The sequence below is a fragment of the Sorex araneus genome, chromosome 10 (genome assembly GCF_027595985.1).
Source record: "Sorex araneus isolate mSorAra2 chromosome 10, mSorAra2.pri, whole genome shotgun sequence".
Classification (NCBI taxonomy): Eukaryota; Metazoa; Chordata; class Mammalia; order Eulipotyphla; family Soricidae; genus Sorex; species Sorex araneus.
The window spans coordinates 17,761,092-17,877,611 of NC_073311.1; the positions used below are offsets into that span (position 1 = coordinate 17,761,092).

At 37.3% G+C, this 116,520-nt stretch overlaps 2 protein-coding genes and 1 pseudogene across 2 annotated transcripts; 2 read left to right on the forward strand and 1 right to left on the reverse strand.

Annotated features, from left to right (window-relative positions):
* The first annotated feature begins 2,267 nt into the window (after positions 1-2,267).
* LOC101552869 (ubiquitin-conjugating enzyme E2 variant 2-like) lies at positions 2,268-2,971 on the forward strand (annotated as a pseudogene).
* A 2,699-nt stretch (positions 2,972-5,670) lies between these two features.
* CAPS2 (calcyphosine 2) lies at positions 5,671-64,792 on the reverse strand. Its single transcript, XM_055118397.1, has 17 exons — positions 64,735-64,792; positions 56,846-56,962; positions 53,943-53,989; positions 51,754-51,799; positions 49,854-50,030; positions 48,721-48,843; positions 42,727-42,794; positions 40,276-40,395; positions 28,827-28,901; positions 26,585-26,680; positions 26,399-26,492; positions 24,008-24,126; positions 22,914-22,990; positions 20,076-20,230; positions 15,517-15,633; positions 13,143-13,239; positions 5,671-6,091 (listed from the first exon to the last, which is right to left on the reverse strand). The coding sequence occupies exons 2-17, from the start codon at positions 56,918-56,920 to the stop codon at positions 5,916-5,918; spliced, it is 1,662 nt and encodes a 553-aa protein (XP_054974372.1). The 5' UTR covers positions 56,921-56,962; positions 64,735-64,792; the 3' UTR covers positions 5,671-5,915.
* Positions 64,793-71,954: 7,162 nt separating this feature from the next.
* LOC101546522 (GLIPR1 like 1) lies at positions 71,955-102,370 on the forward strand. Its single transcript, XM_004602813.2, has 6 exons — positions 71,955-72,131; positions 77,291-77,536; positions 85,501-85,601; positions 98,203-98,291; positions 102,093-102,202; positions 102,356-102,370. The coding sequence occupies exons 1-6, from the start codon at positions 71,955-71,957 to the stop codon at positions 102,368-102,370; spliced, it is 738 nt and encodes a 245-aa protein (XP_004602870.2).
* The last annotated feature ends 14,150 nt before the right edge of the window (positions 102,371-116,520 follow it).

Genomic DNA, 116,520 nt, shown 5'->3' on the forward strand with positions numbered 1-116,520 from the left:
CCAATCAGTGAGTTCTGGTGTCAGACAGTGTCTTTGACTCCAGGGTCAGAAAATGAAGCATAATGATTCTTATTCTCAAGGAATTTACAATCTAGTGATAGAAACATGAGCAGAGTATCTACAATATTATAAAGTGATAAATGCCAGATCTGGGGCAAACCCAGAGTCCCAATGTGATCACAAGAAGGGCATTTATATGAGACTCAAGAGTTTGCCTGATTTAGCTTTCCGGAAAAGATGGTTCTTGAGGTAGTATTGGAAAACCAGGATGAGTTAATAATTTAGATGCACTAAGTGAAGGAAATAATTTTAGACGAAAGTAGCAGAGCAGTTCTGAAGGCACAGAGGTTTGAAACCTCAAAGTTCATTTAAAAAAACTGTAAGTCGTTCAGTAAGTACGGAAGAGTCTAGGGGGGGGGCTGAGTAGGAGTCTGATTAGAAAAGCAAGATTATTTCAGTCTCAAGTGATAGAGTGAGTTTGAACTTTTCCAAAACTTATGAATAGCATAGAAGAATTTTAATCATGGGATGGGTGTGCATTGTAGAAAGTTTCCTCCAGCAGAAATATGTAGATGAACTGAAGAAGGATGGGGAGAAAGAAAACTTGATGAGTAATGAGTGAGTAAAAAAGATGAGGATGAAAAAGAAATTGAAGAAAGGCATAAGCATTGAGAGCAATCAAATGGACTCAAGAGTAAGATTCAAATGTAAGAAACGAAGGGCCTTAGACTGACAAGAGAGTGTGAGGAAAATCTAGTCTACCACAGAGTGCTGGGCAATTCTGTTGACAGTGATGCACAGTAAACACAAAAGGTTGAATAAAGTAAAAACCAAATGAGTATTGGCTCTAGGAAAGTGTACTTATTCTTCATTTGAAGAAGCCACCCAATAAGGAAGCTTTTTAGAAGTTTGCATGACTATAAAATAAAAACAGGAAGTTGTGACAGCAAATTCCCATTACCAGATACAAATATATCTCTGGAACCAATGGATTCTCTTTGTTCTTCTCTTGCTCAACTTGTGTTACATAAACTCAGTTCCTTTAAGACTGAGAAACATAAATTAGGGTACGTGATGGCCACACAAACCCAGGCCTCTAGAGCATCACTGGGTATAGTTCTGGAGTCTTTAAGCATTGCTGGTCAGTGATCACTGACCCGGAGCAGCACTGTATGCTCAGGCTCTATCAATTCCGATTTGATTAGCTGAAAGCTGGGAAAAGGCTGCAAGTATCCCGAGGACTACTTGGGAGCCCTCCAACCCTGCAAAAAATAAACTAAAAATAATAAACTCAGTTCCTTTTACTTCCCTAAGTATGTTCCCCATGTATAAGTGCTCTCAATGGTCAATCTAAGGAATAATTGCAATCTCTCACAATGCATGTTCTATTTAAGCATTTTAAACTAGTTTCACAAATACATTTAAACAGTCATAGCTGACAGTACAGCACTTCTCCTAAAGTGATAAGTAGTTAGATTGACTAGTGTTTTATTAATAAATCAATGTGTTTTATAGACATCAAAATTATTAATTGTTCTAAATGACTTTTCTATACAGATTTTACTTGTATGCCCATGTATTACTTAACATAAAAACTATATTTTCATAACTTACTATATTTTAGTTTCTCAATCATGCAAATGTGTATTTTTGCCATATTAAAATACAGCTGAAATTCCTAAATAATGTCCCTTTTTTTAAATAAACACAATATTATCCTGAAAATTCTTTAAAACCTTAGAATAGTTTTTTAAGTGAGTAAATGTAAATCAAAAACTGTATGGCTAACTGGGAATGTATTTTTATACAACAAATTAGTAACTAACCTTCAAAGATGCAAAAACATTATTAAATATACTTAATCATAAAATTTATGTAGCATTTCTACAACATATACATAATATTTTAAATTTAATCAAAGGTTACTTTCAACTTCTGGAGACTATAATAGCTTCAAATATCAATTATTATGTTGTAGATGGGCTGGAGAGGTACCACAGCAGGTAGGGCGTTTGCCTTGCACGAAGCTGACCTGGGTTCAATTCTTCGCCCCTCTTGGAGAGCCCGGCAAGCTACTGAGAGTATCCTGCCCTCCTGCAGAGCCTGGCAAGCTACCTGTGCCAAAACCAGTACCAACAAGCCTCACAATGGAGACCTTATTGGTGCCTGCTCGAACAAATCGATGAGCAACAGGATGACAGTGATACAGTGACAGTGATATGTTGTAGATGTTTAAAATGACACTTTTACAAAATGCTCTGCAATTAAAGACTAAATAATAGGTTACATATACCAAAACGGAAGAATACAGACAATAAGACAATCTAAAAATAATTTTTTTTTGGTGGCCGTGCATGCAGCGGTGTTGGGCTGCAGGAGAAGATGGCGGTCTCCACAGGAGTTAAGGTTCCTCGTAATTTTCGCTTGTTGGAAGAACTTGAAGAAGGACAAAAAGGAGTAGGCGATGGTATGGTTAGTTGGGGACTTGAAGACGATGAAGATATGACACTTACAAGGTAGACAGGCATGATTATTGGGCCACCAAGAACAAATTACGAAAACAGAATATATAACCTGAAAAATAGAATGTGGACCTAAATACCCCGAAGCTCCCCCATCAGTTAGATTTGTAACCAAAATTAATATAAATGGAATAAATAATTCCAGTAGAATGGTGGATGCATGGAGCATACCAGTGTTAGCGAAATGGCAAAATTCATATAGCATTAAAGTTGTACTTCAAGAGCTAAGACGTTTAATGATGTCCAAAGAAAATATGAAGCTTCCACAGCCACCAGAAGGACAAACATACAACAATTAATTTTAATGGATCTCAAATGTCTTAAATCAACAACCTTCTACTCATGTTAATGTCTTGATTAAATATCACAATGCAAAATACTCACACATTAAGTAAAAGAATTCCAGCTGGCAAAACATGACCTGGACATTTATAAGAATGTATTTGGGGCTGGAGAGATAGCACAGCGGGTAGGGCGTTTGCCTTGCACGCGGCCGACCCGGGTTCAAATCCTAGCATCCCATATGGTCCCTTGAGCGCCGCCAGGGGTAATTCCTGAGTGCAGAGCCAGGAGTAACCCCTGTGCATCGCCAGGTGTGACCCAAAAAGCAAAAAAAAAAAATGTATGTACACCCATTATGTTTTCAGGTAAGAGGAGGAAAGACGCAGCACAATTTTTTTCTCTTGTTAAGGCACTGTCATTTAGGCATAAGCCTGGAGTACTCAAGATAGAATCCAGGTTGGCGCGGTGAAAGCATGGTGAGAGGGTCAGGTGGCTGAAAGGCCGGTCTCGCCAGAAGGAAAACCAGAAATGGCATGCTTTATCCATCCTAGTGAAGGCTACTGTTCCAATTGTCTAAAGTAGCAGCTAAAATGAATGTCACAAATTGTGTTCAGTTTTAAAGCAGTGTGGGTGCCGATTAGTAGTAGTATGAAAAGTAAGTTCAGGATTGTTTCGATACCTGTATTTATAATGTCATGGGGAGGTCAATGAATTTCTGTTAAAAGCCGTTCCTGTGGTTTACATGTAACAGACATGGTAAATATTTGTTTACAGTCTTTGACAAACCATGCTATAAGTTTAAGTCAAATAGAAATATCTGAAATAGGTGTATGGCTATGTGATTTTGAGATTAAAGTTAGTCTTGAAATGTAAATAAAATGTGGAATATGTCCTCAAAAAAAATTTTTTTAATTTGTTCTCTTTAGGTTTGTGATTTGTAGCACCAATCATACTTTTCTCAAAACATAATAAAAGCATTCTGAATATTTTCCAACTCTGAATGGAAATAACTGTGTAAATAATTAAAAATTAGTAAGAGTTGCATTTCATAAATTTATTTCCTAAAATAATTGTAAGTGAATACTATGCGCATGGAACTTTATTTAACATTATGCTGCCATATTAATAAGCTTGCTAAATTACTAAAGAACCTTCCACGTGTTCTTTACAATGGAAGTTAATACATTTTATGACAAAAATTCAATAAAAACCTGAAATAGTAATATTAAGATTGAATTTTTAAGGTGAACCAAATTAAAATATATCAATGAAAAATACTGTGTATATTAAACACACATTATATATATATATACATATTTATATGCCAGAAACAGTAACAACAAGTCTCACAATGGAGACATTATTGGTGCCCACTCAAGTAAACCGATGAGCAACAGGATATAGTGCTACAATAATATATAATATATATATATATATATATAGCTTTTGGGGTCATATCCAGAGATGCACAAGGGTTACTCCTGGCTTTGCACTTAGAATTACTCCTGGAGGACCATATGGGATGCTGGGAATCAAACCTGGGTCAGCCGCCGCATGCAAGGCAAATGCCCTACCCACTGTACTATCGCTCTAGGCCCTCAACACATAATATTAGTTACTCAAATATTATGTGAGTAGGGCACAAATATTAAATTCCTAGACTTGAATATATTTTCCAAGAAAATATAAAACACAGAAATGCTAGTATGTTTTCTATCATATGATTTTAATTTCAACTACCTAGATAGAAATAGTTCTAAGTAATAAAGAATTTAGTTAGTAAAACATCACTAAAATGTTTGCATATGTTTTCTTTATGATATTTTAGTTGAGTTTTATTTAGAATTCCTGAAATCTTATAAAAGATATTTTGAATGTATTGGATGGCATATATCACATTTTGCCAAGGATATAGTCATATGCCAAAAGTCATATTCTGCAAAGTACATATTTGTAATTTTTTACCACTTCTTATTTTGCTCAACACAATTTTTCCTCACTGTATGTTATTGTAACACATATAGTGATAAACCTGGAAAGAAGTCTATGAAGTTTTCTCTACTCTTCGTGTGGTGATGTGAGGAACACAAAATGTTAAGTGAATGATTATAGCACATCTAACCATTAAGTTACATTAAAAAAAGTAGCACTTAGTAAAAATATTTAAGTTGCTTAGTCTACCAAGAAGAAATGTTTAAAATAGTTTACCTCCATTTTAGGATGCAAAATACATTTTTACATCTTTGACAAGAATTAGTGTTAATCTTAATTTATATGTGATAATATACATGTGATAACAATGAGATCTTCATTACTTTAAATTTTGTTTTATATAATCATGAAGAAAACTTTACTCCTCTCTCTTTGTATTGTTTCTAGCTAAATAATAGTTGTATGAAAGGAACAAAAATTGCTGTTACAAAATAGACTAAAAGAATGAATGGAAGTGGTCACTAGGAAAGTCACACTGTACCCCATTGAGAAAACAACAGTGACTAATTTAGAAGAAAAGTTAGTAGCTAAATTAGCTAATAAGCATTTCAGAGACAAGCAACCACCATTCTATATATTTATGTAAAAGAAAACATCTATACTGGCATTGAATGGAAATGTTTTCTTGTATAGTATTTTCACTCCTTTAACATTTTTATTTGCATAATGTAAGTTGAACTATTTCAGTCTTTTAAATGTTGAGTCAAATTATATTTTTATCAAACAGAATGGTGGTAATTATATTTTGGATAATGGGTCACAAAAAGACAGTGGACAAGGAATTTGCTCTCTGTATAGGTGCTCTTAGTTTGAAACAAATGTAACTTTCCTATAAATGTCAACTGAAATTAACCTCTAAAACATATTCAGAATAAATAGGATTCTTTTAAAGATCTTTACAAGTTTATAGACAGGAAAAACTTGTATATTATAGCTACACTTGTATATATGTATCTGCTTACATTTGTCTTTCTAAACATTGCTCCCTTTTGAATTAATTTTTGTAGGAAGAAAAGAATAGTCCTAAAATATAGATATTTCAGTGTTCAACCATACTTTACATTCAATTAATCTTACCATTTAAAGGGTTTTCACTTACAATTTATGCATTTTTTAAAACTAAATCCCCCAGGGAGCACGTAAGATATTAACAAAATCTTCATCATCTACTACCCCTATACTTAGACCTTCATAATAATCTTCAAATTCACCATATGAAACTTCATCAGACTTGCTGCAGGCATCTTTTAATGTTTCTAGAAAGGACGATTTGATTTCTTCTTCTGTGGACTGGCCTGAAAAATAGTACATACTATGAAAGAACAGAAATATGACTAAGAGTGATAAAAACTTAATCACTTTATGAAATATTTTCAACAACTTAAAATCTTAGTTAAACTACCCTCCACTTCATTTAAACACTTTCTTCCATCAGCTAGAATTTACTATGAATGGTACTAATTCATATGTGAAGTATAATTTAAGCTTCCAGTAGGGTACAGATAAACAAAATAATAGTCACTACTATATATAGTTTTGCATTTCTTAATGTTAAAAGGAATCATTTGATTCTCATTAGGTATAGGGAAAGAAAGAAATAAGTAAATGACTTCAAAGATTAAAGGCTGTGACATCCTACATTCAAATATTAGCTTTTATATGCATCAGTTACTCATAACTACAGCTAAATTTTTCTGCAAATACACAAACTTCAAAGGACTATGAAATATTTTGCTGGAAGTGCTTTTGCTTTATTAAACCATTCTAATTTAATCTCTGACATTAAGTAGGTTCTTTCAACTGGGTTGCATTAGATATCATTAATATTTTCCTATAAGAAGATGCAACTGAGAATCTTATAGGTAAAACAATATTTTTTAAAATATTAAAATAAAACATTTTATTTTTTCATTTGATTATTTAAGTTATAAAGAGAAAACTAAGGTTTTTTTGTTTCTTTTATTACAGTATGGCTCTTATTCTAGTGGGGCCAGTTAAAGAAAAGGTTAAAAGCATTTCCTTTTCACTTGCCCCACCAAATGTAGGTACTCCGTAATAACACTTATCTCATAAATTCATTGCAAGCTTACTGTCGCCCTCAACCTGCTTGCACTGATCTACTGCTAAGACCCTAACATAGATGAAATGGGAAAAAATGACATCTGCTAACATTTATTTCAAAAGAAATAGAATTAAGGTAAAATAGCAAGCTATAGAGGATGGTCATATAATCTCCAAATAAACAGAAATCCATATACAAAAGTAGAAAAAAAGTCTATGTAATTTTTTAAACAATTTTAAAGTCATTTTTGTTAAAGTAACAAGCTGTTATAATTAAACTGCTAGTTTAAAAAATAGTTGCTGTAATTCAAACAATAAACTTAAGAGTTGGGTCTTTTTTTCAGACCCAGAATTTCTCTAACATTGTAAAGTGTTTTTCAAATTAAAAGGAAATCTTCTTTGGCTCCCAAGGTGTTTGTTTTTTGTGAAAAATTTATAGTTTGACAAAAAATAAATCAACAAATAGTACTACATAAAATAGGAAAGATTTTGCATGGCAAAGGACTAAAATTAATGCTCTACCAAATAGAAGAAAATATTCGCATGCCATATACCAGTTAAAGTGCTAATACTCAAGATACACAAAATACCCACAAATATTAATAATTTAAAAGCCAATAACCCCATCAAAAAATGAGATGAGATGAATAGACACTTCCTGAAGAGGACATACCAGTGGCCAGTTCAGCATATGAGATAGTGTTTACTGTCACTTATCAGGGAAATGAAAATCAAAAAATAATGGGATATTATCTTACACTCATAAGAATTATATATGGGGAGAAAAGCTTGAAAATAACCAAGGCTGGTGGGAATGGGGTAGAAAAGGAACTCTCAATCACTCTTGGTGGGAATATCATCTAGTTCAGCCCCAATAGAAAATAGTATGAATATTATTCAAAAAAGCAAGAATAAATTATCCATATGACCCAACAAATCCAACTACGTGACATCTGCCCCAAAACACAAAAACATTAATTCAGAAAGTATATGAATACGTGCATTCTTCATAGTACTAAGGTCAACAGGCAAGATGTAGAAATAACACAAATGTTTAATGACAGAGGAATGGATTAAAAAAAAAGTGTTGTGGTAATTATACACAATGGGAATACTTAGTCAAAAGTAAAGGGAAAAAATCAACCCTTGCAGTTTGTTGCAACTTAGACGGAACTTTAAGGCATCAAATAAGCAAAATAAGTCATAGAGAAAAAGCACAAGTGCTGAATAATCTCACTCATATGTGGAATATCAAAAAAACAAAAACAGAACAAGGGGATAGAGAGTGTGGAATGATGACAAGTCCCTAGTCTTTGATTTAAAAACTCAGGGCACCAAACAGTGGGATGAAATGATGGAGGAAAAGGAAGAGGAAGAGTGTATGAAGTCAACCTGTACCTGCGGGGCGAGTGCATCAGCAGCCTGATGGTGCCTTCAAGCTTTCTGACACCCCAAAATTGCTGCTGTGCCTTTGACCGGAACCCAACAACTTGGGACCAATTTTACCAAGAAATTAAATGGCCAAAAGTTATTTATGTGGGAATCATACCCACAAACCACCTCCGGCTCAGCTATACAAGCTGATATATTGGTCTTATTTCAGAGACCCACAAATCTCGAAAGAGATCAAAAGCCACAGTCAGGACCTGCGGCGTGGCACTCTGCAGGTGAGCAGGCACGCTCTGCAGGGCATATGCCAATAGTTTACTTACCTGGGAAAGATGGAAACAAGGGCCTTGATCCAGAGACACTCAGAAGAATTGAAATGAGCAGCTCAACTGCAGAGATGTCTCTGGACTTTAAGCCAGACTGACCTCACCGGGGTGCCTCAGACGGGGACAGGCGTCATCCCTCCACCTGCCCCCTAAAAACCCTGGTGGCCGCCAACTTCCAGAATCCAGTGAGAAGTGCAGGTACATGGGTTCATTGACAGCAAATTCCAGGCCTCAAGGGATAGGGGATGGGCCGGTCGTTCTCATCACCCCCTACCTAAGAAGTTATGCCCACAGACTGCTTCCGGCTGTTACTTAAGCTCCTTAATGGCCATGATCCAGAGACACACAAAAGAGTCTCCAAACCGAGCACAGCTCACTGCAGAGATTTCTCCAGACCCAAATTATTTAAAATTTTGGAATTCCAGGAGCACGTGGCCGTACAACATCTTATGATATTCATAACAAGCAATACAAGAGAGTATGGGATTGTCTGCCATAGAGGCAGGGGGAGGTGTGGGATGGGGGGATACTGGGGACCTTGGTGGTGGAAGATGTGTACTGGTGGACGGTTGGGTGTTTGATCATTGTATGACTGAAACTCTGTAGGATAACATAGCCTCAGTAGTTTAGGTTTATTGGGTTACTCCCGTTACAGTGCTCCTATTCCTCTTTGTTTATTTGTAGCTTCTTTCTTGGTGTTCTGTTGACTTGTAAATAATGTTTTTCTCTTCTCCTTGAGTCCTTTGCATAGTTTATTCAGAGCAAGTCCTTTTTGTATGGACACAGGAAGACTTAACAAATGTTATGCTTTTGTAACCTGGGAGTCATTTGACTCTACATGATATTTTCCTCCAGGGCATCTGTTCTCTTGACCTAAGCCTCAGCTGCCCTTACTTCCTAGCACCCCCAAAGCACGGTCCCAACGTGGGACAAGAAGGACCCAGGGCAAGCAGTGAGTTGTGTGCTACCCTGGCATCGAGATGGGCCTGGCCAAAGTGCCTAATGCTTAACTATAAGTTAAGAGCTTGATCATGGACAAATGCTGTCATGATCCAAACAGTGATACTAGATTTGGACCCTGCTAGGGTGAGGAATGATTAATCTGGCCTGAGTGCTGTGGTCTGAGCCTATGGCAAGATGTTGCCAGGAGAGCTGCCTTGCAAGCCTCAATGTATCCCTTGCTATGTCCATACAAAAATAACTAGTATTGAGATGTTAATAAGTTCCTGGACTAAGGAAAAGAAAAAAACCTTAAGAGTGAGGAAGGGTTTTGGAGTGCCCTGCCCTCAGGAAGGGCTTTCTTATGTTGATTTGGCTACCTGGCTGGTGGTAGCCTAGAGGGCAAGGTGGGAGAGACAAGGGGGAGGAGAGAGAGAAGCAGAGTTGAGCGGTAGATCCAGAGAGAGGCCGGAGCTGGGAGTGCGGGAGATGAGAAAGATTGAAGATTGAATAAACGGTAACTAATCAGCAACCAGCTTGGTCCTCGTTCTTCCTTCGCCTGTCCTTGACCACCGGCCATCCCAATCCAGTCCACACACTGCAGTTCCAGAGCACCGAACGAGGGTGGTGAGACAGAGCCGCCCGGAGAGCCCGAGAGTGCACACGCCCCCTCGGCGTTCTTTAGTTTTTTACAAAACTCAAACAGGAAAGCTTTGTAATGGTATCTCACAGTGACTCAATAAAAAAATAAAAAATAAAAAAATAAAATTAAAATAACACTCTGAATTTTAAAAAAAGTAATGTGAAGTTCATGCCCAATTCAATCAGCTTAATCAATGGTTGAATAAATAGCAGTACTCCTACATAAAAAAAAAAGGAAGAGGAAAACCAGGAGTAATATGAGTGTGTGTGTGTGTGTGTGCGTGTGTGTGTGTGTGTTTGTATGTTGGGATGGGGTGGGGGATTGTTTTAGCGATTTTGGTGATGGTAAAGATATAGTAACTTTGTAAATCAAAACCATAGATATTAACACAACTTTAACATGTTACTTAAACTATATTAAAAAAAATGCTTACCTATATTTAAAACTTGGGAAGCTTTATTTTGTATTTATTCTTATTTTATAACTAAACATAATAAACCATTTGAGTTAATTATGATAAGATATTTACCTATGTAATATCATATCTTAATATAAAGGGACCATTTTAGAATAATACTATTCTCTAGCATTCAACATAATTAAAATGATAGTAATAAACTTCCTATAAAATATAATTTATAAATTGCCAACAAATACTTAAAATATTTTAATATCCTTATAAGGAGAAAACTAGAAATATTTTTTTAGTCTATCAGACTTTTAAAAATCTGAACATGCAGCAAGAGAGTAAGGATAATGGACTCCCCAACAAAGACTGTATAAGCTAATGTAGCAATCTTATAAAGCAACTTGAAAATACAAATTAAAATTTAAAGTGCAGCTATGCTGATAGTTAATTATCATCAAAAAGAAATAGTAGGCATGGAGGAGTGAAGTGTCACAAATAATTAACTTATTTTTTGGTTATATACCAATAATAGAATAAAAAGTTGGATGAACCTCATGCATGAAGGAACCGGCAGAGGAACCCAGGTGTGTGGGAACTGGGGCCAAGATTTCCAAGCTGCTCGGATCGGAACTGGGCCTCTTCCACCCAGATTCCCCATTTTCCAGTAGCTAGGCAGTCACACCCAGAAACTGCCCCCAGCCCCGTGTAATCCCATCAATGGCCAATATCCAGAGACTATAAAACCAAGCTCCCTGAAAAGAGCAATACAGAGTCTCTTGCCCCTGTACCTGGCTGCTTTCAATGCAGCCACACGACATTTGATAGCCTAGTTCTCCCTCTTGGAGAACCCGGCAAGCTACCGAGAGTTTACTGCCCACATTGGGGAGAGCCTGGTAAGCTCCCCATGGCGTATTCATGTGCCAAATACAGTAACAATGATGCGTCTCATTCCCCTGACCCTGAAGAGCCTCTAATATGGCACCATTGGAAAGGATGAGTAAAGAGAGGCTGCTAAAATCTCAGGGCTAGGACGAATGGAGGAATGAAGACGTTACTGGGCCTGCTCGAGCAAATCGATGATCAACGGGATAACAGTGACAGTGACAGTGGTGAATGGGAAATTGTAAATATTATGATTTTTAGAATATGATTTCTTTGGGGGTCGGAAGTCACCTAGAAGTGCTCAAAGCCTACTACTAGTTCTGCGCTCAGGAATCAGACTAAGCACTGTTGAGGGAAGCACATTCAATGCAAGGAGTCATCTGGGGCTGCTGCATGCAAGGCAAGCACTCACATTCCTATGCTAGCTCTCTGACTCCTAGAAGATTGACTTTTTTTAAAAGAAGAATGGCATAAAGTAGATAAAAATAAGATGGTCCTAGTGTGTATCAACATGGAAGGAGCCCCTAAATTAATTATGCAACACTATATTTAGGGTACATTTCATATAAAAAATCCTCAAACATTATTAACTGTTTATAGTTCATCTATAAGTGATAAATATTAACAGAGCAAGTAGCACTGTAGCCGTCATCCCATTGTTCATTGATTTGCTCGAGCGGGTACCAGTAACGTCTCCATTGTGAGACTTGTTGTTGCTGTTTTTGGCATATTGAATACATCACAGGTAGCTTGCCAGACTCTGCCATATGGGCAGGATACTCTCTGTAGCTTGCCGGGATCTCCAAGAGGTGTGAAGGAATCAAACCCGGGTCGGTCGTGTGCACAGCAAACACCCTATCCGCTGTGCTATCGCTCCAGTCCAACAGAGCAAGTAATGTATATAATCACTTATTAAATCACTTAATAAATGATAATATTTTATTTCTGTAGAGGAAATATAAGTAATGAAGACTTGCTATTGACAAATGCTTTACTCATATTAAGAATTTAGACTCTCTTGGGGCTGGAAGCATAGCACGGAGGGTAGGGCTTTTGCCTTACACGAGGCCTACCCAGGTTCGATTCCCAGCATCCCATATGATCCCCTGAGTACTACCAGGGGTAATTCCTGAGTGCAGAGCCAGGAGTAACCCCTGATCATTGCCGGGTGTGACCCAAAAAGAAAAAAAAAAGGAAAAAGATAGAAATGACTCTCTAGAATGACTGAGATATTTACTATATCTTCACATTCTTGTGTGTGTGTATACACACACACAGATATGTAAATATATATGTATACATATGTATATATCACTGTATGTCTATCTCCAACCTCAGAGAAAGTAACCTCCTCATTGCTCCTGAAATCTTCAAGTACATAATGAAACAAGCTCAGCTTTTACATATAATTACCTGTTCTCTAAATCTTTCTAATTTAAATTCCTCACTATCTCCTCAACAGGAAACAGTTCAGTCTCACTTATAAACATTAAAATAAAGTATAAATAGAGACAACAGACCTAAGAATTTTTAAATGAAAAAGGGAAAAGAGTGCTCACATTCTGGTTTAAAAAGTAATTGTTGATTTCCTCTCTTAATGGCCTCAAGTCCACACTATAAATTAGTACAATTTAAAGGTAATACTTTTATTATCTGATGTTTTAGAAACATAATGGAGTTTGATTCAAAATAATTACCTGAAATGACTTGAGGATGCTTCTTTGCACAGTAACATTTTCTTATGTCTATAAGAGGCACACTGCCAGTTTTGTTGAAATCCAATTTCATAAAAGCCTAAAATAGAGAGAAATGCTATTTTTTTTCTACAAAAATCATTAGACATGGAACCTAATTTTCTAATGTGCAGCAATGGTTACCTCTGGGCTCAAAATAAGATGGTTTGAAAATACTTATCTTTTGGATGAAGAAATAGCTGAAGCACTGTGAGGCAGATACTGGAAGTAGACAAGTGACATGGGGACAGTGATGGAGGGTGGAGGGCACTCGGTTGGTGAGTATTACTAAACATCAAAACCATAAACATTAACACATGTATGCATGTTACATCAACTATAATCACAATTAAAAAATCCCCAGAATGAGATTGGAATAAAAAGTAATCCAAAATCCAGCATCAGCTCAAAGTTCAACCACATTCTAGCACGTTGAGAAAGGAACCTGATTTTAGTTGCCCTAGCTTTACTCTGCACACAAGAGAGAAAGCAAGCACATCTCTCAGTCAATGTCCAGTTCTTAGCACCACTGGGTGTGGCCCCTCCAAAACAAACAAACAAACAAACAAACAAGCAGAAATAAGAATGACTAAGTAAAAGAAATGAAAGTACAAGATCAGACCCAGGAAGCACAGACTATGAAATGAGCAGGTGAGAACCCATTTGGAAATAAGCAAAGAAAGGAAGCCTTGGGAGAATACAAATTTATTGCCTTCTTTATCTTGGATTTACAGTGTCTATAATAAGATATAATTTACTTCCTGTTTCTTGGTGGTTAGTTTGTGATAATCTGTTGTCGGGACCCAAGCAAACCAGTATAACACAGTACTTCATAATTCTATTTTTGTTTTCTATTTCCAGAAGCATGATTTGTTAGATAACCCTCTAGCTTTTACCTCAGATATCCAAACCACTATTATTAAGAAAAGAAAAAGTTCAAATATTATATGGTAGCTATATTTACCATATATATTTAAAATTATAACTTTAAAATATAATTAAGAATCTCATTGTCTTTGAAACTCTATTAGTAAAGATAGAAATTTTATACTTCTTTCATTTATGATTTGTATCTGGAACCAGAGATATAGTACTACCAGGTATGGTTCAACTACACTGAGAAAAAGATTTATATTTGATGTAAATGTCCTTGTTATCCTACACATAAAATCTTTGTTTTACTACTAGTTACAAATATATTTTCTATTCAGTACATTTATAAAAGGAAACCATATTACTCAGAAGCTTGCTCAAAATATTGCCATTAAAATCAAGCTTACCTGTAGTTTCTTATAAAAAGAAATAAAGCTTTCCTTTATAAAATTACAATTTAACATAGAAGTCTTAATTTTAATTTTTTTCATTTAAATATGCATTTTTTTTTTGGCTTTTTGGGTCACACTCAGCGATGCCCAGGGGTTATTGCTAGCTCTGAATGATTCCTAGCAGTACTCAGGGGACCATATGGGATGCTGGGGATTGAACCCAGGTTAGCTGTGTGGTTGCCAAACGCCCTCTCCACTGTGCTATTGCTCCAGCTTGAGTATGCATATTTTTATAATAAGGTGCATCTGTCATAATCCTTGACACCTGGTCAGGTATAATGCTAAAAATTTATACTGGGGCTGGAGCAATAATAGAACGGGTAGGGTGTTTGCCTTGCATGCAGCTGACCCAGGTTCGATTCCCAGCATCCCATATGGTCCTCCGAGCCCCGAGCACCACCAGGGGTAATTCCTGAGTGCAAAGCCAAGAGTAACCCCTGTACATCTCCGGGGTTGATGTATGGTCCTCCGAGCCCCGGGCACCACCAGGGGTAATTCCTGAATGCAAAGCCAAGAGTAACCCCTGTACATGACCCAAAAAGAAAAAAATTAATACAAAATAAAAATTTATACCAACTTAAATTTTGATGAATTTAAAAAAAACTTAAATTCTGATGAATTTTAAAAAACTAAAATGAATTTAAAAAACTGAGGCTCAGAAATATTACATATATAGTCAGATGGCTAGTCATTTATGAAGTCAACAATTTATGAACCTGCTTAGTTATCAACCAAATTTGACATCAGATTTTATTTTTCTTTTATAATTTTTCTAAAACATGTGAAAGTGACTTTCCTCTGTCCTCAGTACATTCATAAGTGTATATATGTACACTTATATATATATACACTTATATATATACACTTATATATATGTGTGTATTTGTGTGTTTTACAAAGCCAAAATACAAATAGGTAAATGTATTTAATAAAATTTCAATGCCAGTTCATCAAATGAACTTAACAATTAATAAAAAACAAAACCCAAATGGAAGATTACTTAACGAAGTTACCTTTCGAACAAATGATTTCCTGTATTCATTCATTTCACCAAAGAATGCACGTTTGAATTCTCCATAATCTACCTTACCACTGTCATTCTTAAGGATTAGCCATAAAGATTCAAAATCCTGCAATAAGAGTACAACCATTACAATTTAAATCCTATTTATAGCCACAGCAACAATAATTATTGTCATAACAATAATTAAATAGCATTTGATTACATATTTTGCAACCCTGAAAAGACTTGATAAGAATGATCATATTAAAAATGTCTTAAAAGTTAAATGTAAATCTGACAAATGGAAATAATAAAGATATTTTAAAGATACTTAAAGGCAATCTGGCACACAGACCTACACAGATATGCAAAATTATTAACCATTTAGTCTGGCAATAAGTCATAACAGTTTTCATTTCAGTTCTTTTCTACACACAAAAAGAGTGTTTTATGGGGCTGGAGTGATAACACAGTGGGGAGGACGTTTGCCTTGCACGCAGCTGACCCGGGTTTGAATCCCAGCATCCCATATGGTGCCCTGAGCACTGCCAGGAGTAATTCCTGAATGCATGAGCCAGAAGTGACCCCTGTGCATCGCCGGGTGTGATCCAAAAACCAAAAAAAAAGAAGTGTTTTATGCTTATTTGGATTTAAACATTTAGTTATTTTAAATGATTTACATCTGAGACCATTAAAAAGTTACTTCAACTTTACATTGACTCCCAATAGCTCTTAGACCAATAATCACATTTTATAATCAATTGTATAGAGGTTTAAATGACTCTAATGATATTCCCTGACTTACATTGAAATGTATTATTCTGACTGAATTTCTTATATCAGTTTGTTTATCTAGTATTATCACTTTCTTGTTTGAAAAGGCACAATTTAGTTAAATATTATAGTTAAAGTTCCTAATCACAAGACATAGTCTGAGATTTTTATTAAACTTAACTATATACATTCTCAGGTCATTGCCTTTTCATTTGTTTTTGGCTTGGAGCCACACCAGGTGATGCTCAGGGATTACTCTGTGTTCAGTAATCACTCCTGGTGGTTCTCCAGGGAGGGATTGAACACAGGTTGGCCACATGCAAGGCAAATACCCTACCTGTTGTATTATCTCTCCGATCGCTGAAGTTGTTAACTTTGAATAGGAATGTCTGTAAGACATCTAGACTCTAGCAAAGATGAGGCCTGAAAGACAGATCAACTGGCTGAATGTGTACTTTGCCTGCTGGAGGCTGATTCAGTCCCTTGCACTGCATAGTCTGAGCACAGAAGTGGGAGTAGTCCCTAAGCTTTGCTGGGTGTGACAGAAAAACAAGATAAATAAAATATCTAGCAAAGTGCCTGAAACATCCAGGATACTCAAAATATATTCTCTTCAACTTCTTCCTACTTTTTTCATCTGAAACTTAACTAAAAAAAAAAAACCTAAATGTTAAGATAACCTGCTTAGAAGCAGCCACTTCTCAACAACCCACACAACTTTTTTGGTTTGCCATCAAGCACTGCACATATAAAGACTTAGAGTGTCTGTTAAATGAGCTTTTTAAGTGTGAAAATGTGCTTGACCTTTAAAAGTATAAGTGGTGTGAATAGAAGAAGATGAAGTTGCTCATCCAAATAACAGAATACCAGAATAAAGATAGTGCTTGAAGCTTAAAAGAAATAATTTTAATAATTGAATTAACTGGCAAAAAATTTATATGACTATTTTTTCCAAGAGATGGTACAGAATAGAAAATAGTATTAAATCTTTTATAAAAAAAGGTAATTTCATTGATGATATCTCTATGTAGATTATTATATTTAAGTAACATATCATTTTTAAATTGCAAATCAAGGAGAACAACTATGCCTTTCTCAAGATTAGTTCCACAATTAGATCTGGTTTGATGACTCTTATGTTCTTGTTTTGGCTTATCATTGCATGGGAAATCTCAAGACATTATTAAATAAGATAAACAAACAAAAAATCAAAGACGGCCATTATTTTAAAACTAAGAAAATGGGAGAAATTGTTTTTTCATAATATATGTTCACCTTATTCTATTATTCTTATATAATTATTTTAGTGTTGATTTTTCAGTTGCAATCATAAAAATTTAGCAAGTCAATCAAAGAAAGAGAAATATTGAACTAATGAAGAAAGAACACTAGACTGCCACAGATTATCTGGACTCTAGATGTATCTCAGTTATTATTTATGCGGCCATAGGTAAGGGCATCAAGACTTCATTTACTGTTTCTACTTTTATTTTTTGCAGGTGTGAGGGCAGGAATGTATTTCCCAGTAGTGTTCATGTGGCCTTGGGGACACTCCTGGCAATCCCACCCTGCTGGGTGAACCAGATAATTTAATGCTCAGTCGAGTTGACGTGGAGCGGCTCTGAGCCAAAGGAAGGCCACTCTAGCAATCATGCTAACTTGGAGCCTAATGAATGTAAGGCAAGGCATGCATAGCAGCCCTTGAAACTATCTTCCCAGTCCCTGCCTCTTCTTTTTAAAATTTAGGAAAGTTAAAAATGAAGTTAGATAATCCCTGGTGTATGTCACTAGCTGGGCCACAAGGCTAAACTTGGTAAAAGTGAAAAGTATGTTATAGTATGCTATGTAATATGTTGATGCAAAACTTTACAGTTTGTGAGGTATATTCCTATGTAATTATCTCATTTGAGCTACAAAACAACTGGCTACAGGTATTATCTCTATGATGTTCAGGTAGAGCATATCAACCAAAGAAACTAAAGCTAGCAATCAAATTTATATCTCAAATATTCAATTGATCTTTCCACAAAATACATTATACTTTACAGCAATAGCATGTCAAGCTAGAGAATTCCCTGTCTGAAACCCTTGAGGTAGATGTGTTTCAAATTCATATACTTTTAAATTTAAATCAAAACTTCTGAGCAAGTCATGTAATATTTTAACTTCATAGAAACTGCTAGACTTACAGTTCCAGTGTCATTTTTTCCCCTTCTTTCTATCTATTTATTTAGCATCACATCCAGCGATGCACAGAGATAACTCCTGACTCATGCACTCAGGAATTACTCCTGACAGTGCTCAGGGGACCATATGGGATACTGGGAATCAAACCCGGGTTGGCCGAGTGCAAGGCAAATGCCCTACCCGCTGTGCTATTGCTGCAGCTCCCTTCTATCTAAGCCAATGCATTGGCTATCTATTCAACAGCTGACACACTGCACATACTACTTAAGGTGTTACATATATTCAGCATGAAGTTGGGAGCTCATTGAGTACAGTCAGAGCTGGAAGGAACTTAGAGTCATAGCTAAAGGAAATTTACAAAGCAGCATGAAATAACAGGAGCAATTGGTATAAGTACAATCAGGGTCAGATTAATATGCTTTTTAGAGAAAAGTGTCCTGATAGTATTCTCAGCAGAAAAGCCTGGAAAAAAGAGAAAAATAAGTCATGGAGTGATCTAAATAAAAACTTCTATGAGCAGAGGAACAACATGTGAAGGTTCTAGGCACACATAAGGGTAGAATGAACCATTTGAAATTCTGAGTATGGGCAACACCCTGTTTCCATTCTATGCTTCACATATGCTTTTCCTGAGAACTCATTCTCTGGCCCTAATTTCTCCTCCCCTCTTTTTTTTTTTTTAAATTGTCCAGACTTTGTACTTTATTTATTTATTTATTATTTTTTTGCTTTTTTTTTTTTTGGGTCACACCCAGCGATGCTCAGGGGTTACTCCTGGCTTTGCACTCAGGAATTGCTCCTGGCAGTGCTTGGGGGACCATATGGGATGCTGGGGATCGAACCCAGGTCGGCCGCGTGCAAGGCAAACGCCCTACCCGCTGTGCTATTGCTCCGGCCCCCTCTCCTCCCCTCTTTTCTGCTTAATTCCTCTTCATTCTTCAAACCTCAGCTCATATTTAATTTTTCTCTAGGAATTTATCTGTGATCTTCCTCCTCTTACCGCATAATATGTCTTGGAATGGATCCTATATTCTCCAGAAGCATTCTCCATTTTAAAAATCTTATTGTTTTAAAAATATTTTCCCTTTATTTTGATTATGAAGACAATGAGACTCCAGGGTGTATCTTTTCAGAATTTCAAGGAACGCCTGGCGATTAGCTCCTTAATCAACATATGATGTTGAAATCACTGTCACTGTCACTGTTATCACTGTCATCCCGTTGCTCATCGATTTGCTCCATATGAGACTTGTTACTGTTTTTGGCATATCGGATACGCCACGGGTAGCTTGCCAGGCTCTGCCCTGCGGGCAAGATACTCTTGGTAGCTTGCCCAGCTCTCCGAGAGGGGCGGAGAAACCGAACCGAGGTCGGCCACATTCAAGGCCACATGCAAGACCACATGCAAATGCCCTACCCACTGTGCTATCACTCCAGCCCCAATCAATATACGATGGAGAAATAAATGTTGAAATCTTAGAAGCCAAAGGAACATGAGGTATAAAGAAGTAGAAAACAAGTGAACTACTAACACTCTAATAGGAAAGTGAACAATAATCATCTAAGAATAAATCATCATCACTGCAAATAATTATCCAGAATATATACCTTTTCAGATACTTTCAAGCAAAACTTTTTGAGTCCTTGCTTAAAATCTTCCTTATCTAAAAGTCCATTTCCTTCTTTGTCCAAATGTTGAAGATATTTACACAATCCATTCAAAATACGAACACCTCTTTTATGTAGCTGTTTTTTTAACATATCTGTCCAGGAAGAGAAGGGGTAGAAACTGAGAGTAAGAATTGGTGTGTCAATTTGCAATTGCCTGTCTTAAAAAATAATAATAAAGTTGATGTCATTTATACAAGAAATGTGAGTATTCAGCAAAATCATTCATATGACTTAGAAAATTTTGGAAAATAGAATACTTTCAGTAAAAGGGCTTATATTTAAAATCACATATAAATATACAAGAACACTAGCACCCCTGTGTGGTGAAATGTTATATTTTAAATATAGGAAAGCAGTGTTTCACTATCATCATGAAAATAACTTGTGTTACAAATAAAAATCTTAGTTTTCATTTTCTAGGCCTCCTCTCCATCTCATAATCCAATATGGGGCTGTTTACAACTGAATTACAAAATACATGCCAAGCAAGAACAAAAGAATGGTCTGTTCAAAATTTCTAATAAAATCTGAAATCTTCAAGCTGTAACATATCAAATAGCTTTAGTGCTTTAGAACGCTATCCTATACCTAAACATTTAAAATAAATCTTTCCACCAGGAATTTCTAAGAGATTATATTTTTCAGACCCTTAGTTTGCTCTCAGTAGAGTCAATGATTTCATTTAATGCAGTTTGTATCATCATAAGAAAATACAGTCAATTTTACTAAAGCAGTTGTTATACATATAATATTGGAGAAGATGATAAATGTAATTAGATGCAATAATGAAATTTTTATAAATGTAATTAGATACAATAATGAAAAATTCTTATCATGAAAGAAAAGAGAAAGTGAGTTATTAACTAACCATCAAGAACATCTGAGAGGGTGATGAGAGGGATGATGGGTGATGTGTTGAAACACTGTATGACTGAAATTAAATCATGAACAGTTTTGCAATGCTCTAAATTTTTTTTTTAATTTACGAGATCCAAATATGAAAAACAATAAAGCGTCTAAAATTTAAAAAGTAATTTAAAAGTCCAATAGAGATTTGGGAATTTGGTGATATCGGTGGTTATATATGCCCAAGGATATTTTTCTGCTATACTCCATTAAAATTTTTGAAAGTATGTTGGAACCCTTTCAAGAAGTTTGATTACCAGCTACTAATGTGAATTAAGTGAAAATAAACATAGACATTATTTTTTAATTAAACCGAAGAGTTTTCTGAGAAGGGATGATTATGTTAAATTTGGATAGGTATATAAAATTAATAATAGTTTACATAGTAAATTTTATGCCTGAACTATAGTACAACAAATAATCACTACCAGCACACACAGACACAAAAAGAACATCTGAGAGTTCGATACCAATATCAGAAAAACATTTCATCACGTTTCTATCTTCCTACACTCTGATCACATTTCAATAATTAATTATTACTTACCAAAATTTATAAATACATGCTTATTTATGTGATTATTTGTTAAATGCCTCCCTCCTTTAGAGACTATAAGTTTCAATGAGTAAACTGTCTATTTGACTCTTTTATTCTATAGTGGTGAAAAGCCTGAACTCTAAACACTATATTGATCAACATTTTTAGCATTTAAAGTGTACATATATTTAATTTGCTACCTACAATTTCATTGTAAATTAAATAAAACATTATTGTTACATTTAAATATAAAGAAATAAATAGAGATATGAGGGATTTACACATTCCTGTGCCTACTAAAAGGCAGAGTCTAAACACAGATTAGAATATTTTCTTTCACATGAGGTAGTGCTGCAAATTTCTCAGGCAATCTTGTAATGAATAAGTATATTTAAAAAATCAATTTTGCTCCCACCGCCGAGATGTGATCCCGGGGGCCGCACGCGTGTGCGGCCTCTCCACAGCTGTACAAGCGTGAATCCAGACCCAGCAAAACCTATTTCGGCGTGAGCAACTCCTCGCAGAATGTCTCCAGCCTGAGAACTAAGCCTTGGCCCCGTGCCCGCCCGGGAGGGGAAAGGTATTTCTCTCTCTCTCGCCTCTTTCTCTCCGGGGATGAAGGGCGCGGTGGCCGCCATATTAAGACGACCACAGATTGGGTTTTCAAGCCTGCAATTATCTAATATCTGGAAGAAATCTCCCTGGACTTCTTGTTAAAGTACAGAAATTCAAAACCGCGCGGCCGCAGACCTTATTTGTCTTCACAGTAGGTTTGAATCTAGTGGGGTACTCCTAACAACAATAGTGAGGTCTGTGTTGAAATATTGAATGTAACCAAAGTAAACAGAATGTAAAATGAAACTTATCAGTTACAAGGTAGGGGGTGGGGGGGGTGGGATGGGAGGTGTATTCTGTGGTTTTATTTTTTTTGGTGGTGGTATATGGGCACTGGTGAAGGGATGGTTGTTTCAGCATTGTATAACTGAGACCTAAGCCCTAAAGCATTGTAATCTTCCACACGGTGATTTAATAAAATAAAATTTAAAAAAATAAATAAATAAAAAATCAATTTTATTTTATTCAGCTCAAGAATAAATCCTTGTTATAAAATGCTCCTTAAAAATTTTAATCCATATTCTATTCATTAAAACTGTTTGAATATACATTAAAACCAATCAATAAAACTATAGTTCATTATAAAAATATAGGCAAATAGAAAATATAAAGCATGAGAGATAAATCAAAGAATTATCTGGCAAGTACTGCTATATCATTTGCAAAGAAAAAGGTTGAAAATGAAAACTATTTGAAAGCATAGTAATAATACATACTTTGAGCAGCCTGTAAGAGCAGTCTGTCATTGTCTTCTTCACTAGCTTCAGCATCCTCATGTTCCACAGAATCAGTTCTGCAATTAGCATGTGATCGTGGTAAAATTAATTTTGTTTTGCAATTTTGAGTAGGGAAACACTTCCAGCTTCAAATTAGCTCTCAAAGTTGGAAGAATGCTTAATGATAATCCATAGAGCTCTACCTTTTCTATAGTTTTATTCCACAAAAGGGGTATATATGTAAAATGAAGAGCTAACATTCATAAAGCCATACAGGTAAAAACTTGCTTTCGACCTTATACAAATGTTATAAAAATTTAAAAATTAAACATTTGGCTACTTTAGTGTTCCTTAAATTTCTACCCAATTAAACTAATAAATTTTAAAAAGCATTTTTACCCTGCCAAGTATAAAATATAAAAGTATTATCTTCAAAATAAAAAAAGTTATATTTACTTGAGCAGTACTGTAAATAATGAAGAACTAAAGACTTCCTTATAGCCCATTTGTTAGATTTAGTCTCTACTGCACATGCAGTATACCTACAATTATAATTCTGAATTATATATAGCACCAAGGAAAACTTAACAGAAATAACACATAGATTGCTATAATTAAATTCAATTTTATGTGAAAGCACTTTTGTATCAGTATTATTTTGCATCATGCATAATTATTAATAAGTAAGTGCTGTAAGTATGTGGGACTCAGATGCAATTTTAATGGTAAAAAAGCACATTAAATTGTGAGGAAATTGGTTATAATTTTAAACTGTATTCCATAATCTAAGATATGTTCTTTGGTAGCCAGCATTTAGTTCAACAAAAGTGTTATAGCATAAGCAAGTTCATTAAAACTTTAACATAAGATAGGATATTCTTGATCTTCATTTGATTGTAACTATTAACAAACATGTATTTGAGCGCAAGATAGCATATAAAATACACATAAAAAAGCTATCTGTTGCTTTTTAGAAATATTTAACTATGTAAAATTTAAAGTTAAAATACCTTGGAATAGAATCTAACTTTAAGATAATTTTTTAAAAAATATTTTCATTTTTTTTCAAAATGAGAAATACATGCTTAACTTACTTGAAGGAACTCAAACCTGTCTGATCAATATTTGTGATTCGAAGTACAATTAATGTGTTTTCTTTTAAGCTTTCTGGAAGTCTGGGATGATCAGAACTCAAAAATGATAAGTTTGCACCCTAAAGAAATTAATAAATCAGTATTTAGAGGTGTAAATTATTAAGAAGAAAAATTAATACTAATTTAAATATCTATTTTAATTGTGTTTCATACTATACTTTTATAATGATAATTAAACTTAGATTTATAGACCACATACATTCTGGTTGAAGATGTAGAAAAATGAAAGAACTAATTTTCCAACCAATTTCTCAATAAGAACAATCTTTCATTTATCAATTCATGTGAAAATAGTAATTCCAATTTTTAATAGGAATCAGAAAAAGGACAAGCTATTTCAATCAAAATTATTATAGCCCTAAATGTAAAAATGTTATTGATCCACAGAAAGTTTTACTGAAGAATGATAAACTACGGTAGATTTGTCACATCCATAATAAAAATAATGTTAAACATTTCTTCATGAAGAAATAGAAGATTTCAGAGAGGAAAAAAGAACGAAAGGAGTCAGAAAAATGGAGAACAATTAAGGGTTGTATTTATAATACTCAAGAGACATATTTCGAAAAAGAAGAATATTGGGACTGGAGAGATAGTACACTAGCTAAGGCATTTGCCTTGCACATAGCCACACTGGGATCTCATATGGTCCCCCAAGCCTATCAGCAGTGATTCTTGATCAAAAGCCAGGAAGTAAGCACAGAGCATACTCCGTGTAGCCCCCAAACAAAAATAAACAAAAAAGGTCCATGTCCTCTAAAAAGCATTATAACATGGTCTTTGAGGTTTAGTCTCTCTTCTCTTTTTTTCTCCCCTTCCCACTCTCTCATAGAAATTATAAAATGAGCAGAGTTCCACATCTGGCTTTAGCAATATGCAGCATGGAGAGAGAAGAGAGAAAAAAAATCAAAAATTGTAGTAAATTATCAAAGACAGCAACTTAGAGCTAGAGGTAACTGTAATGTAGCACAAGCATTATTTTTGTTGGTTGTGAAATGTCAGTTGGAAGTTATTTTCTCCTGATCTCAAGAGGCAGACGTAAGTAAAATATATATTTTAAATTTCATCCAAATAAAAGTTTTCTTAAGCTCTAACCCCTCCCCTAACCATCATTAGGTCTTATTGATCTATTTCCTAAAGGATTTTTTAAATATTTTAATAAGGCTTCATAGCTACTGTGACTTAATATAAGTGGTAATAAATCTTTTTCTAGAATAACAAAATAAAATCTTTTTTCTATTCTTCACAGTTAACCAAAGAGATATTTCTAAATTACAAGCCTGATGTGTCACCTCTCCACATTCCAAATGCAGTTTAGTTTTCAATGATCTCCAAAAATATTTAAGATGTGTCAACATAAAGCTACTCTCAATAAGCTCCAGCTCATTTCTTGCCAACTGCAGTCTTAAACTGCATTTTCTAGCCAGACTGAACTAAGTATTTTCAGTTCTCCAAATAAGTCACTTTTTGTTTTATGTTTCTGTGTTTTGCACAAGCTCTTTCCTTTACCTGAAAACTTTCACCTACCACCTTGTATTCCTCATGTCAGCAAAATTCCTTCTTAGGTCAATGTTAGATGGCACTTTCTTCAAGAAATCTCTGAACCCATAAAACTGGGTCATTGCTTTCCCTACTAGACCCTCTTATCTGATTTTATCACAAGAGACCATAAACTGCACAAAAGCCAGGAATGGTTCTAATGTAGCACCAATCCTTCATCTATAGATATATATTTCTATATGAATGATCACTGTGAATAGTGCCACATTTTAGTTATAAAGGGGAATATAATTTGAAATTTAGGAGCATTATACAATGTAACATTGGCATCTACTCATTCTAAAATATTTTTGTGATTTATCGTATGCAAAGAATAATAAGAGGTGAGAAAAATTACAAGGAGAACAAACAAAATCTTGGATATGTGACAGTCCCAGAAGCTGACACTTTTGCATATAGAAAAAGCTGCACATCCTCAGAAGATAAGCAGGCTTTCGTGTAGAACATTACTCTATATCCTGCAGAAGCAGCAACTTGCCACAGTAGTACAGTCTTAGACAAAAATTTTTAAAGTAGCAAAATACATGCTCCCCTGATGAGAGATATTATGAGGTCTGGACACCATGCTGAGATTCAGGTCCTTGGTCTGAGGCCTAAGAATCAGAACTGCCAGGGTAAACATCAATGATTAGCCGCTCACATAAATGATTTTGTTTAAAAATCAGGAGAGAAAATAAAATCAAGAATAGAATACTTATATTTCCACCCCCATATGAATCTATAAATCTCACATCTGCTATTAAATCATTTGCAAGTACATGCTTAACTCACAATATAAAAATCACCAAGTTGGTACTGTTTTCCTCTCCGTCGTCCACACTGATGACTATAAATGTCCTTGTGAATAAAAGGAAGCACATTTGTTCTAGAAATTGAATGACAAAAAGAAATGTAAATTTGCCCAGTCCCTCTAGGAAGTAATTGCTTTGAACACTATAACAATGTTTTATTGCATACCTATTTTTCCCAAATTGCCGATATTCATAAATTGTAAGAGACCGGTCATGAGTGAAAAAGAACCCAATCAGCTCTCTGCAAGCATCACGTCCATTTCTGGGAATACATAATAATATCAAAGAATTTCAAATAGAATAATTTTTGAAATGAATAATAAACTAGTCTGTCAGACGGGAATAACTTAACTTCCTCGAGAGTATGGTAATAAATAAGAGTTATGGAAAGCCACAGGGAAAACATGGCAAAGTCTTAAGTTGCAACAACTTGAGTGGAGGAAAAATATTCTATTGTACTAATATGATTATGGATATATTAAAATATAAACAATTGGAGCCAGAGAGATAGTACAGTGGGTAGGGCATTTGCTTTGCATACAGCCAACCTGGCTTCAATCCCCAGCATCCCATATGGTCCCTAAACATCCCCCCAGGAGTTCATTCCTGAGTGTAGGAACAGCCAGGAGAAACCCCTGAGCATGGCCAAGTGTGAACAAAAAACAAAAAATAAAATAAATAAAATAAAATATAGACAACTAATTCAACAGACATTTAAAGCAAAGGGAAAAAAAACTTTGAAAGTGGCGAACTTCAGAAAAGCTGCTCATGTATATTTATTTTTGTCATAAAAATTTTTAAATTGATTTAATATACATAACAATTTTAAAGGATATTTTATCATTAATATACTCAAAAAGACCAATTTACACTATATACTGCTAGAGGCTTGTAATAATTTAGCAACAGATTTAAGGATCACCTTCCTTGCCATTTTATTTCATCTATTAATAAATATTAACTTGAAACTACTGAAATCCACAATACTTAAAAGGAGAGAGACAGAGACAGAGAGAAAAAGAGACAGACAGACAGATACACAGACAGAAAGGCAGAGAGAGAGAGACAGAGAAAGAAAGAGAAAGAGAAAGAAAGAGAAAGAGAAAGAAAGAGAAAGAGAGAGAGAGAGAGAGAGAGAGAGAGAGAGAAAGGGGGAAAGTGTCTACCATAGAGAAAGGCTGTGGGGAGGGGGTGGCAGGAGGGCAACTGGGGACACTGGTGTTCGAAAATGTGCACTAGTGAAGGACTGAGTATTGGGAACATTGTATGACTGAAACCCAGTCATGGAAAATTTTAGAACTGTGTATCTCATGGTGATCTGATTAAAAAAAAATACACAATTTACTTGAGCAATTATGATAAAATTAACTAAAGCAGCTTTGCAGTTTTGATAAATGTTTAAAGTTCTCTACAAGGAATATATACTTAAAACATTTCTAATACAGCTTTGGAATCATATGTTTGTTGTTTTTTGGGTCACATCCAGCAGCAGTAGTGCTCAGGGGTCACTCCTCGCATTGCTCAGGGAAGCATGAGCTGCCAGAAACCAACCCAGACCTCCTGGTGGTTAGCCCTAGAGCCTTCTCTCAGGTTCAACAATAACTGCTAAAGTAACTGCTAATGAAAACACTTCTATTTTCCTTTTAAATTTTTTTTTAACTTTGGGGCAATACCATGAGGTGCTTGGGACCTGCTCCTGGCTCTATTCTTAGTGATAGCTCTGGCAATGCTCACAAGACCAAGTGCCACGAACCAAACCCAGGTTTTCTGCATACAAGTCATGTGCTCCAGTCTGTTGTCACTTCTCTGATTCCAAATACAATTTTTGGCCATACCCAATGATGCTCAGGTCTTAGATTAGTGATAAGAGTTGCTCTTGGAGGTACTTGGGGGACCATTTGTTGCTGGGAATTGAAACTGTGTCTCCTGTGTACAATCATGAGATCAACTCACTGAGCTCTCTTCAGCCTACAATACATATATGTTCAAACTTGCTATGACCATCAGACGAAATCGTCTGGAGCGATAGCACAGTGGGTAGGGCATTTGCCTTGCACACGGCCGACCCAGGTTTGATTCCTCCACCCCTTTTGGAGAGCCCAGAAAGCTACCGAGAGTATCTCTGTCCCACAGCAGACCATGGCGTATTCTATATGCCAAAAACAGTAAAAACAAGTCTCGCAGTGGTGTCCACTCTGAGCAAATCGGTGAGCAATGGGATGACAGTGATACAATGATACTTGCTATGACTTTTGCAACACTGATTTATAGATATTACCCAAAATATCTACTACAATTTACATCTTCACTTCATGTGACTTAATTTAACTATCTCAATACTGCTATTTCTACTTGAAAATATAATTTTAGAAACATAAAATGTTTAAGTGTGATAAAATTATAAGTACCTTGATATGATTCTACCATCAAACTGCACTTTATGAGAAAGCATTTTTTCAGTTAATGTAGAACGGGTTTTTATCCTGTTAAAAGAAATACATTTGTCATTAATTATGTCAGTCACCCATGTTTAAACAATAAGTTCTGTTGATATTTTAAAAATCACAGATTGAATAAAAATGAAAGAATAACAATCCTCTTTTGCTTCAGATTGCAAATTGTAGCCGACAAAAGAAAAGGCCCTGATATAGATATAACACATAGACTACTTTTATGGTAGAACATATATCATCAAAGTGCTCTAAAAGTACAGTTTATTTTCTTAATTTTGTGCAATTAGAAGTGACAAAAGTCCACATTTCTGCCACTATATTTACAAAATAAACTTTCCTTCCTTCTGACAAGAAAGTGATGTGGAAGAGTTTCTACCTATGAGTTAGATGCTAACTGTAGCATTAGGCAATCATGCAGCCATCAGGCCACCGTGTCAGAATGAACAATAAGTTGACAAGGAATCTAGCCCAGAGCTGTGCCATCACTGAGCCACTGAATTAGAACCAACAAGTGACTAGCTGTAGGCAGCTGGTTATATTAGACAAATAAAAATGACTGTTTCAGCCACTATCCATCAGGTTTTCAGTTATGGGTAATTGAAAACATTCCTTACTGAAAAAAGAACAATGGAAAAATAGTGTTATAGCTTCCAGCTTTGGAAAAAGTCCAGCTAAGAGACTCAGATATGTTAACCAATTTTTACAGTCTTCAGATAGCACTGAAGGATTTCACAAACTAAAGTTCTGTTTAATAATATGAAGGAAAATACAAATGGGCATACTTTGGTTTAAAACTTACTGATTCATCTTACTACTAATAGGCAGTAAGATAATCCTTTAAATGAAGAAATTGCAAGCTTCAGTAAAGTACCTTTATTCCCGTTCCAAAATAACCATGATACAGCATAAAGCTGCAAGTATAATGAAATTGTAATCACGTAAATAGTAAATATATTCAGTGGTGGTAACTGAAAAGTTCCACCTCTATAAAACTGAGAGCTGTGAAAGCTCAGCAGAATACAGAAAACACGAATCTGAAAACCAAGTGAGTTTGTTTATACAGAGATATAAGATCTTAGTCATCGGAACCCAATTTAATCCATTGGTACTAATGTGTTTATAGAATGTCCATTATGTGCCTTAAGTCATTAAAAACACTGAAAAATATTGTAATAAAAGATATAATCTCCTATTGTTTACTGATAACTTCCTTGGCACCAATCATTGTTAAAAATTATTCTAAGGTAAGGGTTTATTTAATGCTTGCAATAACTCTAGAAAGTACTATAACCCCCAACCAACAGATAAGTTTTACAGTCACAAATTAACTAAATTGCCTAAGGGCATATGTATATAACACATGGCAGAGCCCAAAACACCTTGCTCATAACCATTGTAATAGTCCCCAAAGGTGGACAGAATTCAGAGTTTAATTTGGCGATTCATTGAAGCTATAGATTCCAGGAGTCTTAGCATTTTCTCAAAAGATATAAAATGTAAACTGCGATTTATATTTAAAAGTGGAAATACAGTGGGTAAATTACTTGGCTTGCATACAGAGAACCCAGGTTTTATCCCTGGCATGACATATGGTACCTTGTACCCATCTAGGAGTGATTGCTGAATCAGGAATAAGCCTTGAGCACAAACAAGTATAACCTCAAAACATAAACCAAAATGTAAAACTCCTGATTGAGGCAGTAGATAAACAATACATAGCCTAAGATTTCAATACACAGTTTTTTAATCAGAACAGAAGTAAGAATCAGACTGACAAAAGTCAAAATATGAATTTTATTTTTGAAGCCCTTGGAAAACATGTCTTTGCAATGCAGCAACAGCAGGCTAATTATTGGGGGGACAGGGTTGGGTCACACCAGCCAGTTCTCAGGACTTTCTCCGTGATCTGTGGTCAAGGACCATTTCTGGCGGTGCTCAGAGAGCCATACCAGGAGACCAAAACAAGGTCAGTCACATGCAAGGCAAGAGTCATAACCTCTGCATTATCTCACCATCCCTAAAAAAACTAATACATTCTTTTGGGAGGAACCATATAAGACTTAATAGAAAATACTCCATCATACAGCTGGTTCCCAAGAGAGAAAAGAATGGGCCCAACTACAACATATATCAATTCCTTCTTCCAACTCTGAAATAATAGTCCCCGCAAGTGGGAAGAAAGAATGAGAGGAATTACAACTATATAGAGAATTCTTATCAATAATTCTTTAATTCATCTCAACAACCCTATAGGATCTTTCATGGAACTCTATATTGAAGAAAAATTGGGCCATATTGAAAGCAAACTTTCCACAAGTATTTAATATAATTAAGACAGGATAAAATTGGTGCAAAGATACAGAATGAGACTAAAGAAGAAGCCTAAAGAAGAAGCCTAGAAATCAACCTTGCATTTATTTTAATTTTACACTAAATTGTACATTGCATTAAATTTCAGAGGTACAATGAAGTTTGCAGAAGGGCAGAGACTTTTTAAATCACCACCCCCCCAAATACACACACACACACACACACACACACACTTTCCCTTCCTTTTGTGTTTATTGTCATGACAAGTAGGGGTTGCACACTTAGTGTAATTCACTCTTTGTGGGGACAAGGACCCTTAGTTCCAGTGCTATCAGGATAATAGCACTGTGTGGAGCAGTCCAGGGATCAGAAACGCATCTCAGGTCTAGCAAGGAGGGCGCTCTACCAATTGAGCTATCCCCATTGATTCTGAAAGAAGATACACGTGGCTAATGATACATAGAAAACTTGATAAACTGGTCTACATTAAAATTGCTTCTGAGGCCCAAACAATGGTACAGTGGGTAGGGCACTTGCCTTGCACGTAGCCAACCGGGGTTTATCCCTGGTATCTCATATGTTCCCCAGAACACTGCCAGGAGCAATTCCTGAGTGCAGAGGCAAGAATAAGCCCTGAGCATGACCGGGTATGACCCCAAAGCAAAATGAATAAATAAAAATGAAGTTGCTTCTAAGTTTTAGTTCTACATGACCAAACAGTTTATAAACATTGTTCATAATTATCAGAAGACATGATCAAGAAGAAAAAAAGTACAATAACGTAGGAAAATATATGTCCAAAAACATAAACAAAAAGCATTGGTACCTAGACTATATATGTAAGTTTTACAAATCTCTATGAAATGGATAAACACATTAAAAGGACTTGCGGTTAGGGACCACTCCTGGTAATTTCAAGAGACCATGTGTTGTGCTGAGGATCAAATCCAGATTACTGCTTGCAACAAAAATGGGCTACAGGTTGTACAATTTCTCCGGCCTCCAGGGAAATTCTATATATGAGGATATTTAGATGACAAGATGAAATTTAGAAAATATACAGGAACAAGTCCTCTTGGGGAGACTGGCAAGCTACTGAGGATATTTTGCCCACATAGCAGAGCCTGGTGAGCTACCCATGACGTACTTGACATGCCCAAAACAGTAACAACATGCTCTTTGTGTTCCTGGAGTGAACAGACACCATTAGGCTACACTAGCACAGGACAGGGACAAACGAAGACGTTACTGTTGCCCTCTCAAGCAAATCAATGAACAATAGGATGACAATGATACAGTGATACAATGTTAGGAATAAATGTGCTCAACTTCTTTGTTTGCCAATAAATTGCAAATGAAAATCACCAGTATAATATACCTACTTTAAGCATGAAAATTAAATATATAAACAACACCAAGCACTGGCTAAAATATTCTTACTGTATATTCTCACTGCAACAGATAAGCATCAACTGCAGCAACCACTTTAGAAAAGTATTTGGCAATATTTTTTAAATGCTGAACAGATGCGTCCTAAATGGTCCAGCAATTCCATGTTGCTAAGTATGCACTGAGCATAAATGAGTGCATATGTTCACCAAAGGCATACACAAAAGCTCATGGCAGCACAATTCATAAATAACCAAACTTCCATCAACATCTGTGAATAAATAAATTGTGGTATATTTAGACAATGAAATCCTAAACAGCAGTGTGAATACAAAACAACTCCAAATGACATCATTGATAAAATTCACAAATATAAAAGATGGGCAAAAGGAGTTAGATACACAAACCCCCCAAATTCTGTGATTTTTATGTAAATTTATAACCATATATTATAATACAAAGGTTAGCTAATGTGGCACAGGAAATGGTAACTGAAGGGGCAGTGTTGGGCATTTCTTCATCTAGGTGTATGTTCTAGTTTCTGAAAATTCAAATGATAAACATTAAAAATTCATACATTTTGTGAATGCATGTTTTACTTCTATTCAAAGTTATTCCGTTTTGTATGCGGGAGGGCAGGGGGGCACACACATCAATGCTCAGGAGTTACTCCTGGCTCTACACTCAAGAATTATTCCTGGAAAACAAATTATCTAATGCTTCCTTTTCAACAGGTCTGACTTTAGGGGAGAGACTCTCCAAACAATAATAGTGAGTTTTGTTGAAATATTGTATGCAATCAAAGTGAAAGTAAAGTGAAATTTATTAGTTACACAGGCGGGGGGGGGGCTTAGGGTGGGGGGGCTAGGGGCGTAGGGGGGTTAGGGGTGTGAGGGGTGGGGTGGAGCTATACTGGGATTCTTGGTGGTGGAATATGAGCACTGGTGAAGGGATGGGTATTCGAGCATTGTACAACTGAGATTTAAACCTGAAAACTTTGTAACTTTCCACATGGTGACTCAATAAAAAATTAAAAAAAAAAAAAGAATTATTCCTGGAGGTACTCTGGGAGACATATGGGAGCCAGGAATTGAACCTTGGTCTGTAAGGCAAGTGCCCTACTGCTTTGTTATTTTTTCCAGGCCTCCAGTTTACTCTTAAAAAGAAAAGTTTAGGCTTCCCACTTCTCTGTTCAGCACATTCTGAGCATCTCATGGAGCATCCTATTTTCATTTTTTAAAATGAAATTTCTCATTTTCCTGGAAACAATTACTTATTTAAATTTTATTGAATCACTATGAGATAGTTACAAGCTCTCATGTTTGGGGTACAATCACACAATGATCAAACACCCATCCCTCCACTAGTACACATTCTCCACTATCAATATCCCCGGTATACCCCCCTTTCTTGCCCTTCCCCTGCCTCCATGGCAGACAATATTCCCCATACTCGCTCTCTACTTTTGGGCATTATGACTTGCAACACAGACACTGAGAGGTCATCATGTTTGGTCTATTATCTACTTTCGGCACACCTCTCCCATCCTGACTGATTCCTCCAGCCATCATTTTCTTAGTGATCCCTTCTCTATTCCACCTGCCTTCTCCCCTCTACTCATGAAGCAGTCTTCCAGCTATGGGGCAATCCTCCTGGCCCTGTATCTATCTACTGTCCTTGGATGTCAGCCTCATGTGATATTATTCTATACTCCACAAATGAGTGCCGTCCGTCTATATCTGTCCCTCTCTTTCTGACTCATTTCACTTAGCATGATACTCTCCATGTCTACCCATTTATAAGAAAATTTCATGACCTCATCTCTCCTAACAGCTGCATAGTATTGCATTGTGTAGATGTATCAAAGTTTCTTTAACCAGTCATCTGTTCTAGGGCACTTGGTTTGTTTCCAGATTTGGGCTATAGTAAACAGTGCTGCAATGAACATAAAGTTACAGACGTCAATTCTACTGTGCTTTTTTGCATCCTCGGGATATATTCCCAGAAGTGGTATTGCAGGGCCATATGGAAGGTCAATTTATAGTTTTTGATGAACTGTCTATATTGTTTTCCAGAAAGGCTGGACCAGTCAGCATTCCCACCAACAGTGAAAGAGCGTCCCTTTTCCCCCACATCCACACCAGCAGAGGCTGCTTTTGTTCTTTTGAATGTGTGCCAGTCTCTGTGGTGTGAGATGACATCTCATGGTTGTTTTGATTTGCATCTCCCTGATGACTAGTGATGTGGAGCATTTTTTCATGTGCCTTTTGGCCATTTGTATTTCTTTTCTGAGGAAACTTCTGTTCATTTCTTCTCCCCATTTTTGGACGGGGTTGGAGGTTTTTTTCTTGTACAGTTCTACTAGTGTCTTGTATATCCTGGATATTAATCCCTTATCATATGGATATTGGGTAAATATTCTTTCCCATTCTGTGGGCTCTTTCTGTATTTTAGTCACTGTTTCTTTTGAAGTGCAGAAGCTTCTTAGTTTGACGTAGTCCCATTTGTTTATGGTTGCTGCCACTTGCATGGTCAGTGCTGTTTCATCCTTTTTAAGATGCTTTTAGCTTCAATGTCATGGAGGGTTCTGCCTACATTTTCTTTTATGTACCTTATAGGTTCATGTCTGATATTGAGATCTTTAATACACTTTGATCTGATTTTTGTGCTGGCATTAGACAGAGATTAGAGTTCATTTTTTTGCAGGTAGCTATTCAGTTTTCCCAGCACCACTTGTTGAAGAGGCTTTCCTTGTTCTACTTTACATTCCTTGCTCCTTTGCCAAAGATTAAGTGGGCATATATTTGGGGGCCTGTGACAGGATATTCAACTCTGTTCCCATGGTCTGCAGGTCTGCTTCTAGCCCAATATCATGCTGTTTTAATTACTACTGCTCTGTAGTAGTTTGAAGTTGGGGAAAGTGGTGCCACCCACCGTCTTTTCCCCAAGGATTGCTTTAGCTATTTTGGGGGGTTTATTGTCCCATATCAATTTCAGGAGTGTTTTGTCTATTTCTTTGAAAAATGTCATGGGTATCCTGATAGAGATTGCATTAAATGTATATAGTGCTTTGGGCAATATTGCCATTTTGATCATGTTAATTCTCCCTATCAATGAACAGGGGATGTGTCTCCATTTCCTACTGTCCTCTTTTATTTCTTGAAGTAGTGTTTTGTAATTTTCCTTGTATACGTTCTCACCTCTTTAGTTAAGCTGCTTCCAAGGTACTTGATTTTTCTGAGGTACTATTGTGAATGGGATTGTTTTTTTATGTCTCTTTCTTCCCTTTCATTATTTGTATATAATAGTCATGGACTTTTAGGTGTTGATTTTGTAGCCTGCTACTTCATTATATCATCCTATTGTTTCTAGGAGCTTTTCTGTAGAGTCTTTAGGGTTTTCTAAATATAGTGTCATATTGTCTGCAAAAAGTGATAACTTGACCTCTTCCTTTCCTATCTGTACACCCTTGATATATTTTTCTTGTCTAACTGCTATAGCCAAGACTTCCAGTACTATATTGAAAATGAGTGGCGAAAGCAGGCAACCTTGTTTTGTGCCCGCTTTTAGTTTTTAGTTTTCAGTCTTTAGGTTTTTAGTTTTTCCCCATTGAGAATGATGCTTGTGGTAGATGGCCTTGACTATATTGAGGGAAGTTCCTACAATGCCCATTTTGCTGAGAGTTTTCATCATAAACAGGTGCTGGGTCTTGTCAAATGCTTTCTCTGCATCTATTAACATGATCATATGGTTTTTATTATTTATTTTATTCATATAATGAATTATGTTGATTGACTTGCGAATGTTAAACCATCCTTGCATCCATGGGATGAATCCTACTTGGTCATGGTGTATGATCTTTTTGATGAGTCGTTGGATTCTATTTGCTAATATTTTGTTGAGGATCTTTGTGTCTGTGCTAATCAGGGATATCAGTCTATAATCTCTTTCTTTGTGGTATCTCTGTCTGCTTTTGGTATCAGGGCAAACAATTTTTTTTATTTTTTAAAAAAGAAAAATTTCATTGTCTTGCACACAGCTGACCCAGTTTCAGTTCCTGAAATGACATATGGTCCCCATTGCCTCTCCAGGAGTTCTGAGCATAGATCCAGAAGTAAGCTCTGACCACTCTACTCCTGTAGGATAACATTGGGTTTGTCCTTTCAGCCTTGCCGCAGAGAACTCAGTGCAATGTCCTTTCTGTATGGACACAGGAAAACAGTTAATATTATGCTTTGTAAATTGGGAGTTGATTCACTCTAATAATATTTACTCCTGGGCATCTGCTTTCTCAATTCAGTTGCCCTTAGTTCCTAGCACCCCAAAAGTAGGGTGCCAACAAGGGATGGAATGGACCCAAGGCAAGCTGTGAGCTAACTTGGCATCAAAATGGGCCAGGCCAAAGCATCACAACACTCAACTATAAGTTGAGAACTTGGTCAAAGACAAATGCTGTCATTATCCAAAAGTAATGACGAGACTAGGACCCTGCTGGGGTTAGGAAGACTAACCTGGCCTGAGGACTGTGGTCTAGAATGTATAGTAAATGTCCTCAGGAAGACCCAAACTTTAAGTTTGATATATCTCTTACTGTGCTCATACAGAATGACATTGCTAGAAATATTAGAAGTAGATTTACTACAACTATTTAAGTGGATTACTAGCCAAAGAAAGAAGAAAGCGACAGAGCCTCATTGGGATCCCAAACTTGAGCGGATCTCCTAGTAATCCAGAGTAATCTCCTTAGATGAGATTTTGTTAATCTCCTGGAGGAGTGGTTTTACCCCTCTTTGTTGATTTGTTAATGTTCAACCCACCTTTGTGTCACCACCCTATGTGACTGCTATATAAACTAAGACTATAACAGAAGGAAGGGAGAAGATACAGAAGTGGAGGGAGAAGATGCACAAGAAGGGAGAAGACACAGAAGCAAAGGGCAGAAGACACAGAAGCAGAGCACAGAAGTGGGGGGAGAAGACACAGAAGCAGAGCACAGAGCAAAAGAGAATCAGGGAGTCATTGGAGCCAGAAGCAGGGGAAAGAAAGAGCACAAATGAGTGAGAATCAGTCAGAGTCAGAAATGAAAGCGAGTGAGAATCCAGAGACTGAAGCAGCAGGGCTCTGGAAAGAGAGATCGGAAAAGAGAGATCAGAAGAGACCAGAGGAGAGACTACAGAGAAGAGTCAGAAATAGAGAGACAGACAGAAGAGAGCACCATGGCACACACAGAAGCAGAGCACAAAGGAGGAGCCATCCCAATCCGGTCCATACACACCGGCTGGAGAGCACCAAATGCAAGTGGCAAGAGAGCTCCCCAAGAGCCCGCAAACAACACACACACATCACACCCTCTTTCGTGCATGCGTTTGTACTTTTTCACACCTCCACCAAAAAAGTTTATGTGTCACACTTGAATCCTGCAAGGTGTTCATATACTATTTCCAAGAATATCACTCTATCACTGTATCTCTGTCATCCCATTGTTCATCAATTTACTCTAGTGGGCACCAGTAACGTGTCCATTTGTCCCAGCCCTGAGATTTTAGCAGCCTCTCCTTACTCATTTTTCCCAATGATTGGAGGCTCTTTTCAGGGTCAGGGGAATAAAACCTGTTATTGTTACTGTATTTGGCATATCAAATACTCCACAGGAGTGTATTGATTAATTGTAACCTTAATTCCAAGAATATAAAGATATTAACTCATGAGATATAATAGAGGAGATTTTGCACATTAATATAAGATGCTTTAAATGAAAAAATAACCCAGAATTATCCAGGTAGGTTCAATCAGTCCAAAGTGCCTTTATAAAAGAAAAGCAGAGGGATATGTGACTGCAGAGATTTTCTCTTGCACATGGCATTATGCGTCAAGGGTCAAGGGATAGACAGCCTTTCAAAATTTAAAAAGAAAAACAAAACAAAACAAAAATCCATGAATTTTTCCCAGGAATCCTCCAGAATAAACACAGCCCCATTAACTTTGACCTAGGTGTCTGACCTTAAGGACTATAAGTAAATGCATTTGTTTGCTTAGAAACTTCTCTTCATGGCGATTTCTTGCAGTTGAAATAGGAAGCTAATACACAATATTGAAAAATACTTAAATGTATTAAAAACAAAGGCTTCCAGAAAGTAAAATAAGAAAAAAATAAAAAAGAAATACATAACTATTTTAAATAAAAAAAGGGCTGAGAAGATAGCTCAAATGGGTGAAATGCATGTTTTACATGTGCAAAGGCCCAAGTTTGATCTTAGACACTGAATGTCCCCTGCCCCAAGAACTGCTGGCTATAGCTTAGAGACCCCTGAGCAATCCTGGGCCCAAAACGTACTGCATTACCAAAGGCCAGTTTAGCCAGGAGGGTCCCCCAAGAACCAAATCATTGTTTGGGAGGTTCCTATTGAAAAAAAAATTACAAGTTAAATCACTGGATAATAATTAAAGACATTTAGAAAGAATTACTCCAAGAATTGGTAAGTTTTTCTGTCTATTAAAATTGGTGGATGTGCCCCATACTGAGCTGACTTCACGGGGATGCTCCAGATGGAGAAGGTGCAGTCTCCTCGCCTTCTCCAGATGGAATCCCAGTGACCATGAGCTTCTACAAGCAAGGCTCTGGTATGTGGGTGTCAGGACTAATTCTTTAAACTGCACTGGAATAGCTCCCTATAGAGATGTTTCTGTAACTGAACCATCTATAATTTAGAATCTCAGAAGTGCATAGCCGCTAACATGGCCACGCAACTTTTCATGATATGCAAAGTGAGCAATGGAAAATACATAATATAGCTTCTGCCCATGGAAGGCAGACTTGAATGGTGGTGAGAAAATTTGAGCAAAATATCATTCCCAAAAGTAGAGAGAGTATCTGAGCAATTGTCTGCTATAGAGGCAGGGTAAGGACTGGGATGGAAGTGGGGGAGATAATGGGGACACTGGTGGTGGAAAGTTTGTACTGGTGGAGGGATGGGTGATCGATCATTGTATAGCTAAATCTCAAACATGGAAAGCTTTGTAACTATATCTCACAGTGGCTCAATAAAAAAATTTTTTTAATTAGTGGATGTGTCAACTATAAGTAAAGTTAAGTGAACTGCATTTGAAGACTGTACCAACCCACATATTTCATAAACTAGAAATAAAATGCACATAAAATGACTTTTCAACAATACTAAATTTAATATAACATTGAGACCCAACCACTGGAGCACACATGCATCTCCTACTCATATATTCTAAATTTGCAGAAGTAAACACCGACAAGCTACAGAGAGTATCCCACCCACATGGCAGAGCTTGGCAAGCTACCCGTGGCGTATTCAATATGCCAAAAACAGTAAGATAGGTCTTATTCCCCTGATCCTGAAAGAGTTTCCAATCGTTGGGAAAGACGAGTAAGAGAGACTGCTAAAGTATCAGGGCTGAGTGTAATAGAGGCGTTATTGGTGCCCACTCCAGTAAATTGATGAACAATGGTGATACAGTGATAAAGTGATATTCTTAAACTACAGACAAAAAATGTGAAAGGGAGAGGAATGGAGTTACCCCAATATCTTAAAGTAGAAGATCTAGTGTCAAAAATCAAAACTTTCCATTTATTTTATATGATAGGAAACAAAATGAACAAAAAGTCTTTTCAGATTCAAAAATACACTCAAAAATATATTTAGAATCTCAACATTTTACCAAAGTCTAACCTTACTTTGTTTCATGCAATGTTCTTCTCCTAAATCGAAGAGGTGCTGCCTTTGAATCTGGAAGGACACAAGTATTTTCTTGTTTCTCAGAGACTATGTTTTGCTCCGGATCGCTGATTACAGCCCTATATGGGAAAATACAAAATCTGACAATTAAACATGGTAATGTAATGTTCTAGCATTCATAGATTAATAAAGAGTTGGAACAGTTCATATAGACATGCAAATTTCTACTGCTGGTAGAATGCTAGTTTATCAGATATTAAATAAATAAATTATAAATTTAATAACTGAATCAAATCATAATGGTCATAGGCTAGAAATAGAGTTCAGCAGACCAGAACACATGCTATGTACACAGGAGGCCCTAGTATGATCCCCATCATGCATCCCTGCCTGAAACTGTCAGAAACAACCCCCAAACACAGAGATTTTAAAGGCATGTGCTAGATACAATCACTCAGATGTCAATGTAGAAAAGAATAGAATCCTCATGGGCTTCCGTGTCTAAGGACAGGGAGATGAACGGGAGTCCAGAGACGACACTGAGGACACAGTGGGAGGAAAATTGGCAAATAAATGACACTGTGCAGGAAGCCAAATCCGACAAACAAACAAACAAAATGTTTCTGAAAGAAGCAAGTGTTCAACCTAGACTGATGTTGCTGATGAGCATGTAAATGGGAACTGAGAAATCTCGGTTGATCTCACAAGACGGATACCACTGGTTATCTTAGGGAAAGACATTTTGGTATTATGGTGGCGATGAAAAAATAAATAGTGAGATACTGGGTAGAGAGACATTAAATGCATACATATGGTAATACTCAAAATAAAGATTTTTACCAGAATAAATTTACTAAGAGGATGTGTATGGCAAAGCACATAGAAATAGCTCCAAATAGGGCTGGAAAATAAGCCAGAAGTTAAGATAATTGCCTTGTATGCAGCTGTCTCTGGTTCAGCATCCCATAGGGCTAATTCCTGAGCACTGCCAGAGCAAATATAATCAAGAACACTAAGGCATTAATTTAAAAAAACTAACTTTTAGAATGTTATCATTTTTGCCACTTAATTAATTACATTTTTTAAAAACATAAATTGTCTTGAAGACTTCTGAGGCTATTCGGAAAGTTTTCTGAAAGTCTATACTAAATGCATGCTTTCATGCAACTTAGCAGAGCAGGTATTAAAATTTAGTTTTCAAGGCTTTGAATTTTTCTACTAGATTAGTCCCAAAGTTCCCAAAGTATGCATTAAGTAGGACAATGGGGAACTGTGAGATACTTTTTATTTGGTGAGGAGGGCCCTTCCAGTGATAGAGCCAGCCAAGGTCAGAGGTTCAGCGTGATACTGCCTACTGCAATGCAATGCTGCTTGAGTCCTGGAGTGCCAAGGACCACTAATGCCACTCTAGCAGTGCTCCAGAGCCACAAAAGTCACAACCATTAGTGGTGATGATGGAAAGGGGGGAGTTTGGGGTCTTAAGAGCTATCACCAGTGATATTCAGGGGCGGGCAGGGGCAGGAGGTTCTGTGAATCAAGCCAGCATTCCTGATCTCTTCCTAGCCCTTTTTTTTTCTTTATTATTTTATGGTGGCGATGGTGGTTTGGGTGGGGTGGGACTAGTGATAGTGGTGGTGGGCCACCCTAATTTTTGAGGGAGATATAATAACAACCTTTATTGAACAGCAGGAAAACTACTCACTGAGGGTAATTCATAGCTCCATTCAATAGAAAAGCATACTACACTCCTTCGATGATGGAATTCCTGAATTCCTTCAGTGATGCAAAGCTGTATTTTCTATAGTTGCTGTGATTAAAAAGAAAGTGCCATGCGAAAATTAAAGTGGGATAGGGAGTGAGGAGAGGAGCATCCTAAACAACTCTAACATAAGAGAAACTATAGTGTCCAACAGCTGCCCACCTCCCATTAGTAAAGTTAGCTATAGTTACTTAAGAATGAGGGGGCTGGAGCAATAGTACAGCAGGTAGGGCATTTGCCTTGCACGTGGCCAATCTGGGTTCAATTCCCAGCATCCCATATGGTCCCCTGAGCACCACTGGGAGTAATTCCTGAGTGCAGAGCCAGGAGTAACCCCTGTGCATCGCTGGGTATGACCAAAAAAGCAAAAATAAATAAATAAATAAATAAATAGATACTTTGTTTTTCTTTCAATGTCACTATAGTATTTTTTCAAATAGCCATCAAGTTGTTAGTAGTAAACACCTATTGCATTGCTCAGGTAGTGAATATTTAGTAAACAGCATCATCGACTAGTTCTATCATCCCAGGAGTGTTACTAAACACTGAATGCAGTGAACAGAAAAAGGCTGGAAAACTCTGAGTGACCATGTGTTGATCAACCATGGATATGGGTGTCATGCATAGAAAAAAGAGAAAAAAGAAAAACAGAGGCTCAGTGAAAACAGGATGTTCTCTAGACCAGTTACACCTGGATAAGAGGTCTATCATCATTTGCTCAGCAACGGCTTGCTGCTTCTTCTCTGCAGCCACAACTTCCTGAGAAGAGAAAATTATATTTTACATAGTCACGGTCCATAAAGAAAACACGAGTCTTAAAACATAAATCTCTATGATTTCCTCTTCAAATATAGATAACTATGGCCATCAATTATAATGTTAAATTTGAATTAATCACGCTATATTTTCTGAGAAAGTGGATTTAAATTTCTACTAAAAACCTCAGAAATTTCTAACTGTCTTTGCATTTTTCAGAATTAAAGAAGAAAATATGGATGCTGCTCTCCTGGAGGGATGCCCAGAGAAGTCACAGCTCTGAGTCCTCCACCCTAATGTAGTTTGGTCTAAAGCAATCAGTAAGGTTGGAGAGAGTGCAGGGTTTCAGGCACTGGCATTGCACAGACTCCTGCTTGATCCTTGGCACCACATATGTCCTCTGAGAACCACCAGAAATTATCCCTGATAGATAAGCAAAGAACAAGGAGTAAGCTCTGAGTACCAATGTGTGTGGCCCAACAACCACCACACCAAAACAAGTTTTCACAGCAGTTGAGACTGAAACTGAATTTAAACCATTAACCTGTTTATCACAAACCTGGGGAGGGGGGGCGGGAGGAAGCCTCCCGTCATAAAAGGATAATGAATATAATCTATTAACCAAATAGCATATTTCTCAATTACTGATTTGATCAACTGTCTTTATACTCTTCTAACACATCTTGAAGTGTTTTTAATACACATTAAGGTAAATTATGTTGAAATATTTGTTATTTAAATGCAGTTAGTCTCAGCAGCTCCAAATTTATCTGGGCCTAGGGCGTGCCGGTTACACCCTCTTCCCATGAGTCCCTGGGAGCCCCAAGTGTAAAAATCGAATACCTCTGGGTTAGGATTCTTAGAAGATGGCGCCTGCCATGTGGGTGCCGCCGCCGCTGTTTTCCGTGCAGGAAGACAGGGTGGGGAGGAAAAATCCACCCCCAGGCAGCAGATAAATTCGGAGCTGCTGAGAGTGAAGCGGACCTTCTGCGCCTAAAGACTTTGATTCCAGAGACTTCTTACAGTAATGCACTGGGACTGTGAGCTGGGCTATGCAATATCTGGCAGAATTTTCCCTGGACTTTATACAGAAATCCAAAACCAAGACTTAGCATCTATAATTGTCAGCAATGTGAAATGGTTCCTTTTTAACAGGTCTGACTTGGGGGGGGGGGGAAACTCCAAATAATAACAGTAAGTTTTTGTTGAAATATTGAAGGTTATTAATGTAGCAGCCACCTCTCTGGACTGTGAACTAAGCAAAAGCCCACGCTGGCCAAGAAGAGGAAATATCCCTCTTTCCAGGTTGTTTCCCATTTTCAGGGAGAAACACAGCATGGTGTACACCATACTTTGAGGTGCGGGAATGGGGGTGGGGGGGGGGAAAGGGAAAAGGAAAAAGAAAAAAAAAGAGTTATGTACTTGGAGCAGTGGGGCTACATATCTCTTCATTCCCAGCAATGGAAAACTAATTATCAAATGCTTCCTTGGTAGTAGGTTTGTCTCTCTTGGGTGGAAACTCCAACAACTATAGTGAGTTTTGTATTGAAATATGGAACGTAATGAAGGTAAAGAGAAAATGAAGTGAAATTCATTAGTTATACAGTAGGGAGTAGGGGGTGGGGGCGGGGGGTATATTGGGGTTTTTGGTAGTGGAATATGGGCACTGGTGAAGGGATGGGTGTTTGAATATTGTATAACTGAGACATAAACCTGAGAACTTTGTAACTTTCCACATGGTGATTTAATAAAAAGTTAAAAAAATAAATGCAGTTAGATTAGAATACAACAATAACTCACTATTTACAAAGGTAAATGGAAGATTACAAATTGAGAAATAAAAATTGTTCTATTATTAGACTCCTAATTTCTGCCACTTAATTTTCTGTTCTCACTGATTATTATAATAAATGACATCAAGCAAGATAATGTGAACTTGAGGCTGGAGTGATAGCACAGCGAGTAGGGCATTTGCCTTGCACTTGGCCAATCTGGGTTCGATTCCCAGCATCCCATATGGTCCCCTGAGCACCACCAGGAGAGGTTCCTGAGTGCAGAGCCAGAAATAACCCCTGTGCATCACCAGGTGTGACCCAAGAAAAAATTAAGAAAAGATAATGTAGACTATAATAGAAGTGTTGTGGCACCAGGGCAATAGTACAACAGATGAGGCACTTGTTTTGCATGTGGTCAACCCAAACTCAATCCCCACTAGCACATATCCTTTCCTGAGCACTGTCAGAAGTGACCCCTGAGCACAAAGCTAGGACTAACCCCTGACAACTATCAGATGTAGTCAAAACAAGCAAACAAAAAAGATTTACAATCTTAGTAAGAGTTCTCTATTTGAAACAAAAATTAAGAATGAGTTAAAAAAAATCACAGAAATGAAAGTTAGAAACTCCTAAAACCCTGACAAAGATGGGTATGTTAAATAATAGTCTATAAAGAAAATGTTTCTGTTGGTAGAAATTCAAAATGCATAGTATATAAAACTTAGCCTATAAATAATATATATGTCCCATATAAATACATTTTGAGGTAGAAACTTAAGGTACAAATTAGTTTATAGTCATCCAAATATACCCCACACAAAGTTCATATCATTCAATATATATGTATATATCTTGTGTGCCCTAAGCTTATGACACTTTATAATTTTTGCCTAGTAATTATAAGTTAAAATTTTAGAAAGATTGTACAACTAAAAGTAAAGTAAGAAATTATTAATACTAAGGATGATCCAGAAAATGAAGAGACGAAAACACAAACAAATAGGCAAAATATATCTACATCAGCCAGATGCAAAACCCAAAAGCAAGCAAGAGAGATAAGATTTATGAGATTCAAATGCCCATTCAGAAAGTGTACTTTCAGTTTGGACACTGATAGTGGCATGGACTTCTAGAAAAAGTTAGAACCATTCAGGGACACTAAAGTAGTGGTCTGGGTAAACACAAAGCAGATAATTTTCTTTTTCTTTTTTTTTGCTTTCCTCGAGCAAAAGACACACTACTATCAAGGATCTGGAAACAGTGATGGTGGAAGTAGAAACAGACATAAAGTAGAGACAGACATCAATATACCCCAGGTTTGGCACTTGCCACGTTTCTGCCTAAGATATGAACTTCCTTTCTTTTACCCTATGTCCTCCATGACCCTCATCTGCCTAAGATGTGGTTACTTCTTGGCATGTCTCCCCACTGAAAAATGACCCATACTTTGCACTTCCCAATCTGGAAAAATGCATGTTCTCTAAATAAATATTGCTTTGTCTCACAAAAGCAAACAAATAAAACTACAACAGCAACAAAAAAAACACTAAGTTCACTGCTTCTGTGTATACTTACTTATAAATTAAATTAAGAATTTACTTGTACCTTTAAAAAATAAATCATCAGTATTTATTTCAGTAGAATTCATTTATTTACATAAATATTTCCTTGGAAAAAATTAATGAAGGCTATAATAATAAAGTAAAATGCAATTATGATGAATTTGAACATATTGCCTCTAATAAAGCAGTTGCAAGGGAAAAAAGTCTGCTAAGACCACATGACTTTGGATTATACCAAGAATAATACATACTGAGTTTTAAGGATTGCGAATGTTCAGTTCATGGAAAATTTAGGGAATATAGTAGATGAATCATATGGAGCAGGATTTTTGCCTAATATTTTGCTCAAGCTTTTTTGTTTTGTTTTGTTTTTATTTGTTTTGGGCCCACACCCGGCTGTGCTTCTGGCTTACTCTTGGCTCCGTGCTCAGCAACCACTTCTTGTGGGGATCAGATCACATGGGGTTCCAGGGATATAACTCAGACGACTGCAAGCAAGGCAAACACCCAACCCACTTTCCTATCATTCCGGTCCCTAATTTGCCTTATAAAATAGCCTTATAAAGTCCACACCTAGCAATTCTCAGGGGTTACTCCTGGCCTTGAACTCAGGAATCACTCCTAGTCTGGTAGTGCTTAGCGGACCACATGGGTTGCCAGAGATTGAAACCAGGTGGGCCCCCTGCAAAGCAAGCACCACACCAGCTGTACTAGTTCTCGGTCCCTAAAAGTATCTTTTATGTTAAAGATAATCACTGTTACTGTCACTGTCATTCCATTGCTCATCAATTTGCTTGAATGGGCACCAGTAACATCTCCATTTTGAGACTTGTTGTTACTGTTTTTGGCATACCAAATACGCCACGGGTAGCTTGCCAGGCTCTGCATTGTGGATGAGATACTCTCGGTAGCTTGCCAGGCTCTCCAAGAGGGGTGGAGGAATCCAACTCATGTTGGCCGCATGCAAGGCAAATGCCCTACCACTGTGCTATTGCTCCAGCCCATCTATCCCAAAGATAGTTGGAAATTGTCACTTTGAACAAGAACTGAGTGCTGAAAGTAGATAAAGAGACAAACATGATAAGCTTATACTGGTGAGAAATGGTATATTTAAATGTAATATAGAAAATAATGTGCATATGGTTTGGGTAAAAATATGTATATATAACAGGAACCTGTAATACTAAAGCAGGTAGGATGGTTGCCTAGCACAGGGATGACCAGGGTTCGATCCCCAGCACCTCATATGGTCCCTCAAGCTCAATCAAGAATGATCCCTGAGCAAAGAACCAGCAGTAAGACCAGAGTTCTCCCGGGTGTGGCCCAATACCTGATATATATGTACAGATATGTGCATAAATACATATAGATATGAAAACAAATTAGCAACATTTACAGAAAACTATCTACCGGGTTCAGTGATTCATTATATATTATTGTACACTCAAAATGCATTAATACTAGATAACTGCAGTCCAAATAAAATATGCAATGACCTTCTCATCAATGATAATAATAATAAAACTGGTAAAAATCAATATTGCTATATTATTATTTTAGCTACATAAACCTATTTTTCAAAATTCTTAGATATCACAAACTGGTATTCCATCAATTCAATATTGATATGTCTAAAATCTGACTCAATAGGGAGACCAGTGTACTCCACATTAAGCAATTTGATCTGATTACACTCAGACACTATAAAAATGTAATTATCCACCCGCCCCCTAAGAGCTCCAGCAGTTGCCATTTTATAGAAGCCAGCAAGAAGCATCAGATACGAGCTGTGGTGATGGTAAATCCCAAGTCTTGAGGGACAGGGGAGGAGTGGGCCAGCCTTCCCCTCACCCGGATGGATGCAGAGATGACGCCACATCTGCCCACCGTCTACTTAAACTCCCATGTGGCCACAATCCAGAGACACACACAGAAATCTCCGACCCGAGCAACTTGCCTCAGAGATGGCCCAAGACTTTGCAATAGGCCTTCTCCGCTGGGCCACTCCAGACGGGGCCAGGTGCTGTCCCACCGCCTGCCTCTAAGAGCTCCAGTTGTCACCATTTTCTAGAAGCCAGCAAGAAGCACTAGCTCCCACGTGGCCACAATTAGAGACACACACAAGAATCTTGGACATGAGCAACCTGAGGCAGCAATTTCTTCAGACACTAATTATTAAAATCTTAGAATTCCTAGAGCGACATTATATTATATCCATAACAAGCAATACAAAACACATTGTCTAGCAATTGTATTTTCGGCAGATATAAGGGGAGGTAGGACTGGTCTCGAAATATCGAAGGATGATGCCCAAAAGGTCCACTAACATAGTCAGAAAGCCAACAAAACTGAACAGCATTAAACTAAGGTTTTACAAATTCTCAACAAAGCAAGACAATTTTTTTACACTTTTTGTAATGCACCAATTGTAAAAAGTCAGAATTCAGTTCATACAATAATAAATGTTCACCTCAATCCAAATTTAATTTCTATCACTATTAAATTAAAGGCTTATAAAATACCAGAGCAAATTATATTAATGGCTTATCAAATAAACAAAAATACTGGTATTACCAAAAAATACTGACTTACAGCATGAGATTTTCTTGTACTGTGTTGCAAATTGCAAGGGTTATCTGCAAAACCGAGCTGTAAGAGGACTTTCCTATCAAAATTGGTGAGATCATCCACAAGGGCTTCTTCACATTGTATACTCTACAAAGAAAAGCAGTCAATAAACACACACACACATACACACACAGTATATTATTATTCCAGTGAAAAGTAGCACTGTCTGTAGCACTGTCCTCCTGCTGTTCATTGATTTGCTCAAGCGGGAACCAGTAATGTCTCCATTATAAGACTTGTTACTGATTTTGGCATATTGAATACACCACGGGTAGCTTGCCAGGCTCTGCCGTTCAAGTGAGATACTCTTGGTAGTTTGCAGGGCTCTCCGAGAGGGATAGAGTAATTGAACCCGGGTTGGCCACGTGCAGGCAAATGCCCTACCCACTGTGCTATTGCTCCGCCCTGATAAAAAGTAAACTTTAGTATTGTATTATAATAGTCTCCTCTTTATGGCCACTATAAGCTATGTTTTAAAACTTTTCAATATTAAGAATTACTTTTCTCATTTGTTTATGGAAAGTCATTAATTTATTATGTTCACTTTGTTCAAAATTCATGGATGTGAATTTATATATACTTAGCATTCTATGAAAACATAATAATTCCAGTAACTTACAGTTAAAAATGATCTCCCTGAGTAAAGCACAAGACGGTGATCAAGTGATGACAGTCTTAGCAGAAACTAGAATAATTGTAAAACCAAAACTAACTTTTCAACTTCAAAATTTAGAATTTGAGACCAACAGAGTTCAGGAAAGCCATATGTAAAATCTTATTTCTAATTCAAAGAAAAATGGAAACTACTGACAGAAAAAAAGGATAACTATATCATCTGACTAAAGTAAACTTTAGTATTGTATTATAATGGTATAATAGACTAACGTATAATAGACTAAAGTATTCAATACTGAAAATGGGGATAATAACCCCTTTGTGTTGTGAAGAATAAGCTAGTTAATGCAAGAAAACACTTACAATAGTCACTGATACAGAAGATGCTATACTAACAGCAAGACATATCAGAATTTAAAAATGTTTCCACAATATGCCTACTGTTTTGTTTTGTTAGAATTTTATAAAGCTTCATTTATTACCTTGTCTTCTATCTTGTGTCTTAGAGACTGCTGATGTGTAATACTTGATTTTCTTTTTTCTGCATTCTTGTGATTATACTGCTTACGGTCCTCTTTCATTTCACCTTCATATTGCTGATAACTCGGTTTATATTTGTCTGTTGGAGTTGGCAAATTTTCAGGTATTATATCTTGCTCCTAAAAGTAAAAAATAACACAATTTAATCACCAACAAAAAGAAAATAACTACTCAATTTCCTTAAAAAGTATACATGTTATTCATTTGCCGTCTGCTTATGGCTAAGAAACTGACCTCTGCAACTTATGTTCTAATCAAAGATAATATTCATAATTTATTTCAGTGCCAGTAATTTACCATAGGGTATCAAACATGCAAAGATGTAGGATAACAGTAGTTTGTCCTTTTTGCCTTGCCACAGGGAGCTTAGGTTTATTGGGTTATTCTGATCACAGTGCTCCCATTCCTCTGCATTTACTTGTAACCTCTTTCTTTGTATTCTGCTTCCCCAACTGGTCAATCACTTTTATCTCCTAATCAGACTGTTAACTTGTAAATACTGCTTTTCTCTTCTCCTTAAATCCTTTGCATAGTTAATTCAGAGTAATTTCCTTTTTTATGGACACAGGAAGACAGTTAATGCTATGTTTTTGTAACTTGGGAGTTAATTGACTCTGGATGACATTCACTCCTGGGCATTTGTTCTCTCAACTTAAGCCTCAGTTTCCCTTGCTTCCTAGCACCCCAAAAGCAGGGTCCCGATAAGGGACTGAATGGGCTCAGGGCATGTAGCTATGGGCTATCTTGGCAACAAAATGGGCCTGGCTAAAGTGCCATAATACTTAACTGTAAGTTAAGAGCATAGTCATGGACAAATTCTGTAATGATCCAAAAAGTACAGCTAAGATAGATAGGACCCTGCTAGGGTTAGGAAAGATTAATCTGGCCTGAGCACTGTAGTCTGAGATCTACAGTGAGATGTCCCCAAGAGAGCCACACTACAAGCTTAATGTATTTCTTACTGTGTCCATACAAAATAACTATATTTAGAAGTAGAATTAAGATGTTAATTAAGTTATTGATATAAGGAAAAAAAATATTGACATCCAAATCTGAATGGGAAGAGCAAGCTGAGACAAAAGTTCAAGATGAAATCTGTAGCATGATATTGAGTAGAGAATCACACATGCAATTTGTCAAAAATGAGACTGAGGAGAACATAATTAGAGTCAGATATAGGACAGAAACTAACAAAGAAGAGAAATCTCTTCTCAGAACACTCGTCAGAGCTGTCATGAGAAAAAGACATAGAATATGATTTGAATTCTTCAAATATCCAAAATATATCTTGGAATAAGTATAACTACTTAGTCTACAGCATTAAGAAATTTAACATTTTTTTAAAAAAACAGCATTAAAATAGCAAAATTCAATCGGTAGTTTACCTTTTTTGTTTTTTTAAATTCTGGATTCCCTACTAGGATCAATGTATATTTTACCAATTTCATGATATAGTTTTAAAAAGCATCCCTATGTAAGAATAAAATGTAAAATAAAGTGATTTTATAAATAGTACTGTTCTAGATTTTAATACATAAAACAAAATAAAGACATAACATTTTTGAAATTAATAAAGTGCTAAAATTCACACTGTAAATGTGAAAGTTGGTAATAAATACATACTAACCAGTACTAACCAGGTTCATTTAGATTATGCTAAATATGCAGTATTTGACATGGTATGACACAGCCAAGAATAAAAGATTAATTTTATGCATTAAAATCAATATTCACTATATTAACTGGAAAATCTAAAATATCATTCTAAAGTAAAATTCAGTGTAACATTAGCTATGTAACACTACATTCAAATTCTTATATTAAATACCAAGTAAAAGTTACCTCATCATCAGAGTCAACAAGGCTTCTCAAATCGAGTCGAGGGACCCTGAAAGTATGCATCCCATAACTTTAATACATGAGACTTTAATATACATAGACATAAATGTATATATACATATATGTACATATACATATTATGGTATGTCTTAATTATGGCATTGGTTAAGTTCAGGAATTTCTGAGTTGGATGTAAATAAAGCATTATTAAAAATATCTACTAAAAACAAAATAAAGACAAAAACACATAATTTTAAAAATTAATTTATTGTACTTCATTGTTATCTGTGTTCTTAAGTTTACTGAAAGCTACTTTAATGATAATCATCAAATTTAATGTAATTATAATAAAATGTTAGGTGTATTTCTACTTAAGTCTGTGCTCAGTGATGTTACTTATAGTTCAAAATCAGCTATGGTGAAATTATTTACACCAAAATTAATAAATGCTATGAATTAGGATCTGATTTACTATTTTGTTAGCTTCTCAAACTTAAGGCACTGTTAGAGAAAACATTACTAGTTCAGATTAAAGTTTGAAAGGTATCTACAAATGTTATACTGTAAATACCAAAATACTGAGAAACCATTGTTAAAGTACTCAAAACTATTATTTAATTCAATAAAAGAATCACTCACATTTTTCTACAATAAATGAAAAAAACCAACCAACATTCATGTTGGATTTACTCTGGTTCACTGATTGCAGCTTATGTGATATACAGTTTATCTAAAACAAAGAAGCACTCTGTACGAATAACTTAACTAGGTAAAATGTACAAAAGTTTATATACATCAATTATATGAGTAAAATTTGTAGTTATATTAATATATACTTAATTTTATTTATAATTCACAAGTAAAATTTATGATTAGCTGAAGTGATAGTAGAGCGGGTAGAGTATTTGCCTTGCACAAGGCCAACCCAGATTCAATTCCTAGTACCCCATATGGTCCCCCAAGTATCGCCAGGAGTAATTCCTGAATGCAAAATCAGGAGTGACCCCCGTGCATCGCCAGGTGTGAGATCCCAAAAAAGGCAAAACAATAATAAAATAAAATAAATTTCTTTTGGCTTTTTGGGTCACACCTGGCGATGCACAGGGGTTACTCCTGGTTCATGCACTCAGGAATTACTCCTGGCAGTGCTCGGGGGATCATATGGGAAGCTGGGAATTGAACCTGGATCGGCCGCGTGCAAGGCAAATGCCTTACCCGCTGTGCTATCGCTCCAGCCCTGAAAATAAAATTTGTGGTTAATATAGAACTACTTTCAGAAAATCAGTTGGCAAATATTTATCAGCACACCATTGATTTTTATATACTCAATGTCTTGCATCTAACACTTGCACTAACTATTCTTTGTCTAGAAGAATATACAGGTACCTGTAATGTACAACTACACAAAATAACTGACATTTGCCCAGTGAATTTCACTTAGACTAATACATTTAAAAAAATCTAATTCCTATTTTCTAAGAAACACTGTAGTTTAAAATACTTGAAAAAACATTACAATCATATCCTCCCACATCTTAAAAGACAAAAATGTAAAGTATAAACATAAATTGTTGTATTCTATCCCCTAAATATAACCATTTTAAGGAGACTGAGAAAATGATGTTATTTCAAGGTAAACTGCTAAGACTCATATATATATATCTATACCATAAATCTGTTTTTACTATTTTAGTTAAAATGCAGAATTTTATATATCTCTGTAGAAAATGCATTTAAATAAATACTATAAAATAATTTTACTTTTTAATATAAGCATAGGAATAATATTAAAGTAAAACTAAGATCAAACTACCCTTCATCTTATGGTACCATCATAAGATCTATTTTCAGGGCTGCAGAGTGAGTATGGGCTTAAGATTCTTGCCTTGCATGCAGCCAAACGTGCTTGATGCTAAGCACATCTCATGGTCCCTTGAACACATTATGAGTGATGCCTGAACACGGAGCCAGTAATGATCCTTGAGCATCACCATGTGTGCCCAATAGCCCAAATAAAAATTACTTTTAATTTAGCATAGAAATCTTCAGTTCTTCCACATGTATATAAAACTTTCTTTGATTCAGTTAAAACCACAATATAGAATTCTGTTTTTAGAAAGTTGATAAAGTATGGAAATATTTATAATTTAATTAAACAGTAAGCACTTCGAGTATAAAGAAATGTGACTTACACAGGTAGGCAAGAACTCTGGATTGCCTGTGATTTGGAAGTCCATCCCTGCATTAAACAGAATTTAAAAATTCAGAATCAGGAAATACACATCCTTGACATTGTAAAATTAATGAACTTGTTGACTATAATTTTTCTAAGTAAAATTCATCTAAGAAATATTCATTGAGGCCCTCTCTGTTCTGGGAGACTGTAAGGATATGACAGACAGAACAGATAATTCTTAGCATAGAACAATCCGCTGGGAAGGACACTCACTAATATAAGTAATAATAAGATGACAACCCCATCCCCCTGACACCCCCGCCCAAAAGGGCAGTAACGACAAAGCAGCTACAGACAGTAAAAGTACCGACTCGAAAGAATTGAGGAAATTTTTTAAAAACAAAACTAGAACCTTTAAATGGAGTTCTGAAGGTTGAGTAGGAGTTACCCAGATGAAAGAAGAGAGAAAACTGCCTCAGCCAGGAGGAACAAAGTGTGCTCCTCAGAGGAGCCAGCCCACAGGCAAGCGCTGGCAGTTGGTACAGCACTCAATCCAGAGTGTGAGGAGGAAGTGGGTAGGCTCTCCATTATCATGCAAGATAATGAACTTGGACCTAATCCTAAAAGGTAACAGGAGGCTGATTCAGGATTTAAGTAAGGAACTGACCTGTGTATGTCTGCAAGTGTTTGGTCCTAGTTACTGCCCAAAAGTTGTGTAAAGACCCCAAAATTACAGTGATTTTAGCCACTATGGAATAAAAACTATGCATGAGCCTTGGAGAAAATTCAGTTAATAAAAGCAGGAAATAATTCACCCATCCACACTTAGTTATTTCTGAAATGTTATTGAACTGCTCATTTTTCTGACACTGATAACAAGTATAGAAATTATACAAAGTACTGAGCTACATCAGTCATTTGAGTATAAGAGTAAATGAAAAAAGCAAAGGACTCTACCCTGTGTAAACTGTAAATATTTCAAAAGTAAAATGTAAAAATATAAACCTATAAAACTATAATGTAAATGGAGAAATAGACATACATCACTCAAAATAGCAGTAGATCTTCCCACATCACGAATCAAATAATTTTCTTAACTATGAGGAAACATAATACCGTCTAACTTTAGGAAGAAAAGATGAATATAACAGAGCTGTAATATTTGTAATAATCATTTAGATCATCCTCAGATCATTACCCAGAAAGTGTTGTAATAGATTTATTACATGTTAATAAATGTTTTAGAATGTGAGTTATTGCCCACTCACAGAAGCGCAGCTGCGGCACATGTCTTCACCTCTACACAACTCACGATAAACCTATAAAGATATCCTAGTGGGCTCCTAACACACAAAAACACACAGGAAATCACTCCAAAATGTAAAGTTCATAATGGTAAAGCAACACAGAAACCCAACAGACTTGGTGAGAAGATGCTAGTGCACCTGACCCTGCCAGTAATAATGAGCTACATAACCTCTCTGATAAGGTTGAGAATGGAACTGTTAAGGGTACATAAGGAGTTCATAGAATCTGAGTTATCATTGTTGTCTAATCCCAACAAAATTCTACTAGCCAAATCCAAATAAAGACAACTAAATTATAGCCCATAAATCCTTAAAACAGGGACCAACAAACTATGATCCAGCTCCATTTATGTAAATAAAGTTTTATTATAACACAAACACACTCATTTATTTGTCAAATGTCTATGTATCTTCTCTACATAACAGGAGATCTGAATGGTTACAAAAGAAATATCAGGGACAGTACAGACAAAGCATTTACTTCTTGCCTCTTTACTTCTAAAAATATATCTACATATATTCTTCCTTCCTTCCTTCCTTCCTTCCTTCCTTCCTTCCTTCCTTCCTTCCTTCCTTCCTTCCTTCCTTCCTTCCTTCCTTCTTTTGCCACACTCAGCAATGCTCAGGGCTTACTTCAAGTTTTTTTCTCAGGGATCTCTCCTGGCAGGGTTTGGGGGAGCACAAGAGGTACCTAGAATGAACCTAGCTTGCAAGTCAATGGTCTTTATACCTGGATATCATACTATTTTTCCAGTCTCTTTTATTGTCTTTCTTAAAAATATTTATTTTTCAGAATATATAACTTTTTAGAATGAAATGTTACCATAATTCCTCAAATAGCCAGTGATCCGATACATGCACAGCCTCTCATTAAAACATCCCTCTGCTATACATTTTTTTCACAGTTGATGAACCTACACTGAAACAAAAACAACTAAGGAAAGAAGGGGAAGAATAAAAACAAAGAGTTACATAGATAGAAAGACAGACAGACAGAGAAAGACAGAGAGAGACAGAGATGTTATAATGTCAAAGGTTTGTTGTAAGGATTTAAAAAGTTGTAGATTACTGAAATATTTATCAAGGTCACTGAGAAAGAGCTAAAATCAAATATTTGAAATAATAACAATAAAGAGACACATCACTTTATGTACTTCAAAACCAATTTTCTGAATTATTCAATTTTGCACTGGATAAAGGGATAAAGTAGCTTAAGACTTGCAATCCACATAATAATGATTATTACTATTGAGAAGAACAAAAAGTCTAATAATAGAATCTTGTGTTCTTTTCCTACCAAGTATAAATATTTTCTCCTTCTCTCTATTATTTTTACTTTTTCACATATTCAGCAGGCATACACAAATAATTTTTAATAACTATGTGAGGAAATAAGAAAACAAGGAGAGTAAGCATAATTAAAAACATAAAACTAATTCAAGCACTGACCTATTTTCAAGTTATAGTTATCTTCAGTTCTGTACTTGAATTTTTCAAATCTAGACATACCCACTCTAAATCACTTTAGTTAAATCATGAAAACATTAGGAAGTCAGAAAATGAGATAATGTATCATCTTACATACAAGAGAAATATTACATAATATACATACTTGTTGTGGCTTCTTTTTTCCAGGAAATGGAAGGATCACAGGAGAAGCAGCAACTCCTTTAACCTCTAAATCCATTCAAGTTCATATATTTTCATATATTTGCATGCAAAATATTCACTGAAAAAGGTAAAATATATATAAAATGACCAATTTAAATGTTAATTTTAAATAAGTCATATACATTGTATAACAATAACAAAGGGGGAAATCATGTCATTAATCATTTTAACTTCATTCAACAAAATCAACTATTTGTCTGTCAATTACTTCCTAAGTGGCAACATTTACAAAGCAAACACTAGTGTGAAGGGTGCAACCTCCTCATCAATGCATGTTAACTCTAGACTCAGAAATATCACCCAACATGACAAAGACTGCAGTTAAGGTTTTTGAGATTCCAAAATTATCCTGAGCCCACTGTAATCACTGGGACCCTCCCATAAGGGAGGAAAATCATTAGAATAAAAAAAAAGAGAAAACACGAGAATATAAAGTCTGTCTTGGGAACAAAGATGCTGCAGAGTTGACTGAAGCTAAAGGAAGATTTTAGGAGCAGTTGAAGACAGAAGTCAGGAGTCAGAAGAAGGAAGATCCCAGATGAAATAAGACTTGCAAACATCTCATTTAACACTGTAGAATTCATTCTGTGTTTCTGAACTCCAGAATTACAAAGCAATGGATTTATGTTTGTATATACTGATGTAGGCAGGATAGGGAAGGTCCCTTCCCAAGGCAATGGCAAAGATTTCCTGGGAAGAAATAGCGGCGAAGTTGCTGCAAGAAACTGATAAGACCCTCAGAAGAAAAGAGGAAAAAACAGGAACTAAGGCCCGATAAAACCTTTATCCTATGCTTATATATATGTGTGTGTGTGTGTATATATTGCTTTTAAAAAAAACACACACAACAATTTGGTGGTTTCTGGGATATGATTGTGCCAGAGCTGATATTTTAAGAAAGTATCAGCTATTCTACTATTCTACTTTTCAAATTGGGGACAGTGTGCCACTGTTAGCTATTCCTCATTGGGCACAGAATGTGTATGCCTTTGTAGTCAAAGTTTAATATTCATACCCACTATGGCATGAAGACACTCATAAAAGCTAGAGGATACAGAACAATCTTGGAGCACTGTCAGGTCTGGTGTTTCAAATAGAGCCTGTTACTCTGTCTTCTGGCAGAGTCTCTTGCCCTCTTGCCTGGTTGTCTTCACCAAGGCCCAACAGAGGGTGGGTTGAGTTTCCCTCCCTGCCCCAAGCAGAGCCCCAGCACCTGAAGACCTCCGGAACCCAGCCACAGCCATGCTCAAGGCCCCTCTCCACACGTTCGGACAAGCCTAATCATGAAGGAACCGGCAGAGGAACCCAGGTGTGCGGGACCCGGGGACTAAGATCTCCAAGCCTGCTCAGATTAGGACTGGGCCTCTTCCACCCAGATCCCCAATTTTCTAGTAGCTAGGCGGTCACATCCAGAAACCCAGAAACTGCCCCCTCCCCCCCCACACACCCCTAACCCCCACCCGTGTAATCCCATCAATGACCAACATCCAGAGACTATAAAACCAAGCTCCTGGAAGCGCCCAGCCATGGCATCTTACCCTCTGAAAACCTGACAAGCTGACAAGCTAGCAGGAGTTTTCCTGCCTGCATGGGAGAGTCTGGAAAGTTCCCCTTGGCATATTCATATGCCAAGTACAATAACAATGATGGGTCTCATTCTCCTGATCTTGAAAGAGCCTCTAATGTGGCACCGTTGGGAAGGACAAGTAAAGAGAGGCTGCTGAAATCTCAGGGCTAGGACGAACGGAGGCATTACTAGGCCTGCTCAAGCTAATCGAGGATCAAAGGGATGATAGTGATAGTGATAGTGAAGGTTGATAAGACCCTCACCCATCTACAGCCACAGACCCAGGGAAGCTCCTGCAGAACCAAAAGCCAAGAAAGGAATTTCAAAGATCATCACTACTCCCTATCACCCTGGTAACTGCCTTAGCAACAGACTTTGACTTAGGTAGAAGCCCCACATGGGGGCAGGTTGGAGAGACCCTATAAAGGTCACCTTGAACAAAGGAAAGGCGCACATATGCTGCCCGAGCCCATGTGCTGCTTGTGCCCATATGGCCGAGCATATGAGGTGCCTGAGCAAGTGTCGCCCCCATCTTCCTACTTGAGATGTGTACTTTCATGCTTTCATGTCTAATGCAGGGATGTGTGTAGGGGTCTCACGGCACTTGGAGAAGCCCAAACCCAGGTTCTCTCTTGAGCATGTTACTCTTCACTCTCTCTCTCTCACTTTCTTTCCCTCCTTCCCTTCAAAATCTCCAAATAAAAACTAATTTCACTGCTGCTCTAAATTTCCTGAAATTTCTTTCTTTGAGGTGAGATAAGAACCCAGTAACCCTGGGTCTCAAGCGGCAGAGGTGGATCGGGAGAAAGTGACCGTCTTTCTCCTCCCCTCTTCACATGAGCCACCCGTGGGGCCCACCGACATCAATAATGTTAGAGTCTGGAATCGACCACCCCTCAAGGACAGAGAACAGAGCCGATAATGCAAATCACATAGCAGGGGTTTATTGTTCCAGCTAGCTGGGGTCCGAGTATATGTGGACATTTCAACAAGGATCTCTAACACTAAATTATCGAGTTCTTACACTTTTTTGTCACCCCCCTCCCCAACCCGACATCCAGCCCACTTCCTAACAGTTACATTCCAGAAATATTCCAGGGATGTAATCTACGACAAAAACAGCTGTTTTTTTTTCTGCTTTTCTTGTTCCTGGAAGAAGCCTAGGCCACAAAGCCTGTCACTCACAGCAGTTCTCCAGCTAAGTGGATCCTAACAATACCACTATGATAAGAAAGTGATGCTGGGAACACCAAGTAGAGGATGTCGGGAGGACCCATTTGGGTTGGAAGATGCAAGCTGAAAATAGACTATAGACCCAACATGATGGCCACTCAATACCTCTATTGCAAACTACAACACCCAAAAGGAGAGAGAACAAAAGGGAATGTCCTGCCACAAAGGCAGGGTGGGGTGGGGGGGGGTGGGGTGGCAGTGGTGAGAGGGATATTGGCATCATTGGTGGAGGTGAATGGGCACTAGTAGAGGGATGGGTAAACAATCACTGTATGAGTAAAATGGAAACACAAAAGTTGATAAGTTTGTAACTGTGCATCACAGTGATTCTCTAATAAAAAAATTTTTTAAAAAAAGAAAGTGATGGTCTTATCTACCGCAGTGTTATAAATTTCTTTCGTTTTTTTCTTTTCTTCCCTTTTTTCTTCCTTTTCCTTTCTTCATTTCCTCCTTTGCTTCTTCCTTCTTTTCTTTCTTCCTTGATTCCTTCTTACTCTCCTTTGTTTCTTTCTCTCTTATATTTTTCTTTTTTCCCTTCAGGCATTGAACCCAGTGCCTCACACTTGCAAGTCAAGGGCTTTACCACTAAACAATGTTTCTGACTCTGAATTTATTTTATTTACTCTTTTCCTAGACCTTTAGGAGTTTGATATTGCCAGAATATAGTGATAAAAATGTTTTAACTATCAGTAGTATTTTTCTAAATAAGGACTAAAATGGAGTGAATGATTCAATTAATAATTATAAACTAAGAAATAAAATGCTTGCACAAAACTATTGACAATAATCCATTTGCAAATGTTCAGAAAAACAGATCACATAGATATTTTACCAAGTTTTTAATACTTTTATTTTTAATGAATGTACAGTAAGCCATTAAGCCAGCTTGGAATTAGAGAGGCTGACATTAAAAATTCTCCTTGGGATACTTTCTCATAATGTAAGTTTGGGCTGAAATTTAATCTTTCTGAGCCAATATTTCTAACAACATCAAATTATTTTAAAGACACTTTCTTTCTCATATCTTGTACTATGTTGAACATGGTTAACATTTGAATCACGAAATCTATCATTATTATTAAAATTGTTCCTATAGTTTATTTTATGTCACATAAAATTACCTTACCTGATTGCATTGTCTTACTAACTTACTATTGCCATCTCCATTAGCCCATCCCCTAAAAGTTCCTAAGTCTGGAATTCCACTATGAGTGTGTAGGGAGCCATTTTACCTTACTGATCTTATCCTGTCACTATTTGTTTATCACTAGCTAGCCCCATGCCACACCTAGCAAAGGTTGCCACTCCTAATCTTACTGATCTTATCCTATCAGCATTTATTTATTACTAGCTAAAGCCCGTGCCACACCCTGCATTTCTATTGGGGTCCCGGTGTGCATACTATACCACCTCCTCACAGCAGGGAGGTATAAAATACTGTAACTGCCATAGAATAAATGCCTTTTCTCCCTCCTTCTGTTCTCCCTGCTGAACAGAACGAGACCTCCACATGGACTTCCACATGAGTGTAAAATCAAGAAGACATTAACCAACAATAAAAAGACATCAAACAACAATAAACCTATTCCAAATACAAATAAAATAATAAATTTTAAAAATAGTCCTATTGTGCTACCAATAGCTTTCTTTCTTTTTTTTTTTTTTCAGAAAAATCTGTAACAAAAAAGGAGCTTTATTGGGCTCATAAAGATAATAATGTGCATAAAGGAACTTGAATTTTGTTTGACCTGTTCAATCACCAGCACCACTCTGGGCCCCTGAGCACCCAGGAGAGGTCTCTAAGCATGAACAAAGCCTAAGACCACAGCATTGCTAAGTGCAGCCTCACACACCTAAAGAGAAAAATTAATTTTATAAAATTTATTTCTGGTACGGTGGGGAGAGAGAAAGAGCATCTGTTTGCTTTTAATCACATCACACAATCTATTGCATTTGCTATGATAACTAATGGTCAATAAACTTAGGTGGAGACAGGGATACTAAGCTGTCATTTCTTCATGCATCAGCCATACAATTACACATACCTTAACTATTATAGGCATTTCAGATCACTATAGATCACATTATATCTGCATAATCAGCATACAATAAAAACAGCAAGATTTAAACACTCCAATTTCCAACTCCTCCTTGTCTGTGTACTTCTATAGGCAAACAGTAATCACTCTTCACTGTAATTATCCCTTTTTCTTTTCCCTGAAAAAAATGGCAAGACCTTAAATGTTGGAATATTTCCCCTTTTCCAGCTGCCTTCTGGAGTTTTGTTACAGAAACCTTTTGTCACAGAAACCTAGCTGATCTTTGACCCGGATCTAAGGTGCTAGCCAGAATTGATTTGACTTTGTAGATTCCAGGCTCTGGCCCAGCCTAGTCTTTGGAATGTAAATTTCAGGTGCTGTCTAGTTTGTAATTGACATGTAGATTTCTTGCTGCAGCCCAGCCTGGTCTTTGGGATGTAAATCCGAGTGCTTTCAACCCAAAGAAGGTTTGGTTTTGTTTTTGTATCTTCTTTCCGGGGGCCTAGATTAAGGGCCTGCAGATACAAGAGAATTATGTTGCCTCAATGTCCTTCCTGTAAGATCTTTTGGTGCTTTGGTGACGTCAATGTATTGCGCCTTTTGGAAGGGCCATGATCAATAAAAGGGGGTTCGGAGAGAAGGTGGGGGGGCGTAAAGGTGTAGAGAGGACAGAGAGTGTATAGAGGGAAGACTGGAATAAACTGCAAGTGAGACCAACCACCATGGCTCCGTTCCTTCCTTCGCCTGCCACATCTTCGCCATCAACCTCCCCGGGGTGGGGGAAGCGGCTGGAGGCTACCGAACTCGGGTGGCGGGAGAGACAGCTGCTGCCCTAGGCCCTGTGCCTGGCTCGGTGCGGTGAGGCGTCCCTCCCTCGCCCGCGCCTTTTCTTTTTATTTTTATACACTTAAAGGTTGGCATCTCATGTTTTTAATATAGCAAATATTTAATACTTACATCATAAACGAATAATGTGCAAATGCCTATGCACATTTTAACTTAATCTGTTTCCTTTTCTCTGTACCTAAGAATACATGATCACAATGACAACATATGAATTGTCCTTTAAAAATTACTTATGGCATTTAAAATGCAAATGAAAGCTACTAGATTAGAAGCTTCAAAAAGGCAAGAATTACTGATATGACTCCCCTATATCTCAGCACTTAGAAGGTCTAGAAAAACAGTATTTGTCAAATGAGTGAATTCTGTACATTTTGAGTATTATTTCAAAACTACACAGATTCAAATGGTTCATTGAAGTATAATAGAAATGTTCAAGGGGCATTAATAACATGGGATAGAACGCCTGAATCTGTCCATTCAGAGCAATCAGGCTTCTAATTCCTTGTTTCAAAGAATTTTAAGATAAAGGACTTTAGAGACAAAATCCCTCATTTTTTCTCGCTCGCTCTTTTTTAACCTTCTGATTTTTAAATGAGAACCATGAGACCTTCCCCACCTGCTTCCACACAAAAGTGAATTTTACTTGACAAATGATTTGCCAGTTATTGCTGAGCCTGGATTCAGACTTTCCTATACTGCCCCCTTGCTGGTTCCAGTAGCAGAAAAAGAAAAGTGAAATTAATTCCAGAGTCCTATGAGTATGAGAAACTTAAATTTATAGGAAAATATTCACTCAAAATATATAGCTTGTGAGACTATTGTGGAGTGTATGCCAAGGAGTACTCCAATTCACAAGAACTGAACATTCAGTATTGGCTTCGGATGGGAGAGGTAAGATCAGGAAGCATTTCTGAAACCCTCTCTTTCTACTCAAACTACCATGAGTCAAGTCTAAAGCCTGAAGGCGACTGTGGACCAACGGACATTATTAACAGACATTAATAGACTTAGAGTGTTTTTTTTTCCTTTTTGGGTCACACCTGCGTTGCACAGGGGTTACTTCTCCTGGCTCATGCACTAAGGAATCACTTCTGGTGGTACTCAGGGGACCATGTGAGATGCTGGGAATCGAACTTCGGTTGGCCGTGTGCAAGGCAAATGCCCTACTTGCTGTGCTATCGCTCCAGCCCCCTTACAGTATTATCTTTATGGCTACCAAAGAGAAGTGAAGTCACTTTTCACTACTCTCATTTTTTTTTTTTTTTTTTTTTTTTTTTTTTGCTTTTTGGGTCACACCCAGCGATGCTCAGGGGTTACTCCTGGCTTTGCACTCAGAAATTACTCCTGGCAGTGCTTGGGGGACCATATGGGATGCCGGGGATTGAACCCGGGTCGGCCGCGTGCAAGGCAAACGCCCTACCCGCTGTGCTATCGCTCCGGCCCCTACTATCATTTTTAAAAGATGATTTCTATTTAATATTTTCATCACCTCTCTCTTGATTAGTGAAATGAATAGCTATAATGTTGCCTGTTCCAGAACAGAATTAAACGGAATGTAAAGAATAACCTTCTCACATCTAGCCCATAATCAAGGAGAGAGAAAATAAATGTGTAATACAATTTAGTATTCTAATTTAAAGCAGGTGGAGCCCAAATCTATCTTGTATGGTGGGCAAGACCCAGATACCTGAATGGAACTAGGATCATTCCTAATTTCACACATAGCACCAAGTTTAATCACAAAATTGCGATTAAACTTCAGAGCTCTGATTCCGGAATGAATGCACCATTCTGGGTGGAGACAAAGGCGACAGCCAAGCTGACATGACCCGACAAGCTGGGTGAAGATCTGGTGCAAAATGGGAGGTCTGGGGAAAAAATGAAGAACCCGGGGTTCTTCAGCAGAGAGCTCTCCAGAAACACTGAGGCACAACAAGCTGGGAACAGAATTTCCAGCAAATCTCCAGATTCCAGCTGGTCCAGACCGCGTCTGCGGGTTGCTAAGCAACTGAAGCGCCGCCCAGGGCCTCCCGCCCGCTTCACACTTGCAGGAATAAAAAGTCTAAGAAGTCGCCTGGGCGGGTCCTTCCAACGCTCTTCTTGACCCCAAATTGCAACCTCCCTCCCGTCTGACCCTCTTCCCACCTCCGGGCAGGGTGTCCGGGACAGGTGACTTCTCACCCAACACTTGTCGGGAACCTCCGCGGGGACGAGCTCTGCATCCTCCTAAACCCTGGCGGGGAGCAGGAGCGGACTCACTCCGAGTTTCTTAGGCCCCGGGAAAGGGCTAAAGCCCGGCCCGGATCCACGACGGGGATCGCGTGATTCTTAAGGGAATTTCTTTTAAGGTGGTGCATAGAGTGTAAGCCACGTATTAAGCTATCAGATGATGTTTTGTAGGTCTTGCTTTAAAAAAAAAAATTGTTTTTGTGTTTTGACCACACTTGGCTGTGCTCAGTGTTACTCCCTATTCAGTGCTCCAAATAATGTTTTGAAGGGGAAAAGCTTTAGCATGTGTTAGTATCAGAATGTAAAGATCTTGCAGTGACTTTTTAAAAGATATTCAATATTCTAGATTTATTTTCTACAGACATGGATATAATTCTTTAAATGTATAAGTAAATGCTGATATAATAAAAAAGGAAGAAGTCTAAGAATTAATAAATGTCGATATCTTCTATCTTTAAACTCATCAAAGTTCCACTCCACTCTAATATGCTGTAAATTTCCTGAGTTATACAGTCAATTGTCAGATGCCCAATTTAGAGCCTAATTCAGTTCTCTTTCCACAAACCAGTTTTTCTAATCTGCATTGTCTTTTCAAAATAACCTCTCCCAGGCCCGAGTTTACCTAAATTTATAGATAAGAGATATTTTTGGAATAAAAGTACAAACACATTTTTTTCATGGTTGAACGACTTGATTAATGTAATAACTTTTCAGATTTATTGAAATGTAATTGACATTGGGCAAATGTAAGGTAGATAATGAATGGGTTTATATATGTGTTAATATAAAATTAATACCATAACAGGGTTGGTAGACTTGTCTGTTACATCACATGATTACAACTTTTATAAGATTTGAGAACTTTTCTTTTTAATTGAATCACCATGAGATACAGTTTCAAAGCTGTTCATGGTTTGGTTTTATAATCTAACTTTCTTTCCTCCCTCCCTCTCTCTCTGTTTCTCTCTCTTTCTTTCTCTCTCCTCCTTAACCCTCTCTTTCTTTCTCTCTCCTTTTAGAGTTTACAATAGATAATTAGAAGTTTTCATGTTTGTTCCTTTACTTATTTTTAGCACACAGTTCTTAACCAGAGTGAACATTTCCAACTATCTTTGTCATAGTGGTCCCTTTTCTATCCCACCTGCCTTCCTGCCTTCTTCTCCAGCACTTGAGGCAGATTTCCAATAATGGACCAATCCTCTTGGCTCTTTTTTCTACCGTCCTTGGGCATTAGTCTAATATTATGTTTTCTTAAAAATATTCCACAAATAAGTGCAATCAGTCTATGTCTGTCACTCTGTTTCTGACTCATTTTACTCAGCATGATCCTCTCCATGTCAATCATTTATAAGTGAATTTCATAACTTCATTTTTCCCTAACAGCTGCAAAGTATTCCATTGTGTAGATGAACCATAGCTTCGTTAATCAGTCAACTGTCCTTGGGCACTCAGGTTGTTTCCAGATCCTGGCTATTGTGAATAGAGCTGGGATAAATATAGAGCTGCAGATGGCATCTCTGCTGAGTGTTTTGGAGCCGCTGGGGTATATTCCCAGAAGTGGTATTGCTGGGTCATATGGAAACTCAATTTCTAGTTTTTTGAGGAATGCCTGTGTTGTTCTCCAGAAAGGTTGGGCCAGTCATTATTCCCACCAACAATGAATGAGAGTCCCCTTTTTCGCTGCAACCATGAAAGCACTGGTTGCTTTTGTTCTTGATGTGTGCCAGTCTCTGTGGCATGAGATGATATCTCACTGTTGTTTTGATTTGCGTCTCCCTGATGATTAGTGATGTAGAGCATTTTTTTATGTGTCTTTTGGCTGTTTGTATTTCTTCTTCCAGAAAGTTCCTGTTCATTTCATCTCCCCATTTTTTGGTGGAGTTGGATTTTTTTTTCTTGTAAAGTTCTACCAGTGCCTTGTATATCTTGGATATTAACGCTTTATCAGATAGGTATTGGGTAAATAACTTCTCCCAATATGTGGGCTGTCTTTGAATCATAGTTATTGTTTCTTTTGAGGTTAGAAGGTTCTTAGTTTCATGTAGTCCATTTTATTTATCTTTGTTTTCATTTGCTTGGACAATGGTTTTTCATCCTTAAAGATGCCTTTAGATTCAAAGGGTTCTACCCACATTTTCCTCCATGTACCTTATGGATTCAGGTCTGATATTGAGTTCTTTAATACACTTTTATCTTACTTTATGCCTGGTCAAACTCACTTTAAAGCATAAAAATAATGAAGTAATTACTCCTCTTATTTCTTCTCGTACATCATATATTTTATATATTATCTCTACACAAAAAAGCAGAAGTAAGTTGAAAAATGTTTTTAAAACCTAATTTTAGCAAGTAATTAGACACTTGTAACTTTTTAATTGCAGAAAAGTCATGCATCTATCCAATGTAGATTATTGCATTATACACTTACTCAAAAGAAACAGTAATATTATTCACTGTCACTGTCATCCTGTTGCTCATCGATTTGTTCGAGCGGGTACCAGTAATGTCTCTCATAGTGAGACTGATTGTTACTGTTTTTGGCATATCCAATATGTCACGGGTAGCTTGCCAGGCTCTGCCGTGCGGGCATGATATTCTCAGTAGCTTGCCGGGCTCTCCGAGAGGGGCGGATGAATCAAACACAGTTCGGCCACGTGAAAGGCTAATGCCCTACCTCTGTGCTATCGCTCCAGCCCAGTAATATTATTATGCTAATTATATAAATTATAGATTTGGCCAGTTCATAAAATAATTTATTACTTTATGAAAGTCCAATTGTTATTACGGCCAATGAATTTTTTTGTGGTACCAGTGATTGAACCCAGCGTCTCTATTCAGGGCAGGTAACCTGATATAACCTTTTCCTATATCCTAATAAAAATTAATAGACCACCAATTAATTTAAAATACAAAATTAGTCATGTATTAATTTACATTATTTGCAAATTCAAAATAATTTGCATCTGAAAATCAACATCCACATTACTCCTACTCTCTGCAAATACACCAAGTGCCACAAAAGTGAAATATATAAGACTACTTAGTTTTTCCTTGCTATTGATTGAGTCGAATCCTTAGGAAACATTGAGTCTATGACAAATAAGATATAGCTTTCACTGACAAGAAATTTACGATGTCAACATCATTTGAAAGCTAAAGAATGCTCACTTGATCATCAATAGATTTAAGAAAGTTATTGTGGGAGCCAGAGATACTACAGTGAGCAATTCACTTGTCTTGCACACACTTTGTAGCACCACCAGAAGTGATCTTTGAGCAAGAGCCAGGAATAAGCCCTGAGCACTCCTGGGTGTGACCCAAAATTAAATAAACAAATAAAATTATTTCTTTAAAAAAAACTATAAGGTATGAAATACTTGTTCTGGGTACTCTAGATATAGCAATGAATTAAATACATCTAACATTTTGATTAAACTTTCATATAATAGTGATTACAATCATTAAAATATATAGAAAACATCAGATAGCAATTAGCATAATCAAGAAAGCATAACAAACTAAAGGGATTGATACAAATATGTAGGTGATTTGGAAGATATGGCTTCACTAAGAGGAATTCTCAGGGAAGGAATAGCAAGAAGGAAAGGTCTAAGGAGAGAATTCCTCTTAGTCAGGAGTGAGTCCGAGTAAGAGGAATGACTGAGTCAGAGGTTCTCACTGGAGAAACAGATTAGCCAGGGTCTACTTATTTAATGCATTGTGGACCATACCAAGAATTTCAGATTTTATAATTTTTACAGAAAATATTAAAGATTTTAAGAAGAGGGTGGGTTAATTTTGTAAGGAATAATTTTTTTTCTGGGGAAAATAAAGATTGGATACAGAAAAGTCAAGTAAATTATATTCTTTTGTACATTCAGAAATGATGCTGGTTCTGAAAGATCGACTCCCCCCAGAAGGGGAAAAAAATACGTGATGAGAATATTGCCTAAAAATAAAGTTAAGACCATCATTTGTAAGTTTATTTGAAAACAACGTATCTTTTTTTTTTTTTTTTTTTTTTTTTTTGCTTTTTGGGTCACACCCAGCAATGCACAGGGGTTACTCCTGGTTCTACACTCAGGAATTACCCCTGGCGGTGCTCAGGGGACCATATGGGATGCTGGGATTCGAACCTGGGTCAGCCTGGGTCAGCCTGGGTCAGCCGCGTGCAAGGCAAGCGCCCTACCCGCTGTGCTATTGCTCCAGCCCCTGAAAACAACGTATCTTAAAGTAATAAGATGCATAGATAAAATGTTTAAAAAGGGACCAGGGTATGATTGTTAATTTTATGCAGAAACTTTGTTAGACTATGGACACCAGTTATTTGTTCAAACACAAATCTGGATGTTTCTTGAGGATAGTGTTTAACATATAAACCAACATACTATGAGTATTATAGCTTACTATAGTAAAGGTGGGTCTTGTCCAATGTGATAAAGGTATTAGAACAACTATTGAAGTTTGCCAACGCTGGTATTCTGCCTCCAAAGCCAAGCAGAAATTCTTCCTCAGTTTCAAGGCTCCACATTCAACACCCATTCTTACTTCCATCTTCAGTCTTCCAGTTTTTAATTTAATTTCTCTAAAATGTGTGTGCGGTGACATTATTTATAAAGTGTGAAGTGTCAGAAGTGGCAGCTGGAGAGGTTCTGCAAGGCAGGTTACTGTGTGGAGGGCCCTACGACCCCACAACCACAGTCTGTGACCAGGAAGATGCTGAGGCAGTTGTATTGGGGGCCCTAGTGGAAGGTTAGTACACTTGCTGTACATGTATTTTACTGTGGAGGTAAAATTCAGGTAAATTTCCCAGTGAGATGCTAAAAGAAAAAATAAAAATAAAGTTCTTCCAGCAAAATTAATTAATATTAATTAACTTAATATTAATTAATTTAATAAAATAAAGTAAAATGTGTGTATGTAAATGGAGGAAAGGGGTAGAGATATATGTCCAGTTGGTTCTGTTTGGATAACCCTAACAACTACAGAAAAGAATAAAGTAATAATATGCAGAAAAAATGAAGTGCTTTAAGAACATGAGATTCCCTTACATTGGAGGATATCATAAAATGAAGTAATATTTGGGCCAAGGGTATAGCTCAGGGGTGCACAGGTTTCATATATATAAGACCTTGAGCTTAAAAGCCACCACCAAAAAAAAAATACCAAAACAACAACAGCAAAAATTATCAACAGAAAGTAATCTTTGAAGTTTTAAAAAATTAGTTTATTAAATCATCAACTATTAACCTCCATTATTAAGATATTGGAGATAAAATAGTAAAAGGGAAAAAGCCCCAAAGTTTTTGGTCCTGAACAATCAATCTGTATGGAGCTCAGTTCACTGAGATAGTTGCCATTAACTGAAATCTACGGAGCACTGGAGCGCTAAGTGGTAGGTCTGTTCCAAATTTACCTTTCAAGCTGGGAAGATTTTGCCCTGAAGGAAGATTTTAATTAGGGTATGGTGTATCAGCAGCACAGTATGGGCTTTAGAAGTATCACTGATGTCATGCACACATTCATTAGCAGATGGTAGATTAAAATTTCTTCTCTATTTCCCAGTAAAATTTCCATTTGATTCCTTGTATTTTCCTATTTATAGTTGAATTTTCTCCTTTATATCAAAAGATATCAAGTTACATCAAAGTCTTCATTTTCTGGTGTTGGAGCAATAGCACAGCAAATAGGACATTTGCCTTGCAATGGCCAACCCAGGTTCGATTCCCAGCAACATCCCATATGGTCCCCCGAACACCGCCAGGAGTAGTTCCTGATTGCATGAACCAGGAGTAACTCCAGTGCATTAGGTTTTTGGGTCTGACCCAAAAAGCAAAAAAAAAAAAAAGTTTTCAATTTCTGTTAATTGACCTTTTATAGATGTCTGGAAGTGTTCACTTGAATTGCATGGCACTGTAAGCAATCTCAACTTATTAAATATATTTAAAACATAAGACACGAAGAGAAGTCTTTTCATGCCATAGATTCAAAATCTGGCTTATAATTAACAAGGTAGATGATATGAAAGATTAAGACTAATGATGTTGATTTCTATTCACACATAAAAGTAGAAATTACATGTACTCTTCCATGCATTAAGTCACAGTCATAGTCACATACCAATTGCAGTTTTTCTTTTATCTGTAGTCATCTAATGGTAGGCAAATGATCGCTAACTCTATTCTAAACAAGTGTCAAGAAGGAAAGTTTTATTCAGAGTAACTAAAAAGCCTACTTAAATACACTTTTTCACAGTCTGCTTTTCTCTTTCTAGGCAGTCTCTTCATTTAAAAGGAATCAAATTATTAAATTGCTAAATGATAAGATGATGATTTAAGATTACAATCTGGGGCTAAAGCGATAGCACAGCGGGTAGGGCATTTGCCTTGCACATGGCTGACCTGGGTTTGATCCCCAGCATCCCATATGGTCCCCTGAGCACTGCCAGGAGTAATTCCTGAGTGCATGAGCCAAAAGTAACCCCTTTGCATCTCGGGGTGTGACCCAAAAAGCAAAAAAAAAAAAAAAGATTACAGTCTGCCACCCAGTAAATAAAACCCCTCTTCTTGCTTTGTTCCCAGTTTGTGAAAAAAAAAAGGGGGGGGCAATCTGATGCTGATGTTTGTTTAAAGTTATTTTAAAAGCTACACAAGGAAACAGCCTCCGAAACTAGCGTAGGAGTTTCCCAGGCCTGGAAAAAGCTATTGGTGCATATTGTATTAATACATTAACTATACATATTACACAATATACAGTAGCATCTGTATTAATATATTAGGAAAATGTGGACACAATAGACTTTCAAAACATAGTTCTGCGCTGTCTGGGCACCCTTTACAATCATATTTGGTATAGAAACGCGAAGAACATGGTGGCAACTGCTTAGGATGTAACAGAGGACTCAATTGTTTCACATGTAGGCAGGCGCTCAGGGCAGCATAATCCTGTTGCTATGGTACCCAGCCTGGTATTCTGCGCTAGAACCTAGGCTGTTGAGCTCCCCCTATGTTGGGTTTGAGGCTCTACCGGGGGACTGAGTCCGTGGCAGGCATCATCAGGAGCTGGGGCAGACTGGCATACAAAGCCATTACCGCCATTAAGGGCTCTCAGGGTCATAGCAACCTTGGAGCACCATCATGGTGCTAAGGGAGAACTTTAGGTGCCTATGGACTTTAGGTCTCTATCTAGTAACTAGTAAATCGTCACCCAAAGTCCCAGCCATCACTGACCGGAGTTTCATAGACCAATGTGTCCAGGCTCACAATCAGATGCGTATCAGGGTGCAACCCCCAGCGGCTGACATGAAAGAAATGGTGAGAGAAAAAAACTCCTGCTGGGCTCTGTTTCCTCTGGTTCATCTTCCATACCTGGGCGATACATTTCACGATTCCATTGTGAATTCAATCTGGACTCTCAGCATGCAGTTAAAAATCGCACCTTGACTTGGGCTGACTTCTCCAGGACAGTTATGGGTATGAATGAGAAAGGAATTCCTTGCCTAAATTTAACATGTCTTTTGCTGCAGATGGCAGAATGGGGTAGGGTGAGTGTCGACATAAGGAAAAGGCCATAGAACCAGGAGGAGGCATGAAGAAAGAGCATATTTGAGTGTTGCTTAGTCTTCATCACTAAACACAGACATAGTTCACATAGTTCCCATCACCCATATTTTGACTTTCCCAAAGTCACAACCAAGATACATGTAAAATAAATACACAGAGATGAATTTTCTCTTGTGCTTTTATTTTTTATTTGTATGTTAGATAAGGTTAAAAAAATTATGTAATATTCAGAATAAATCTGGTAGGGGTAAGCAGAGGGATGAAATTAAGCATTATAACTAAAGGGTATAACATTTCACTTATCTAAGCTTTTTAATATCTGCTGTATAACAGAGTAGCTATAATTAAAATATGATAATGGATCTTTAAAATTTGTAATAAAAGTAAACATCATGCAGTGCCCTGGGAAGAATATTTGCCAGAGTTTCCTTGTATACCAGATAGAAAAGTATACAAGGAAACTCTGGGAAGTATACTTTGATGATGTTGATAGGTAATCATGGGTGTTTGTGTATGTCCAAATTCATAAAATTGCTCATAATATGTGTAGTTGTCTCTATATCAAATATACCTCAATAATTCCTTTTTAGGTATTAATTTTATTATTTGGATATTTTTAATAATCTTGCAGAAAGTTTTAAAAACTTTACTAATATACTATGTTTATTCTTCAAGATCATTTTTATACTCGATATAAAGTTGGTAGCATAATGAGACATCTCAAATTCCTCCCACTCTCAACAATGTGATTGTTTTTACACAGAACTAGCAGAAGTATTATGATCAAAAAGCACATTCTAAAAAAAACAGTGGGGAATCCCATCAGATAAAACTATTACAATGTCTTTGGTTCTGTTTTTAAATAATTTATGAGTAGATTTTCATTTTCACAGAGTTTCAGTTATAAAGATACATATCATAATGATTGTGATAAGGACATTTTTACATCATAATGGGCTAGTCATAAGATAGGTGAGAGGACTTTAAAAAGTGAACATCTACAAATACATCAAATTTGATTTACAAGTTGAGGTTGAATATTACTCAGTAAAAATTTCCCTCTAAATTAATATCAATAGCAACTAATATCAATAACAACTTAATATCAATATATCAATAGCATCTATGTTTCAGGTGAAGGTATTGCCAGATCTAAGGAGTTCTTAAAATAATTTTTCTATGAAGACTTCCTTTTTTTTTTTTGCTTTTTGGGTCACACCCGGTGATACATAGGGGTCACTCCTGGCTCATGCACTCAGGAATTACCCCTGGCAGTGCTCAGGGGGACCATATGGGATGCTGGAAATCGAACCCGGGTCAGCCGCATGCAAGACAAAGACACTACCCACTGTGCTATCACTCCAGCCCCTCTTTCTTTTTTGGGGGGGCCACATTTGATGATGCTCAGAGCTTACTCCTGGAAGTACTTGGGAGACCAAATGGTTGCCAGGAATTGAACCCAGGTAAATCATGAGCAAGATAAGTGCCCTACTCCTGTACTATCTCTCCAGCACTTTACAAAGAATTCTTTTAGAGATGACTCCAATGGAGTTCAGACAACTCTTCCTTGAGCCTATGGTGTCCCAGGGAATCCTGGACCCTCACAGGTGCTGAGTAGGGAGAAATAATCTGGTGATGCCAGGGATGGAATTCAGGATCTCATACATGCTTGACATGCAAACTCTACTTGAGTTAGCTCCCTAATGCTTCTAGAAATATTTAAAATTTGTGTTCAATAAGAAAAATAAGACAATATTATGGAGTCTTTGAATACACTGAATTGCAAATAGATGCTGTTGGTTATACATATCTAGGTAACTAATTTTTGTGTACTATATATACTTGAAATTACTTGAAATACATTATATTTGAACTGACTTAAAATACATGTTTTAAATGCATATTATTCCTTACTCATTATAAGTAAATTCTAACCCTGCCAAGATTATCATTTGGATATTAATACTTGGCCTTAATTATGACCAAATGTTTTCATATTGTGTCAACACTTATAATAATGACTATAGCTATCCAACATTCGAATGTATCGCTGCTCAACATTAGAACTATGTTTTAAGTAGTATTTTCTTTCTTTTTAAAGGAATACCACATATAAACTAATGATGGTTTCTTTTTAAAGCAGAGAAATTGCCAAATGATTCAGGCAAAAGACTAGGACAGCCATAGGCTTAAGGAGAGGTAAAGTTTTCAAGAATCTATACTTAAACTGACATAACTTAGAGAAAGAAGTAAAATTCATAAAAGTTAGGACTATATTAAGTGAGAGTACCTGATTTTAAAATGTTTGTTGGTTGTTTTTGATTGTTTGACTTTGGACTTCCATCGGTATTACAGCAACTCTCTAAGAAAACTTGAGATCCTGGTTTTGTGTTATTTTCCTCTTCTAATTACATATAACTTTTGGTATGTTAGGACTTATTGTTCAACTTTCTCAGAACAGAAAATTACAAACCATTCACTGTAAATTGTTAAAGTCCATCTTGACTACTGAAAACAATGCTTTTATACAGTAATTTGATAGCACAGCGGGTAGGGTGTTTGCCTTGCATGTGGCTGACCCGGGTTCGATTCCTTTGTCCCTCTGGGAGAGCCCAGCAAGCTACCAAGAGTATCCAGCCTGCACGGCAGAGCCTGGCAAGCTACTTGTGGTGTATTCAATATGCCAAAAACAGTAGCAACAAGTCTCACAATGGAGATGTTAATGGTGCCCACTCGAGCAAATCGATGAATAATGGGACACAATATGTATCATTGCTTCAATTTACACAGGTTGCAAAATTGCTTAGAGTTACACACATGGACACAAATGAATGCATGTAAAAATCTACTGAAATCTTAGGATCTCTAGATTATATCATTTTGAATTTCCCAATTTTGATGTCCTACAAATTACAACATTATGAATTGCGCCAAAGTGATAGTACAGGTAGTAGGGTGTTTGCTTTGCAACTGGCCGACCAGGCTTCCATCCCTTACATTCCATATGGTCCCCTGAGCACTGCCAGGAATAAGTTCTGGGTGCAGAGCAGGAATAACCCCGGAACATTGCCAGATGTTGCCCAAAAAGCCAAAAAAATTATGAATGAAAAACTGAGGTAAAGTTCACACAAGAATGCCATATTTTCACAACATAGTGTGACTCTACAATTTGTTAAAAATAAAAAAAAAAACATTGAAAAATCATCTTGTCAATAGTAATCTACATTAGGACAGGGTTATTTGTCAAAAATGTTTATGGATTCTATTCTGTTCCACTCAGCTATATATATATATCTACTCTTGTGCCAGTACTATATTGTTTTAATATAGCTTTATGATAGCTGATAGTCAATTCATTGCTTGGTTTTACATACTGAATATTGCCTTCGTTTTCTATTGTTACTTGAATTTTCATCTGAATTTTATTATCAGTTTCTACCCTCTCGCCAAAAAGTTAAATTGGATTTTTATTAGAAATAAAACAAAAGGTTAATAGTCTTTATAATATTGAATATTTCAATTCATGAAGTTTTTCATATCTCCATTTCAGTTTAAAAATTTTCTTTTAGGGGCTGGAGCGATAGCACAGCGGGTAGGGCGTTTGCCTTGCACGCGGCCGACCCGGGTTCAATTCCCAGCATCCCATATGGTCCCCTGAGCACCGCCAGGAGTAATTCCTGAGTGCAGAGCCAGGAGTAACCCCTGTGCATCGCCAGGTGTGACCCAAAAAGCAAATAAAAAATAAAAAATAAAATAAAATAAAAATACAACTTTAAAAAAAAAATTTTCTTTTAATGGGGTCAGAATGATAATACAGTATGGCACTTATCTTGAATGTGGCCCACTCAGGTTCAATTCTGGACACACCCACGCCTGTCAGGAGTAATGCCTGAGCAACGAGCTAGGAATAAGCCCCAAACATCATAGAGAATGGCCCAAAAACAACAAAAAGTTAATTTAGTGTTTTATGTAGCTTTCATGCAAAGGTGTTTTTAAAGACTATATAAGTTATTTATTTATACATATTAAATAAATAAATAACATATATAACTTATATTATTTATTTCTTTATTTATACATACATATTTGGACTAGAGCGATAGCACAGTGGGTAGGGCATTTACCTTGCATGTGGCCGACCCTGGTTTGATTCCTCCAGGGAGGAATTGAGAGCCCGGCAAGCTACCTAGAGTATCTTGCCCACATGGCAGAGCCTGGCAAGCTCCTAGTTGCATATTCAATACGCCAAAAACAGCAACAAGTCTCACAATGGAGACATTACTGGTGCCCACTTGAGCAAATTGATAACAATGAGATGACAGTGACAGTGACAGTTTGTACATATTTAATGTTGTTGAAATTTTCTAATTTAAATACAATATTGCATATTGTATTCATAACTAATCACTTAAATAATTAAATCTATATATAATTTTTATATTTTACACATCCCTAGAAACTACAATAATTCACTTTCTTAAAATTTTGTGTATTTATTTAAATTCTCTATGTACATAAAATTATTTGTAAATAATAACATCCCAACTACTAAACATGATATATTATTGCCATATATTTATAATTCAAATACTTCATTATATATTAAAGATTTTACTACAATTTTAAATTGAATGCTTACATTTAAATCACATTCAAAGATATTTGTTGAATGCCTCTACTATAGGAGACCTACTCCAAGTTATTGGAAATACAAAGATGAATTAAAAGTAGTGAATACACACAAATAACCCTGAGCAGTGCTAAAAAGAAATGACTCACTCTGATCTGAATAAAACAAACACTGAAAAAAATTACCTTGAATTAAATTTAATATTAACTTTAAATATGTTATTATTATTAGAATAACTTTACATTGCACATTTTAATTTAATTTTTTTTTTATCTTTCAGAGTTGGGAATCCAGTTTAGCAAAGGTTGCTCACAAGTGGGCAAACAAGTGCAAATTTGAACACAATGGTTGTCTATCATCACCATTTGCATGTGATCCAAATCATCAATTTCTTGGGGAAAATATATGGCTGGGAGCGTTACACATATTTACACCAAAGTCAGCTGTTGAAGCTTGGTATAATGAAACTCAGTATTATAATTATAATACTCTACAATGTACTGATGTCTGTGGCCATTATACACAGGTAAATATTTAATTTTTTGTTGATTCATTATTAGTATGAGTTTCAGCTGAGTAGTTGAAAAACTCACCTTCATTGGGAAAATATTTTTCCTAGGAATAGAATTCACTTCGAGTGACCTTTTTGTTTTTTCTTTTTGTAAAATTCATAGTCATCTCATATGAAACAAGAAATATATTGTAATGCTTACACTTCTCTGAATGTAATGTGTCTTTTTCTTTTTATCTTTATAATCATTCCTTTACTTCAATCCCTAAACAATTGCAAAACACAATGAAATTTTATTCAGGCTTTTGTGCTGTGCGTTGAAATTGTGGGTGCCTATTTTATTTTTTTTTAATTTATTTTATTGAATCACCATGTGGAAAGTTACAAAGTTCTCAGAGTTATGTCTCGGTTATACAATACTCAGACACCCATCCCTTCACCTGTGCCCATATTCCACCACCAAAGACCCCAGTATACCTCCCAACACCCGCCCCCCACCCCCACCCCTGCCTGTGTAATTGATAAATTTCACTTTATTTTCTCTTTACCTTGATTACTTTCCATAATTCGACACAAAACTCACTATTGTTGGAGTTTTCCCCCAAGAAAGACAGCCCTACTGCCAATGAAGCATTTGATAATTAGTTTTCCATTGCTGAGACTGGAGAGAGATGAAGTTCCACTGTCAAGTATGTAGAATTTTTTTTCCCCCTCCTTCCCGCGCCACCAAGTTCATGCCTGCTTAATAAATAGTCCTCATATTATGGCTGACACCACACCGCCCAACAAGAAAAAGAGATATTTCCTGTCCTCGGCCAGCATGGGGCTATAGCTTAGTTCATAGTCTAGAGACATGGCTGCAAGCAGTTTCTGGAACCAAAAGTAGTTCCTCCGGATTCTGGTTGATCTGCAGCAACGCGGCCACACAAGAGTGTGGCCACCCGGGGTCGAATCTCGGCGGAGCATGCTCTGGTATTGGCCTGAGACTCCCCAAGTGTCCTGCTGTTCCAAGTACATAATATTTTTTAATTTTAATTTCCCCCCCCCATTCCTGTGCCTCTAAGTTCGTGCCTGCTTCATAGACCTCATAATATGGTGGACGCCATACCACGTTTCTCCCAGAAAAGGGAAAAGAACCGAGAAAGGAGAATATTTCCTCTCGTCGGCCGGCGTGGGGCTATGGCTTAGTTTACAGTCTAGAGAAATGGTTGCTACTTTGATTACCTTCTATATTTCAACAAAAAACTCAGTATCATTGTTTGGAGTTAACCCCCACAGTCAGACCTGCTAAAAAGGAACCTTTCACATTGCTGACAATAAAGATATAATAGGTCAGCGGCCGCCGCGGCCAAGCAGTTTTTTTTTTTTTTTTTTTTTTTGGTATGAAGTCCAAGGAAAATTCTGCCAGTATTTGCATCCCTGCAAGCTTTTACTTTCCTATTGTGGTGCTCATATGGAGAAGCCTGTATAGAAAAACCCTGCCCCGCTGGCAGCGAATGGGCCAGGGGCTCCCATCCCAGTCTGGGGGCCTCTCCGGGAGCTGCTCGTATTTATAGTAGCTCAGTTGCTGCTGGGGTCGAGCTCGTAGGGCAGCAGAAAAGCTGGGTGCCTATTTTAAACAAAACAGAAAAATGTTGAACATTGTCATTGAACTGCTTTTACTATTCACTTATTAAATAATTTCTCTTCCCAAAATCCAGTTACCTAGGAGGAAGATGACTCTGTATCTTTATCTTGGTTCTAAAAATTTCTCCTATAATGTTTAATCTACTGTGATGATATTTAGTTTATTTTTCATGTTAGATGTTGAAGTGTACATTTCCTCAAGTTTAGTTTTTGTCTTCTCTTTGTTATTGACAGCAGGTAGTTCATATAATATTTTATCTAGCTTTTTTGAGCACATGGGTTATCACTGTATCACTGTCATCCCATTTTTCATTGATTTACTTGAGCAGGCACCAGTAACGTCTCTATTTCTCTCAGCCTTGAGATTTTAGCAGCCTCTCCTTACTCATCTTTCCCAACGATTAGAGGCTCTTTCAGGGTCAGGGGAATGAGACATATCGTTACTGTTTTTGGCATATCAAATATGCCATGGGTACCTTGCCAGGCTCTGCCCATGCAGGCAGGATACTCTCGGAAATTTGCTGGGATCTCTGAGCAATATGTATATACTGTATTCCAGTTGATCAACGATTTGCTTAATTGGGCCCAGAAAGGTCTCCATTCATCCTAGCCCTGAGATTTTAGCCGTCTCTCTTTACTTGTCCTTCCCAACATTTCCACATTAGAGGTCTTCAGGCTCAGGGGAATGAGACCCATCATTGTTACTGTTTTTGGCATATGAATATGCCACGGGGAGCTTGCCAGGCTCTCCTGTGCAGGCAGTAAATTCTCAGTGGCTTGCCAGGTTCTCCAAGAGGGAGAACTAGGCTATCAGATGTCTTGCGGCCACATTGGGAGCTTGGGTTTATAGTCTCTGGATGTTGGTCATTGATGGGATTACATGGTTTCGGGGGCAGTTTCTGGGTGTGACTGCCCAGCTACTGGAAAATGGGAATCTTGGTGGAAGAGGCCCAGTCCCAATCCGAGCAGGCTTGGAGATCTTGGCCCCTGGTCCCACACACCTGGGTTTCTCTGCTGGTTTCTTCATGCGTGAGGCTAGTTTGAACATGTGGAGAGTGGCCTTGAGCATGGCTGTGGCTGGGTTATGGAGGTCTTCAACATATGATATTTTATGCATATGATATTTTATCTAGCTTTTTTGTATAACATAGGTTATTACAACTATAACCTATGTTATAACATAGGTTATAGTTGTAATAATTATTATGCTTTTCATGCTAATTCTGGCACTATGTCAACTCCAAATTAGTTTCATTTGATTTACTTAAAATTTTTATTCTGGATTAAATCACCTCACTCCTTAGCATGTTAGGTAAATTTTATCTTGTTGCATGCTGATTTATTTATATGTCTATAAATATTTTAATTGTCTTCTGGGATGTAAGTAAGATACTTGAAATTTTGAATCTTTGGGTCCCTGGGTTTTTTTTATAATGTATAAACATTTTTTAAAAAAACTTTCTTAACATGATGCCTACATTTAAAATGTTTTAGGTGGAATGAAAACACTCTTCAATTTAAGACTAATTATCTCTCAATGGTGAGACAAGGGTCTTCTAAATATTCTACCCAAGCTCCAGAAATTATGAAGCTGTCCAGACCAGCTAATGGGAACTGACCCCATTCCTGTTCGGGTACAAGACTCAGAATTGTTTTTGTTAACTTTTAATAGTTAAAAGTTAGTTAAATAGTTTAATAGCTAAAAATTCTTTACCAGGTTAGGGTAATTTCTTCACATGTTTCATCTGGTTAGTGGTCTGCTGAATTAATGGTGAGGATACCCTATATAAGATGTTACACAATCACTTTATTATAAAATTTTAAATAGTGAAAAAAATGAGAAAAGTATATAACTCACACTCTTTTCCCTTTACACCCATCTCTTGGACACGTTGTCCTTTGTTTTTTAATGTTCAGTATCAAAACAAAAACAATCCATTATTTATGATTGTTTTTTTCCAATTAGTTATTACAGGATGGAACTTTGGGCAGAAGTGAGACTTACTTTTAGCCCAGTCAATTTTACACTTGGCACTGAACTCCTGAGAAGATCCACTTTCATCATAGACAGAATTAAATTTCTTCTACACCTTTATACATTTATACAAATTTAACTAACACAATGGTTTTTCTGTTTGTTTGTTTGTTTGTTTATTGCATCACCATGAGATGCAGTTGTGAAACTGATCTTGGTCAGGTTTAAGTCATACAATGTTCCAACACCCATTCCTCCACCAGTGTACTTTCCCCACCACCAATGTCCCCAGTTTCCCTCCCTGCAACCCCTCCTGCAGCATCCCTACCCCATTAGCAGCCTGTCTCCATGGCAGGCATTTTCCTTCTCTCTCTCACCCTCCCTCTTTCTCTCCCTCCCTCTTTTCCTTTCTCTCTCTCTCTCTCTCATACCCTCCCTCTTCCCCCCTTCTCCTTCCCTGCCTCCCTCCCTCTCTTTCTCTCTTTCTGTCTCCAGCCCTTTTTTGGGCATTATGGTCTGCAATACAGGTAGTGAGAAATTATCATGTTTGTTCTTTTACCTATTTTTGGCACATAGAGAAGTCACTTTTATCAAGGACCCCTGATCAAGGTATTTAGCCAGTCTTATATTCCCTTCCTTATTTACTCTCTGTCTCACAACAGGATATAAACATAATACTGTAAGTAGGCAACCCTTTCAGAATAAACGCTTGCAAATAATGTATTTGGGTTCCTGCTGGGAAAATTGAGAACACAGAATCAAATGCCAGTTATCTTGAAAATATACAGAATAGCAACATTCCTAACATGGCATTCAGGCTGAGTCACTGCTGTTAAATAATCCTTTGTCTGGAATTTGGGATATGCTTCCTGTGGGGCACATACTTCACTTCACATATGTGAAGCCTCAGTTCAATGCCCAGCATCATAAATTAATGAGCAGAAAATACATTGTCCTTTGCTGCAAGGAAAAAGGAACCTATTTCCAAATGTTCCTCCTTTAGTATTGCTATATCAGAAAAAAGATCATTATTGTTCATTAGTGAATTGAAGAATTGCAAAGACAATTATATGCTTAATAGTTAAGAAAGGGTTGATACTGCATCAACATCTACATTTGCTTAATGTTTTGGGCAAAATGAACTATAAATGTCAGGCATTTACATGTTCAAATACTCATATTGAAGTTAGAACCAATGGTGATATCAGCATTACATTGATTCCTTTTAATAAAAATGAATTATTTTAAACCTACATTTAATCAATATTTATTTTACATTGCCAAACCCAAAAAGTAATCACAATAGTATCTGTTAAGAAATTGCATTTCATGTTGAAGTCACTATTCATAAACCAAATTCTAAAAATGATTTTTTCAAAACATATGGACATACAGTTTCATCACAGTCATATCATAAACCATTCCAAAGGAAAGGGATCAAATGTCAGTTTGATCCCTGCCTCAAAGTAGCATGGTTTTTGCTACTAGAAGAACGTGAAAAGTGGTGGTCAGTTGCATTTTATGCATATGATTTTAAAGTGGGATCTGGATGACACCCAGCTTAATGCTAAATATTGAAAAACTAAAGGAAAATATTAGCTGGAAAGATGAGACTGAGTGTCCAAAAATAATAATAATAATAATAATGGGTTTCCAAGAATTGAAAGAGAGCATTCAACAACTTGATCAAGTTGTTGATATTATTGAGGGTCTGTAAGGTGCCAGATACTGTTTTGCCTAAAACTATGGGGAAATGTGGGGGGAAGGATGAACACAAGAAAAACAAATCTCTTGTAGAGAGGAAAAGGCAAGTTAAGGGGAAAACAGTGTGTGTGAAGATGGTGGTAGGAGACTGAGAAGCCTGAGGCAATGGACTCAGTCTTGGCACCTCCTCACCAGAATTCTCCTCTTTTCTGTCGTAACTTCCTGTTTCTGCTTGCACTGGAAGATGAAATTGTTTATGTTGCTTTTGACTGGGTGAATTCCATCTCATACATGGCCTCACCTGTCCCTGTGAGGGAAGGGCTCGGAATTTCCTTTCATAGTATTTTGGAAGAAGAGGGGTGTATGTCCTGAATCCTGGGTATTTAGGTTTTTCTCAGTTTAGTGGAGGTGTTAACAGTATTCTCCCCATTTTCAGTCTCCGAGAATTATACTGTACTGCTTAATTTTCAATAGTCTGTTCCACTGTCAATAGTGGATCCTTCCCTCCTACTTAACATCCTCAAACATTAACTGCATTCCTTCCCTTGCTTGGAGAAACAGGATGAGGAGGGGGAAGAGAGATCAAATGATCTCTTAGTGGCTAAGTTTCTAGTTTCCTATCTCAATCTTTTATTAACTGAGGGAAAAAAAATCCCAATTCCTAATACACGTATAGCACTGTACTATAGCACTGCCATCCCGTAATTCATCGATTTGCTTGAGCAGGCACCAGTAATGTCTCCATTGTGAGACTTGTTACTGTTTTTGGCATATCAAATATATGTAGCTTGCCAGGCTCTGCCATGGGTTGTGATACTCTTGGTAGCTTGCAGGGCTCTCTGAGAGGGATGGAAGAATCAAACCTGGGTTGGCCGTGTGCAAGGCAAATGCCCTACTTGCTGTGATACATTATATACATAAATAAATGTATATATACATACATAATGTTCAATATATTTATATATACATATATTTACGTGTGCATTTATTTATATTCATTTATATGCTAAGTGTAAATATATAAATATGTAAATATGTGTGTAATATATGTGTCTATATACATAATAAATATGTACTTATATACGTATATTTATATGTGCATTTATAGAACATACATAAAATATATATTTATATAAAGATATAAATATATATGAAAAGATGTGTACTACTATCCAATTGATTTTGAGTCACTCCCCCAAGAGAAGGGACAAGAGATCTTTCCAAGTTTGGCAATATCTGATCTCTTCCTTTTACTATTGCTTTTACTCCTGAATTATTTTTCTTCTATGAGTTTATATTTTCTGTGGAACTTAATTTTCTTAATTGAATAAAATTCATCACCTCACAAGTCAAAATAAATGGAAACTGGAAAAAAGATTTTAAAAGGATCTAACCTTATTAAATTGGGGAACTAGCTAGAAATTAATCTTTCACACTCCAAATTTACACATATGGTTAGAAATAAACCAACTCTTCTCAGTTCCTTGTGCTTTTTATTGGAAAGATACATTAACATATTTTTCAGCGAAACTGTTTATTTTGGCTACACCCAGATCGTGATACTAGAAAACATCAGCTTACAAATTCTTTGAATACGTCCTGTAACTTGAAAAGACACATATTCTAGAAATCTGTCTGCTTCTCAAGAATTATTTTATTATCCAAATAGAATAAGTCAGTATGTTTCCCTTTGTTCATTTGGAAATGCAGGAAAATTCTACCATTGTCACAAAGGAAAACGAATGCTCTTTTCTTTTTTATCTCTCTACTCATGACCAATTTTACATAAGATTACTCTTCCTTTTGAATTACTTCATTATTCTTTCAACTAACCAAAAGATTTATTATGTTGGTGGCAGGTATTTTCTTTCATGAATATGTTACTAATTTCTCTTGTGATATAACGTGTAACATTCAGTATCACTGTCATCCCGTTGCTCATCGATTTGCTTGAGCAGGCATCAGTAACGTCTCCATTGTGAGACTTGTTACTATTTTTGGCATATCATATATGCCACGGGTACCTTGCTAGCCTCTGCATTCGGGCAGGATACTCTCAGTAGTTTGCTGGGCTCTCCAAGAGGAACAGAGGAATCGAACCCGGGTCAGCCGCGTGCAAGGCAAACACCCTACCTGCTGTGCTATCGCTCCAGCCCACAATTTTGCAAGGTGTCTATAAACTAAGAATTTTTCTAAAAACAGATATTTTGGTTTTGGGGCCACACTTAGCACTGCTCAGAACTAACTTCTGGTCAGCATCAGGGGTCATTCCTTGTGGTGCTCAGGGGACTGTATGTAAGCACCAGGGATGGAACTGGAATGGGTTGCTTGCAATAATTTCTGGTCCCTGCCTTTGCCTTTATATTATTTGAATATGCTCATGGAGAAAACAAAAATATATAAATGTCACAAATTGAAAAAAATGTAATTATGGCTACACATTATATTCTCCTTTTGATTTATGAGAATCACTAGAGAATCTAGTTAGATAACTCATGAGAGTAGACTTAAAAATAACTCTTTAAACAAAAGTTTAAGAATCAAGAAAACAATGCCTATATGTATATAATATAGATTTATTTCCTGCACATGATGAAGACATGGCATATTTCTATGTCAATATGATACTTTCATCATGGTTTTACATAATCAAACTTTTATTTCTCTTTTATAGGTGGTTTGGGCCGTTTCTAATAGAGTTGGTTGTGCGGCTGCATTGTGTCCCAATCTTGGAGGATATCACACTACAATATTTGTATGCAACTATGCACCTCCGTAAGTTACTTATCATTAAAATATTTTAAATTGAAATAAATGTTAAGCATCATTTTATAAATTTGTGTCTTATAAAAAAATATAAAGTTTTCTTTTATAACGTGATTCAGATAGATAAATAGAAGAGTGAGAGAAAATACTTTATGTAAAGAATCGCATCTGTCATGAACTAGTACCATTGAAATAAAGTTTAAATTATGGAAATTGTCTTATAAATAAAAATGAAAATTAAACAATAAAAAAATACAATGCTGGGCCAGAGCGATAGTACAGCGGGTAGGATGTTCGCCTTGCATGCATTCTACTCTGGTTCAATAGTTGGCATCCCATCCCATATGGTCCTTTGAGCTTCACCAGGAATAACTCCTAAGTGCAGAGGCAGGAGTAACCCCTGAGCATCACCAGGCATGACCCAAAAAGCAAAAATAAAAAATATATAGTATTGGATAACATTTTGCTGCTCTTGCAGGGAACTTAAGGTTTATCAAGCCACTCTTAAAACTGAGGCACAAATAATAATCCTATATTGCTTTTCTCTTTCTATATGTCATTTACATGGTTTATTTAGCAATGTCCTTTTTGTATAGATACAGGAAGACAATTGATCCTATGCTATGTAACATGAGAGTTCATTGACTCCAAAATAATATTTACTCCTGGGCATCCATATTTACTTGACTTAAGCCTCAGTTGCCCTTAGTTTCTAGTACTCCAAGAGCAGGGTCCCGACGAGGGACTGATGGACCCAGGGCAAGCTGTGAGCTACCCTGGCATTGAAATGGGCCAGGTCAAGTGCCATAATACTTAACTATAAGTTAAGAGCACAGTTATGGAAAAATTCTGTCATGAGCCAAAAGAGGTAACTGAATAAGGACCCTGCTGGTGTTAGGAAGACTAACCTGGCCTGAGAACTGTGGTCTGGAATATATAGTGACATTTCCCCAGGAAGAATCAAACTTTAAGCTTGATATCTCTTACTGTGCTCATATAAAATGATATTGCTAGAAATATTATAAGATGTAAATTTACTATAACTATTTAAAAGGATTACTAGGTGAGCAAAGAAGAAAGCAACAGATCCTGGATGGAATCCCACCCTTGAGCGGATATCCTAGTAATCTGGAGTAATCTCCTTAGATGAGATTTTTGTCCTGGAGTTAATCTCCTAGGGGAGTGGCCTTACCCCTCTTTGTTGATTGGTTAGTGTTTAGCCCTACCTTTGTATCCCCATCCTACATGATTTCTATATAAACTATGCTGTAAGGGGCTGGGGGCTAAAAGGTCACAGAAGTCAGATGGTAGGTCAGTCTCCGTGGTCAGAAGGCGAGAAAAGTCAGACAAGTCAGTCGCCGAAGACGTCAGGTCAAAAGCCACAGGGTGAGAAGACAAAGAAAGTCAAATAGTGAAGTCATGAAGTTACGAGGTTAAAAGGTTGGGAGAAGTCAGAAGATTACAAGGTCAGAGCAGACAGAAGACAGGGACAGCAAAGCACATAAGGGCACACGTAAAAGCAGAACGCAAAGGAAGAAGATAGAAAGAGAGCACGGCAATGAAAGGAAGATAACAAGGAGACAAGGAGGAAAACTGAGACTTGGGAGACTTGAGGTCCGCGAAAAGACTAAGATGATGGAACTCTGACAACTACAGCTGCGCAGTAAAAGAAGAGATCACACGATGCAGGAAGTCCACCTGTCACTCATCCTCCGCCCGTCATCCTGGAAGAGGCTGGGAGGCCGTCCCTGATCGCAGAATGCTTCCTCCGCATCCTGCCTGCGCCCGGCCTGCACACGGGTCTGCCTTTGCCACAGCCCACTATTCCACTTCTCACTTCTTATGTATCGTATCGTGTGTTGAGTTGAGATGAATAAAAACTCAACAATATAGTGCCACACTAATAACTAAATATTAGAAATCAAAGTAGGTTTATTTGGGGTCACATCCGGTGATGCACAGGGGTTACACCTGGCTTGTGCACACAGGAATTACTCCTGCCAGTGCTCAGGGGACCATATGGGATGGTGAAAATCGAACCCGGCTCTGCCGTGTGCAAGGCAAATACCCTACCCGCTGTGCTATCATTCCAGCCCCAAGAAAGCAAAGTAGTTTTATTTGTATTTTTCTAATACAATATAACATACATGCAATAGCAAAGAACTGAAAATTATTGTGAAAAAAACATTATTAGAAGAATGGCTATTCTTCTGAGGATGATATAAAATTCATTATCTTCTGATAATTGTTCATTTAAATAGAAGTATTAGGTAAATTCAATGAGAGATGCCAAAAATGAAATTCTGATGCTTTAATCCCAAAGGAATATAGCACTGTAGCACTGTCGTCCCATTGTTCATCAATTTGCTCAAGTGGCCATCAGTAACGCCTCCATTGTGAGACTTGTTACTTTTTTTGGCATATCAAATATGCTATGGGGAGCTTGCCAGGTTCTGCCGTGCAGGCAGGATACTCTCTGTAGTTTGCCAGGCTCTCGGAGAGGAACGAAGGAATCGAACCCGGGTCAGCCGTGTGCAAGGCAAACGCCCTACCCACCATGCTATCGCTCCAGTCCAGATGTAGAAGTAAGTCTATTTATTAGATGTAGAAGCAAGTCTAATAGATGCATAGCTAAAAACTTTGCAGCCAAGTACAATTTTACATGTACCTGAGAGGACAGGAATCATAGGTGGTCAGAAAGACGTAATTCTATGGCATCAACACAAAAATGCATAAGCATGTCATGGATCTTGGCACCCCATAAGGGATATCACTAAGAGAATTTTCTAGAGGAAATAGCTGTCACTTCAGGGGAGACTCAATCCTGTGGAGCAAATAATTGCAGACAAGTCCAGAGCTAAGATGTGTTTCCTGAGTGTGGGGGGAAATACTCTGAAAACACTTGTTAGCGCTGGACTTGTCTGCAGTCACAGACTGAAGAGAAAGCAGTCGGGCAAGTCCAGTACACTGATACTGAGGCAAAAAATACCAACCCAGCAAAGGACTGAGCTGATCACAAAGGACTTAAAAAACGTTATTTTTATACCAACACTCTTTAAGTCAGAAACCGTCTCAGGACTTGTTGAGTCTGACAGAATGGCCTTCCGGTGCAGTTATACACAATGATCAAATGCAATTCATTCCAGGCACACAAGGATGATTCAACATATGCAAATATTTTAATATATCATGCTGTATCAAAAGGAAAGAAAAATTGATAAGATCATATTTATAGATACAAAAAAATCTTTTAACATGATTGAGTATCCATTAACTATAAAAACCTGAACAAAAAAGGGGTAGAAGGAACTCAACTCGAGATAGTAATGGATATTTTCAACAACACTTCAGATAACTTCATACTCAATGGTGAAAAACTGAAGCCTTCCCTCTGAGATTAGCACAAAGCAAAGATGTCCATTTTTTATACTATTGCTAAATATAGTTTTGTAAATCTTTACTATAGCAATCTGGCAGAGAAAAGAAATCAAAGGGAATCAGATAAGAAAATAAGCTTTGGCAGCAAACAAGGACACCACTAAGAAAGAAAATTACAGACCAATTTCCCTGATGAACACCGATGCGAAGATCCTCAACAAAATACTAGCAAATAGGATCCAACAACTCATCAAAAAGATCATACATCACGACCAAGTGGGATTCATCCCAGGGATGCAAGGATGGTTTAACATTCGGAAATCAATCAATATAATCCAGCATATCAACAAAAGTAAAGATAAAAACCATATGATCATATCAATAGATGCAGAGAAAGCATTTGACAAGATCCAACATCCTTTCATGATGAAAACCCTCGCCAAAATGGGGTTTGGAGGAACTTTCCTCAAGATAGTCGAAGCCATCTATCACAAGCCTACGGCAAGCATTATCCTCAACGGGGAAAAACTAAGGGCCTTTCCTCTGAGATCAGGCACAAGACAAGGATGCCCACTCTCACCACTCCTCTTCAATATAGTACTGGAAGTACTTGCGATAGCTATTAGACAAGAAAAAGAGATTAAGGGCATCCAGATAGGAAGGGAAGAAATCAAACTCTCACTATTTGCAGACGACATGATACTATATCTAGACAAGCCTAAAACCTCTACTAAGAAACTCTTAGAAACAATAGACTTATACAGTAAAGTTGCAGGCTACAAAATCAATACCCAAAAATCCATGGCCTTCATATATGCAAACAATGAGGCAGAGGAAAGGGACATGAAAAAAGCAATCCCATTCACAATCGTGCCCCAGAAAATCAGGTACCTCGGAATCAGCTTAACCAAGGAAGTAAAAGACCTTTACAAAGAAAACTACATAACGCTACTCCATGAAATCAAAGAGGACATGAGGAAATGGAAACATATACCCTGCTCGTGGATAGGGAGAATCAATGTTGTCAAAATGGCAATACTCCCTAAAGCATTATACAGATTCAATGCGATCCCTATAAGTATACCCATGACATTCTTCAAAGAAATGGATCAAGCAATCCTAAAATTCATATGGAATAACAAACGTCCAAGGATAGCTAAAACAATTCTTGGGAAAAAGATGATGGGAGGCATCACCATCCCCAACCTCAAACTTTACTACAAAGCAGTAACAATTAAAACAGCATGGTACTGGAACAAAGGCAGAGCCGTAGACCAATGGAACAGGGTGGAATATCCCTACACACAACCCCAAATGTATGACCATCTAATCTTTGATAAGGGAGCAAGAGATGTGAAGTGGAGCAAGGAAAGCCTCTTTAACAAATGGTGCTGGCACAACTGGACAACCACATGCAAAAAAATGGGTTTAGACCTTGACCTGACACCATGCACAAAAGTCAGATCAAAATGGATTAAAGACCTCAACATTAGACCACAAACCATAAGGTACATTGAAGACAAGGTCGGCGAAACCCTCCACGATATTGAAGATAAAGGTATCTTCAAACGTGACACGGAACTAAGCAATCTAGTAAAAACAGAGATCAACAAATGGGACTACATTAAACTAAAAAGCTTCTGCACCGCAAGAGATACAGTGACCAGAATACAAAGACTATCCACAGAATGGGAAAGGATATTTACACAATACCCATCAGATAAGGGGTTGATATCAATGGTATATAAAGCACTGGTTGAACTCTACAAGAAGAAAACATCCAACCCCATCAAAAAATGGGGCGAAGAAATGAACAGAAACTTTACCAAGGAAGAAATACGAATGGCCAAAAGGCACATGAAAAAGTGCTCTGCATCACTAATCATCAGAGAGATGCAGATCAAAACAACTTTGAGATACCACCTCACACCACAGAGACTAGCACACATCCAAAAGAACAAAAGCAACCGCTGTTGGAGAGGATGTGGGGAGAAAGGGACCCTTCTTCACTGCTGGTGGGAATGCCGACTGGTTCAGCCCTTCTGGAAAACAATATGGACGACTCTCAAAAAATTAGATATTGAATTCCCATTTGACCCAGCAATACCACTGCTGGGAATATATCCCAGAGAGGCAAAAAAGTACAATCGAAATGGCATCTGCACATGTATGTTCATCGCAGCACTGTTTACAATAGCCAGAATCTGGAAAAAACCCGAATGCCCCAGAACGGATGACTGGTTGAGGAAACTTTGGTACATCTATACAATGGAATACTATGCAGCTGTTAGAAAAAAGGAGGTCAAGAATTTTGTAGTCAAGTGGATGGGCATGAAAAGTTTCATGCTGAGTGAAATGAGTCAGAAGGAGAGAGACAGACATAGAAAGATTGCACTCATCTATGGTATATAGAACAACAGAGTGGGAGACTAACACCCAAGAACTGTAGAAATAAGTACCAGGAGGTTGACTCCATGGCTTCGAGGCTGGCCTCACGTTCCAGGGAAAGGTCAACTCAGAGAAGCGATCACCAACTACATTGTAGTCGAAGGCCATGTGGGGGAAGGGAGTTGCGGGCTGAATGAGGGCTAGAGACTGAGCACAGCGGCCACTCAACACCTTTATTGCAAACCACAACAGCTAATTAGAGAGAGAAAACAGAAGGGAATGCCTTGCCACAGTGGCAGGGTGGGGTGGGGGGGAGATGGGATTGGGGAGGGTGGGAGGGACACTGGGTTTACGGGTGGTGGAGAACGGGCACTGGTGAAGGGATGGGTTCCAAACTTTGTATGAGGGAAGTATAAGCACAAAAGTGTATAAATCTGTAACTGTACCCTCACGGTGATTCTCTAATTAAAAATAAATAAATTAAAAAAAAAAATAAAAAAAAAATAAAAAAAAAATAAAAAAAAAAAAAAAAAGAAAATAAGCTTTGGCTATTTGCAGATGACATGAAAACATTCATAAACTAAAGATGTGACTTTAAAAAACCCAACTTTAAAAAATAAACCAATAAAAAAAGTACAGGCAACAAAGTCAATACAAAAAAATACCTAGGGGCTGAAGCAATAAGCAGGTAGGGGTTTTGCCTTGCACAAGGCCAACCTAGGTTTGATTTCCAGCATCCCATATGGTCCCCCTAGCACTCCCAGGAGTAATTCCTGAGTGCAAAGACAGGAGTAACCCATATGCATTGTCAAGTGTGACCCAAAAAGCAAAAACAAACAAACAAACAAACAAAAACCTTATACATTTTATATGCAAATAACATTATAAGAGAATAAAAAATTGAAAAAGCTCAACCCCATTTATCATAGTGTTCAAAACATCAACTTCCTGAAAATCAACTTAGTCAAGAATATAATAAATTTATACACTTAAAACTATGTCATAATTGAAAAAACTAGAAAAGGATATCAGGAAATTCAGAATTATTTTATATTCATGAATTTTAAAAACACTTTCAAAATGATAATCATATTAAAATCACAATAATTCAATAAAATTCAAAATAAAATTCCTATGGTATTCTAGGTCTTGGAACAAACTATTGAAATTTGTATGAAATCATAGAACTACCCAACTATTCAACGTTAGTATAAGAAAAAGAATATAGGAAGTGCTGCATTTCCTGACTTTAAATTGACTGATAAAGACATAGTAATAAAATATGTGTAGAACTGGAACAAAATAGATTCTCAGATCAATACCAATGAAATAGAATGGAAATCCCAGATAAACCCTGAGGTTTATTGATAATCTATGTTGAAGTAACTGGGTGCATGAGATGGAGACAAGATATGCTCTTCAACAAAAATCATTCAAAATGCTCGATAGTCACAAGCAAAATGAAACTGGATTCATATCTCACATCATAAAGAAAAATTAATCCAGAGCTGGAGAGAAAATGAAATGGTTAGGGCACTTGCTTTGGATATTGTTAATCTACATTGGTTTCCAGAATCACATATGGCCCCCTTAGCACTGCCAGGAATGATCCCTGAACACAGAGTCATGAGTAAGCCTTGAGCATCTTAGGTATGACCCGCAGATACACACACAAAAATAACTGAAAGTGCATTTAAGATTAGGCAAGAATCTATAAAACACATTGAGGAAAGCCTAGCTAGAGCTCTCAAAGATATGAACCACAAAAGTGTATTCAGAGATTCCTCTCAGTTGGCAAAGATAACTAAACAAAAAATAAACAAGTGGTATTATATCAAGCTAAATTTTTGCATTGCAAAATAAATTTGAACCAAATTTAAAAGACACCCTATTGAACGGGGGTAGGGGTGATGAACACCATACATAAGATAAAGATCAAATATCCAAGATATAGAAGGCAAAAGGCACTCACAAAGCTTAATAATAGCAAAAAATCCAAAAGTCCACTTGGTGGTGGAATATGTGCACTGGTGAAAGGATGGGTGTTCGAGCATTGTATGACTGAGACTTAAACCTGAAAGCTTTCTAACTTTCCACATGGTAACTCAATAAAAGAATGATTTAATAAAAAAAAATCCCAAAGTCCAGTCAAACAATGGGGAGAGGAGGTGAACAGACATTTGTCTAAAGTGCCTATGGATGGTCATTAGGCATAGAAAAACTGTTCTAATCAATGAATCACTGATTGCCACAGAAATACAAATCAAAATGACAATGAGATGCCACCTCACACTAGTAAGAATGGCATGTATCAAAAAGACTGGGACAGTGTTGGTAGGGATGGTGGTATTAAAAAAAAAACTCATTCACTGTTGGTGTAAATATAAAATATGATCTGCTTTAGCTTCTATGAGAAACAATATACACATTTCTCAAAAAAGAAGGGAATTTTGATTGAGCTCCCCTATGACCCAGGAATTCTTTTTTCTGACATCTACACCCCCTCCCCCAATACAAAAGACAACAATTTTAAAAGATGCCTGTGAACCTATATTCTTGCAGCACTGAGTGCAATATTCAAAATGGAATATCCAAATATCCAACGACAGATGAACAGATAAAGTAGTTGCAATATGCTTACACAATTGAATACCATAGAGCTATACAAAAATATTAAATCCTGCAGTGCAACTTGGATGGAACTGGAGGGAATCATTGTTAAATGATAAAGTAAGACAGAAGAGCACAATGACCAGAGATCAGATGATTACATTCATCTATTTATATAGAGTCAAAATCAGTGAATAGACAGTATTGAACTCTGAGAAGCCATGGACCTGGTTTATAAAATTGGTTTTACTGAGTAGTGGGGAGAAGGGGTAGGCTAGAAGTAACATAAAGACAGTGGTGGAGAGGGACTTGAGTGATAGCACAGTGAGTAGGGCGTCTGCCTTGCACACGGCCGACCCGGGTTCGATTCCCAGCATCCCATATGGTCCGCTGCACACCGCCAGGAGTAATTCCTGAGTGCATGAGCCAGGAGTAACCCCTGTGCATCGCCAGATGTGACCCCAAAACCAAAAAAAAAAAAAAAGACAGTGGTGGAGAGTACTGGGCATTTTGGTTGATGGCAGTGAGGTACCATAATTGTAACATCAAAACCATGACTATTAACATTATTATAAACATGTTACTTAGACTATAATAATAATAACAATAATAATAGCATCTAAAAATAAAATGAAATAAAAGAAAATATATAAAATGACAACCAATAAACTACAGAGAAATTACTGACTTATTGAACACTTATATCTTAACATCCAAAATAAAATACAGAGAGAAAAAATTGTAAAAATTACAGACTATAAGATAAGTTGGTTGGGGGTTGGAGCAATAGCACAGCGGGTCCTTGCACACGGCCGACCCAGGTTTGATTCCCAGCATCCTATATGGTCACCCAAGCACCACCAGGAGTAATTCCTGAGTGTATGAGCCTGGAGTAACCCCTGTGCATCGCCGGGTGTGACCCAAAAAAGCCAAAAAGCCAAAAAAAGAAAGACAACTTGGTGGAAATTAATATTGGTGGAAAAAAGTGGAGATACAGAAAAATATTTAAATATTACCCCCACATTTTTTAAACTTAAGGGAATATGTAGACACATAAATACAAGAATCTTATTAAATCCCAATCACAAGAAATAGGTAAAAATATAGAGCACATTTTGAATGAAGAAATTCAAAAGTATCCAAAGAACAAAAACATACTACAGTCAAAGGAACAAAGGCAAGGAGGCAGCAATATATTTAAGTACTGAAAGGAAGAAAAACTATATTTTATTCTGAAATATCTTTCAAAATATAAAGTAAAATAAAAAATAGAGACATTTACAAACCATAGAGTAATTACATCAGTAAATACATAGAATTTTCTCTTATTATTAATTTTTTTCAAAGTTAGTTTACTCAGAGATAACAATATATTATGAAAGGTTATAACATGAAAAATTAAAATTTTACATCTGCAGCAAGAAATCTTGAATGTGGAAAATGAAAAATAAAAATGAAAACTCTAAAGGTTTTTCTACATGATTTTTTCCCCTTATTTTAATATTAGTTTCAGGTGTACACATAATAATTAACCTTTTATATAATGTGAAGTTTAACTACAACAATTCTAGATAATATCCATTCCCATATGTAATTACTAACATTTGTAAGAGAGCTCTTTAAGATCACTTCTCTGCATCTGGAGCCATAGCACAGTGGGTAGGGCATTTGCCTTGCACTCAGTCAACCCGGGTTTGATTCCCAGCACCCCATATGGTCCCCCAGCATCACCAGGATTAATTCCTGAGTGCAGAGCCAGGAGTAAACCCTGTGAACCGCTAAGTGTGACCCAAAAAAGCAAAAAAAAAAAAAAAAATTAAGGTCACTTCTCTAAGCACTTTAAAATATGCATTAGAATATTATCTTCTGCTCTATGTAAAACGGAATGATTTAACTTGTGATAAGTGAATGATGCATAACATAAATACTAAACTACTTTTAAAAATAAGTATCAAATAAACCAAATAAGTAAGCAAAACTAAAATTTAAAAAGTAGGGGGTTGGAAGTAGAGTGATAGTACAGCTGGTTGGTTACTTGCTTCGCATGTGGCTGATCCGGGTTCTATGCCCTGCACTCAATACGGTCCCTGCAGCCTGCCAGAGTGACCCCTGAGTGCAGACCCAAACATAAGCCTAAGCACTACCAGATGTGGCTCCCAAACAAAAAAGAAACAAAAACTACAGGGCTGTAGCAGTAGTACAGTGAGTAGGACTTTTTCCTTGCATGCAACTGAACTGGGCGTAGTTCGACTGAGCCTTCAGGAGTGATCCCTGAGAACAGAGCTAGGAGTAAACACTGTCAACTGGGGCCCCAAACAAAAAAATGATAATTTTAAAAAATTTATTTAAAAAATAACAATTTTTTTAAATATTCAATCAATCCAAATTAAGAAAGAAAAAAAGGGGGGTAATAAGGAACAAATAAGACAGAATAATCAGAAAATAGCCTTAACAACCTGAAGACAGGATTATTGTTATAATGAGGCCCAAGTACAAAATATTCACTCTTCACTGTCATCCTGTTGCTCATCGAGTTGTTCAAGCGGGCACCAGTAATGTCTCCATTATGAGACTTGCTGTTACTGTTTTTGGCATATCAAATACGCCATGGGGAGCTTGCCAGGCTGTGCCGTGTGGGCAGGACACTCTTGGTAGCTTGCTGGGCTCTCCAAGAGGGATGGAGGAATCGAACCTGGGTTGGCCATGTGCAAGGCAAATGCCCTACTTGCTGTGCTAGTTAATACAAAATAGTTTATATACCAGAATTGAAAATTTACCTATGTAAATGAAAAGAATCAATTTAAGTGATTTTAGTTTCTTTGCTTATGTAGGTTAAAATTATATAGAAATCAATCATCACAAATTGGCTTTTATTGATTCATTTTCTAATAATTGCATTTGCATTGCTCTAAATTTTCTTGGAGCAAGCAATATGAAATAAATTTGTTTTCTAAGTTGGCAGGGTAGAGGGCAGGAGGGAAACTGGGGACTTTGGTAGAGAGACGAGCAAACTGATGGTGGGATTGGTGTTTGAATATTGTATGTCTGAAACACCTGTATTATAAATAGCTTTGTAAACCATGGTATTTTAATAAACATAATTTTTAATAAAAATCTAAAGACATCAATGATCACATCAAATGCAAGTGACATAAACACCCATATGAAGAGCACAGATTGTCATTAGATAAGAAATCAAGAACCAATTACTTGTTACCTACAAAATACTTGCTTTAAATGTAAATACACCATGAAAATGAGAAAAAATACAAAAACAAACTTATTCCTGACAAAAGTTACTCAGTAAACTAAAAATTTTTTAAGAAAAAAAATTTTTTGAGGGTGGGGAATGGCAACATCCTGCAATACTGAGAAGTTACTCCTGTCTCTACACTCATGAAGAATTACTCCTGGTAGTGTTCAGAGGACTATATGGGTTTGTTTGTTTGTTTGTTTTAGTTTTTTGGGTTTTTTTTCCTTTTTGGGTCACACCCAACGATGCACAGGGGTTACTCTTGGATATGCACTCAGAAATTACTCCTGTAGGTGCTTGGGTGACCATATGGGATGTTGGAAATCGAACCTGGGTCGGTTGCGTGCAAAGCCCTACCAGCTGTGTTATCGCTCCAGCCCCCCAGAGGACTATATGGGATGCTAGAGATAGAACCCAGCTCAGCCTGTGCAAAACAAACACACCCACTATACTACCTCTCCAGCCCTGAAAAGAACTTCTTAAGCCTTATAATAAAAAGCAGCTATGAAAACCCTCCTGTGTTGTACCGACAGCACTCCTTTTTCTTAAGCGACCAGATAGGAATAAATAACTACCAACTTTTTTTAGTACCTCATCACATAGAACAAGAACTAAATTAATTTTTAAATTTTGAATTGAATTCTAAAGTTTATGATTTATTTATAATTAAAATTTTACTATACTCCATTTACAAAATCAAGAAATAATTTCAGTGTTTACAGCAAAACCTGTGTGGATATTGCATGCTGGGTTTACATCTAAGTTGTGTTCTGCAAATTATTCAAGAATATAACTGCCACATAGATTAGAGATTTAATAGTTTATCTCTTTGCAAAAGAAATTAGTATAACCTTGGGACTAAAATCATTTTTCCTTTTCAACTTTCATGACTTGGTGACCAAGGCAACTAGTATGAACACATGCACAGTATTAGAGAAATCAAGAGCTTTGTGGCTAACCACTGTTTCTGTTTTTTTACAGAGGAAATTTTGCAAATATGCCCCCGTATACTAAAGGAACACCCTGCTCTTTGTGTGAAACTGGAGAAATTTGTGGCAACAAGCTCTGCAGTAAGCAAAAAGAAAGAAAAAAATCTTAGCCTATCAAAGAGCAAAGTTTCCATAAATTCATTGTATTTCAATTTTGGGCTCTTGAATAGGTTTTCAGACAACTTACAGATAACATTTAATCACTGCCATAGGATGACAAGTAATTTGTCATAAATTATCATATTTAAACTCAGATATAGCTTCATATCTTTACTGATTTTTTTCTATCTGCTAAAAAAAGAGAAGGAAGTGAAATATAACTATATTTTATAAAACAAATTTATAACAAATATAAATTTGCAGCTAGACTACTGGCCAAAATGTTCCTTATTTGTATTTGTAGCTGTCCCTTTTTTGTTGGATACTATTTTTATTAGTGTCTCATGTCAAATTTATCAATGTTCAAATTAATTGTGATTTAAACCTATGGTTACTTTCTATCTTCAGCCTTTAGTTTTTAGATGAAAGTTCTTTTTATTTGTTTTTTTGGACCATACCTAGCAGTGCTCAGGGTTAACTCCTGGCTCTGCACTCAAGAATGACTCTGGTGGTACATGGGTTCAAATGGGATACCAGGGATTGAACCTGGGCCAGTAGTGTGCAAGGAAAATGCCTCACCTGTTGTACTATTGCTCTGGCCTCAAAGATACATTCTTAAGGATAAATGCATAAATTTTGATTGATGACATTGTGAAATAGGTGAAGAAAAGATGATTTGAATGCTGTGGGGCCAAAGTAGACATGACAGCATGAAAGGAAATAGGCACCAACATGTAAAAATATATTAAATAAATTCATTTATATAAAACTTAAAACAAAGCAAAAAAAAACCTTTGTTTTGAGTTAGTATTTTGTTTGTGTATTTTTAAAACTGGTTTAATTTCTTTAAATGTTATGTGATATTCAAGTCTGGAGTACCAGGCAAATAATATTTTACTTGATCCTAGTTCTAGTGAAATTCTCTTTATTTTTTTAATCTCTGTTTCATGTTCCGTTTATTAAGTCCATGCAATTTTATTTATGCCCTTTTTTGTTTTTAGTTGTTAGTTTCTTATAGAAAGTGAAATTTTAGTCTTATTGGTTTCCTTTTTGAGAGATGAGAGATAAGGCATATGAAGACTTTGGATCAGATGATGATCATAGCTAAGTATAATAACAAGTAATGTGGGTCCCAAATAAATTAAATTAGCAATAAATTATGGATGCTATTAAAGCCCATATTATTTTCTATCATTTAGATGAAGCTTATTTTTTACAGCACTAATCAAATAACTTTCTAAAATTATACTTTGTGTTCATTTTTATTTATTTGATTTTTAATTTTGCCATATGTTTTCTCCTTGGCTTTTCTTTAAAAAAAACTTCAAATTTTTCTGATAAATATTATATTTGAATCCTCAACTTTATGCTCAGTACATAATATAAGCTAAAAATGAATAAGTGGAAAAACGGTATAAATAACTTTATAACAAATTATGGAATCCTATTAAGAATGGTAAATATGAGAGAAAAGTTTGCTGGGAAAAAGTTGAAGCAAGGACCAATTACAAAAATAAAGGAGCTATTTGATAGATAATTTAACATGAAGGACTAATTATGTACTTTTTCAGGAACTTTGTATGGGCATATCATAGCAGTATGTAAAAATAAATTAGCCACTGTATATAGCTTGTGTATATAACTTTTATACTGTATATAACTTTTACACCACTAGAGAGAAGTATTCCAGAAACATTTTTTGACACACATTGTTGGTGATGAGCATCTGGACTTGGAAGTCTCTTTCATTTTCCCAATTTAAAACTTCAAATATTTCCTAGATTAATTGTCTTATTCAAAAAGTCAGCAAAGGATGTGAATGTTTTCAATTAAAAAAAAATGTTTTCTGTTTCAGGATCCAAAGAACAACAAAAAATTGAAGGTGTGAATCAAAATAATTCAGTATTAATTCAATTACTCCTGTACATTTTTGAGTGTTTTTAATTTAATTTTCTTTTGATATTTTAATCATAATATCTTTTTTTGTTTGTTTTTCTTTTTTACTACTTTATTGAGGCACAGTGAGAATCACAGTTACAAAGTTGTTCATGATTGGGTTTCAGGTATACAGTGTTTACCATTGTACATTTCCTTCACCAGTGTACATTTCCCACCACCAATGCCCCTAGTTTTCCTCCTCCATCCCATCCCCCTTCTGTATGTCTCCATGGCAAGCACTTTTCTTCTTTCTTTCTCTCTTGCTCTTTCTCTCTCTTTTCTTTTGGGCATCATGGTTTGAAATGCAGGTAACTGAACAGTTATTGTGCTTGCCCTCCCAACATACTTTCAGCACTCAGTTCTTGTCCAGAAATTTCACTTATTTCTTGAACCAATAGCCTAAATTGTTGGCAGGTTTAATTTCTTGGTAAGCTTGGTCCAGAGGTGATGGAGTCTGGTGGGAGGCATGGTGGCAACCTTGGAGTATTGGAGGAGCAAGCGGTTGCCAGGGACCTGTTTGGGTGGGCATTGGGCTGACCTGCCCTGTTCTGGGGTGCCCGGGAATACTCAGCCATAAGCAGGTGTCTAAACACATTTTGTAGCTGGCTGATGTGATTTGAGATTTATGAGTCTCCAGAGCAGGGCCAAGAGGTGAGCATACATAGCAGCACAGGAGGTTCCTGAGTGTGACTGCTGGGGCTCCTGGAAGTACAGGGAAGTTGGGGGGAGCTAGTCCATCCTGACTTGGAGAGGGTCTGGTGATTTCAATCACAAAGACCCACATACTTAAACTCTGGGCAGACTTATTTCTCAGTGAACTGAGTCCTGATCTGTTGGGGTCTGGCTAGTGGCATGGGACAACTTTGGGATGTCAGGAAGCCTGAGGGCATCGTCAGGTGGCTGGCACTGTTGTCCAGCAAGTCCAGGTTGTCCTGCCAGCGGTGTGGTGCCAGCTGGGCCCCAGCGATAGTGGAGACAGCAGAGGCAGAAATGGCAGGCCATGGACCAGGACCAGATTGAGGCTTGGGTCTGGCCAGATCTGGTATCCAGGCAGCTGCTGCTGCTATTCCAGGGAACAGCCCTGTGTTCGGGTCTAGTCTCCAGTAGTTGGAGCCCAGGGAGCTGAAGGACTAGGAGAGGATCTTCCTATAAGATGCTCTTCAGGTTCAGAAGACTGAATCAAACAGGCCACAGCTTAAGGTGCAGCCAGGCCTCATGGTGCAGAAGGGGCACCCAGCCAGCAGCAAATCACCCTGGCACCTGGTTGCCCCTAGTTCACTGGCCATGGCAGGGATGTAAGGCTGCATGAGTTCCAGGGCTCGTGCTCCATGGTAGCACCAGATTGGAATCCAGAAACACTTTAAAAAAAAAAGCAGAGTGAAGAATATTAACCAAAATGTACATTTGGCCCAGCAAAATGATGCAACGTTTCTGTGCAGCAGAACCCTGCGGCTCAGAGCATCAAGAGCCGCTGCAACTCCACGTGTGTCCCGCACCTGTGGCCGCTCTTCCTCCATCTTCACTCTCTCCAGCAGATTTTTTGTTTGTTTGGTTGATTGTTGTTGGTTTTTTTTTTGCTTTTTGCTTTTTGGGTCACACCCAGAGATGCACAGAGATTCCTCCTGGCTGTGCACTCAGGAATCACTCCTGGTGGTGGTCGGAGAACCATATGGGATGCTGGGAATCAAACCCGAGTTGGCCGCGTGCAAAGCAAACGCCCTACCCGCTGTTGTGCTATGGCTCCAGCCCCTCTTCACCAGTTTAATTCTTAACTTCACTGTTCTTTAATTTAAATTTTTTCTATTTGTTTAACTTTTGATTAAATAATATGACATGATTGTGCAGTTTCTGGACCCCTGCGCCCTGCAGTTCAGAGTTCTGAGAGCAGCCATTCTGAGACCGGCTCCATCGGTCACAATGTCTTGGCCATGCCACAACCAGCCTCTGTGACTCCCGTTTTTAATTTTAAACCATTTTTTAAAATAAGTTTTAGAATCCAAAGCACAACAAACACCTGAAAGAGTGAATGAAAGTAGTTCAGTACTGATTCAATTACTACCTTCCATTGAAACTAAAGTGAACTTTTAACTGTTGTGTTTTGTTGACAGGATCTCCAAGTTTGAATATAACTCCTATTGAAGCGACAGCATCTCCGAAGATAGTATATAATGCATTATGTCTGCTTTCTATTCTTCCAAGAATAATATAGTTGTCATACACACAAAAGAAATCAGACAGATAATAAAAGACTACAATTAAACATGGCTTTCACTGGTTTACTTTTTAAAATGCCAGCAATCTTGCCTGTTACCTGAATTGAATGTCTTTTTAATTCAAAGGATAATATTGTAACATAGAATAGTGATTTAAAAATTTTTTAGACAAATTTTGATTTTTCATAATGAAGAGTACCATTTGGGGGTCCAGAGTGATAGGACAGTGTGTAGGTCATTTGCCTTGCATGCTGCTGAACTGTGTTTGATCCCTGATAGAGCATAGAGCAAGGAGTAAGCCTTAGGCATTGTTGAATGTGGCCCCCAAATAAAGCAAAACAAAACAGAAAGGAAAACCATTTTGCTGAACATATAGTTTTTTCAGAAATAAAAAGTAAAAGGTGTATTAGGCCATATACTGTAATATTTTAGATTGTCATTTAAATTGTTATAGTTTAAATAATAGCATTGTAAATATTAGAATTTTTCTTTATATGGCAGTAGTTAACTTAAAGTATAACAGCTCCCCCCCCAAATAATATCAACGTTATTCAGGGTAAAAATATTTTTAAGAAAAGTTTCACACTGCATATAATGTATGCTGTGGTTATAATAGGTAAATGATGAGAACAAATGAAACTCCAAAGGAAAATTAATTTTAACCTTTGAATGGTAGGTGTATTCTGAAAATTAAATCACATTCATTTAGGTTTTCTTTTTTAATATACCCTCTATAAAATAACAAGATACAGAAAACAGGCCTTTGGATAAAACCTATAAAATTACTTATTGCATGGTTAATATATCACTATAACACTGCTCATAGATTTGCTCGAGCGGGCACCAGTAACTCCATTGTAAGACTTGTTACTGTTTTTGGCATATCGAATACACCATGGATATCTTGCCAGGCTCTGCCGTGCGGGCGAGATACTCTTGGTAGCTTGCCGGGCTCTCTAAGAGGGGCAGAGGAATCAAATCTGAGTTGGCTGTGTATAAGGCAAATGCCCTACCCGCTGTGCTATCGCTCGAGTCCAACTCCAAAATTAACAGGGTATTCCAAATGGCCAAAAGGCACATGAAAAAATGCTCCACATCGCTAGTCATCAGGGAGATGCAAATCAAAACAACAATGAGTTATCATCTCACACTACAGAGACTGGCACACATTCAAAAAAACAAAAACAACTAGTGCTGGCGTGGATGTGAGGAAAAAGGGATGCTCCTTCACTGTCGGTGGGAATGCCGACTGGTCCACCCTTTCTGGAAAACAATATGGACAGTCCTTCAAAGAGAGGGACAGACATAGAATGACTGCACTCATTGGTGGAGTATAGAATAACATCACATGAGGCTGACATCCAGGGACAGTAGATACAAGGGCCAGGAGGATTGCCCCATAGCTGGAAACCTGCTTTATGAGCGGAGAGGAGAAGGCAGATGGAATAGAGAAGGGATCACTAAGAAAATGATGCCTGGAGGAAACAGTTGTGATGGGAGATGCATGCTGAAAGTAGATAATAGACCAAACATGATGTCCTCTCAGTCTGTGTTGCAAGCTATAATGCCCAAAAGTAGAAAGAAAGTAAAGGGAATATTGTCTGCCATAGAGGCAGGGGGAGGGTGGGAAAGGGGGGTATACCCGGGATATTGGTGGTGGGGAATGTGCACTGGTGGAGGGCTGGGTGTTTGATCATTGTGAGATTGTAACCCAAACATGAAAGCTTGTAACTATCTCACAATGATTCAATAAAATTTTAAAAATAAAAAAAAACAGCTAGGGTATTGTCCCACATCAACCCTGGAACAGAAGGACAAAGCAATTGGTGGCCCTAAGTAGGGGAAATTCCCTATCAAGATATAAGTTTTTAAGGGGCTGGAGTGATATGATAGTACAGCAGGTAGGGCGTTTGCCTTGCACGTGGTCAACCTGAGTTTGATTCCCAGCATCCTATATGGTCCCCAAGCACTGCCAGGAGTGATTCCTGAGTGCAGAGCCAGGAGTGACACCTGTGCATCTCCAGATATGACCTCAAAATCAAACAAGATATGTTTTGAATTGGTTGACAAAACAGTAGCTGCTGTGAGCTCTAGCGTGGCCTGCTATATCATGCATTTTTGGCCTCTGTTAGGCTACCAGCAGCTTCTTCATGTCTTAACATGGGGGAGCTTTATAGTTGGCCATAAACTAAATATAAATTTTTTTCACAAAATAATTGTCTTTTCTCCCACTCCCCTTGGGAAGATTGTTTTCACATCTGTGGGCCAGTGACTACCAACCCTAGGGAAGAGCAGTAAATTACTCTCCACCTCCTGGTCCCACGGTGCTAAAAGGGCCCCCTACCACATGAGGTCAAGACCAGTGTGTGTTCAAGACCAGGCTCAAGTCACTGGGGCTGGCAGGACAATGCTTCCCTTCCAGCTCAAGCCCACTTTCAACAGAATGGATGTCCTTTGTGGTGGTGACCTGCAGCTGGATTGGGGGTTGTATTTTGATAGAACTTTTGATATTCAGTGCGGCTAGACCACCCATTCTGCATTTCTTATGCAACACAATCTGTAACTAAAGGACCTGATATGTGAAACCAACTACTGGTGCAAAGAAAGGTGAGGACAATGTGTCAAGCTTCCAGCAGTTCACCTGAGGATCTGCTTTCATCTATGCCAGAGTCATACCAGATTGTTTTGGCGAAGGACTGAATGGCCACACTGATTTACTTGGCAGACCGCCTGTGGCATAAACTCTCTCCTCTGGAATGTGACTATTCTTCCTGTCAGGGACTGAGAAGAAGCCTGTCTCTGGTCATAAGAAGCCTTATGACACAGGGGAGGGGAACCTGTGTCATAAGGCCCGACACATCTGGCACTGCCACATAAAATGAGCTGGTTATGAACATACTGGCTGCTGCAAATAGTCTCACCACATGGCTAATGTGGGTTCCTGGGCAGTCCTATTTTGCAGCTGAGTGACATAATAGGTGCAGAGTATTGGACAGTCACCGTGGCTGTTCTGAAGCCACCGTGCAGCAGACACAGCCACTAATCACTTTTTTGAGCAGTAATGGGTTCCACATCTTTCCAAAGCTGTGACCAGAGTAAATAGGCTACCGAAGCCATTTTGAACACCGCCAGAGACTCTTCGCAAAGCCCTCAGTAGTCAAGTTCTTGTCCAATTCACAGGAATGACTCAGGTTCAGTGTGTTTAAAACTTGTTTTAATCTCCCTCTTCTCTCTCTCTAATACTATTGCTGCTTTGGTGGCCCAATCCCAAGTGACCCCCTCAAAAATTGATCCATACAGGGAGTGCAATATAGCTGCACTAAGTGGGACACAAATCCTACGGACACGCCAGCAGACCAAGAAAGACCTGCAAGTGTTTGACCAACACGGCCATGGGGTATGCCTGGATCTTATTAATGACTGCCGCTTAGTTTTACCCAATGAGACAATCCCCAAAACTTGATAGACAAACCACTTGACTACAATTCGTAATTGACTCTTGATCAGAGTCATCTCAGGTGTCCAAGCAAAAAAGAAACAGGACTCTCCAAATATGCAAGAGTATCACTAAGAGAATGCTGTCAATATCATGAAAAAACAACAAAGCAAAAAGGTATCTCCATTTAGATAGGTCAAATGGACGCATAAATGGCAGGGCTCAGGCTAACTAAGTAGCCCTGAGGCAACACAGTGAAAGGGTGTAAGTCCATGGTCACCCCTCCTGGGTTAAGACAACTGGTCCTGTCTTTCAGGAGCAGTGTCAGTGGAGAAGTACATGCTTACAAGTTCAGCCATAAAGTGGGAGGGCCTAACTCATGGTTCAGCAAATCCATGAAGTTGGCCACCAATGGGATGGCTGGATGAAGCCGAGACACTACTTTATTTACCTCCCAGTAATCCAACATCATTCTCGAGATTTAGTTTGGCTTCTAAACGGACCATACAGAATTTTAGGAATTTTAGGGACTTTGGACTGACCACATGATTGTTGCTTTTTTATTTCTAGCACTCCTGACTTCCTAGCACTGAGTTTGACTCTAATGACCCCCAAGAACCACTGGGTATGGTTTGGTGGCCCACAAGTACAAGCAGCCCATCAGCTTGCACTAGACCAAAGCTCTGTTGGTATTGGCCCAAAATCTAAACACTACCAGCTCCGGCTCCTATGCTCCAAATTAAATAAAATTAAAGAAGGAAAATAACAAGAATTATGTTTTATCAACTACCCTTTAAGGAAATCAAAATAATGTGTTATAATAATAATTAACACTGACCCATGGAACAAAAGTGTCAGAGCAAAAACAAACCCATACATATAGGGATTTAAAACAAAAAGTCAAGCACATAAAATAGATATGTGGTGTTTGTAAACTGGCTAGCCACAAGCAAAAGAAACTGAAGCACTATTTTATACCATACTTAGCTCAAAATGGATTAAGGACTTGGAGTTTACATCTGAAACCATGGAACCATTCAAGCAAAACAAAGCACTGCACAATATTGTCTTCAGATATTTTTAGAGTTGATCCCAATAGCAAGGGAAATAAAAACAAAAAAAAACAAAAATACATAAGCACATGCATTTCAAGCAAAAATTTTCTGCACAGTGAAAGAAACTTGCCAAAACATATCCTACTCAATGAGGGAAACTGTTGCTAAAACAAAGACACTTTCTACTCAAAGGGAGGAAATATTAGTACACCATATATTTAAACAAAGAGCGAACAAATAAATGCATAAACACAGATATGGTACCTATCACAATGCAACACCACTCAGCTATAAGAAAAGATGAAATCTTACACAGAGATGAAATTAGGGCATTCATTCTAAAGGAAGTAAGTCAAAAGGAGAAAGGTGAATTTTATATTATCACACTCATATATGGTATATAAGGAAACAGCAAAAGAACAGAGGCCAAGGAAAACAAACACTGAGATTGAACGCAGAATTGAGGTTAATAAAGTGGGTGTGTACTGAATGGGTGAAGTGATCCAGTGCCTGTGGTTGAGAAGTACTGGCAGTTTGGTAAATGTGTAAGGTGTAGTAACATAGCACCCATAGAACACATGAACACAGAGACTTAAAAAACAATGCTACCTCAAAAAAAGTTAAAGAATTTGGAAAGGTGTAAAATTTTATTCTATTTGCAAGCTACTGAGTTACAACTTAGATATAGAAAACCAGTCAGCATTCCTACCAGCAATGAAGGAGAGTCCCTTTCTCCCAACATCCACGCCAACACTGGTTGCTTTTGTTTGTTGGGATGTGGGACAGTCTCTGTGGTATGAGATGGTATCTCATTGTTGTTTTGATCTGCATCTCCCTGATGATTAGTGATGTTGAGCATTTTGACATGTGCCTCTCAGCCATTCGGATTTCTTTTTTGAGAAAGTTTCTATTCACTTCATCACCCCATTTTTTGATCAGGTCGGCAGTTTTCTTCTTGTGGAGTTCAACCAGTGCATTGGAAAACAATATGGACGATTCTCAAAAAAATAGAAATTGAGCTTCCATTTGACCCAGCAATACCACTCCTAAGAATATATCCTGGAGAGGCAAAAGGTATAGTAGAAATAATATCTGCATTTCTATGTTCAGTGCAGCACTATTTATAATAGCCACAATCTGGAAAAACCCAGAGCGCCCCAAAACAGATGACTGGTTAAAGAAACTTTGGTACATCTACACAATGGAATACTATGCAGCTGTTAGAAAAGATGAAGTCATGAAATTTGCATATAAGTGGATCAACATGGAAAGTATCATGTTGCGTTAAATGAGTCAGAAAGAAAGAGACACACATAGAAAGATTGCACTCATATGTGGAATATAAAGTAGCAGAGAGGTACGAGCTTGCAATGATGCAACTTCCGGCAGAAATTTCTCTGGACTTAGTTACTAAAATACTAAAATACAGAAATCCAAAATCACACAGCCGCTATTGCGGCCGCATGACCTATCTCTTCATTCTCAGCAATGGAAAAAAAATGATCAAATGCTTCCTTTTCAGCAGATCCAACTTTGGGTAGAAAACTCCAAACAATAATAGTGAGGTTTTTGTTGAAATATTGAATGTAATAAAAGTAAAGATAAAGTAAAGTGAAATTTATCAGCTACACAGGCGGGGTAGGGGGTTGGGGGGGTGAAGGGTGGGGGAAGGAATACTGTGATTCTTGGTGGTGGAATATGTGCACTGGTGAAGGGACGGGTGTTCGAGCATTGTATAACTGAGACTTAAGCCTGAAAGCTTTGTAACTTTCCACATGGTGATTCAATTAAAACTAAAAAAAGGATATGGAAAATATATAAGCCATCTGGGTCAGGGACAAAGAACACTAATCTACTCAGCAATGACAGTGAATTAAACCTTTTTAAGGTGTTTTGGTTTCTTAAACTTTATAAATTATATAGATATTGACAAACTCATAATTGAAGATATCAAATAAATCTACAGAGTTTGTTTAAGTATATGGTTTCCCGTGAAGCAACATTCACAGGATCATGTTGATTTAGGAAAAGAAAAGCACTGAAAAGCAAAGTAAAAGATTAATAAAAGAGAGGGACAGACATAGAAGGATGACGCTCATTTGTGGAGTATAGAATAACATTACATAAGGCTGATACCCAAGAACAGTAGATACAAGGGTCAGAAGGATTGCCCCATAGCTGGAAACCTGCTTCATGAGTGGAGAGGAGAAGGCAGATGGAATAGAGAAGGGATCACTAAGAAAATGATGCCTGGAAGAATCAGTCGGGATGGGAGATGTGTGCCGAAAGTAGGTAATAGACCAAACATGATGACCTCTCAGTGTCTGTGTTGCAAGCCATAATTCCCAAAAGTGGAGAGAAGTTATGGGGAATATTGTCTGCCATGAAGGCAGGGGGAGGGTGGGAAAGGGGGGTTAAAATGGGGATATTGGTGGTGGGGAATATTCACTGCTGGAGGGATTGGTGTTTCATCATTGAGTGATTGTAACCCAAACATGAAAGCTTGTAACTATCTCACGGTGATTCAAAAAATTTTTTTAAAAAGATTAATAATTAAGACCACCAGTGTTTATTTCAACAACACATCTTATTAAAATAACTAAAACATTCAGAGGAAACAGTAAAAGTGCTCTTGAAACTACCATTTCCTTTTGGTTGAGGAAGTGAAATAATTTTCTTCTCAGAGTGAGAAATGAACTAGGCTAAAAATATGCAGCTAGTTGGATGGATTGAAACATTATTTGCCCAAGTTTTGACTCTATCAAAAGTTTTGACTCTATCTTTTGCTTCTTTAATTTTTATTTATACAGGGCGTTTGCCTTGCACCCAGCGACCCGGGTTTGATTCCTCCATCCCTCTCAGAGAGCCCGGCAAGCTACCGAGAGTATCCCACCCACATGGCAGAGGCTGGCAAGCTACGCATGGTGTATTTTATATGCCAAAAACAGTAACAACAAGTCTCACAATGGAGATGTTATTGGTGCCCGCTTGAGCAAAACGATGAACAACAGACAGTGCTACAGTGCTACATAATAAATAATGGTAACAAAACTAATGTATAGTTCCAGGCCTATTTTATGTTCCATATTTTACATTCTAACTGCACATTCACCACCAATGTCACTATTCATCCACCAATGTCTTAGGGTCCTCTCTCAGTGCCTCACCCAATCCTCGGAGCAAATGCTGTTTTTTTTAAATTTATTATAGTTCAGGTCAATGCTTACAATAGAGTTAATGTTTATTTTAAAATAATTGCCTCACCTTTCACCACCAAAGTGTCCAAAACCCTTGACACTTATGTTACCTCTAGTCAACCTCATCACCCCTCTCTACCAACTCCTTCCCTTATTCAGCTTTCTCAATTCTGTAGCCCAAGGCCAAGAGTTTGTAAGCATTTGCTACTTTTCTTTACCTTATCTTGTTTTTCTGTATGTCACACATGAGTGATACTACACAATATTTATGTTCTTTCTTATTTACTTAACATGATGCTCTCAAGTTCTATCCAAATCACATAATTTTGTCTTTTCTTATATAATACTCCATTCTCTGTATATGTATATATGTGCACACAAATAATAAGATTTATGTGTGTATATACATACATATATGCATCACAGTTTCTTTTTTTTTTTTTTTTTTTGGTTTTTGGGTCACACCCGATGATGCACAGGGGTTATTCCTGGCTCTTCACTCAGGAATTACCCCTGGCGGTGCTCAGGAGACCATATGGGATGCTGGGATTAAAACCCGGGTCGGCCGAGTGCAAGGCAAACGCCCTACCCGCTGTGCTATCGCTCCAGCCCCCATCACAGTTTCTTTGTACACTCATTTACTGTTGGACGTTTGGACATATTCTGGCTATTACAGTGCTACAGTGAATATAGATGTGCATATATGCTTCATATATTTTTTCAAATTGATGTTTATGTATAAACTTTGTGTAAATCTCAGTCAGACTAGTCACACCACTATTCAGGTGCTCAGGATCCTTGTGTGTCGTAGTTACAACATTAGGCAGGGCAGGGAGCTCCATGTATGGTTAGTGCCAATAGCATTAGACAACACAGATTTTAAGAAAGTTTTTGCAAATGCAAATAAATGAGTGCAGATTCCATTAAACATCCAAGTAAATTTCTATTTACATTATATGATTTGAGGTTGACATTTTAAATTAGAAGTATAATTTATTGAATTTTTTCTCTGTATATTGAAGCTATAATCCCCAATACAACAATACTAGGAGATGGACATTGTGGAAGTAATAAGATTTATGTAAGTTCATAAAGGGGGAGCCTCCTCTGATAGAATTAGTATCCTTATAAGAGGAGGAAGAGACTGGAGCATTCTCTCTCCTCTTGTATATGAGGCCCTTTGAGGAGACAGCCTTCCAAATGAGGGAGAGAGTCTTCACTAGAAACCAAATCTGTCAGCACCCAGAGAATAGGGTGTCACAGACTCCCAAGTTATAGGAAATAAACTTTAGTTGTTTAAAAGACTCCTATAGTATTTTAAAAGGAGCCCAATTTGACTAAGATTGGAGAGAAAAAGTAGTAGGAGGTAATATAATGAAAATAAATTGCTTTGTCGCAGAGTTTGAAAAGACAGTCTAACGTTTAAAGAAAATAAGGTGATTAGCGATGCTTAGAGACAGCAGAAACCATGAATAGAAAAGTCCATACAGATGAAAAGAGTTTTAGAGAGAAAACCACGAGAAAACAACACTTGGGACAAAAGGGACAGAAACAATTCACAGAGGAAGCTGGTATACTGGTGCCTGGTCAGAAGCTAATAGAGCGGAACCATGGATCCAGTCTGCAGAGTGGTGGCTGGCCTGAAGATTGGGAAGAGCTTACATAAACTACTGCTTGATAGAAGTGAAACGGATTTAAAATGCTACTGGGCAAAGAAGTTGCAATGCTGCTCATTAACATTGCTTTTATATCCTCAGTAACTCTGCTTCTTGGAAAAAAAAAACAAAACAGCATAGTTTCAAAGATTGTCCAATCCATGTCTCCTTCCTTCAGGAAGACTCTGAGTGAGAACGTTGAAGATACTGTTTAAAGAAATTCATGATATTTAATATTTAATATCATAAATAATTCACTGTCACTGTATCACTGTCATCCCATTGCAATCGATTTGCTCGAGTGGGCACCGGTAACGTCTCCATTGTGAGACTTGTTGTTACTGTTTTTGGCATATCGAATATACCACAGGTGCTTGCCAGGCTCTGCCATGTGGGTATAAATAATTAAACTCATTATATTTAATTATATTTGATGCAAGAATGATAGGATGTCTCTGTGTTTGTCTACAGTTCCCAGGTAGTTCAATGCTTTCAAGAATGAAAATATTGAGCAATAAAGATGTTGAGACTCAGAGTGAGAAAATAAAAAAGTTTTTTGAAGAGTAAGTAGAAGAGAAAGAGAATCCCCAGCAGGCAAAGGACTCAGTGTGGCTCATTTTGTGGGTTTTTCATAGGAAAACTGGGTCTTTGTGTTACTTATCAAACAAAATATGAAAGGATTCTCATTTGTTTCCCAGGGATGTCTTGTCAATTTTCCAACTATCTGTGTTGTTAAGACTAACACCCTGTATGTATTTAGGGTCTCTTAGATAATTTATTTGAACGTCTTTCTGGTTATTGTCTGTTATCACTTGGTCTCCTGTGAGCCCAAAGAGATAAGAAAGAATTTATGGTCTTGGAAAAGTGTAAACTACCCAGTCTCAGAAAGAGTTCAGGAATTTGCAGGGATGTCTAAAATGTAGACTTAAGTCAGCTAAAATGAAGTCACCAGCAACAATGGGTGAGAGGAAATTCAGGCCTCCTCTCACATTATTGCTTAAGCCAGACTGAAATAAAAACAGGCTGGACTAAAAGGAACTGAGAAAATAAGAGGATGAAAAATTCATCTGAAAAATCACCACAAATAAAGCATGTTCAGTAACAAAAAATCATAGGCAGAATGTAGGAGGTTAGAGGGAAAAGATTGTGGTCAAAGTAAACATTGAATGACAGAAAAATTCCATTTGCAGTAGAGCCTCTCCAGTTGGGAAGGCCCAATATATGTCTGTTTGATTATTTAGAATCAAGAAAGTAGAGTTGATTAAAGGAATGTATTGGAAAGAGTGTTAGATAATTCTGAGACAGAATATGGACCAAATTCCAAGTGCTCAAATGCAGTAATGAAGGTGTGAACATAATGATGAAGAGTGAAATCTGTTATAAATGAACATCTTGCACTTTGAGTAATTGAAGGATCAATTCCCCCGAGATGTTAGAACAACTTTCCCTGAGGCATGTGAACTATTTTGAGCTGAAATCAACCAAGACCTACAAACACTCCTCTAAGTACCTAAGAGAACATAAATCTCAGGCGGGGTTGGGGGATGGGTAGGGGGGTTGGGGGGAGCATCAGAATTGAGGTTATCTTCAGAAAGACTTTTTTTGGTTGTTTGGGTTCCTTTTGTTTGTTTGTTTGGAAGCCATACCCAGCTGGACTGGAGGGATAGCACAGCAGGTAGGGTGTTTGCAGCCTTGCATGCGACCGACCTGGGTTCGATTCCTCCATCCCTCTCAGAGAGCCCGGCAAGCTACCGAGAGTATCCCGCCCGCACGGCAGAGCTTGGCAAGCTACCCTTGGCATATTTGATATGCCAAAAACAGTAACAACAAGTCTCACAATGGAGACGTTACTGGTGCCCACTCAAGCAAATCGATGAACAAGAGGACAACAGTGCTACTCAGCTGTGCTCAGGGTTTATTCCTGGCTCTGCACTCAGGGTTCATTCCTGGCTGACTTGGGGGGACCATATGGTATGCTGGAGGATGGAACCATGCAAGGCAAGAACTCCACCCACAGTACTAACTCAGTCCCAGAAGAACACTTTTACTCTATGTATAAGGTAGGGCAAGCAAGAATCTAATAAGAGCGCATCTGCTCTGTGTCATGTAAATCACCCTCTCTTAATATGTGAGTTTGTCTCAGATCTCCTTGCCCTTGATCCTTCTCATTTTTCCCCTTCCCTTTATTGCTTTTATAGCAATCAGGTATTGTGCACACTCGGTCATGGAACTCACGCATTTGGTTGTGATGACAGACATTTTTGGTGGCAGTGCGTGCCATGAGTCACACACAGTAAATTGCAGGGCTTGGCCAGGGTCACACATTTAAGTTGCTCATGTACACTTGTGATCCAGAGATTGCAATTTGTTGTGGCACTGGGGATCACTAGCCAATGTGTTTTGGATCACATGAGGCATAGTAGGTTGGATCTGGGATTTAACTCGTAACCTAATGTCAGACATTCTCCCACTATCCCAGAGCCTCACTCTAGCTTTCTTTAGCTCACATACACACCAAATTTGCTTTCTTCTCTTTAGGGGTTTTGGGACATCAGAGGGTGTCTCCCCAGTGGTGCTGAGGCCCACCAGGCTATCCATGTGATGCTTAGGAAACCATACAGTGTCATGGACTGAGCCCCAGACTCTGCACGTAGGGCTTTCACCGTATAGCACACCAGCCCTTTGAGCTCTCTCCACTGGTCTATTTCATTATTTTCAGAGTTCTTATGTCTCTGCAAATGTCTCATATTATAATTTGATTGATATTTTTCTCCTACTGATTTGTTTGATGTTCTTTAGAGAGTTCAAGCAGCCCAAGAACTCAGAAGGGTCAGGAGAAATTTCCCACCTCTCCCACAATGCATATTTCAGCATGCTATGAGGAACCTGAGGCTTCCCCATTCTTGGCCAGGGTAAAAGTTTAAGGGCAGAAGGTGAGGCAAGTTACTGTGGAAACTGCACATCAATTCTCTATTCTTGCCACACAAAAGCTGACCTTCTCATGCACAATTTTCAATTTGTGCTAAGATCTTCCCCCAGCCAAAAGGGATGTAGAGTAACAACTGAAGCATATGAATCATTTCTGGGTTAACCCCAGCAGGAAAGTATTGAAGGAACTTGTTCTTGCTCACACAGAATAGTATAACTTTACAAAGAAACAGAAAGAGAAGTAGGCAGACTTTCATGTAAAAAAAAAAGAGTTTGAGAACGGGCACTGGTGGAGGGATAAGAACTCAAACATTGTATGACTAAAATATAAGCTCAAAAGTTTGCAAATCTGTAACTATACCTCACAGTGACTCATTAAAATAAATAAATAAAAAGAGTTCATTTATATTTAAGCTCTTATATTAAGAAATACAACAAAAGAGTAAAATCTTTAGTGAAACATTTTCTCTAAAACATAGTACTCTAAAAAACACTTTGAGAACTATTTATACATAAGTAATGTTTAGATAGGCATATATAGATGTTTTGTAGTTTAAGACTCATCATCATCATCACTGTCATCCCGTTGATCATCGATTTGCTCGAGCGGGCACCAGTAATGTCTCCATTTGTCCTAGCCCTGAGATTTTAGCAGCCTGTCTTTACTTGTTCTTCCCAGCGGTCCCGCATTGGAGGCTCTTTCAGGACACGCTACTCAATTATTATGTTAACATTAGCTTTGAATTAATATTTTTGAAAGTAACTATGCTGTCTTAACTCTGAGAAGAACTGTTCTCTGTGCTTCTGCATTAGGCTAGAGTACTGTATTTCTTGATGTATGATACAATAGTTCACAGACAAAATTTAAAATTCAACTATATCTTTCTCTTTGGCAAAGCTCCACTTTATGTCAGCTCAAGTTAAACAAGTGAAAAGGAGTCACAAGTCAGAAAGGGAGGAAACACAAGATGCATTTAAATTGTACATATTGACACAACATTCTGCTTGAATAAACTTAGGTTCCTCTAAATCTGTTCTTACCTGGGCCTTAGTCTCATTCCCTGATCCTTGCCAGACCAAAAGAATCCAGTTTTAGCAAAAATCTCTCTACACTGACACCTGATGTTTTGTACCTGATCAATATCAAAACCTTATTAACCCTCTCCCCTTGATATCTGATTCCTCTGGCTGCTCTTGGCACTTTCCCTGCCCAGCATTGCTCCTTGCGATAAATATCCAACTGTTTGGACTGTTCACAACTGGACCTACATTTAAACTGATGGGTGTGTGTACTTTACATCATTACAATAGTTTCTGAATAAAATATATCTCTGTTGCCTTAATCAGCATCTGAATCTTGTTCTTTTAGGTAATACACATGTCTAGATATTTAAATGGCACAATTCTGTATATACATAGTTCTGTGTATATATTATGTTCACTGCAGCACTATTTCAATAGCCAAAAAAGATCTGGAACAACCCAAGGGTACAACCACAGATGAATAAATACAATAGCTGTTGTATATACACACACAACGGAATAATACTCAGCTATAAGAAAAGGTGAACTATTTCATTTTGCTACAATGTGGATGGAACTAGAGGCTATCCTGATAGGTAAAATAAATAAAAGAGAGAAAGACAACTACTTTATGCTTCACTCCTATACAAAGAAAAAATCAAGGAAATAGACAATGTCCAACTAAAACAAACCTCTTTACTCTGATTATAGAACTGAAATTACTTAGTAAAGGAAGAAAAATAGACATGAAGGGTCCCATGGACAC

What these genes read in the sequence shown, in the direction of transcription:
- LOC101546522 (XM_004602813.2), top strand. Translation starts at nt 71,955, where the DNA reads ATGGTGCTAAGGGAGAACTTTAGGTGCCTATGGACTTTAGGTCTCTAT. An exon ending in TCTGTGGCCATTATACACAG is followed by an intron (nt 77,537 to 85,500) that starts GTAAATATTTAA and finishes TCTCTTTTATAG; the next exon opens with GTGGTTTGGGCCGTTTCTAA. An exon ending in GTATGCAACTATGCACCTCC is followed by an intron (nt 85,602 to 98,202) that starts GTAAGTTACTTA and finishes GTTTTTTTACAG; the next exon opens with AGGAAATTTTGCAAATATGC.
- CAPS2 (XM_055118397.1), bottom strand. Translation starts at nt 56,920, where the DNA reads ATGGATTTAGAGGTTAAAGGAGTTGCTGCTTCTCCTGTGATCCTTCCA. An exon ending in GACACAAGATAGAAGACAAG is followed by an intron (nt 48,844 to 49,853) that starts GTAATAAATGAA and finishes TTTTCTTTGTAG; the next exon opens with AGTATACAATGTGAAGAAGC. An exon ending in CGGCAATTTGGGAAAAATAG is followed by an intron (nt 26,493 to 26,584) that starts GTATGCAATAAA and finishes TTCAATTTCTAG; the next exon opens with AACAAATGTGCTTCCTTTTA.